Consider the following 144179-nt stretch of genomic DNA (forward strand, 5'->3'; position numbering starts at 1 on the left):
CATAAGACCTATGCCTTTTATGCAGAGTTCCGCCCATTTAAAAATTAAAAGTCAGCAGCTACACATACTGTGGCTGCTGATTTTTAGCATTAGGACACTTACCTGCCCTGGAGTCAACTGCTGGGTGCTGCCATTGCTGGTAAGGGAACCTGGCAGTGTAGCCTTTTGGCTTCACGATCGGATACCTACATAGTTAGTAACGTTGAATAAAGACACCAGTCCATCCAGTTCAACCTGAGTGAGTGTTTACAATTGTCCCTATTCCTGTACATTGCACGCTCACATTGGTCCCTACCCTCAAGGAGCCCACAATCCAAGTTCCCCATTCATATACTAGGGCCAATTTTGGACAGAAGCCAATTAACCTACCTGCATGTCTTTGGATTGTGGGAGGAGGCCAAGGCCCATGTGGGCACAGGGAGAGCATGCAAGCTCCAGGCAGGTGGTGCCGTGGTTGGGATTCGAGCCAGCTGACCCTTCTTGCTGCTAGCTGAGAGTGCTACCCACTACACCACTGTGCCGCCCCCATGAGCTGTGCTCTCACTGGCCCAGAAGAAGGGGAGGGAGGAGGAGGCGGGGACCGAGCTGCTGACCTACTTTGCCGCGGCTCAGTCTCCAAGAATTGGGGATGGGGTACTTGTCAAAGACAGGTATCCGCACCCCCCGAAAGGTGCCAAATGTGGCATCGGAGGGGGGAGAAATCAGATAAGCGGAAGATCCACTTTTGGGTGGAACTCCACTTTAAATATGACCATGACCATATATGTTCTATTATATGAGCCTTTATCACTTGAAATGCATGTGCATCCTTGAAAAAGTAGACTGATGTATTACACAATAATGATGTTGTAATTTTCTTTTCATGGTTTTGACCAGGTGACTTTGTAAATGTCCTAAAAGCCTGTATTATGTGATAAAAATGTTTTTGTTCATCTGCTAGTATTTAGTATCTGCATTCCACAAATATCCTCGGTGCTATTTTTGGAATCTTGATCTTTGTCATTTTTATTTCCCTTGTAATTACCCAGAGCCACGGGGGATATTCTGACAATCTGTATTTGTTTTTGTTGTGTTTTATTAGGCAAGCATTTGTATTTCTTTAATCATTTTGGTGTGTTGAGTGTTTGTGTTTTTGCCTGGTGGTGGAGCTGTTGTTTTTTAGTCCGAGGTTGTCGGGGGGTGGGACGAAGGACTGTCATGTCCTCAATTTTATAGCTCTTAGGCTCCATGCACACTGAGGTTCATAAACTGATGTTTTTGGGGAGTTTGGGCGTTTTTTTTTAACAGCCCATAAACTCCCCTCTATGTTATCCTATGTATTCATGCACACATGGACGTTTTTGGATGTTTATCAGCAGTGGAGTTTATGGACTGTTTTCTGAATGCCATAAAATCGCGTTCAGGAGTCATTTTTCTGACCCCAAAAAATGCCAAACGCTCATAAGCGCTCATAAACGCTCAAAAACATGTCTCACCAGCTTTTTCCAATTTTTTTGATCCATTGAAAAAAGGGAAAAAAAAGAAAAAAAAATACTAAAAAACGCTGATGCGGAAAAAACGCTAATAAACGCTATTGCAAAAACGTTAAAAAACATTGAAAGACTCACTGCAAAGCTACTGGCATTTTTATAACATTATTTTAATGTCCAGTGTGCATTGAGCCTAAGGCCTGATTCACACCTATGCATTTTTAGTGCTTTTTGCACTTTGCAGATTTGCACTACAGAATGTGTTCCATAGCAAACCATGTTAAATGGACTGTAGTACAAATTTTCAAAATACAAAAAGCACTAAAAATGCATAGGTGTGAATCAGGTCTGAGGTCAGATGGAGAAATGTTTGGTTTATCCTTGATTATGTTAGTGTCTTTCTTATGCCACGTACACACGACCAGACTTTTTCGACAGACTAGGTTAGACGGTCTTCCCGATGGACTTTTTAGTGGAGTTCCAAATGGACTTGGCCACACACAATCACACCAAAGTCCGACGGATTTGACTCTGATGACGTACGACCGGACTAGAATAAAGAAGTTCATAGCCAGTAGCCAATAGCTGTCCTAGCTATCCTTGATTTTCATCCGTCGGAGTATCATACAGAGAAACTGATTTTTCGACTGGACTCGAGTCCGTCAGAAAGATTTGAACATGTTTTAAATCTTTAAGTCAATCTGATTTTTAGACAGCAAAGGTCCGATCAAGCCCACACACTATCGAATTGTCCGGCGGATTTGTTCCGTTGGACCTAGTCCGTCAAAGTCCGGTCGCGTGTACGCGGCATTACACCTCTAAACATCCTGAGATGGTTGAGAAAGATAACTACAAGTGCAAAATGTTTAGGTATTAGAACACATCCTCGTACACCTCTGATATCATCAAGTACAAAATGTATATAGGCTTATTGCATTAGAATATAATAAGCCTACATTCACACTAATTCTGCTGTGTAATAATGCACTCATCAACACATTTTACGTCTTTGCACGCTTTATGCAATTTTTTATTTGTTGAAAAGGCGACTGGATTTTATACACAAAACTCAACCATAAAACGCACTAAAAACGCAAGTACATGTGTTTTGTATGTGCTTTCTCTCCATTCCTGTTGATATCTATATGGCCAAAAATGCACCACGCCGCATCAAAAGAAGCACCTGCACCTGTTCAAAAGTCCCACTGCATTATGTTGCATTGATGGGAATGGCACCATAGAGAATAATGTGATTTCCATTGTTGCACATCCTGACAGCAGACGCAGGAGAAATCACACTAGAGTGAATGTTGACCTACCACACTGCAACGGCATTCATTGCACACAGTTGCAGGGTGGTTACGGTGCTGCTCCATTCACTTACATACTTAAAGCGGTGTTCCAGCTTTTTTTTTGGTTTTGTTTAAAAGACAGCAACTAAAAACACTTTAACTGCTGACTTTTAATAAGGGTACTTACCTGTCCAACAAGCCATCCTAACTAAGGGAAACAGGCAGTGGAGCCTTGCGGCTGCATTACTCTTTTCCTGTGGCGCGTTGTGAATGGCCCTGTCGATTTCTGGGACACGCACAGGTCCCAGAAGACAATGGGGCAGCTCACAGAAGAGGAGGAAGTAACCGAACAGCTCAGCGGAATAAGAAGAGGCAGATTAGGAAGACTGCCTAGCAACAGGCATTTCTGGTAAGTAAAAAAAAGTTTTCATAGATTTTTTGGAGAATGTTAATGTCATTTTTTATTTTAGGGTGGACCTCCGCTTTAATTATTGCATGAGTAAAACCCTGGGCGGGCGCTCTGCTGTTTTTATGTGGGTGGTCGGGGAAGGACATGGGGGGGTAAAACCACAGTTTAACTGCCTGATTTTACCAACTCCTGGCCACCTGTGTGAGACTTTGAACCCTGTGGTGCTATTTCACCAATTCTTTATACTACCTGTTAGGGTTAACAACCAGCGCAGCAATCTAAAGGTTGGATGAAAAGTTCAGTGCAATATACACATTTGGCAGGTAAAGTGGAACTGTAAAAATCATTTTTAGAAGGTAGACTGTGCATGTCTTTTCTGCCAAAATACGTTCTCCTTTTTCTCCTAGCAATTTTTTTTTTTCATTCCTGGCCCGTTCCGGGATTTGTAAAACTCAGAGATTGGAGCCAGGTGCCGGGATGATGTAATTCCAGTGTGTATGTGAAGTCATCAGTAGCTGTCCAATGGCTGAAGAGAAAAGAGGAAGCAAAGAAGAAGATGGCGGGGGGGTGGGGGGGGGACTGGGATTGCAGGGATTGGGATCACCGACTTGTCAGCACCAGAGGAGTGCAGACCTAGAGTGGAACTTTAGCATTGATGAGGCTAGGTGGCTCTTGTATGGCAAAGTTGTACAAGTATGCTGTGCAACAGTCGCCTATCTTCTTCTACCTGTATGTTAGAGTTCCACTTTACATAGTACAGAAAGTGAGCCATTAAAGCTGAACTTAAAGCGGACCTTTAGCCATTTTTTTCATCTTTCCATCTATTAAATCTTCTGCCCTTGTTGTTTTAACTTTGGATAGTAAAACATTTTTTTTCTGCTAGTAATTACCTTATACAGAGTGGCAGAGCCGCCTACACAGGGAGGTACCAGAGCCAAGTACATTAGTAGAGCCTCCTGCACAGGACACCCCTAAACCCTGCACTCTGGACACATTGCACTCCTGATCCTTGCACTCTATACATAATGCACTCCTAAACTCTGCACTCTGTACATAGTGCACCCCTGAACCCTGCACTCTGTACATAGGGAACCCTGAACTCTGTACGTAATACTTCCCTGAACTCTGCACTCTGTGCATAGCACACCCCAGATGCAACCGTCTCTTTGAGGGCAACCATACTGCTGATGCAGGCTGTGATGAAAGTGAGTTTGATACCCCTGATATTGATAAAGTGGAGAAGAGCTCAGGTACGCCGCCTGTTGGTCATTTATACCACTGTACCCCATTTCACATTCTGGAACAGAAATGTATCAATAATAAATCATGTAGATATTTTTCTGTGTTATAGTTTTTGTTTCAGCTGCAATCATGTTGTTAATGAAGGCCTATGTACCTTGGTGGTGGTCAGTGTATGCGGTGATATCGGTTTGTGTACACTGTCACTGTGCATGCAGGTTCGATGCGTCACCACACAGCTGGCAGAACCTCAGCTCCTCTTGGATTCCGTCCCTCTGCTGGAATACGGGTATAGAAATCTGGACGGCAGACCCTGTGAGATCATGAGTGTAAAGATCCAGTATAAATAGATAGCATACAGGCACAGATGTCATTACACTGGAGGATACAAGTGGAGGAGCATGTAACTATAAAGGAAAGCTCCTCTGCTAAAGTCAACCCTTTAAAGGGCACCTGTCAGAATGGCTTCTATACAGAACTGGAATCTGCCATTGGCCAGCTGTCAGAAATGTACAGTTAGGTCCATATATATTTGGACACAGGCACAATTTTAGTTTTTTTTCAGGTATTTACCAAAACACATTCAAGCTATAGTTATATTATGGATATGGGCTGAAACTGCACACTCTCAGGTTTAATTTGAGGGTATGTACATCCAAATCGGAGGAAGGGTTTGGGAATTAAGCTCTTAAGAATGGCTATCCCCCCCTTTTCAAGGGACCAAAAGTAATTGGACAATTGAATCAAAAGCTGTTTCATGGCCAGGTGTGGGCTACTCCTTCGTTATTTCTTCATCAATTAAGCAGGTAAAAGGTCTGGAGCTGATTATAAGTGTGGTATTTGCATTTGGAACCTACTGATGTGAACTTACATCATGCTTTCAAAGGAGCTGTCCATGCAAGTGAAACAGGCCACTGTAAGGCTTCAAACACGGATCAGAGAGTTAGCAGCAACATTAGGAGTGGACAAATAACTAGTTTGGTGCATTCTGAGGAAAGAAGGATGCATTGGTGAACTCAGCAACATGAAAAGGCCTGGACATCCATGGAAGATAACAGTGGTGGATGATCGCAGGATCCTCCCTATGGTAAAGAAAAACCCATTCACAACATCCAGACAAGTGAAGTACACTCTCCAGGAGGTGGGCGTATCAATGTCAAAGTCTACAATCAAGAGAAGACTTCACAAGAGAAAATACAAAGGGTTAACCACAAGGTACAAACCATTCATAAACCTGAAGAATAGAAAAGCCAGATTAGACTTTGCCAAAAAACAACTAAAAAAGGCAGACCAGTTCTGGAAAAGCATTCTTTGGACGGATGAAACCAACATTAATCTGTACCAGAATGACAGGAAAAAGTGTGGAGAAGGCTTGGAACAGCTCATGATCCAAAGCAAACAACGTCATCTATAAAACATAATGGAGGCAGTGTGATGGCATGGGCATGAATGGCTTCCAGTGGCACTGGGTCATTGGTGTGTATGGATGATGTGACAGAAGACAGAAGCAGCCAGATGAATTCTGCAGTGTTTAGAAATATACTGTCAGCCCAGATTCAACTAAATTTAACAAAGTTGATCGGATGGTACTTCACAGTACAGATGGACAATGATCCAAAACACACAACAGACTAAAATACACTTTAAAAGCAACTCAGGAGCTTTTGAAGGAAAATAAGTGGAATATTCTGAAATGGCCGAGTCAATCACCTGATCTCAACCCAATTGAGCATGTATTTCACTTTCTGAAAGCAAAAATAAAGGCAGAAAGACCCACAAACAAAGAACAATTGAAGACAGCTGCAATTATAACCTGGCAAAGCATAGAAAAGGAGGAAACCCAGTCTTTGATAATATCCATGGGTTCCAGACTTCAGGACTTCCAGATTTCAGGCAGTCGCTGCCAGTAAGGGATTCTCAACAAAATATTAAAAATGAACATTTATATGATATGATGAACATTTACATGATTATATTCATTTGTCCCCTGAAAATGGGGGGACTGCGTATAAAAATGGTTGCAGTTCCTAAAATTTGTACTTGACATTTATGTTCAACCCCTTGAATTAAAGATGAAAGTCCGCACTTAAAATTAATTTGAATAGTTTCATTTTATTCTGGTGGCATATGGAGCCAAAAGTATTAAAATTGTGCCTGCGTCCAAATATATATGGACCTAACTGTACCTGGGTTACAGCAAACTTCTTGAACGTCACACTGTGACACACAGACTGTAGAACCAGTGCCACCAATGGAAGTTGGCCAATGGCAGCCCCAGCGCTGGATGGAAGCCTCTGGTGCTTCTAATTCTGATTCCTCTGCATTTCCTCTTGTAATGTCCGATGGAGCTTACACATGGTCAGAATAAGAAAAGCTTCCATCAAACATTTTCCGTCAGAAAATCCGACCGTGTATACAGGGCATTAGAACACAGAAAGCAGGAAACAATTAGGTATCCTATCCTTTTTTCCAGAGACTATGCCTGAAAATTATGCCATTAGTGCGATTATACTAAGTACCATTTCCAGATAAAACTAAAAAAATCTTCCACTATATACGATATGATAAGATCAGTTGCTGTCATAGGAGTATACATTCTACAGTCTACTACTAGTGCTCACAGCCTCCAGCCTTTCAGTAAAAAACGTCAACTCCGGTACTGGTTTTTGGAGTACAGAAGAGGTAAAAGAAAATTAAGTTGTTGTACCTGCTAAAGAATTTGTAATTCTGTGTGAATTTGTAATTCTGTCCATCCGGTTCTGAAATTTACACAGCTCTGTCACCCAGCACAAGCCTATCTGGCAGGACAGGAGACCTGATTTTTCTCTACAGTAATTAACACCTACAGGTCCCTCATTCAGCCATTGACTGGACAGTGCAGGGAGAAACCGCAGTATGATGAGCTCATATCTCTGTCACTCTGCTCTCTCCTCCTATCAGTATGTACATTGTTTGCACATGAGCACTGTAACACAACTGATTGGCTGGCTGTGCTTCTTCCTGCCTCAGTCTGGGTTTGCTGTACAAGAATAGATGCCAAGTTAAGGTATTTACACTGCTAAATAAATAAATAAATATAACAATGCATTCATGATTACAGAACTGTATTCATTTGTGTTTCGTTGGTGTAAATACAAAACATCTATGAGAATTTTCTAAAACTGGTGCAGACAGAATCTGGAGCAGCTGTGCATGGTAACCAATAAAAACAAAAGAAACAGCAGCACTAAAATGTGGACATGTATCATGATGAAAAATGGGGGAGCAGAGAGTAATAGTCAATAGAGAGGGGACTAAACCCAGTGCAGCTGGAACATAACCACAGCTGGAAGACTGGATTGTTGTGTTTTGACTGTGCATGGTAACCAATCAGCTTTTAGCTGCAGCTTATTAACCACTTGAGGTCCGAGCTATAGCCTAATGACGGCTACAGCGCGGACCTGAATTTCCGGGATGCCGTCATAGGATGTCCTCCCCTTTGTGCGCTCTCCGCGTGCCCCCTGCAGGGCGCGCGCTGTGATCACAGAGTTACCGAGACTCAGGTGATCACTGATCCGAGTAAGGGGCCGATCCCGACCCCTTACCACGTGATCACCTTTCAGCCAATGACAGCTGATCATGTGTGTAAACAAAAGCTCCGTAATCTGCTTTTTTTCCTCCTCACGCTTACAGCGTAAGGAGAAAATAAAGCTGATCACCGGCTTATGCTCAAGGGACATCGGTCCTGAAGAGGAAGGAGGCACATCTGCCTCCTCCTCTGTACCTGCAAGTGCCACCTGCTATTTCCCACAATGCCCATGAGTGCCACCTGTCAATGGCCACAAGTGCCACCTATCAGTGCTGCCTTTCAGTTTAACCTATCAGTGCCCGTCACTGCCACCCATCAGTGCCCATCACTGCCAGCTATCAGTGCCACCTATTAGTGGCACTTCTCAGTGCCCACCAATGCCACCTATCAGTGCCATCTCTCAGTGCCACCTATCAGTGCCCATCAGTGCAGCCCATTGGTGCCCATGAGTGTAGCCTCATCAGCGTACATCAATGAAGGAGAAAATGTGCCCGTTTGCAAAATTTTATAACAAAATATAAAAAAGTATAGTTTTTTTTTTTTATTCAGTCTTTTTAAAAAAAAATTAACAAAAAATAAAAAACGCAGTGGTGATCAAATACCACCAAAAGAAAGCTCTATTTGTGGGAAAAAAGGGTAAACATTTCATTTAGGTACAGTGTTGTATGACCGCGCAATTTTCATTCAAAGTGCATCAGCGCTGAAAGCTGAAAATTGGTCTGGACAGGGGGGGGGTTTAAGTGCCCAGTAAGCAAGTGGTTAAATTAAGCTTTCAAAATGAAAGCTAGTATCTGATTAGTTGTCATGCAAAACTGCTCCAGATTCTGACTGCTTTGTAAATTTACCTTAACGTATCTATAAAATGCAAATACAAAAACATTTGTGATAGCTTCAAAAAGTAAAAAAAAAAAAAAAAAAAAAATATATATATATATATATATATATATATATATATATATATATATATATATATACACACACACACACACACACATATAATGATTCTGTCTTCTTCTTGCAGCTTCATTTTCTCTTTTCCGAAGTGTTCCCCTTTAAGCGGATATATATTCTTGCACACCATCATTTTTATATATAAGTTAATAAAGATGATGTTTTAGACCAATTGGCTATTGCACGGTGGGTTTACGCACCCTCGTTTTGTGGGAAAAAAAATAGTATCTGTCAGATTTGGTTCCTTAGACATTGTTAGTTCATTTGTAATTGTTAACACCCAGAGATCAGCTGCTGAGAGTCTACTAGAAGTCTTTTCTTCTTTTGCTCTTTCAGATACATTCTCGTTAGTTTCTCTTTTAGACAACAGCGACCCCTAGCCTGCACTGACTGCATAGCGCGGGCCCCCCTGCGCTCACTCACACATCTGTTCTGGAATCTTTACCGGCATCTGGAGTCATGGAAGACATTTATCTGATCCATGAAGACTTGCCTCTTCCCAGTTCCACAAATGATATGACAGCGGTGTGATCACAAAGGTCAGCTGTTTTATGACAATAATCTGCAAGATGTTCAGTAATGAGAGGTACAGAAGCGCTTGTCATACACATACTCTGGGCTCTTTATGGTTCACGGGGTTGTAGCTACTGGGGTCTGTAAACTGTTCCCCTGTGTCCCCATTGTGTCCTTATAGTTGGTATCTATATTAGCATACTTTCTATCTATATTATTATACATTCTATCTTTATTATTATACATTCTATCTATGTTATTATATATTCTATCTATATTATTATACATTCTATCTATATTATTATATATTCTATCTATCTCATATTTATTATGATTATATTCTGTATCTATATTATTATATTCTGTATCTATATTATTATATACTCTATCTGTGTTATTATGCATTCTATCTATCTAATATTTATTATGATTATATTCTGTATCTATATTATTATGATCTGTATCTATATTATTATATACTCTATCTGTGTTATTATGCATTCGATCTATATTATCTATCTATCTAATATTGGTTATAATTATATTGATTATATCTAATATTTATTAGGATTATATATCTCTATCTATCTAATATTTATTTTGATTATATATGTATATGCCCTTATGTTGTAAAACACTGTGCAAGCTGCTGGTGCTATATAAATCCTGTATAATATTCATCATAATAATATATTATTATACATTTAGTATCAATTGCATTATTATTTTAATAATAATATAAATATAATTAATAATATAGTTATAAAAAAATATTTATATATATATATATATATATATATATATATATACTGAAAAAATAAAAGAAAACATGACACAATCTTCTTACAGCTTCATTGCTAACAATCAGAATTCAAGCTATATATATATATATATATATATATATATATACACACACACACACACAATCTATGCTGTGTGCTTTGTGATTTATTTTTTATTTTTTTTACAATAATTGCATAAAACATTTTACAGAAAAACACACAAAAATGTAAAAAAAATAATACTATTATATTAAATAAAGAATATTAATAATATAAATATAAAATTATGTTTCTATAAAATGTTTGAATGCAATTATTGCGAAATAATAAAGCACAAAGCACACTGCTGAGATCCTGCAAAGTGTGTACAAGGGTTCTGCAAACAGCCCAGAGACACAATGTGAAGGTAGTTGGGAGGACTCCTCATTCCATTCTGGTCATCCAGCACAGCATAGCCCTGACAGATCATCCAGTGCCTGCTGAGAAAGCCTCAGGGAGGACATTTGCTGAGTGTAGAGAAGAGCTCCAACTTCCAAACAATGTGCAGTGGAGAGCCGGCCGAGGGAGGGAAGAGAACAGCTGCTGGGAAGAGGCATTGAGCCTTGCTGGCTCTTTAAACTCTGCCGGCAATGGAAGGAGAGGGAGGTTGTGTGTATATGTGTGGCTGATAATGAGCTACAAGTGGCAGAGGAGAGTCCAATAAGCCTTCAAAGCACCTCCCAGAGAAAAAAAAAATTCAATTTGCACAGGACAGGGATGTATATAAAGCCCAACAAGAGTTGATGTTGCCTGTTTGCAGACAGGTAGTGAAGCAACAATGACTGCAGCGCTGGGACACGGTGCAGCCTGAACATCTGGATTTTGTGGATGCAGAAGAAGCTGTGATTATTGGCTGAGGGGACGCCTGCCTGCGCTCCATCCTTATGGGCATCTTTTATTTCACTACTTTTCCACCAGTCCCTTTCCTCCAGTGTATTTCTAGATCCCCTTTTTTATGGTGGATACATTTTATTTCTCTTTAGCTGCACAATCTACCCCCTTTCGCCCTTTTCTCCATAAAGTCTATTACTTTCAGTCTCTGGACGGCTTGTAGCTGAGTCACCATGCAAGCACAGCTGGCTGTCACCTCTCTGCTTACTCTGGATCTGCTTTTTCTCTCCCATTCTTTGTATGCCTGGTCAGATAAGGTCATGGTTACCCCCAAAAAGCTGGATCCTGACATCAATGGAAGACAGTATTACAAAGAAGGCCATGAACAGGTTAAGGACAGAGGAGTTATATTCCAGATCTCAGCTTTTCAGGAGGATTTCTATTTGAACTTAAGTCCTGATTCTCAATTCATTGCCCCGGCTTTTTCAGTGGATTTCCCTGGCTCTGTCCCCAAACCGTCACCAAGCCTGAGACACTGCTTCTACTCTGGAGATGTCAATTCAGATCGGGATTCCTTTGCTGCTCTTAGCCTTTGTGGGGGACTTCGGGGGGCTTTTGGCTATCAAGGGGTGGAATATTTTATCAGTCCGTTAAAGAATGGCACGTGGGATCAGTTACAGGTTGGCCAGCAGGGGCCGCATCTCCTGCAGCGCAGGAAAGCACTGTTGCAGTCAGCAGACACTACGTCAAGGTGTGGGGTCAGCTCTGGTTTGAACCATGGCATTATGGAAGCTCTTCAAAGATACAAAAGTTCCAAACATGGCAAACGCCATACCAATGGCACAAGAAGAAGAGGTCACAGGTCCCGACGCTTTGCCTCTATCACCAGATATGTGGAGACACTGATTGTGGCAGATGAGACCATGCTTAAGTTCCACGGAGATGACCTTCAACACTATCTACTCACTTTAATGGCCACAGCCGCTCGCTTGTATCGCCACCCCAGCATCCAAAATCCCATCAACGTAGCCGTGGTAAAGTTCATGGTCTTGACAGATGATGGAAAAGGACCCAAAGTTACCACCAACGCTGCCATGACACTGCGGAGCTTCTGTGCCTGGCAGAAGAAATGGAACAAAGTGAGTGACAAGCACCCCGAGTACTGGGACACCGCCATCCTCTTCACCAAAACGGTGAGTCTGCAGAGAACCGAACACTTGCTGCATGATGGCCAGGAATCCAGATGGGTGATGTATAGGTGTGTGCAGACACAGTGCATTCATGATGTCATGAATCATTGTGGACAGATGTTCTCTCTTAATAATTGAATATCTACAGCCGAAACATTTTGTTTCATTTTGGACAGAGTATATTTTTATGTTCTATTGAGGTGATTTCCTTTCACATCCTGTCCTGTAGGCACAGAAGATGCAAGGGGACATCTCTCAATAGTGAGGGAATTCCCTCTTAATCTGGCCATACCCTGATCAAAATTCATCTGGCCTAGCATAATTTCCATCATTCTGTGGGCTTCCTCCTTTAACACAACTCATTTGTTTAATCATCTTCCACTGAAGTGCTTTATTAGAAAATTTTCAATGATCAGCAGCTGCAGCCAATAAGCTGCAGCTGCTGATCGGTGTATTCTGACAGCGGCAGGTGCTGCTCCATCCACTTCATGCTGACGGAGCGAAAAAAAAATGAACAATGTATGGCTAGATTTACACAGTTGTCAATAGAACAGGCATCCCTATGGAAAATTCCCCCTCTATTCCTGATTCGGCGACAACTCAAACATTTGGATTTTCCTGCACTATTAGTCCCAGTGACAATAGTGACTATGATAAATATAGAGGGTGAATCCCCCCTATGGGGACATAGCTATAGGAACTTGTCAGGGTTACTAATTCTTCACCACTTCATCCGAAACTAAAGTTTGCTATACTGTAATTCTGCTCAGGATTCCAAATCAGGGCAAAATGCGCAACGTTTGTCACGCGACAAAACTCACGAGAATCGCAACAAAATATGTGTGTAAAATCACGCTTGGCTCACTACCAAGATTTGGCCCCTGAGCTTCTTTATCGTGACATACACACATAGGGCAGCCCATTCAGGTGAATAGGCTGCCCTTTGCATGACAGGTGGAAATACGTGTAAGTCGCACTTTTAAAATCGCAAGCAGGAACCTGGGTTCCTGCTATGCAATATGTGAATGGGGCCTTAGGGCTGGTTCACACCAAAATGTGGTGCACTTAGTAATGCAATGACAGAAACAATCACAATTATACAAAATAGATCAAGCAAAAACAGGAAAAAAAGTGTTACAGTATATTGTATCATTCTTAACCTTTTTAACACGGAAGAACCCTTCAAATTACTTTCTGGTCTCAGGGAACCCCTGCTAATAATTAATGTCCACAGTCCATGGTACATTAGTGTCACTGGGAAAAATGCTCCTTAGACTTGTGGTCATTGGAAAAAAAACTCCCCTTACAGATAGCTAAAAAGACATACCTCCCAACTGTCCCTGATTTTGAAAAGGAGTGTTCCGTGCAAGTTTCCTACACCTCACTCAAAACGCACTGCCTTTGCGATCTGCTGTTGATGCCAATGTAGTTTCAATGGCACACCAAACGCAGATTGCAAACAGGAACCAAATTGCATGGTACTACTGTTTGGTGCAGAAATGGGCTGCAAAACTGCACTGCACTGGAACGCGTAGGAGCGTATGCTGTGTTCCTGTGCAATCTTGGTGTCAGAACTGATCTGCAGAACAGTCCTGAGATTCTGCCTAGAGTGCCCTTTCTTAACTTTTTTTTTTTTCAACATAGCATTTTTTTATTATGAATTCCAATAAGTAAATGTAATGAGAAATGTACAGGTATGGCGAATATAACTTTGTTTTGAGAAAAGTAACTTATAGAAGTAACAAGTACAGTCCATTTCAATTTCTTTTAACTCTTCCTCTAGGCTGCAAACTACCACCTGCTCTGCCAGTATATTATTTCTAGTTTTTAGTGTCAGGTTCAACAGATTTCAGATTGTTGTACATGGACTAGAATTTAGAATATCAACTTTTTGTTGCCTTTCTGTGGACACTTTTCTTTTAAATGTTTGTTCGTTCATTTCTTATACATTTTTCAAAATTACGCATAAAACCAGAAAACTGTGGTGGTGTAGTTTCAGTAGAAGGCAGAAAGGAAAAAGGGCTGATGCACTTAGTAACACAATCACAGAAACAATCACAGTTATATAAAAAAGCTCAAGCAAAAAGCGGAATAAGCTTTACAGTATATTGTATCATTTTTAAGCTTTTTAACACGGAAGAACCCTTCAAATTACTTTCCAGTCTCAGGGAACCCCTGCTAATAATAATAATGTCCACAGCCCATGGTACATTAGTGTCACTAGGGAGAATGCGCCTTAAACTTGTGGTCATTGGAAAAAAATAGCCATAGCTCCCTGATTTGGAGGGACTGTTCCTGATTTGGAGGGACTGTTCCTGATTTGGAGGGACTGTTCCTGATTTGGAGGGACTGTCCCTGATTTGGAGGGACTTTCCCTGATTTGGAGCAATGTCCCTCTGTCCCTCTTTCCCCCTCATTTGTCCCTCATTGTGGTCTGATCCATAAAGTTGTATATAAAATGCACTTTTTATCTTTCAAAAAGTTTTTCCCAGTGCTAAACCTTTCATCTGATTTCAAAATTTCTGCATTTGTACATTTTAAAAGCCAATATAGTAGTGTAAAAAAAAAAAGCCTTTGTGGTTTTAATTAACCTTTTTTTTTAGTTAATTCTTCTTTAACCACTTGGGTACCGCGCTATTGCCGAATGACGGCATTAGCGCGGACCTAGATTTCCAGGACTACGTCTATTGACGTCGTCCTGGTTACGAGCGGCCTGCGCGCCCCCTGAGGGGCGCGCGCGGCGCGCTCTGTGATCGGCGAGTCCGTGAGACTCGCCTGATCACCGATCCGTGTAAGGGGTCGATCCCGACCCCTTATCACGTGATCAGCTGTCAGCCAATGACAGCTGATCATGTGATAGAACGGAGCCGGTAATCGGCTATTATTCCTCCTCGCGCTGACAGCGCGAGGAGAAAAAAAAAAAGCAGATCACCGGCGGCCGTGATCGGGACATCAGTCCCGATCACGGCCAGCAATGAAAGGCACCACATGCCACCTGCCAGTGCCCACCTGCCTCCCGCAGTGCCATCCTGAAAAATAACAAAGTAAAAGTAAGTGCCCCCCGTCTGTGCCCATAATGCCCACAGTGCCACCCCACAGTGCCACCCACAGTGCCACCCCACAGTGCCACCCACAGTGCCACCCACAGTGCCACCCACAGTGCCACCCAATCTGCCTCAAAGGTGCTGCACCCCAGTGCCGCCCATCAGTGCCCAGCAGTGCCGCCCATCAGTGCCCAGCAGTGCCGCCCATCAGTGCCCAGCAGTGCCACCTATCAGAGCCACCTATCAGTGCCACCTATCAGTGCCCATCAGTCCCATCTATCTGTGGTACCTATCAGTGCCCATCCGTGCCACCCATCCGTGCCACTTATCCGTGCCACCCATCCATGCCATCTTATCTGTGCCCATCTTTGCCCATCAGTGCCGCCTTATCTGTGCCCATCGGTGCCGCCTTATCTGTGCCTATTAGTGCCGCCTTAACTATGCCTATCAGTGCCCACAAGTGCAGCCTATCAGTGCCCACCAATGCAGCCTATCAGTGCCCACCAATGCAGCCCATCAGTGCCCACCAATGCAGCCTATCAGTGCCGCCTTATCAGCGCACTTCAATGAAGGAGAAAAATGACCCGTTTGCAAAATTTTATAACAAACTATTAAAACATGATTTTTTTTTTTTGCATCTTTTTTTGTTTGTTTAGCAAAAAATAAAACTCCGAACTGTAACTAAATACCACCAAAAGAAAGCTCTATTTGTGGGAAAAAAATGATAGAAATTTCATTTGGGTACAGTGTTGTATGACCGCGCAATTGTCATTCAAAGTGCATCAGCGCTGAAAGCTGAAAATTGGTCTGGGACTGAGGGGGGTTTAAGTGCCCAGTAAGCAAGTGGTTAAGGGGGCATGGCAGGGGGCATGTCCTATGCCTACATACATTTGCAAGTAGGTGTCCCTCATTCCCATCTCAAAATGGTGGGAGGTATGCAGATAGCTACAATGGTCATTGGTGTCTGTGGTTACATATCTGATAGGAAGAGATTGTGCATTGCTCAAGGGACCACTAGCAGCCTCTGTAGGAACCCTATGGTACCCCACAACGCTGGTTGGGGAAGGCTGGCCAAGAGCATCAGAAGATGGTCCTGGCACCCAATGGCATGAGGCCAATCTGTAAGCGACAGGGATGAAGTAGTGCAGTAGCCCCTAGCAGCCAATTAGAAATCATCTTTCTTGTTTCCTATTGTCCTAGTCCAATGTTAGGTCATACCGATCTTTGTACGGCTTCATTAAATGAGTACCTTAAATGGTGACCTTGTATAGCATTTGTAATCTCTTCATCGTTAGGCCAATCTTGTGTTTATATCAGCCTCTCCAGGGCCTGTGCAGTATGTTACCTTCACTGAGCAGAAGTAAACCCAGAGGACGGATCCAGATAACAGTTTACTGTAGTGATAGTGTGGGGAGATTGGTGCTTGCTGAGATTTGTAGCAGCTGGCTATTGTCATGATACAGGGATGGAGGGTGGCTGATGGATGCTGGGAGATTAAAGGACCATCATTCCTGGAGGTGCTGACACTTGCCCCTCCTCTCAGTCACACTCACACTGCCTTTACCAGGTTTACATAAGAAAGCAGAATGGAATCTGTTATTTTAGGGGTAGGAATGGTTTGATGGATACAGACGGTGTCTGCGCTTATCTAGGGAGGATATGGAACTCTGAAACCGGAGAGCAGGAGGCTAAGATACAGTGCAGGCCTGCAAACTAAACAAGCCGGGCTGCTACTGACCCATATAACACCAATGTAGACCACGGTGCTGGAAGACAGCATCTCTTGCAAAGAATTATTATTGATCGAGTGATCGATCCATCCATTGGTCTGTAAATCTGTTAAGATATATCAAACCAAACTTTGTGTACAGCATCAAGATCTAAAACCCAAGCTTATCCTGGAGCACATTTTTTATACTAAAAAATATCTCACTGTCCATCACCAGATCTGCCTTTACATTTTATATTATAGAATGGGCAGAACAACAGGGACAGTCTGATATTTTCCTCACACTGAGGCCTGCTGTTTGTAGGCCTCCTTCCTTGTTGTCACCAATGTAACCTGCGGTGTTCATTTTAGTCTTAGCCCTTGTACACACGGTCGGAGATTCCGACGGAATGTGTCCGATCGGACCGTTTTGTCGGATATTCCGACTGTGTGTGATCTGCATCGGACTGTTTCCGTCGGAGTATCCGATGGACCAACTTTTCCAACTTGCCGATAAAATTTTCCGACAAAATGCTCCGATCGGACATACTCCGATCATGTGTAGAGAATTCCGATCGGACAAAGTGCCACGCATGCTCAGATCAAATTCCTACACCAAAGCTATTGGCTACTAGCCTGAACGTAGTCCCATCGTAACAAAATAACGTCATCACGTCGGATTTTCTGACAACTTTGTCTGACCGTGTGTATGCAACAGTTTCGGACAAAATCCGTCAGACAAAATCCAACGGATTTGCTTGTCAGAATCTCCGTGTGTACAAGGGCTAAGGACTAAAATGGATGCAAGTTGTACTTATATGTTTTTGTTATTTAATAAACTTTCTCTGATATAAAAAAAAAGGACTAAAATGGCATTTAGTCTTCTACAATTGTTTTAGTTTTAGTTGTATTTAGTCAACTAAATCTCCAGTACATTTTAGTGGACTGAAATGTCCTACATTTTAGTCAACTAAAATCTCCAGTACATTTCAGTAATTGCAATTTAATTTTAGTCATAGTCTTTTGACTAAAATGGCATTTTAGTTTTAGTCTCATTTTAGTCTTTTGACTAAAATGGCTTTTAGTTTTAGTCGTATTTTAGTCATCTTAATTGTTTTAGTTTTAGTCGTATTTTAGTCTACTTAAATAGTATTCATTTAGTCGACTAAATTAACACTGGTATAGAAGATGACATCTGCTACTCTTTGTTTAGTGTTTATCGCACATCATCATCATCATATTTTACTCTTACATATATAAGATTTGTAGCTGTTCTTATATATTTTAGACACCGACATGAATGAGATCTGCCTATTGGCAATATATCTAAAAGCTTAAAGGGTAACTCCACTTTCATGGGGGAAAAAAAGTGGAAAAAATAAATAAATAATATAGCGTATACAATTGCGACACAAGTCATATTGTAATTGAATGTTATAGAAAATGACCTTTCCTTTTTAATCTGCAGTGGCTGTAATTTTTTGTAAAGTGCAATGCAGTATGACTACCTGGAGGTGTTTTGATACAAGTCAGATTTCAGGCATCTCCTGCAACACAAATGTCATTTTTGATGAGATACTCCCAATAGGAAATCACGTCTAAAGGGATGCAGGCCCAGCAGTTTTCCTTATTAGAGCTCTGCAGCTGCAGCAGCTGATTGATAATTATGAAACCACTCCCATTAGATTCACTTAAAACATGGACACAGACAAACACACATGGCTTTCTTCAGAATAACAAACGGTAGGAATCTGCAACAAAGTTTGTACATCAATTACCCAGAGGGGAATGTTTTTTTTCTCAACAAAATTGGAGTTACTCTTTAATGGCATTGGGATATGGCAGCATTAGGCTGCAGCAAAGTTGCCTGCACATATGTACACAGGCACGCACCTTTTGAGCATGCATGCATGGTTATTGGCAACTCTGCATGAGGCTACGGGCCGGTATGCGCTTGCTCACAGATGCTCGCATGCATGCACATCTTCCCTTCTCCCAGATTATGAAGAACATTTCACCAGCACAACTTATATGATCTTATATGAGCTTATATCAAAGTCCAGAGTATATAATGCCTATATAAGCATTATCGTTGTCTCCACAAAGACAATTTTCCAAAAAAAGCTTTTGTCCTTACCACAAACCGTATTGTTAAAACCATATCCGTTCCACTACATATTGCATAGATAAATGACTAGTGTTTTATATCATAAATCATGCATATCACCAAATTCCATATATGTGTTTCTGGCAAATGAAAAAAGCCACCAATTACAGTTTCTTCAATTTCTAGGCTAACGCATTTCGCCATTAAAAGAACCGGCCTTCAAATTATTTCAAATGCATTTTTCAAGACAGCAATGCATTTGTGGATGTATTATACAAGAATAAACATACAAGATAGCGAAGAATATCTCAAGATTAATTTATGTTTTTATAGTAAATCCTGAGTAAACTTGTAAAGTAGAGTTTTTTATGAGATCATAAAGTGTGAAGTTTCAGAGCCTTGCAGGACCCCTTCATTAGTGTCATGGTCATATAGTAAATCGGCAGTAGCTGTAGAACCGCACCTGCCTAGGTCCTTTCTATAAGATGTGCGATGGGAAAATCTCAACTGTGTCTGAAACCGATTGTATGTTGGGGTGAGATGTATGACATGTTCATCATCTCAGGCTTTGTGTGTAAGTTTGTATATACTTCCCTCATTTTTGTTCCCTATAATGAAAACATCAAACCTCCATTGCATTGACCCCAACGCAAGAAAAAATGTAAAGGTGGATAATATTTCTTGTAAGTTTTTTCAGATTTCTGAGTTTGTGTGTTAGCAAGTTATTGACCTTCCAGTCCCAAACACAGTCAATGACTTTGGAATGGTTGTCCACCTTCATAGATGAATAACCTAACAAGGGTTGTCCTATGTCGGTTCACTCCCATAATTTATGGGGACCTCACTTAAGCAGCATTTTTTTTTAATCATAAAAAAAACCTTTTTTGGACAATAAACAAGTTTCCATGTTTAAGAGATATTTAAAGTTTATCCAAGGACAAAACATGTTAGTCTTGGCAAATAGAGTAGGGTAAGGTCCTACTGGGGAGATTCCCAGTCCTGTCGAAAAAACAGTAAGAGGAAGTCCTTTCTTGTGATGTGTGGTGTGTCAATGGAACTGTTATCCTCATTGGAAGGTTTCAAACTCAAAAACAAGGCATATTTCCCACCCTTTCAGTTTCATTGACATGTCACCATGACAAACCCTCACAGGGGTTCTAACTCTCCTGCACTCCCTTTAAAACTAAAAAATGCTTTGACTTTAACCTAAAAGTGTATTCCACCCAGATACAGTAACTCATATCCAAGTAAATGGATAAACAACCTATTGCTCTCTTCTATCTCTCTCTGTGCTTTTGTTCTTAGATCTGCACATTTCCACAGAAAATACAAGGCCTGTTGAGAATTAAATGTATTGTATATTATGGGGGGTGTATCAGGAACAAGCCACAGTGGGTGGGAACCGATATATGTGTGAGTTCCCAGCAGATGTAGGAAGGCTGTGGGTGTCAGCCCACTGGTCTGCAGAAGAACCAGATAATGGATATGATTTGGTCTTCCTGCTCCAGTGGCCTTGCGTATCATTACCTCTAACATATATAGAAATACTAAGAGCTGGAATCTGGTTGGTTTAGAAGGCCAACTCAGACATTGAAATTTGGTGTCCATCCTCCGGTAACCACATGTGTTGTGGCAGGTGAGGGGCTATTAGGAGTAAGGCAGGCCATTGGTGATGTGATTTTTTCCTTCCTGCAACCCATGAAAATCACTCAATGACACCGACTGTTTTGATGGCGGGAATTCCTCCCGCTGAGCTATTGTGTTCTCCTATAGCCGCTGGCAATAATCGTATAAAAAATCGGACATGTTGGTTGTACTCAAGTCATACAACAATCAAATTGGTTACAATCAGCCTGCCCATAGATGGTTCGAATCTTGGCTGGCCCCTGTTGAAATGGCCAGCTTTAGGTAACTTCATAAGTTTGTTATCCTTAAAGTTAGTTGGGTTCTTAGTGAAAAGTTATCTGAGATTTATATAGTTATTACTGAGATATTGTTAGCAAGAAACGAAGAATTAGTTCTGCATCTTTCTGTCCTGTCAGTTTTCTACCTGTCAGATACGGATAACCCGCAGAACTGTACGTTCCTGTCTGTCCCAGGGCTGAGGACAATACAGACTGATGGGCCCTGCAGCCATATGACTCACTCCAGGACCATCTTCAGTTCCAGGCTCATTCATGGAGCTATAATCAAACAAAAGCAGAGTCTTATCTCTAGCTAACAGAATCCTGCAAACCTCTGTACATACCCCTCCACTTCCCCGTCCTCTTTCCAGCCAAGAATAACACGACATGGAAGTCAGAAAGACGAGTCAGCTGGGTGGAAAGGTGGTGGAGTTACACAGAGATGACTTCACTATATCTCCCAATCCTTTATAATGGTCATCTAAATTTAATTAAAATTTAAAGGGACATCCCAGTCAGAACTTTGAAATAAGAGGCTATTTAAACCCAAGAACAAAAATGTCATGTTATGCAGCTCACCATTCCTTAAATGTGGTGGCTGCATTTGTTTTCTTTTTTTTCAGGCTAAGAACATTTTCAACAAGTATAGAAAAAATATCTGTTGATCTTCTGGGTCCTACTCAGATCTTGCCTGTGCAGCATCCCCTCTGCACACTGATCACAGGCACTATCACCAACGCATTGTACTTTTTAAAATGAGTAGGTGTTCTCCGATTGGACAAGGTGGAGATTGTGATGCCATCACCCCTCCTCTCCACCTTGATAAATCAGAGAACACCTTGTATTCATTGAAAAAAAATAGAAGTTATTCTATGACTGGCAGCAATGATGAGTGGGCGTCTGGGCGACCAGTTGTGGTAGGTGTGCAGAAGAGAAGATGCTTGCATAGGATTCGGAAGATCATGGCTATCACTGTAGTAGTCCCGACTAATATAGAGATTGTCAGCTTCCACAATAGCCCATAACCACGATGTACCAATGTAACTATGCAATAAAGATTGTCCCTGGAGTTCATATTTAACTGTTTTTCTATAATACATGTGTAGAGGTATGACATTTGAGGGGTATTCATACAGTCTTACCAATGGTTTTATATAAACTACAGTGCTATATGTAGTTTACCAATAAAGAATTGATGCTACTTATTTATAAGCAGCGGTGGGAAAAATAATTCAGGCCCATGGGATTGTAGTATTATTTAAAATGGGACTAAAGGCACTATACATAAAGTGATTGAAAAGTTTTTTTTTTTTTTGTATACTTACCTGCTCTGTGCAATGGTTTTGCACAGAGCAGCTCCGCTTCTCCTTTTCTCGGGTCCCCCGCTGGCACTTCTGGATCCTCCATTTCTCTGTGTGCCACCATCGGAAAGCAGCTTCTTATGGTGGCACATGTACGGGCTTGATCCTGAGCCACGCTGTATGTGTCTGTAGACAAGCACTGTGCAGCTTGGCCTCACCCCCGCTCCAGCCTCACTGGATTTAATTGGCAGCAGCAGGAGCCAATGGCTCCCTCTGTTCTCAATGAGTCCAGTGAGGAGAAAGAGAGCAGAGCCCCTGCTCTTGGGCACAGAGCTGAATTTAGATGACGCACAGGTAAGTGTGTGTGTGTGTGTGTGTGTGGGGGGGGGGGGGGGGGGTAGTTGGCAATTGAAGTTTTTTTTTACTTTAATGCAGAAGTCCAAAAAACAAGGATAACTTGCCACAAATCTGTTGCTGTACATTTTCACTGGCAAGTTCTACACTTGCAAAGCACCTAAAGCACTTAAAGCACAAGCTCTAGTTGACAATTGTCCAATTTGTAACAAATTAGCATGGCAACTCTCTAGCAAGAGCAAAATTGCAGCGGTGAGTCTACAGCAAGAGCTCTGCAAGTCTACAGCATGAAAAATCAGCCACAGTGACCCCTGTGGTGGGAGGACTATTGCACAACATAACTGAACCAGAACTTGCAGCAGACATGCAAAGAAAGTTTGAAGTCATTTTCAAATTTGCAGCTATATGGGCAATGCATTAAGTTAGAAAACCTTCAGCCTTTACAACCACTTTAATCCCTCTTTAATGTTGCGGGTCCCTTGCCTGTGCCAGCATCTTTTCCCTGGGTGCCGGCCTTCAAGCATCTCTGTTGGCTGCTGCAAGATGATCCTGTCAATGCACAGGGCCAGTCATGCCGTCACACAGGAACCATGCCTGCGATGTAAGCTGAGCTGAGCATGTGCAGCTTAGGGTACTTTGTAAGGAAGATTGTGAGCAGGCAGGTAGGTGTACTTTATAGCAGAAGCATGTCTCTTCTGAAATAATAGCCATTCTGCTTGCAGTCTTTTGTAAAATGCATCCAGTTCCACTTCAGTTTGGCAGTGAAGAGGTTAATGATCATGTCCTATATAAAGTGTAGTTTGCACCGTCGAGGACACTTCCTCACATCTGGCCAAATCGCTCACTACACTCGCCTAAATCCACTGCGATTCCACAAATCCCTAACTGCCATCTCCTTTTCAGCTCCGTCCTCCTGACCGTGTGCTGCTTCCTGTTCTGCGAGACGTTTCCCAGCGCTGAATTTCAGGGATCCCCCCCCCCAGTTCATACAAGTTCATCCTGCAGCAAGCGCCCTGGTTGGGTGTCCTCATCTGCTCCTGGCTCCGTATAATAACATACTTTCCTGGAGTCTCTTCCTATATGCTCCTCTCCGGATGAGGCTGCTATTCATGTCACAGCTCATCTGGACTGGAAGAGCACTATAGCAACTCCAGTTCATCATCTCTGTGCACTTCAGAGAATAAAAGCCAGCATTCTGATTGGTTGCTTTGCACTTAGTATTCAGATCGCCAAAATCTGGGTTTCTGAATACTGTCATTTTTTTTTTTTAATCTGCGCCATTGGCAGCTGAGTAAACCGAAAGTGACGTTGTTACTTCGCTTCTGGGATTTTACATCAGAGACCCGATCAAATCCGAATCCGGCTTTGTACGGGTTTCATGCCTAGGTGGCGGACGCGCCTAATGGCGGCTCGGGTCTCCCGGTGGGACGGGAAGAGCAGCGGAAGGCCGAGCGACTTTTAACCACATCAGTTGTTATCACTAAAAAGCCAACCACCCGCACTAAAAACGTTACTGGGGGTAATGCGTGCTGCTGCAGGCATCACCCCAGTTTAACCTCTTCAAGCCATGAACGCATATTTGCATACGGTCAGCGTGAAGGGGTTAATAATCTGTTTTTGTGTTGCTTCATTGCCCAGTTGCAAAATAACAACTTGGTCCTTCTATAAACAGCTTCTTATGAAGACATTCTTTCTGGATGTAGCAGTGAGGCGGTGAGTTCTGATTGGTAAATATCCGTCCTGGACTGTTCGGGGATTATGATGTGTCATCAGTGACAACTGCGTTCCTGGATGAGAAGCATTAAATCATGGTTCAGGAGCCGCAGCTCGTCTCTGTACAGTGACAGGGCTTGCGTCAGTCTTCTGGGATAACAAATGATCATATTCCCCAAATAGCTGCAGGCACCCCAAGCACCCCCAAAACAGGAATGTCAGGAATCCCCAGCAGAGGAAGCTCCATATTCATTGTATTGCCGGGAAGGGGCCTGTCAGTACAGGGGGGGCCCAGAGCTACTCAGTGCAGGCCCTCCGCTGTGCTGGACGGTATTGGGTGACAACTGTTTTCTTTCAGATAGATATCACATACAATTGTTACCACAGCGGTATTCTCTGCAGACCTCACTCACCTGGTATAGTAGGCCTGTGTGAGGCTGTGTTTACCCACACGGGGCTGCACAGGCGTTCCATGCAGGCAATCCCATTGATGTCAGATAGGATGCAGCGGCTGCACAGAGTCAGCCACTGCCCTCCCCCCAATTTGACATCAATGGGGGTGCAGGTGCAGTTGCACGGCTCTGAAAGCACACAGTGTGATTTTTGGGGACATGCACCTGCACCCACTCGGATTTCAATTTGCAAGGAGCGGCTTTCTCTGTGCAGCCGCTGCATCCCATCTGATCTCAATGGGACTGTTTGCATGAAACACCTGTGGGTAAGCACGACCTGTGTGTATGCCGTAGTACACCCCATGTGAATGAGGCCTAATGTTGGGTTCACATCTCTCCACTTCCGCTGTGATAGATTTAGGGTTGCCACCTCATCCCTTTAACCACTTCAGCCCCGGAGGAATTTACCCCCTTCCTGACCAGAGCACTTTTTGCGATTCAGGACTGCGTCGTTTTAACTGACAATTGTGCAGTCATGCAACGTTATACCCAAACAAAATTGACACCCCTTTTTGTCCCATAAATAGAGCTTTCTTTTGGTGGTATTTGATCACCTCTGCGGTTTTTATTTTTTGCGCTATAAACAAAAAAAGAGAGACAATTTTGAAAAAAAAAGCAAAATTTTTAACTTTTTGCTATAATAAATATCCCCAAAAAGTATATAAAAATTTTTTTTTTCCTCAGTTTAGGCTGATATGTATTCTACATATTTTTGGTAAAAAGAAATTGCAATAAGTGCATATTGATTGGTTTGCACAAAAGTTATAGTGTCTACAAAATAGGGGATAGATTTATGGCATTTTATAATTTTTTTTTATTATTAGTAATGGCGGCGATCTGTGATTTTTATCATGACTGCGACATTATGGCGGGCACATCAGACACTTTTGACACTATTTTGAGACCATTGTCATTTTAATTTATACAGCGATTAGTGCTATAAAAAATGCCTTGTTTACATCTCCCCGTTCTACCTCCCCACACCGCAATCGCCTGCTGCTGGTGAACATCAAGTTCCCGGAACCCGAGAACACGCTTCCTCGGCGTGTGGCGCGTGTGGCGCGTGCACGCCCGATAGGTGTCAAATTTAAAGGGATGTACCTGTACTCTCATTTGCCTGCATGTGCCATTCTGCCGACGTAAATCTGTGTGCGGCAGTCGGCAATCAGTTAAAACCGAACACATATTAATTACACAGGTTCTGTGGCTGATTAAGGAGGTAATTAAACTCACTTGGTGCCTTATCTGCATTAAATAAGCCTCAGAACTGGTGTATTTCATATGTGTTCGGGTTTAAAGGGATGAGGTGGCAACTCTAGATACATTGTTTCTTGTGTTTTGTTTTTGTCCTTTAAAGGATATGTAAAGGTTTGTTTAAAAAAAAAAAAAAAAACATGTCATACTTACCTCCTCTGTGCAGCTGGTTTTGCACAGAGTGGCCGCGATCCTCCTCTTCTGGGGTCCCTCAGCGGTGCTCCTGGTTCCTCCTCTTCTCGAGTGCCCCGTTGGAGAGCCGCTCTCCCTCGGGGCACTAGTGGGGGGCATGTCCTGCTGCCTCCATTGACAGAGACAGCAGGACTTGGCCCCGCCCCCTGGCTCCCACGTCATTGGATTTGATTGCGCAATGGCTGCGCTGCTATCAATCTATCCAATCACGATCAGAGACCCTGGCTAGAGTTGGTGTGCTCGTCCCCGTCACTGGAAAGATTGGGTTCAGGTAAGTAAAAGGGGGCCAAACTCTGAGGAAGAAGGTAGCTCTTCGAAGCGCGTGAGTTGGTAGTGGCCCTTGATATCTCCTGTGTACCCTCTAGAGTCTGTCTGTTAGTCAACCAATTGTTGTCATCTGGAGATCGTTTGTATTTGAAAACTTTTTCCCACATGTTTGTGAGTAGTATTTTTACATTATTTTCAATAAAAAATACTTTTAAAGGATAATGCACAAGGCTGGTGCTCCCTCTTGTTTTTCTGACCACTAGGACTTCCCTATCCTTGAGGGTAGCAAGGTCTGAAGCAGAGAGAAGGGCCTCCCCACGGGCGCTGGGCGGATGCTGCTCGGCGCGATGGATTGTGCCACAAAGCAGCTCCAAACCCCGCCAATGAAGCGCCTCGTCTGCAAGCTTGTGATTGCATAGACGTGACGCTTCCCATAGTGCACTGTTTAAGATTTCTTTTGTTGTTTTTGGTGACTGCCTGGGGGGCGGGGGGACGGGACGGGCCGCCACTGCTAAGCAGTATGTTACTCCTGACCACTGCACTCTGATATGTTCATCACATACTCCTGACTACTGAACAATGTATGCTGTGGTGTACTTTGCACACTTCTGACTGCTGCACTCCAAGCGTTCAGGATTATGTAATGTATAGGCCAGTGTACAGAGTGTGGTGGTCACAGAGTCTGGTGGAGTATGTAACATACAGCTCAGTATTCATCACACAGTTTTCAGGAGTTGGTAACATATATAGCCCAGCACACAGAGTGCAGTGGCCAGGATAGTTTTTTGTGCATTCCAGAGTACATGGCTCATAAATATATAATGTACATCCCATTATGGTAAACTGCGGGCCTTAAGAGTTCAGTGCAACTGGCATTAGTATGGAACATACAGTACATCAGTAGGCACAGCATACAGAGTATGGAGGATAGGAATTTGTAATGAACACGGTACATTATAAAATCCTAACTGCTGCGTTACATACTCATGACCGCTGAATTCTGTATGCTGTGCTATCCCTCCACATCAAGCTAAAACCTTCCCAAGAAAACGCAATAAAAAAAGCAGCCCCCCCCCCCCATTCACCTCTGCACCCTGTTCACAGCTCACCTCTGCATCTCCCATTCACAGCTCACTTCTGCACCTCATAGACACAGCCAGGGCTGGACTTACCATTGGGCTTGACTGGGCTCAAGCCCATGGGCCCTGCCCAATAGGGGGCCCCACCGAGATGCATAGCCGAGTGTACTAGGCTCCGCTCCGTTCACAGTCACGCTCAGTCCCGCCCTATGATGGACATAACACAGGGACTGGCCGTGACTGTGAGCCGAGCCAAGTACACTCGGCTACTCTCAGGCCCGAGAGCCCCCGAGAGGGCACAAGAGCCACCAAGATACAGGACTCTGTATCTTGGCGGCGCCATTTTTAAACTTTCAGACTACAATGACAAGGCTGCAAATGACACTGGGGCAAGGCTACAAATGACAAGGCTACACTGACAAGGCTGCAAATGACACTGACAAGGCTGCATTGATGGGCATTTAAAAAGTTTTTTCCTTAAACTTCCCACCTAAAAGTTTTTTTCCTTAAAATTCCCTCCTAAACTTGGGGTGCATGTTATACGCCGGCACATGTTATGTGCCGATAAATATAGTAATGTATAGAAGGTAGGGCCCGAAAGTGACTCAAGCCCAGGGGCCCCCACCACCCTAAGTCCTGCCCTGGACACAGCTCACCTCTGCATCTCCCATTCACAGCTCACCTCTGCATCTCCCATTCACAGCTCACCTCTGCACCTCATAGCCACAGCTCACCTCTGCATCTCCCATTCACAGCTCACCTCTGCACCTCATAGCCACAGCTCACCTCTGCATCTCCCATTCACAGCTCACCTCTGCACCTCATAGCCACAGCTCACCTCTGCATCTCCCATTCACGGCTCACCTCTGCATTTCCCATTCACAGCTCACCTCTGCACCTCATAGCCACAGCTCACCTCTGCATCTCCCATTCACGGCTCACCTCTGCATCTCCCATTCACAGCTCACCTCTGCACCTCATAGCCACAGCTCACCTCTGCACCTCCCATGTCCACACCTGACCTCTGCACCACCTAACCATAGGTCATCTTGTCACCATTCATTCACATCTTATCTCTGCACCTCCTACTAACAGCTCACCTCTGCACATGTACATAGTTCACCCTTGCACCTACCATACGCAGCTCACCTCTGCACCTTCCACGTCCACAGCTCACTTCTGAAACCCCTGTCCACAGCTCACCTCTGTCCCCCCTGTCCACAGCTCACCTCTGTGTACCCAGTCCACAGCTCACTTCTCTCCCCCATCCACAGCTCACCTTTGCAACCCCAGTCCACAGCTCACCCTCCCCCAATTCAGAGCTCACCTTTGCAACCCATGTCCACAGCTCACTTCTGCACCACTCTTGCTCACAACTCACCCTTGCAGACCCAACCATAGCTGGCTTTTTTACTCTTTCCTGCTATCGATGCGCCTGGAATGAATTTAACTGATTTGAAGTAAGAAGTTCAGTTGTGCTTTAATAACAGTCCATTAATGAATGTATTATGATTTCTGGTGGGGATTTGTTCCAATAAACTTATCCTGCAAGCTGCCTTTGCTGGCCTCTCCTTTTAAGAATGCTGGTTGCTTGGCTCTTGTTCTCAGCCTCTTGTTTTCAGTGACCGGAACAGACTTGCAGCATACTTGTGTCAGGCAATGGCAGGCTGTGTAATTCTCTCCTGACAGGTTCATGTGGCATATCCTAAGCAGCCAGTGTAATAGTGTCAGCACAGATGGAGTGGATTTGGTGCCAGTTCCTGGCGCAGTGTATGATGTCAGTATGGAGTGTCAGCCGGTGTTTATAATTAGCAGTGCACACGCCCTGACATGAGCTCCCTCCATATTATGTCATGGGTGGGAGGCTTGGACCATGTCAGGGAAAAACTGATGATGCCAAATATCAGATTTTTGGAAGAATTTCTCATGTACAAGGCAGCCAATTGTTGATTTATATAGCGCCAGCATGCACTGTAGTGCTGTACTGCTGATAGGCCTGGTGCTCTGTACAATCATACATGGGACGCTGTGATTCGCAGGCTTGGGGTCAGTGTGTCAGGGTGGGTGCTGGGCCACATTGTTGTCATCAGGATGGGAAGAGTCTGTTCTTACTCAGCGTGGTGTCCCTGCAAATTGGATGTTTGCGATCACTGTGCAGCATGATGAATCAAAGGCCTGGTACTGTGCATAGCAGTGAAGTGTCTAGAGTACACATACAGCACTCAACGCAACTAACAACCAATCAGCTTCTAGCTGCTATTTTCTGAGTGCAACTTAGAGGAAGAAAGACAACACTGAACAGATCTGATGTAGGGGAAACCTTTCCTTTCATCAGCATTAATAACTCAGCCCCAGTGCTGTCATTCACCCTGGCTCAAAGGGATGTATAGTTGCATAATTAACTAAGTTAAAAGAAGATAGATGTCCTTTAAATTGATCCTATTAATGACTCTAATGCTGCGTACACATGAACGGATTTTCCGACAACAAAACCGTGGATTTTTTTCTGAAGGATGTTGGCTCAAACATGTCTTGTATACACAGGGTCACACAAACGTTGGCCCAAAATGTAGGAACGTGGTGATGTACAAGACGTACGGCGAGCTGAGAAAATGGAAGTTTAATAGCCAGTGCGTCTCCTTCTGCTTGATTCAGAGCATGCGTGAACTTTTGTGTGACGAACTTGTGTACACACAATCGAACTTGCTCTCAGCAAATGGTCGATGGAGCATACACACGGTCGGACTTTCCGACAACAAGCTCACATTGAACATTTCCCGTCGGAAAGTCCGATCGTGTGTACGTGGCATTAGAGCCCATTCACACCGGAAACTGGGTATTTCTGCATGTGCATTGTTGTGTGTCCCACACACGTTTTTATGTGCCTTTATATACAATTGCAGTGCATTTTTCCTAAGTGTTTTTTGAGGCTTTTCTGATTGCACTTCTTTCTGTTGTGCAGAGTGCAGTGCATTGTAATTATGCACATTTTTGCATGTGCTTGCATGCATTTGCGTTGAGAAAAAACGCTGCTTGGTGTACTTTTTTCACTGCACTGCAATGGTGCGCAATAACTATTAGACCAGTGGTCAGCAGCCTTTTGGACCTCCCAGACAACTAAACTAACAATTTTGAATCCCGCAGACCACTAACATGAATTTTACATGCCTTATACACATAATGCGCCGGCTCTCTGTCTCCATCCTTCTGGATCACACTGCTGCCTTATATACACAATGTTCAGGCTCTCTACCCCCACCCCCCTAGATCACACTGCTGCCTTATACACACAATGCGCGGACTCTCTGTCTCCCTTCCTCTGGATCACACTGCTGCCTTCTACACACAATGTTCAGGCTCTCTGTCTCCACCCCCCTAGATCACACTGCTGCCTTATATACACACACAATACGCCAGCTCTCTGCCTCCCCTCCTTCTGGATCGCACTGCTGCCTTATACACACAATGTTCAGGCTCTCTGCTCCCACTCCCCTAGATCACACTGTAGGAGCTTTACTAAAATAAGTGCACCCAAAATCTGGTGCAGCTGTGCATTGGCAATAAAACCTGTAAGCTGATTGGTTTCTATGCAGAGCTGCACCCCCCCCCCCCCAGATCACACTGCTGCCTTATACACACAATGCCCCTCCCCTGTCACACTGCTGCCTTACACAGACTCATTATTGGTTCTTACCTCTTTATCCAGCTATGTACTCGAACTCTGTGATCTTTAGCACTATCTGTGATCAGCAATGCCATTGGAAGTCCCCTCCTTCTTTACCTGGTGCTCTCTGCACTACTCCTGGTGCCTCCCTCTGAGTTCACAGGAGCCGGAATTGCAGAGAAGGCATTGAGTTTCAATGCCGCATTGAGAACACTGGAAACAACATTGGGCGATTGTACAGGGGCATTTGTTGATTTCATTTTCCAGGAGGACTTGGCACCTTCCCACACTGAAAAAGTACCAATACTTGGTTTAAAGTGGTTGTAAACCCTTACAAACCACTTTGACCTACAGGTAAGCCTATATTAAGGCTTACCTGTAGGTCCAGGAAATATCTCCTAAACCTACATGAAGAGCTCAAGGCAGAGGTTGCGTCCTGTAGTGGGTAGAGAGGAGGGGGTGTTGGAAAAGTACAAAAGAAAAGTTGTTTATAAACTGACTATATACTGCATATGCATTATGCCTGTCTAAGCAGCAGGTGACGCTGTATTATTATAGTGCATAGATATGTTATCTATGATATAACAGGTGTTTGTCTATCCTCTCTATATGTACTTGGATGTCCTGTGTTCATGTTTCTCCATTCTGTAAAGACATGCATTGATAAGCCGTATTACTGCATACAACAAACTTCCAGCATGACTTCAATACTCTGTCTGATGCTGTGATGAGCTCTGACTGAGACACGATCCCTCTGTTAGCAGTTTTCTCCCACCCTCCCTCCCTTGTTTGTTTTGGTTTGGGGGAGCCTCCTACTTTCTCAAGGTGCTGGGGTATTTGTAGTGGGTTTTGGGGTTTTATGTTAGCTTGCCATTCAATTTCTTGGTCCTTTTATTTTCTTGTCATAGCAGCCGGCAGGGGGGTCTATGGCGTATCTGAATGCAACGCCGGTTTAATATCGATTGAAAATTGTGGGTTGGGCCCATCGGAGGTGTGGGTGTTCCTTCCTAGCAATATGTTGGTAACATTGGGGTATTAATTAGGTTGTATCTGGTAGTACGTAAGTGGTTAATTGTCCCTGAGCCGCTGTAGTTACGACTAGGGGCCTTTGCTTGGATGGCAGATACAACCAGTTAATCGTGAGAATATAGGCCTTCAAGGACCTTAGACATAAGCTAAAGTTGGTTTATTTATTATGCATTGACTTTATTATATGCATTAAACTTGTTTTCTAGTGACTGTTGTATTTAAAGGGGTTGTAAAGGTTTGTTTTTTATTTTCTAAATAGGCTCCTTTAAGCTAGTGCATTGTTGGTTCACTTACCTTTTCCTTCGATTTCCCTTCTAAATGTTTTTTTTTTCTTTGTTTTCTTTGTCTGAATTTCTCACTTCCTGTTCCTCCTCAGTAAGCTGTTTAGTAAGCTGTTCTGGCTGACTAAACACCGCTCGAATGATGGTGTGAAGTTTGCTGAGGAGAAACAGGAAGTGAGAAATTCAGATAAAGAAAAAATTACATTTAGAAGGGAACTTGAAGGAAAAGGTGAGTGAACCAACAATGCACTAGCTTAAAGGAACCTATTTAGAAAATAAAAAACTGAGTTTTACCACCCCTTTAATGGTTTGTAATAAAAGGCTGCTATGGCCATTCGACTCCAAATAAAATGTGTCGTCTGGTCATTTTGGAAGGAAGGATTGTGGGAAGTGTTTAATTTTTTATAGATAATCGGAGCCTCTACACTCTGTAGGTCCCTCAGTCAAGCAATTGTTGAAAGAAAGCAATAAGAAATCCCATTTGCAGTTTGTATGAAGCCATGTGGGGGACACAGCAAACATGTGGAAGAAAGTACTCTGGTCAGATGAGACCAAAATTAAACTTTTTGGCCTAAAAGCAAAATGCTATGCGTGGTGGAAAACCAGCACTGTACATCACCCTGAACACACCATCCCCACTGTGAAACATGGTGGTTGCAGCATCATGTTGTGGGGATGCTTTCTTCAGCAGAGACAGGGAAGCTGGTCAGAGTTGATGGAAAGATGGATGGAGCCAAATACAGGGCAATCTTAGAAGAAAGCCTGTTAGAGTTTGTAAAAGACTTGAGACTGGGGCAGTGGTTCACCTTCCAGTAGGACAGCGACCATAAACATACAGCCAGAGCTACAATGGAATGGTTCAAATCAAAGCATATTCATGTGTTAGAATGGCCCAGACAAAGTCCAGACCTAAATCTAATTGAGAATCTGTGGCAAGACTTGGAAATTGCTGTTCGCAGACGCTCTCCATCCAATCTGACAGAGCTTGAACTATTTTGTAAAGAAGAATGAGCAAAAATGTCACTCTCTAGATGTGTAAATCTGGTAGAGACATCCCCAAAAAGACTTGCAGCTGTAATTGCAGTGAAAGGCGGTTCTACAAAGTATTTATCAGGGAGGCTGAATACAAATGTACGCCACACTTTTCACATATTTATTTGTAAAAAAATTGAAAACCATTCATAACTTTTCTTCCACTTCACAATTATGTGCCACTTGGTGTTGGTAGATCATATACAATCTCAATAAAATAAGTTTTGGTTGTAACATGACAAAATTTGGAAAATTTCAAGGGGTATGAATACTTTTTCAAGGCACTGTACACTAAAAAATCTATTTGTGTAGTGGGGGATTCCCCATACATCAGGTGAGGTGTCGGGGTCACTGCACTCTGTAATCTAACATGACAACCTTATCACGCAGAATGAATCTCTGTAAGCTCTATAGTATACAGTATATGATCCTGCTGAGGATTTCTATGTCAATACAGGAGGGGAGGGAGGATGATGACAGACCAGGATGAGCACACAGCTGACAGTCCGATCTGTCTGAACCTGCTCCTGTCATCTCTTCTGGTTTACAAGAATAAATCCACCAGCCCCCCTCTATGTCAATCAGGGGTTGGAGAAATCACATCCAAAAAATTAAGTTTAATTCTGTAACAGTCACGTTCAATCCCGGGATCCTCACTTTCTCTCTTTCTTTTGTTGAAAATTAAACAAAATCTACTTTTTTGGTATATTTATGGTGAATTTGTTTATATAATTGTTTATTGTATTTTTTTATTTAGTGGTATTTTTGTGTATTTGGTTGTTATTTGTGTACTATTGCTTTAAAAAGCACCTCTTTTGTTGAAAAAAAAAAGCAAAGTTTTCCCCACCAGGTGATTTATGTATATTACAAGGATTTTAACAAACTTTGTTGCAGATTTCTACCTTTTGTTATTCTGAAGAAATTATTGTTTGTGTCCCTGATAGATATTATGGCCTCTAGCAGTAATCAATGGCTCTTCTGGAGGGATTCATGGGGGAAATGAGCGATCTATGACCGGCTTTAATCTGTATGGGAGTGATTTTATAATTATAAATCAGCGGCTGCATCTGCTGGGCTCTAATGAGGAAAGTGGCAGGGCCTGCGCCCCATTAGATGCGTTTTCCTATTTAGGCCGCGTACACACGGGCGGACTGTTCGTCCAACTTTGTCCGCTGAACAGTGTTTCAGCGGACAGTCCGCTCGTGTGTGGGCTTCAGCGGACAGTTTCAGCGGACAGTCTGACGAACAAAGTTTTTCGGAATTTCCGTAAGACTGTCCGCTGAAACTTGGTTTGAGCGGACAGTCCGCTCGTGTGTAGGCTTGTTCGTCAAACTAAGTTCCGCGCATGCTCAGGATGGATTTACACGCCGAAGGTTGCATTGCAGTGTATCGGACTTCGAATCTCTCGTCCCGTCGTACGTGCCGTTCACGTCATCGCGCAAGTTTTCAGCGGACTGTTCGTTCGTCGTGTGTGGTCAAGTCCGCTCATGCAAATTTTGAACGGACTGTTTGTCAAACTGTTTGACGAACCTAGTTGGGCGGACAGTCCGCCCGTGTGTACGCGGCCTTAGAGTATCTCACCAAAAATTACATGTTTGTTGCAGGGGATGCCCAAATCCGTCTTATATCTTATGCCGCGTACACACGATTGGAATTTCGGCCAGCAAAAGACCGATGAGAGCTTTTCATCGGAAGATCAAGTGTATGCTCCATCGGAATTTAGCAGGCCGAATTCCCGCCAGCAAAAATTTGAGAGCATGTTCTCAATTTTCCAGACGGAAAAACTTTCTATCGGAAATTCTGACACACAAAAAATCGCGCATGCTCAGATTCAACTACGAGACAGAAGCTATTGGCTACTGGCTATTGAACTTCCCTTTTCTAGTCCTGTCGTACATGTTCGTGTGCGTACATGTACGTCACCGCGTTCTTGGCGGGCGGAATTTGGTGTGACCGTGTGTAGGCAAGACAGCTTGAGCGGAATTCCGTTGGAATTCCATCTGGAAAACCATCAGACCTTTTTTCGACCATAATTCCGATCGTGTGTACGCGGCATTAGTGTAGACTTCTGGGAAAATCAGTGAGCCAATCACACAAGCAGGAAATGACATTTCTGGGGGATGTTCTGTACACACAAGACTGGCCTGGAGTGGTCTGAAAATAGGTAGGTATACACAGGTTAGTCAGTATAGGTTACAGGAGGGGGGTGGGGACAGTTTTAAGGTTAGTTAGGTTTACGCTGGAATTCTACTTTAATTTCTGGAAGAGAACTTGTTGAGTTTTCCGTGTCTTTATTATGTGCATACCTGACCTGTGAGGGCCTGCGGACCCTTACCGTAATTCACAGGTATTTCTTGTGTGTTGAATAATGAGGTTGCTGATTTCATTAGATCAGTGTTTTCTGTGCGTCTTCATCTCCTCGCCTCATTCTGCACACAGATAATGATAATTACAGTTTAATGACTACTCAGCTTTAGATTTTGTTGGAGAGGGAAAAAAAGAACGTTTACCAAAAAATCCCAAAAAAACAAACAAACCAGGTTGTAAATGGTGGAATTTCGCTCTCGATGTCTTATCCCCCACACCTTTCACCATTTTTGTTAGCTCTTGTATACACAGTCGGATATTCCGACAACAAAATCCGTCGGAAAATCCGATCGTTCGTAACGTGATGACGTTATTTAGTTACGATGGGACTACATTCAGGCTAGCAGCCAATAGCTTTGGTCTAGGAATTTGATCTGAGCATGCGTGGCGCTTTGTCCGATCGGAATTCTCTACAAATGGTCGGACAAAGTCCGATCGGATCATGTTGTCGGAAAATTTTTATATCCAGCTCTCAAACTTTGTTGGTCGGACATTCCGACGGAAAAAGTCAGATGAAGCTCACACACGGTCGGATTATTCGACAACACGGTCCGATCGGACATTTTCCGTCAGAAAGCCATGTGTACAAGGGCTTACCCGTCTCTGGACTCTTATCAATTGTAGTTGAATATAAAATGTACTTTTTTATCTTTTAAAAAAAGTGTTTCCCAGAGCTAAACCTTTCATCCAATTTCTAAATTGCTGCATTTGTACATTTCAAAAGCCAGGATAAGGGAATAGTAGAGATAAGGAAAAACATTTGCGGGTTTAACAATATTTTTTTTGTAGAATTCTCCTTTAAGAGGGCATGGCAGGGGTGTGTCCTATGCCCACATACTTTTGCTAACAGGTGTCCCTCATTCCCATTTCAGAAAGTTGGGAGGTATGGGCACATCTAAGAATTGGTAGGCTACAATATAATAAATGCTTGCTTTTGGCTTTAAAGTGGTTATAAACCCCGTACAACCACTTTTCCCCACCGGTAAGCCTGTGCAGGTTAGGCGATATTCACCATATACGCTTGCGCCATCATTGGCGCATGCACACTGAAGAAAGGGCACGCTTGTGCCGTTTCTATAGTGACAGTTGGCTCCCATGCGCATGTGCGGGAGGGACGTCATGCGATTCTGGCCAGTAACAGAGCCGGAGTCCACAGCCCCGGAAGGAAGAGGGGTTGAAGATGGATGCAGCCACACAGCAGGGACAGCGGTGACATCGCAGACTTCTTCTGCAGGTAAGTGGCACATTATGGGCTAGTATGAGATGCATACTAGCTCATTATGCTTTTACTTTGCAGGGAACAAAGAGGAAGTAAAACCCATCAGGATTTACTTCCTCTTTAGTACTGCAGTAACTGCAATCCATCCAAAACGGTTTATGAATCTACATTTTTTTTTTACATGAAAGCAAATCTTGCTGCGATTGATTTATCCACACATCTGGTCGCAGTTCTTCTCCCATACATGGACAATGTAGAGGATTGTGTTTGATGGTTCCCAAGACAGTTGGGTTTGTTGGTTCTGTGGAGGGAGAGCTGTGTGGGCTCAGTCACAGGGTGGGGTGCCATTGATTTGGGTGGTCATACCTTGGTGGGTGCTGAGCCTGGCATCTTCATGGGATAGCAGATGGCATGTTATAGTGTTCCACCCTACATGTGCCGCAGACCCCCTGTGTGATGACAGAGAGGATGCAGCTCGGCCTGGTCATGAATCACACAATAAATATAGGTGGATAAGTACAGTCTGTTCTCCGTGAGTACAGCTTTCCCTTCTTACTGCTCAGCAGCCACAGCTGAGACAAGGAATGTGGCCACATATACCAGACCCAGCACACTCTCCACACATCTTCATCACCTCTCATCTATGTGTAATGTTGGGTATATACTAGTAGGATGTGCAGCATATTGTTACAATGTGTCCATTGTGACATCATGTGACCCATGGTGTCACTCTAGCTAAACCCCTTCCCGGTGTTCAGACCAGCCTTTCTCAACCTTTTCAACACAGAGGAACCCTTGAAATAGTTCTCCGGTCTCGGGGAAACCCCTGCTAAAAATGTGAAATCTACAACTCATGATACATCAATGTGATGGTCAGTGGGAAGAAAGGTCCTTACACTTGTGGTCATTGGGAAGAATTACCTCCTTACAGATAGCTAAAAAGATCAATGGTGTCGGTGAGAACTTATCTAAGAGGCAGAAAATGCCCAATGCTGGAGGAACCCCTAGCAACCTCTGGAGGAACCCTGGTTGAGAATCACTGGTTTAGATGTTTGTTGAGCAGCGTTTGCAGCAGAGCTGAATGTCCTTTGTCTTTTTAACTGCAACTAAAATGCTGAAAAAAATGACTGATTATCTCTCACACACCAACAATATATATCATTTCTCACTCACTCCATTGCTGATTATGGGTGACTTGGACTGGGAAGGATCATGTTGAGGAAGCTGAACAGATTCAAGGCAGCAGATGACAATAAAAAATGTGCTTTGGATTGGTATTCATCTACCATACTTCATACATGTGATGGCAGAACCACTGCTGTGGGGTTCCATCCACCCCCTCTATATCTGGGTTCATAAAAATAACCCCTCTGTGGGTATGGAAGTACTAAGAGAGGAGCTCCGCTAATCTCCAGGCTACCGTTTCTCAACCAGGGGGCGCTTTGCCCCCTCCCCCCCACCACCCCCCAGGGTGCCGCAAACATGAGACCCAGTTTTCCTAGAGATGGATGGGAGGACTTTGTTCCAGGGGGAGCTCTATGGTGACAGAGAACTATAATGGGAGGGAGGGGGGGCACTGTTATAGGGGTACTCAGATGTGATGGGGGGGCTTTCATATATAGGAGGGAAGAAAAAACAAAAAAACAAACACTCCTGCGTACAAGTGAGTTACCATGTGGACTAGAGTTTGTGATGGATAATGCCTCAGGCCTTGCTTCCCTCAGGGATAGGGGTATCCTAACAGTCACCTAACCAACCTTGTGCATTATCCTTGGATATAATTTTATTAAAAATTAAGTTAAAAAGCTACTCACAAAAGAAAATAATCTCCAGATAACAGCAATTGGTCTAGGACAACAGACACCAGATGGTAACAGAGGAGATTTCAAGGGCCACTGCTGGCTGACGCGTTTCAAAGGAATACCGTCTTCCTCAGAGCCCAGCCACTATATAGGAGGGACTCTGATGTGATGGGGAGACTGTGATGGGATGGGAGGTGGGCTCTGTCATGGGGGTACTCAGATGTGATGGGGGCTTTCATATATAGGAGGGACTCTGATGTCATGGGGAGACTAAATGGGATGGGAGGGGGGGCTCTGTCATGGGGGTACCCTGATGTGATGGGGGGCTTTCATGTATAGGAGGGACTCTGATGTGATGAGATGGGAGGAGGGCTCTGTCATGGGGGTACCCTGATGTGATGGGGGGCTTTCATGTATAGGAGAGACTATAATGCGATGAGGAGATTATAGTGTGATGGGGGTGGGCGTTGGATCTGTCATGGGTTTTGTCTGATGTGATGGGGGGCTTTCATGTATAGGAGGGGTTCTGATGTGATGGGGGGAGCTCTGACGTGAAGGGGAGGGGCTCTAATGTGATGGGGGATCTCCAAATTGAAGAGAGGCTTTAGATGCAAAGTTTATTTTATCAAGGTGGTTGTTTGCATCGCCAGGCTCAGGTTTCCTATTGATAGGTAACTTTCACATTTTTTACACTTCAGACTGGGGGCCCCATAGGATTTTGCAAACTTTTAAAGGGTGCTACAACTGCAAAATAGTTAAGAAAGGATCTCTGGGCCATAGAATCCATTCACATATGAGGTATTTTTCAGGTGATTTGGAGGCGTTTTTTTGTCTTTATGCACACATAAACATGCACGGAGGGGAGGGGAGGAGGATGAAGAGAGCTGGGGGAGGAGAAGGTGAAAAGAGCAGGGGGAGGAGGATGATGAGAGTGGGGGGAGGAGAAGGTGAAGAGAGCAGGGGCAAGAGAAGGTGAAGAGCAGGGGGAAGAGAAAGTTGATAGAGTAGGGGGAGGAGAAGGTAAAGAGAGCATGGGGGTGTAGAGAATAAAGAGAGCAGGGAGAAGAGAGGGTGAAGAGAGCAGGGGGAGGAGAGGATGAAGAGAGAAGGGGGTATAGAGAATGAAGAAAGCAGGGAGAAGAGAGGATGAAGAGAGCAGGGGGAGGAGAAGGTGAAGAGAGCAGGGGGTGTAGAGAATGAAGAGAGCAGGGAGAGGAGAGGATGAAGAGAGCAGGGGAGGAGAAGGTGAAGAGAGCAGGGAGTGTGGATAATGAAGAGAGCAGGGAGAGGATTAAGAGAGCAGTGAGCTGAGAGGATGAAGAGAGCAGGGGGAGGAGAGGGTGAAGAGAGCAGGGGGAGGAGAGGGTGAAGAGAGCAGGGGGTGTAGAGGATAAGGAGAGCAGGGGGTGTAGAGAATGAAGAGAGCAGGGAGAGGAGAGGATGAAGAGAGCAGGGGAGGAGAAGGTGAAGAGAGCAGGGAGTGTGGATAATGAAGAGAGCAGGGAGAGGATTAAGAGAGCAGTGAGCTGAGAGGATGAAGAGAGCAGGGGGAGGAGAGGGTGAAGAGAGAAGGGGGAGGAGAGGGTGAAGAGAGCAGGGGGTGTGGAGAATGAAAAGAGCAGGGGGTGTGGAAAATGAAGAGAGCAGGGGGAGGAGAGAATGAAGAGAGCATGGAGCTGAGAGGATGAAGAGAGCAGGGGTAGGAGATTATGAAGAAAGCAGGGGGAGGAGAAGGTGAAGAGAGCAGAGGGAGGAGAAAGTCAAAGGAGTAGGGGGAGGAGATGGTGAAGAGAGCGGGGGAGGGAGAGGATGAAGAGAGCAGTGGGAGAAGGTTAAAAGAACGGGGGGGGGAGATTAAGAGAGCAATGGAGAACAGTTGTTCATGCATAATAACGCAAATAAAATACCAAACTACTTTGTGCTAAAATCCTCATTTACCTGCCCTCTGAAAAGCAATCCGCAGGGGATTGCCTTTCAGCGTGGGATTGAACTGCAAGTTGCAGGTATTGATTAGGTGACACTGCTGCCTGTTGTTTTTCTTTTTTTTTTTTTTTCATCCTAAGGGAGATTTTTCAATGCAACACGAAGTCATAACAAGGTTCTATTGTCCTCAATAGACATGCCTGGCAAGTGGCACCTCCTGCCAAACGTGATATGCTGCTTAAATTTTAGACAGGCCTGCAATGCTTTGCTTGTGTATGAACCAGAGTTCCCACCATGTTAGGGTTTTAGATGGACAGTCAGGGGGCAGTAAAAATACAGGTCAAAAGCCTGTTTTTACTACCTCTTTGCTGCATGTGTAAATGAGGCCTATGGGGCCAAAAATGCACAACAAAGCTTATGTACCATTTGGTGCTTTGCACTCCAAGCAACTGAATGTAGAAATATGAACAGCCACAATGGAATAGAATAGACTAGAATAGAATAGAATGGGGTTCTTGATGTTGAGTGTTGCCATGTGTGGGAAAATGCTTAAACACGTCAGATACAACACTCAGGTGTTAACGGGGCCTCAAACAACATTGTGTAAGTACTGAGAACCGCCCACATTGTGGAAGCTCCACCAATAAGATTGAAGCTCAACCTGGAAAATGACATTTGGCACCTTAGAAGTTGGACAGTGACAGTTCTTTGTTCTGGCACATGGACATATGAAGCCCACTATGTGTGTGTGTAGGCTTTACCATGAATATTCATAGGAGTTTCTATGAGATCACTGGCTATTCGCACAATTTCACGCTCACTTTCAGTTACAATATTGTGATTCCAGTAGCGGAACGTTGTGATTAAACTGCTTCCCATAAATTCACAGGAGCCCCGGCCTGACAGCTTGTAATGACAGTCTTCTTCTGCCTCATAAAAGAGGTTATTGAAGCTCGGTGCAGTCAATGGTGTTTTCAGAGATTCTTTTCTTATTTCATAATGCATATAAATCTGCATTACTGGGGGCAGATTCGTTTATTTCTGCTTCTCAAAACTCTATTTTTATGTAAATTTGTACAAATATGTTTTTTGTGTAACCAACAAAGCTTTATAATAATGGAAGATGGGATCATGACTACTGCTATTTCATCATCACTTAGGGTGTCCCAGGGAAGCAGGCCACCCTGCTCTACCTGGGGGTTCCAAGGTCCCTTCCTATCAAACAAGACAATACACCTCCTGTGCATGAGTGTGGTGGTCTACCACCAAGCCTTCCTACACATCCACTCTGTTATAGATGTAAACGTGCCTCACTGCTGCCCTCACAGGACTGGGGGAGGACCCAACAGTATACTGGAAATAACACAAGCAAGAGAGGATACACCAGCCTAGTGCATTATTTCCAATAACTATTTTTTGTAAAAATAAACATATACAGTATCTACTTACAAGCGATAAAACAGACAAGGCTCATCAACGTATCAAAGCAGTTCTGATTGCTCTGCATGCATCCAAGCTTGGGAGGACATCTTCTAGATCCAACTGGCTTACGTGTTTTCGAGTGGTAATACCCTCTTCTTCAGGGCCAAAACCTTATGGCTCTGATAAAGGTATAACCCTCGAAACACGTAAGCCTTACGTGTTTTGAGGGTTTTACCCTCTTCATCAACTGGCTTACACGTTTCAATGGTTATACCCTCTTGTTCAGAGCCAAAAGTCATTTGGATCTAGCAGATGTCCTTCCAATCTTAGGAGCGTGCGGAGCGATTAGAACATCTTTGATACCTTGATGAGCCTTGTCTGTTTTATCGTTTTTAAGTAGATATGTTTTAATTTTTACAATAAATGGTTATCGGGATAATGCGCTAGGCTTGTGCGTCCTCTCCTGCTGGTGTTTTGTCCATTGCTCTCAAGCATGAGATATAATTTCTACAACATGCTGGGACCTGCCTGGTACAGCTCCCAGAAGGCCAGTGTGTATAACTCAAACCATCCTGAATGCCTTCTCACAATTTTGAGAAGTAGAGGCTTTACCCTAAGTGGCTCCTGGACTTCCATGCCTCTCAAAAAAACATGAGAGAAGACCAAGCTATGTTAAAGAGCTCCAAGTCTAAAAAGTCCAGCAGTTCCAAAAACTGTAGCTGCAGTATTTTAATACTCAGACACTAACTTGTACCAGGGCTCAGCACTGTGTTCACCCGAAGGGGCTCATGTTATGTCATCGGCGCTGGCATCTTAACTGTGGGCAACTGGCTGTGACAGCTTGTGGCTTCACAGCTGGTTGCCCACTGCTCGTGCACAAGCCACACAGCGCATTGTGAATGGTCCCGCAGTCCTTTGGAATCTATGACATGTCCCAGAAGATTGTGGGGAGGCGGGGGGGGAGGAGAACTTCCGCTCATATTGCCTAGGTCAGTGATGGTGAACCTTGGCACCCCAGATGTTTTGGAACTACATTTCCCATGATGCTCCACTACACCGCAGAGTGCATGAGCATCATGGGAAATGTAGTTCCAAAACATCTGGAGTGCCAAGGTTCCCCATCACTGGCCTAGGTGATTTGAGCAGAACTGAGAGTGGGTACCTGTCAAAACTAGGTACCTGCTTACCTCACCCTAAAAAAAAGCCAAATGTCAAAGAGGAGCAGGGGAGGAGGAGGACTTAAAGTGGAACTTGCCCTATTGGGTGGAGTTCCGCTTTTAACTCCAGATGTAGTTTATTCATGATGAAGCCCATTCAAAAGGCCATCTTTAATACTTACCTGCCTGTTTGTTGGCAGTACGGATTGACCTAACTATTCTCTTGTCTGCCATGACCGCAGCCTGGACATTTACTACTTCCTTGCCTGCCATGACCTCAGCCTGGACCTGACTACTCTCTTGCCTGCCATGACCTCAGCCTGGACACCATGACCTCAGCCTGGACCTTACTACTCTCTTGCCTGCCATGACCTCAACCTGGACACCATGACCTTAGCCTGGACATGACTACCCTCTTGCTTGCCATGACCTCAGCCTGGATCTGACTACTGTAATTCTTCACCCGTGCCATGACCTCTGCTTGGATGTGACTACAGTTGTCTACCGCATTCTGAACAGTCTCTGTACTATAGCCCTTCTGTCCCAGAAACCCCTTGATGGGGCGATTCTGATGGTCATGACCTGGTGTCAGTTTGCAGCAAAGAAAACCGGGGACCACTAGAGGTTCCAGTCCATCTCCACCATCAGGAGCTCCGATGAAAACCAACTGGTTCTTAGACTTGGATGAACTTGTGCCATCTACCAAGGAACACCATAACAGCCATCAGACTTTTTATATTTTTATCAGTATATAAGACTTGCTTGAGGCTGACCTGTCTGTGAGGTCTGTTATTTGAACTGTTCTCCCAGAATTGTTGAGGAGGGGATTGAACACTATGTATATAACTGTGTGATTACTGCACACTGTGATGAAAAATGTATCTACAACCAGAATAGTGACATCACTCATTTGTGAGACCATGAAAACATCCCGAGGGATTAGCAGGTCGCTGTGTATTCATAGCTGGGAGTGATGACACCTCTGTGTATCTGGGGCCCCTCCATCATAAAAGCCGCTAAAGGATTAAAATCCTGTTGGAGACAGCAAGTAAACTCTGTTCATCCAGGATGTTTTCCTTACATTGCTCTGACAGCATAATAACACTTTACACCAACAAATAACATCCCACACCACGGTGCAAGAGCACATAATGACAGACACCGGGGGCAATGTGCTGGAGTGCAGACACAACAAATACAGATTTACCATGTAGGACAATGGAGGCACAATGGCACTTTTCCCCTTTCCATGGTCATTAATTCCAATGGTGGAAAAAACTAACAGAAAACACAGGCTGTAGGTGTTGTGATCTGGTGCTGTCACCTTCTCATCCTTTTGCTTGAAGCTATGAGTTCTTTATGGTAATTATAACTCCGATAATGGATCAGTGGCAGTCGTGGCTGGTGCTCCAAATTTTTGGTGGGGCGCAAAAAAATTTTGAAAAAAAATCATCAATTGCAGTCATTGTGCCATCAAATGCTGCCACTGTGCCCTCAAATACAGCCACTGTGCACATTAAACGCTGCCACTGTACCATCAAATGCTGCCACTGTGCCCTTCAAACACTGCCACTCTGCCATTAATTGCAGCCACTGTGTCATCAAACGCTGCCACTGTGCCCATCAAATGCTGCCACTGTGCCATCAAACGCAGCTACTGTGCCATCAAAGGCAGCCACTGTGTCATCAAATGCTGCCACTGTGCCCATTAAACGCTGCCACTGTGCCCATTAAATGCTGTCACTGTGCCATCAAACGCTGCCACTGTGCCCATCATCTGCTGCCAGTGTGCCCATCAAATGCTGCCAGTGTCCTTCCTGGGACACCCCGCTTAAAGGAGAATTATACAAAAAAATTATTTGTTAAATCCAGAATTTTTTTTTTTTACCACCACTATTTCTTTTGAAATTTACAAATGCAGCAATTTAGAATGTAGATGAAAGGTTTAGCACTGGGAAACACTTTTTGAAAGATAAAAAGTGCATTTTATATACAACTATATAGGTCAGACCAAAAATGAGGGACAAATGAGGAGGAAAGAGGGACAGAGGGACATTGCTGCAAATTGGGGACAGTCCCTCGAAATCAGGGACAGTTGGGAGATATGTAGTTGTACAGCCTCCTCTTCTGTACTGAAATTCCTTACTCGAATATCACTGCACACTGTGAGCTTCTCATAATGTGCATTAGAAGCTGCAGAGAGTCAGATAAAGTCTACCTCACCTCCTGATTGGAGGATGTCCAGCATTATCTAGCCCTTTCTTAAATTAGGGCTCATATAAGGCAACTTTCACACTGCTCAGTAGCAAAAACATATATGCATTTTTACAGCGTTTTTGCTGCATTTCCGGTGCGTTTTGCACCTGTGGAAAAAAATTTAAAATAGTGCCACAAAAATGCACCAAAAACACAACTGAGGGTTTGCATTTTTCTTCCGCTTTTTAAATGCAAAAACAGAAGAAAAACTGATCAGTGTGAAAGCAGCCTTAGGCTTTGAAATCTTTTTTCAGAGGCTATGGGTGTAATCATACTCTCAGCTCAGGAAATCCAGAGCAGACCTACACAATCAATCACTGCTCCATTCACTGCAATGGAGTCAAAAACGACATTTACCTAGCAGCCTATGTAGAATAGGGAGCTACATATGAAATTGTCTTCATCCACAACCTGCTTAAGGCTGGGGGATTCAAATGATCAGATGATTATGTATCATGCTCCAGCTAAACCCTGGAAGGAGGTGCCCAGAAGGTGGTTGTGGAGGTAATACATGTGCAGGAGGCCTGAGCAGAATGTTATTTTCCCTCAAGGGAGGGTTGCAGTTTTCCTGGGGGATAGCCAGAGAGACAAAAAGATTGCTAGAGTATTATTTGCTGGAGAGTACTATCCTCAAGTCCTGGTCTGGAGCAGGATCTTTCCTGTCTCCCTCACTGAGGATCTACCTGTGGGTGATGGGTGGCAGACAACTCTTGGGACACTATGGGGGTTATTTAGTAAAGGAAAATCCACTTTGCACTGCAAGTGCACTTGGAAGTAAAATCACTGTAGAGCCGAGGGGGACATGCAAGGAAAATAAAAAACAGAATTTTAGCTTGCATATGATTGGATGATAAAATCAGCAGATCTTCCCCTCATTTCAGAGCTACCCCTTAGATTTAGAGCGACTGCACTTCCAAGTGCACTTGCAGTGCAAAGTGGATTTGCCTTTCGTAAATAACCCCCTGTGAGTAAAGACCTTGCTGTAGACTGTTAGTTGTACAAGTGCCAGAAGCTGCTAACACAAAGCAAGGTCCATAAAGATTTTGATGAGCGAGTTTGGAGTGGAGGAACTTGACTGGCCAGAGTCCTGACTTCATTCCAATAGAACACCTTTGGGATGACTTAGAATGGAGACTACGAGACAGGCCTTCTCATCCAACATCAGTGCCTGACCTCAAAAATGCTTTTTTGGAAGAATGGTCAAACATTCCCATAGACACGCTCCTAAACCTTGTGGACAGCCTTCCCAGAAGAGTTGAAGCTGTTATAGCTGCAAAGGGCGGGCCAACTCAATACTGAACCCTACGGACTAAGACTGGGATGCCAGTAACCACTTACGGACCACCGCCTGCCGATATATGTCCTAAGTTTGTAAAGGAATATTGTTAGCTGCCATAACCCCAGTATCTTCTTATTCGGCCGGCGGTCCGCTTTCTGATGAGAGTAATCTCTGTGGCGGATTTGCCGCAAGATCACTTTTTATTGTCAGCGGAAGAGGGCTCCCCCTCCCGCTACGCTCTGGTGACCTCTGTCACTTACCGGAGCCGTAGGCAGTGGCAGAGACGATTGGATGTTACCCCTTGCTGGGTATGGAGACAAGTAAGGGGAAGATGGTCCCTACCCATCTCCATAACAATGCAGGGCAGAAGCGACATCAAAACGTCACTTCCGCCCATAGCTCTTAAAGGGACATTTTTGTGTAAATATGAGATGTGAGGTCTTTTTGACCCCAGATCTCATATTTAAGAGGTTTTGTCAGGCTTTTTTTCTATTACAAGGGATGTTTTTTTTAAAACAGTAGAAGTGAACGCATACGTAAGTGGCGCCCACATATGAAAACGGTGTTCAAACCCCACATGTGAGGTATCGTTGTGATCGGTAGAGGGAGAGCAATAATTCTAGAACTATTCTCTAACTCAAAACATGCAACCTGTAGAATTTTTTAAACCTCGCCTATGGAGATAGTTAAGGGTAATGCCCTGTACAAACGGTTGGGCTTTCTGACGGAAAATGTGCGATCGGATCGTGTTGTCCGAAAATCCGATCGTGTGTGGGCTCCATCGGACTTTTTCCGTCGGAATTTCCGACACACAAACTTTGAGAGCTGGATCTAAACTTTTCCGACAACAAAATCTGATTGTTTAAATTCCAATCGTGTGTATACAATTCAGATGGACAAAGTGCCACGCATGCTCAGAATAAATTACGAGACGAAAGCTATTGGCTACTGGCCTCTTTATAGTCTATATCGGATTTTCTGACAATTTTGTGAGACTGTGTGTATGCAAGACAAGTTTGGGCCAAAATCCATCTGATAAGATCTGACTGATTTTGTTGTCGGAATGTCCGATCGTGTGTACAGGACAGAAGAGTTTGTCGCCATTCCACGAGCGGGCGCAATTTTGAAGCATGACATGTTGGGAATCAATTTACTCAGCGTAACATTATCTTTCACAATATATAAAAAAAAATTGGGCTAACTTTACTGGTGTCTTATTTTTTAATTCAAAAAAGTGTATTTTTTCCAAAAAAAATGCGCTTGTAAGACCGCTGAGCAAATACGGTGTGACAGAAAGTGTTGCAACGACCGCCATTTTATTCTCTAGGGTGTTAGAAATGAAAAATAATGTTTGGGGGTTCTAAGTAATTTTCTAGCAAAAAAACTCGGCTAAAGTTCATGTGCACGTAAATGCAGGCTTCCCAATACTTTTAACAGCATAGTGTATATTGTCACAGTGTATCAAGCGCTGACTTAATATTTCGTTTTACATTATTGTGTATTATATTGATGGGTATTGTAGGATGACGGCACCCATGGAAGTATTATTTATTCTATTTACTTGGACAGGTTTTGTGTATGCGATGATCCAGGATGTATCAATAATCCCCTCAATCTCCAGCCATTACACGTGTGACTGACTTGTAGTAATAATATGTCAGATTTATAGGCGCTCGCTTTGGGGTTACGTCCCAGGTCTCTTGAACAATTACCCCAGTGAGAAGCCGTGGCCTGCAGCCTCTACACATGGGTGAGACAGCCGTGTCCTGTCCTGTTCTAGTGTGCAATGGGGAAAGTGCTATAAGGCAGGTCGGGAAGGTCAGGTAAAGGACAATTTTAATAGCGTAGGTGGGGACAGGCGAGGTATACATCTCTCCCCGGGGGCATCCGCAAAGGAAAGTGAGTGAGGAAGTTATACAGTAAAGCAGTTATCACATTGGCAGGTGGGGAAATAAAGGAAGGAGATTGGAATAGGAAACAGGACGTGTAGAAACCCGCAGCGAGGAACGGAGATCAGTACAACGAGATGGCCTATGTTAGCTCTATCCCGGGATGAGAATCCACCGTGCCCTCCGTGTGCCCCCGGTCAAACTGGGAATTTTGTGGGTGCCCCAAGACGCGGCCCAGACACGCTGCTCTCCGATAGAAAGCTTTCACAAAGCTGGACCCCGGCCACAAATAACACAGGATCTGCCAAAGCGCCGAGGAATTCAAACAATCAAAATTGTTCTTAAACTGGCACAAATGAAAATGAGTAATTCCATCGCAGCCAGCCGCCAGACAAACACTTTTATGTGTTCTTATAAATGATTACATAAAACAATGCCTACACAGCACCATGGCACTGCATCGCCCTGGAATATCTGCACAATGCCACACGGCACCATGCCAGCTAATGTGGGCGAAATTCAACTTTGTGTTCCATATATGAATTATAAAGACTGCGGCTTGGCAATAACAGGAATAGTTCTCGCAGCAATAGTCACAGTTTGGTAGTTCTGCAGTCACATTGTTCTTTTCCAAACATTGTTTTCTGATTTATATTAGTAAAGAGGAAATGAAGTTGTGTCCTAATAAAGAGCCAGAATAAAGTGCCAGAAATAACACTTTGTAATGTATGTGCCGTTAGGAAATGTAAAATTAAAGTACAACTATAGCCAAATTAATCTCTTCTCGCCCCTGTAATGCATAAGCTCAGCGGAAAAGTGGGTGGGCTGTAATACCCACAGGCTACACATATGGGTCCATGGGCAGCCAAGGTTTGTGTACGGAGAGCGCGCACACTGCGTGCTGCCAGTACAGTGACCACATTGTCATAGCAGCTCCCCGTCTCTAGTAATAATCGGGAACCAACGGGACCAGGACAGCCATCACAGCTTCACATGATCAGGCAGTCCTTCCCACCCCGAGGACGTAAAGACCCTGATAATGGGACAACATACATAAAACCCTGATAATAGGACAACATACATAAGACCCTGATAATGGGACAACATACATAAGACCCTGATAATGGGACAACATACATAAGACCCTGATAATGGGACAATATACATAAGACCTCGGGGGCGCGTCCTATGCCTACATATATTTGCTAGTAGGTGTCCCTCATTTCCATCTCAAACTGTTGGGAGATATGCATCCATCTCTGTCACTCAGAGACATAGTTTTGTTTTGTTTCTTTTATTTGAGGGGATACAACTTGGATGGAAAATTGTGAATTATGGGATGTCCAGGAATATTCAGTGCAAACTTGCTTGGCACGTCTATATACACTCCAGTATATACACTCCAGTCTTCTCTCCAGCACATCACTTGCTACATACCATTTCCTCTCCGGTACTTCACTTGCTGTAGACTGTTACTCCACCAGACTAGCTAGCACCGCATGGGTAGGCCTGACACTACTTCAGCCAGGCCTCAATGAACTGCCTTTTGCAGGCAGGGACCTCGGGCCCATGTGCTGTAGAAATAGTTCAAGTGCTAGCTGTCCTCTATTCAGCTACCACTCTCAGATAGCTTTCTTTAGGCCCTGCCAGCCAGAATGGCTGCAAAGACCTCTTTCCACTGCCCTTCCCACAGTCCTCTTTTCTGGTTCTGCACCCATCTTATCTGCAGTCTCCTACTTATCTCAGGCGTGCCTCCGCAGTCCTCCCGACTGTGCTCACTCACCAGCCCTCCCGGCTGCGACTAGTAGTCCTCCCTGGAGCCGCTTAGCAGTGTTCTCTGTCCTCTGCTTGCTCTCTCATGTGCCTCTCCTTCCAGGATCTCGTCACTCCTCCTGGATGCACCTGAGCCCCAGCCCAGGGTCACCCCCCGCCCCAAACTGGGGAGATCCCTATGGGCCCCAACAGCCCCCATACTCTCTCACTCCAGCTCTTCCACCCGACAACTCCTCCCAAGCTGGGCTGACCCCAGGTCTTTAAAGAGGCCTGCCCCCTGCCAATCCAGATTGGGGATTGGTCAGGGCTCCCTAAAACACCTCAGGCAGCTCCACCTCTCCTCCCCTTCCAGATCTTTCTAGCAAGCTCTAGAAGAAAGAGGGAGGTGTCTGTGATGCTGCATTTTAGTCACCAGCTGTTACCCTGAGCTACTCCCAGCCCAGAATGAAAACAAACAGGCCTAGCCACCAGCTAGGCCTGCCTAAATTTACAGACTCCGCTAGAAAATCCTCACTCTAGCACCTACCTAACTAGAGGGTGCTACATATACAACAGAAACTGGTTTGATATTGCCTTCAAGTCATCTACGCTGTCTCAGTATTCCACAGCTGCAAAAGTTGCTCACAAACGAGCAGTACAGATTTCCTGGAGTGTGAGATAATCTCATGATCTCATTAGGCATTTCTGCATTAAACTTTTAGGAATGGAGACAGAGGAGGTACGCTTCACAGGCAGCCTGCCTACCAGCATGCAGGAAAAGAATAAGCTAGTAATAACTTTTAAGCCCCATACACACTATCGGATTTTCTGCAGATTTTTGTCTTCAGATTTACCAAAACTATATAGTGCAAGGGCCTGCTTGATTACATTCAAATTGAAGCTCCTACGGTTTGACCTCCTATTATATGGTTTTGGTAAATCTGTTGGAAAAAATCAGCAGAAAATCTGATAGTGTGTATAGGGCTTTAGGCCTCATGCACACTGGACATTTTTACAGCTGCTGTTTTTTGGCTTCAGCCATTTTTTTGTCCAAGCAGTAAACTCCCCAGCATGTTATCCTATGTGTCCATGCACACATTGGCTGTTATCAGAATTTTTCGGCAGGGGCGTTTTCTGGCTAGAAAAACCCCCAAAACTAGTGGGTTTTCAGAGGCGTTTTTCAGCTGTAAAAATGCTCTAACTCTGATAAAAGCTTAAAAACACTGAAAAAGGTGACCATTCTGTGTTTATCAGCATTTTTGAGCCATATGCTTTTGTGGGAGTATAGTTTTTCTAAAAAGTGCTAGTACAAAAATGCTGAAAAACTCATCCTACTGCCCTGTACACACAGTCGGACATTCCGACGACAAATTTTGGCCCAAACTTGTCTTGCATACACACGGTCGCACAAAGTTGTCGGAAAATCTGATCGTTCAGAACGCAGTGTGACGTAGAACACGTATGACGGCACTATAAAGGGTGCAGTAGCCAATAGCTTTAATCTCGTAATTTATTCTGAGCATGCGTGCCACTGTCTGTCGGAATTGTCTACACATGATCGGAATTTAAATGATCGGATTTTGTTGTCAGAAAATTTTAGATCCTGCTCTCAAACTTAGTGTGATGGAAAAAGTCAGATGGAGCCCACACACGATCGGATTTTCCGATACCAAGATCCGATCGCACATTTTCCGTCGGAAAGTCCGACTGTGTGTGCAAGGCATACAGCTACAGCTTACATTACTGGTGTTTTTATAATGTCCAGTGTGCATGAGGCCTTAAAAACAAAAACTATCCTACAAGAGTCAGCAAAGGTTTAAGAGGAATCCGTATTTACAGTATATGTACAATAAAAAAAAGACTTGTATTTTTTATCCCCCAGCCCCTGTGGTTGTTTCATTGATGCTGTATGAGATTGGGAATGATAATGTTTATGACCGATTCATTTATAAGGGGTTTGTCTGCTTCCTAGGATCAATAACCTCATAGACAGAGGGATTCCGGGATTTGAAGATATATCTGGAGACAAGATATTCCAGTTGTGTCTTTCTTTATAATAATAGCCAGCCATCGTGTTTTGGGGTGTTTTGCAGGGTGTGTCACACTTGGGGAAGCACTGCTGCAGAGGTCTTGCTATATCTCTTCGCCAAGCATAATCCACCCTAAATAAGGGGCTCCTAAGACCACCCCAAAAACACGTTGGCTGGTTTTATGGGAAACTGAGCACATAAGCAGACACACTCAGAATAGGCTGTCTTAAGATCTTTCCATGTGTCCCTCTTATACCTTGCCCTACTCACAGCCTTCTTTTAGACATTTATATGAACTTGTCTATATTGTTATACTGATTGGAATTTTTGTCCTCCGTGCAGGACCTGTGCGGAGCCTCTACCTGCGACACTCTAGGCATGGCGGATGTGGGCACCATGTGCGACCCGAAACGCAGCTGCTCAGTGATCGAGGACGATGGGCTGCCATCCGCTTTCACCACGGCGCATGAGCTGGGTGAGTCTTCCATCCAAATTCAACACTAAGGGCCTCACATGTATAACTGAGATGGTGCTGGAGACAAAAGAAAATTGGAACTGTGTTAGTATCAAATTCTAGAGTATATGAAATATATAAATGAATGTAGAATTGTGGCCTCCCATTATAAAAATATGTGTAAAACTGAATTATAAGTTCATCTGCACTCACAGGTCTCTCCTTGCTCCCCTGCAAAGCCACAGTTAATCACAAATTGGGGAAAAGAGCCAATCAGTGACTCTTTACCACGTGTTCAGCTGTGTCCAATCACAGCTGATGACATTGTTAACACAAGCCGGTTATCGGCATTCCATTCCTCATGCTGACAGCGCGAGGAGAGGAGAGCCGATAACCGGCTTGCATGAAAGGGACATCTACACTGATAATCAGGGCACTAATTATCAGTGTTCTGATTATCAGTACAGTCCTACCAGTGCCCACCAATGCTGCCAATCAATGCCCACCAGTACTGCCAATCAGTGCTCATCAGTGTTACCAATCAGTTCCTCCTCATCACTGTCACATACCAGTGCTGCCTATCAGTGCCCTTCATTGCCGCCTATTAGTGCCCATCAGTGCCACCTTTTAGTGCAAATCAGTGCTGCCTATCCGTGCAGTCTAATCAGTGCCTCCTTATCAGTGCTCATCAGTGCAGCCTATCAGTGCCCATCCGTGAAGTCTTATCAGCACACATCAGTGAAGGAGAAAAATTACGTGTTTGCAACATTTTATAACAAACAATAAAAAAACTTTTTTTTTTCAAGATTTTCTGTCATTTTTCATTTATTTAGCAAACAAATAAAAAACCCATTGGTGATTAAATACCACAAAAATAAAACTTTATGTGAGTTTAAAAAAAAAATCTCATGTGGGTACAGTGTTGCATGACCGCTCAATTGTCATGCAAAGTGTGAGAGTGCTGAAAGCTGAAAATTGGCCTGGGCAGGAAGGGGGTAAAAGTGGCCAGTAGTCAAATGGTTAAAACAGTGCTTTGACAAGTTTACAGGAACAGAGTCCCTGCATGCCATATTGGCCTCTACCATACACAGACTAGAAGACAGTGACTTTATCCTCCACCAGCCTTATCCTGCAGCAGATAACTGGGATTCGGTTATGGGAAGCCTTTAGTCACATTCGCTCCATGCTGTCAGTGAGGAGAGATCATAAATCTCATAGCAGAGCTGTGATGGAGAATAAAATGTCCAGAAATACAAACATTTCTGTGTGGATAAATGTGGCAGCTGCACACAGAGATGAGAGGGTGCAAACAATTCAAAGACTGCTTATTTCCATCCTGGGCCGATGTGGTCACATTCCGGGTTTGGCAGCCGCACAGGATCCAGAAATACCCTGACAGCTCTGCACTGACTCCTCTCTGGTGCTGCCTTCTGCCACCCATACCAGCATGGCACTTAAATGGCCAGGAGTACCCAACGCACGAGCGGACATGCTGTGGGCACTGGTCCTCAGAGCCAAATGGATAAGGGAGGAGGACAAGGTGTAGGCAGCAAAGGTCACAATGTACGTGCCCTGGGAGTTCAGGGTGGAGGCTGGTCCTTGCTGGGTGGCACTATGTAAAGATGGCATACTTGGGGCCCTTTCACTTTGATATGTTTTTACCTCCAATCCAGTCCGGTGTGCTAAATAAAATCGGAAGGGCATCTGTCCCCCTCCATCTAGGCGGATTGGAGGGCAATCAGGTGTAAGGGACAGCAGAGGCCATTTGTACCGACCAGTTCATAGAGGAGAGCGGCTCTGTCCTTGTCTTCTGCATAAACTGAGGGGACGCAGACTTGTTATCCTCCCCGCTCTGCTCTGATCAGCAGGGGAACAGACAGATCCTCTGCTGATCTAATCAGAGTCCACCCCGTGTGAACAGGCCCTAATTCTGTGTACACACCACCGGACTTTCCAGCAGAAAAGGTCCGACGGGATCATTCCATTTTATATTCTGATCATGTGTGGGCTTCATCTGACTTTTTTTTTATCAAAAATTCTGACGGACCTAGAAATAGAACGTTTTATAATCCTTGTCAGGCACATTGGTGTCCATCGTTAGAATTTTCTGGATCCATAATGATTACACTGTGTATGTCTTCCCTGCAGACAGGCTGGAATCTTCATATCTAAATCAAAGCATTATAAAGAATGTCCTCCAAGTGTTACCAATCACATGTACTCTCTCCTTCTGCTATTGCCACTCACTATAACCGGGTTGGGGAAGTGTTTGTTCCATTTGAATTATGGAAGCCATAAATCTTACCATCCTGACTCCAGCGCTGGGCGGCCTGTGGTGCTCATTAAACCAGAGCAACGTGGAAATGGAGGCCAACCTCTGAAATAGGATGATGGTGGAGAATGGGGGGGGGGCTCATTCACACTGTGTACCCCCTCCAGTGCCCTCTATGATCTGTAGATGTGACAGGCTAACTTGTTGATAACCCCTTGTTTTGAAGACTTGGCATTCAATCATGTATTACAAGTGCCCATTAACCATTTGAATGCCAACAATCGATGGAAAGTGTCACTAGAATCATTGGGTTAAGGCAGTCATGGGATTGGTTTAAAGCAGGGGTCTCAACTGGCATCCCTCCAGCTGTTGCGAAACTACAAGTCCCATCATGCCTCTGCCTGTGGGAGTCATGCTTGTAACTGTCAGCCTTGCAATGCCTCATGGGACTTGTAGTTTTGCAACAGCTGGAAGGCCGCCAGTGGTAAGTGATATTAAAGTGAAAATAAAGTCTCTTGTCTAATAACAAACATGGTAAACTTACCTGCTGTGTTCAATGGTTTTGCACAGAGCAGCCTTCATCCTCCTCTTTTGTGGTCCCCCGCCAATGCCCCTGGCCCTTCCTTCCTTCAAGTTCCCCCCAAGCAAACCGTTTGCTGAAAGGGGGGGTGTTACTCATGCTGGCTTGTTCCCCAGACACACTGCTTACGTTTATTGACTCACACAGTGCAGCTGGGCCCCCCCCCCCCCCCCACACTCTGGACTGGATTTGATTGACAGTCCTAGGCACAGCGGTGGATCAACATCAGGCTCGTGTACAGTGCATCAGGAAAGTATTCACAGCGCTTCACTTTTATCACATTTTGTAATGTTACAGCTTTATTCCAAAATGGATTAAATTATTATAATTATTATATTATTAAATTTATATAATTATTTTCCTCAAAATTCTACAAGCAATGGGGGTTATTTACGGAAAGGCGAATCCACTTTGCACTTGCAGTGCACTTGGAAGTGCAGTCGCTGTAGATCTGAGGGGTAGATCTGAAATAAGGAGAAGCTCTGCTGATTTTATCATTCAATCATGTACAAGCTAAAATGCTGTTTTTTACTTTCCTTGCATGTCCCCCTCGGATCTACAGCAACTTTACTTCCAAGTGCACTTGTAGTGCAAAGTATATTTGCATTTTGTAAATAACCCCCAATATTTTGTACTTTTTGCTATAAAAAATATCCCAATTTTTTTATTTTAAAAAGCAAATTTTTTCTCAGTTTAGGCCGATAAGTATTCGTCTACATATTTTTGGTAATAAAAATCGCAATAAGCGTATATCGATTGGTTTGCGCAAAAGTTATAGCATCTACAAAATAGGGGATAGATTATGTAATGGTGGCGATCTGCGATTTTTATCATGACTGCGACATTATAGCGGACACATCGGACAATTTTGACACATTTTTGGGACCGTTGGCATTTATACAACGATTGGCGCTATTAAAAATGCATTGATTACTGTAAAAATGTCACTGGCAGTGAAGGGGTTAACCCTAGGGGGCGATCAAGGGGTTAACTGTGTTCCCTGCTACGTGTTCTAACTGACGGGGGGATGGGACTTGCTAGGGGAAGAGAGAGATCTGTGTTCATACTTTCTCCCCTCACAGAACCAGGATCTCTGTGTTTATACACAGAGATCCCGGTTCTCGCCGTGTCACAAGCGATCGCGGGAGCCTGGCAGTCATCGCGACCACCGGGCACTTGCGCCCCTAGTGGCCACAATAAGTGACGTAACATGATGGCGATTCGCGCAGCTGAGCCATGTTGCTGCTGTAAAACTGCAGCACCTGGTCGGCAAGGTGAAAGGTGTTATAACTCCGCACATTTACCAGATTTTTTTTTATATCCTATAGTAGTTCTTTAAATGGCTCTCCTGTTGTCACATTCTAGTGACATAAATTGCAGTGTCTGTAAACAGATGTATGAATGAGGTTGTGGCATGTCCTTTGTATGATTTGTGTTCTGTAACTGAAGACACCCTGTCTGTATGTACATACATTCCTCGTATCTCTCAGAGATTATGGACAAATCTCCCGCCCCCCCCTCTTCCGCACACAATGTCTTCCACATGTCTGTACAGTTACAGGATGTGATCCCGGGGGATTCTGGGAGTGAATCACAATTGCTCAATATTACCACTTTTCATTTTTCCAATCGTGGAAATAATTTGGTAACAGATCTCGTCAGCCTCCTCCCTTAACGCTTTCCTCTCCCTGCAGGTCACGTCTTCAATATGCCACACGACAACGTCAAGGCCTGCGAGGAGGTATTCGGAAAACTCAAGGAGAATCATATGATGTCACCCACATTGATCCAGATTGACCGAGCCAAGCCCTGGTCAGGGTGCAGTGCCGCCATCATCACTGACTTCTTAGACAGCGGGCATGGTGAGTCAAGTGTGCTCCTACTACGAATTGCAGTTCAGTGGCCCATCAGTACCGTAAGAATGAGGAGTGAGGGGTGCAATGGGTCCTGTAGTGTGAGAGATGGAGGGATACACTGGCACCTGAAACGCGACAGGTGGTGGGTACTATGGTACCTGCACAGTGACAAGTGAGGGGTACATTGGGTCCTGTACAGTCCTAGTTGGGGTTCACTAGTGCCTGTTCCCTATTAACTGATAGAGTTCCACTGACACTCCATGCCTGTGCAGTGGGAGATATGGGGTACACTGACATCTGTACAATTTTGAATGGGAGTACACTGATGCCTGTGCAGTGATAGGTAAGGGTATAATGACACCCGTACAATATTAGATTGTGGAGGGGGGAGGGGGCACACTGAAACTTGTACAGTAAAAGATGGGGAATACACTGTCACCTGCACAGTGATAGGTAAAGAAAACACTGACATCTGTATAGTAATATATAACTGTACAGTGATAGGCGAGGGGTACACTGACATCTGTACACTAATAGATGGGGAGTAAGCTTTCATCTGCACAGTGATAGGTGAGGGGTACACTGACATATGTACAGTGATAAGTGAGGGGTACACTGACATATGTACAGTGATAGGTGAGGGCACAGTGACACCTCTACAGTGATAGACGGGGGAGTAAACTGGAGCCTGTATAGTGATAAATGGGTGGGAGGACACTGACACTTATACAATAATAGATGGGGTACACTAACATCTGGCACTTGTATAGTGATAGATAGGGGTATACAGACACGTGTACAGTAATAGATAAGGGTATACAGAAACTTGTATGGTGATAGTGGAGGGGTATGATCAGGGCCGTCTTCAATATCGATTGGACCCTGGGCAAAACTTTTCTTCGGGGCCCCCCATGCAATTTTGCTCTCCACCTGCTCTGGGACATACAACACATAGCAGCTAGACTCAAAATCAGTTTATTGTATCAGATCAAGCAGAGATTGCAATTGGTTGCCAGAGGTTACAGCATTTCATTGCCGCTTACTGACTGGTTGCTATAGGTTATAGCACACATTACAGCTCACTCATTAGTTGCTAGAGGTTACAGCACATCATCTCCTCACTGCCTGCACACCATGGACTGGACTGTGTTGTCGGATAATCCGACCGTGTGTGGGCTCCAATGGACTTTTTTTCCGTCGAACAAAGTTTGAGAGCTGGATATAACATTTTCCGACAACATGATCCGATCGGACTTTGTCTAATCGTTTGTACAGAATTCCGATCGGACAAAGTGCCACGCATGCTCAGATCAAATTATGAGACCAAAGCTATTGGCTACTAGCCTGAACGTAGTCCCGTCGTAACGAACGAACGTCATCACGTTCCGAACGATCGGATTTTCCGACAACCTTGTCCAACCGTGTGTATGCAACACCAGTTTTGGACAAAATCAGTCGGAATAAATCCAACGGATTTTGTGGTCGGAATGTCTGACGGTGTGTACAAGGGCTTACAGATACAGCATTGACTTCCTATAACAAAAGGTGCTGTATATGCCTCCTCACTTCCAGCACAAAACTCAAAAACAAGGAGCTTCGTTTCTGCTTATGGGTAAATAGGTGAAGTCATACAAATCATTCCTTTTTGCCCCCCCCCCCCTCCCTTTTTTTAGCCATTGGAGCACCCAGTGTATGGTGTAGGGCTTGTGAGTCCACAAGTCCAGTACAACTGATAAGGTTTGAAGTGAGTCGGTACAAAAGGAACCCAAAAAGCTCACCTCGAAAATCCAATCGTTCGGAACGTGATGACGTTTGTACGTTACGACGGGACTACGTTCAGGCTAGCAGCCAATAACTTTTTGTTCTCGTAATTTGATCTGAGCATGCGTGGCACTTTGTCCGATCGGAATTCTCTACAAACGATCGGACAAAGTCCTATCGGATCATGTTGTGGGAAAATTTTTATATCCAGCTCTCAAACTTTGTTGGTCGGACATTCTGACGGAAAAAGTTCTATGGAGCCCACACACGGTTGGATTATCCGACAACGCGGCCTAATCGGACATTTTCTGTCAGAATTTCCGACTGTGTGTACAAGGGCTTCGGGTATTTACACATCCTCCTGGCCTCTTTATAATGGTGTTCCATTCTCTGTTTAGGTGAATGTCTCCTGGACGAGCCGGCAAAGCCTATCTCCCTTCCTGATGAACTCCCCGGAGCGCGCTACAGCCTGAGCCGACAATGCGAGCTGGCGTTTGGCCTGGGATCCAAGCCTTGCCCTTACATGCAGTATTGTACCAAGCTCTGGTGTACGGGCAGAGCCCGGGGGCAGCTGGTGTGCCAGACCCGCCACTTTCCCTGGGCTGATGGTACCAGCTGTGCTGAGGGAAGGTTCTGCCTGAATGGAGAGTGTGTGGAGAAACACAACACCAACCGATATAAGGTGAGAAATAAAGTCCTATTATACGTCATTTCAGTACAAAGAAACGCAATGGCATCTATTTATAAATAATTAGATGCGAATGCCTCATCATTTGCACATGTCTTGCACATAGTCCCCATAATGTGTAGATTTTGTATATTTCTTATAATCATCAGCTCCAGCTAGTAGCCATAATGCGGTATTTTCCTGAGGGACTGCGCTGTGTGAGTTTGATGGATTTTTGTACTGGAGGGTTAGTAGCGCGAGGAGACAACACACACAAAAACATCAAGGCTACTAGACATGTGCGATTCATTTCGGAATAAATTGAAATTCGGATGAAATTTTCGTTATTCGGAGACTCTAATATATCCAAATTACCGAATCACAATAGTAACAAATCTTAACAAATCTGAAATAAATTATAAAAAAATGAATTATCCGAATATGAATTTGAAAATTAATTTGAAAATTAATTTTTATTTGAAATTATTATTATTATTATTATTAAACAGCAGGGATATGCAATTAGCGGACCTCCAGCTTTTCCAGAACTACAAGTCCCATGAGGCATAGCAAGACTCTGAGCATGATCTTGTAGTTTGCAACAGCTGGAGGTCCGCTAATTGCATATCCCTGTTATACAGGATTTATATAGCGCCAACAGTTTACACAGCGCTTTACAACTTGAGGGTAGGCAGTACAAATACAATACACTTTAAATGGAAACATATTGCAATAAATACAGTTACAAGGTATACAAGTGAAATACGATGATGATTCCTACTTGGGCTGCTTTATAGAATAGAAATAGAATAGAAAAGAAAATAGAATAGAAAATAATAGAATAGAATAGCATAAAACAGAATAGGAAAGAATAGAAAATAAAGGAAAACTATAGAAAACAATTAAAATAAAACAGAATACAATAGAATATATTAAAATAAAAAAATATAGAATATAATAGAAAAAATAGAATAGATTAAGATAGAATAAATAAAATGAATATAGCCGTCTTTCTAAATTTAAATTTGAAATTAATTTGAAAATAACAAATATACAAAATGAATTTGAATGTAGAAAACTAATTTCTGATAAAAGAATCATTCTAACACAATGAATATAATGAAATGAAATGATTAACTTAACCAACAAATCCAAAACAAAACAAATTTTTCCATTGTACAGAAGAGGCTTCAGAACTAGGCCAGCATTTCAGTGCAGGGAAGTAGATGCTAACTCTAGATGATGCCTGAACAAGGATGGCACTGTCCTTCTGGGAAGATAGTAAGATGGAGACTTTGGGTTACACAGTTTTGAGCATGCATTATTCAAAAAGAAAGTATCTCTAACAAACCCAGGCCTGGCCTAACTATATAAAAATAATTTGTTAAAAATTATCCAAGAACAAAAATCCTGGAAATCTTGGAAATACAGCACTTTACCAATTTATAGGGAGGTTTTAGCCTTAAATATTGCCGACATTTATTCCACCTCTAACCTAATATTAGCTATTATTTTTAATGGAGGGAAACTGGCAAAGGAGCGTTCCTGGAGTAAGTGCTTAGAAGGTCACAGATATATACAGTAGCTGTTATTATATACAACAACATATGACATCCATCTGCACTACCAGTAAATGTTCCTGGAAGAGATGAAGAGGTTGGATCTCTGTGGATGGGGGGCATTTCTCACCCTGTTACATAACTCCCTTCATATGTCTGAGTAATAGAAACATTTGTATCCAGATACTACCGGGAGGTCTCCTTCTCTTCCTGATGCTTGGGGTGATAGCGATTGATAGGCCATTCCAATGTGATGTATCGGGGAACAGTGCAGATTGTCATATACAGGTCAGGAGAACATAACAAGGCATTATAATACAGCAGAGTAGTACATAACAACATAACAAGGTAATATATAGCAGAGTGAAACATGTTGGGGGTTTGTAATAGAGTGAAATGGAACATACCCTGAGTAGAAGAGAGAGGGACCCCTGGGGTGGGATATTTAAGGTACAACCAACACACAAAATAGAAAAAGTAGGAATTTTATTAAGTAACTATCTAGAAAAATACATATAATAATAAACAAACTATTGGACATGGAGACATCAAAATTGTGCAAATTGATGACACAGAGATCCTATACCCTGAGTAGTGTAATACAGCAGAGTAGAACATTTTTGGGTATTAAAGAATAGCAGAACACATCATGTCTATAATACAACATAGTAGAACAAAATTGGGTATTATATTAGTGCAGAGTAGAACACAATGGGTGTATTATTATATTGCAACAAGAAATTAGATAACAGGTGTAGCAAGGTCCCAGGCTTCTTTCAGTCTAATGAGAACCTCCAGGGCCAGAGATAGCTGATATCCTTCTGTATATGGTGGCTTGCAAGGCATAGTGGGTGTAATGCAAGGTATATTCATGGGCGCCAGACACTTCTTGAATGCAAAGAGATTTTATTTCTCTTAACAGAACTTTGGGAGAGAGGGTTTAGGGCCAGGACACACTTGAGCAGTTGCAATATTAATTGGCAAGACTTTGAGACTTCTACAGGAGGACAGCCATGCAGGGAAAAGCATCCAGCAAGATGCCACATCTGCATGTGTAGGAATGCTTTCTCCTATGGTAACAGTCTTTACCATTTTTTTAACACAAAGTGTAACAGTTCCATCACTTCCACTACAATCACTTCTTGTAGTTCTTCAACTCACTGAGCTCCCAATCTCTCACTAGACTAGATTATTCTCTGCCACTGAATCCCTTAAACTCCTCCAATCTTCACAGTGGTATCTTCCTCAAGCATCACCCCCACCTCTCTGCTGGGTCCCTAGCTTAGCACTCAAGATACCTCTCAAGCTTCACCCCACTGGCCTGCTTGGTCCTTGGCTTGGCACACAAGGTTGCTCTGCAAGCGTCACCTCCGCTGGCTGGGTCCCTGGTTTGATACCTGCTGAAGTTTCCAGATTCTTCCCCGTCCCTGGTTGGTGATAATTCTGCTCCGGTACTCACTGTGGTCCCTGGTAATAAGGTGGTTGGACCCTTAGTGGCGACAGCTTCCCCTCTACCTCCGATCAAGACAGGTTCTCCAGCTGGCAGAACTGTCAATCCTGTTTGGACTGCAAGCCACAATCCCAACCCTACGCTGCTCTCTTGCTACTGGATAGGCCCTCAGACAGCCTGGCAGCCAGATGTACCCTGGATAGGCCCAAACTCCAGCCTAGCAGCCTGGGCAACACAACACACGTCCACCCAGACAGCCGTCCAGGTGGCACAGAACACTAATCACACGACTCCACCCAAATATATAGGGTCTCCCAGCAGGCCAAGGGATTTAATAAAACCCCTGCCCATTGGCTGAGATACCCCATATACTCATAATCTGTCCTTGCTTTGCCCTTGTCTTATCTAATGCCACTAGGTACCCGACCACCCAGCGGCAAAAGAGAGAAGTGCAGCAATTACGGATTTAGAGTGAAATCAATTGATCCTCAACAATTAGCCAAGGTAGCTATACCTGGCAAGTAAATTTAGGAGCAACCCTGCCTAAACACCAGGGTGCTACATCAGTAATTATATTACAGTAGAGTAGAGCATGTTCAGGGTGTTATATTACTGCATAGTAGAACATAATGGGGGTGTTATATTAAGGCCGTGTAAAACATGTACAGCAGAGCAGAACCAGCTTGGGATATTAGAACAGAATAGTAGTAGAACGGTTTATTATTATGATACAACAGAGTAAAACATAACTGAGTGTTATAATTCAACAGAGTATAACATAACTGAGTATTGTAATACAGCAGAGTGTAATATATCAAGGTATTATAATTAAAGAGGAACTGCAGTCTGGTCCCATATTTTGTAATAAAAACATCTTTACCATTCTGAAGCTTCCCTCCAACCACTTTGCGTATTATTTTATATAAACTGTGACTCTGTACTTGCCAAATATGTAGCAGAAACCTCCCTCCACTGAGTCTGGCTGCAACCATTTTTACTGTGGGCAGCTGAAGATGCTGCCTGTTCACTTCCTGGATTTACACAGACACAGCGGCACACCTCCAGCTCTGTAGCTCTCATTGGCCCTCTTAAGACTCATTCCTGGCAAACTCTCACTCTTACTATCCAAAGTTAAAACAACAAGGGCAGAAGATTTAATAGATGGAAAGATACATAATTGGGTTATAATACAGCAGAGTAGGGATGCTCCAGCAAACCCCCCCCCCCACCAAAATCTTAAAAGTCAGCAGCTACAAATACCATACCTTCCAACTTTTAGAGATGGGAATGAGGAACACCTGTCAGTAAAAGTATGCAGGAGTAGGACACACCCTTTGCTACGCCCCCTTAAAGGTGAATTCTACAAAAAACAAGATTGAGTAAACCCACAAGTGATTTTTTTTTACCACTACTATTCCTTTATATTGGCTTTTGGAATTTACAAATGCAGCAATTTAGAAATCAGATGAAAGGTTTAGCACTGGGGAAACACTTTTTGATAGATAAAAAGTGCATTTTATATACAACTCTATAGATCAGACCAAAATGAGGGACAAATGAGGCGGAACTAGGGACGGAGGGACATTGCTCCAAATCAGGGACAGTCCCTCGAAATCAGGGACAGTTGAGAACTATGAAATACTGTAATACTAAATATTAGGACACTTACCTGTCTAGGGATTCCGCAATGTCAGCACCCCAGACGATTTCCTGATCGTCTCTTGGGTGCTGCCGCTGCCATTTGTGGTAAGAGAAACCGGCAGTGAAGCCTTTTGGCTTTACAACTGGTTCCCTACTGCACATGTGCGAAGCATGCTGCACTTTCTAACTAGCCCCAGCGGAGGAGGGAGGAAGGGGGGCCGAACTTACGGGGGACCCAGGTCTCCTGAAAGTGAGGACAAATACATGTCAAAACCAGGTACCCGCCCCCACCCCCTCTGAAAAGCACCAAATGTGGCACTGGAGGGTGGGAGGAAACAAACAAGCAGAGCTTCCACTTTTGAGTGGAATTCTGCTTTAAGACGAGTGGTAGGCCAGCAAACATAAAATCAATCATTAAACTTGGTGTATTTATTTTTTACACATAACACTCAGCTCACCTGCCTCTGCCCTGGTGGTGTAGCGGTAGAACACTTACCAGAACTTCTGTGGTCTGGATGTCCTCCTGCGCCTCTCTTCTTAAAGGTGGCAGTTACAGTCTGTGGACTTGAACGTATCGGTTTTAGTATTGGAGTACAAGTACAAGGACATGTGCAAATGCTCAGTATCGGCACTGGTGCAACGCTGCTGCAGAGTATAACATAATAAAGTATTAAAATACAGCAGAGTAGTACCTAATGAAGTATTAGAATACAGCATAGTAGTACATAACGAGGTATTAGTATACAGCAGTGTAGTACATAATGAGGTATTAAAATACATCTGAGTGGTACCTAATGAAGTATTAGAATACAGCATAGTAGTACATAATGCGGTATTAGAATACAGCATAGTAGTACATAATGAGGTATTAGTATACAGCAGAGTAGTAGATAATGAGGTATTAGAATACATCCAAGTAGTACCTAATGAAGTATTAGAATGCAGCAGAGTATTACATAAGGAGGTATTAGATTACAGCATAGTAGTACATAATGAAGTATTAGAATACAGCATAGTAGTACATAATGAATATTAGAATACAGCAGAGAAGTACATAATGAGGTATTAGAATACAGCAGAGAAGTACATAATGAGGTATTAGAATACAGCAGAGTAGTACATAACAAGTATTAGAATACAGCAGAGTAGTACCTAATGAAGTATTAGAATACAGCATAGTAGTACTTAATGAGGTATTAGAATTCAGCAGAGTAGTACATAATGAATATTAGAATACAGCATAGTAGTACATAATGAGGTATTAGAATACAGCAGAGTAGTACATAACGAGTATTAGAATACAGCAGAGTAGTACATAATGAGGTATTAGAATTCAGCAGAGTAGTACATAATGAATATTAGAATACAGCAGAGTAGTACCTAATGAAGTATTAGAATTCAGCAGATTAGTACATAATGAAGTATTAGAATAGAGCAGAGTACATAATGAAGTATTAGAATACAGCATAGTAGTACATAATGAGGTATTAGAATTCAGCAGAGTAGTACATAATGAATATAAGAATACAGCATAGTAGTACATAATGAGGTATTAGAATTCAGCAGAGTAGTACATAATGAATATAAGAATACAGCATAGTAGTACATAATGAGGTATTAGAATTCAGCAGATTAGTACATAATGAAGTATTAGAATAGAGCAGAGTACATAATGAAGTATTAGAATACAGCATAGTAGTACATAAGGGGGACATTGTAATATCTCATAAGATAACACAAACTTGCACAGTTGGTTCTTTCCATACAACATGTTCTCATCTCAAAGAAGGTAACGCTGATCAGTGATTGATCCACATGTAGATGGAAGATGACTCTAATTATGTACACATTCTCCTGGGTTATTAATGTTATTTTATTGTATCTGCTGTGTCCATGAATGTCACTAGAGAAAAAAAAATCTTCGTCCGCTGCATCTATTACAAGCTGTGATCATTTTCACATCTGTTCCTGTTTGTCCGGGCGGTCATTACTATGAGTTATAAGAGAGTATATATCCTGCCCATCATCCTATCCAGCTGCAACATCAAACACATTTACTGCTTTCCACGCATGTACTTTCACATACATCTCTGCTGTCTTTTATAGGCTGAAGACATTAAGGACAGTGATTTGCCCCCCTCGGTCCATGACCCAATGCGTGTGACCTTCAGTATATAGTACCGCTCCTCCTAACATCATAGTCACAGGGTTTCCTCCGTTTTTACCAATTATTTCACTACCCCATTCATTCAAATGTTCTAGTCCAAGACAGCCCCCTTGGGATGGATTGCAATAAACACAGTGCATTAATGTGTAATATAACTCCTAGGGTATTACACTTCATACTATGATAGCAGTTCTTCAATGAAAGCTATCTGTAGCGTGAGCTCTGCCCTGCTTCCTGCTTTCTACTTTTCTCTACCCATACTATGTTATTTTTTTGGTCCTTCATCCCATAACACAGTCATTATAACATCTTCTTTCTAACAACTTTTGGAGTCTGCAGTGGTAAGAGTTGTACATGGTTATTATTGAGTCACTGCCCCTCCCACAATGGGCAGACTTCTCTTCATATACTGGTGTCTCTGCCCCTCCCACAATGGGCAGACTTCTCTTCATATACTGGTGTCTCTGCCCCTCCGACAATGGGCAGACTTCTCTTCATATACTGGTGTCTCTGCCCCTCCCACAATGGGCAGACTTCTCTTCATATACTGGTGTCTCTGCCCCTCCCACAATGGGCAGACTTCTCTTCATATACTGGTGTCTCTGCCCCTCCGACAATGGGCAGACTTCTCTTCATATACTGGTGTCTCTGCCCCTCCCACAATGGGCAGACTTCTCTTCATATACTGGTGTCTCTGCCCCTCCCACAATGGGCAGACTTCTCTTCATATACTGGTGTCTCTGCCCCTCCGACAATGGGCAGACTTCTCTACATATACTGGTGTCTCTGCCCCTCCCACAATGGGCAGACTTCACTACATATACTGGTGTCTCTGCCCCTCCCACAATGGGCAGACTTCTCTACATATACTGGTGTCTCTGCCCCTCCTAAAATGCTGAGATTTCCCAACAGTAGTTTGTGTCTCTGCCCCTCCCACAATGGTGAGATCTCCCGGCAGTAGTTTGTCTCTCTGCCCCCCTCCCCCCCCCCCCCACAATGGTGAGATTTCCTGCAGTAGTTTGTGTCTCTGCCCCTCCCACAATGGTGAGATTTCCCTGCAGTAGTTTGTGTCTCTGCCCCTCCCACAATGGTGAGATCTCCCCGCAGTAGTTTGTGTCTCTGCCCCTCCCACAATGGTGAGATCTCCCCGCAGTAGTTTGTGTCTCTGCCCCTCCCACAATGGTGAGATTTCCTGCAGTAGTTTGTGTCTCTGCCCCTCCCACAATGGTGAGATTTCCTGCAGTAGTTTGTGTCTCTGCCCCTCCCACAAGGGCAGAGATTTCTTTTTTTTTACCTTTAAGTGCTTCTTCTGGTGGCTGTCCTCCTTTTCTGCTCTGTGTCTCATGTATCTACCTATTGGGGACAAGCTTTTAGATTTATAAAAACAATATGTACACTTCTATTTTTTAACTGATTGATCCTTAAAGAGGTGGTTCACTATGGAGAAAAAAAAAATCAAAAGTCAGCAGCTACAAAGCCTAAAAAAAGACATGTCATATATGCGGCAGGGGAAGAAGGGAGGACTTAAAGCAAAACTTTTTAACGGAATTCCGCTTTAAATGCTACAAAAATGTCATATTTTCCTAAAGTGTGCAGACCAACATCTGCTGTGTACGCTGTCACTTATTGCGTTATTCTCAAGGACTCTGCCAGATCCATTCCCTATAGGGCCGGGCACAGATGGTCCTGTGTGTATGTGTCTGTACATCTCACTGCCATGAAAGGTAAATAGGATCCCTCAGGTGGGCTGAGGATGTGTTCCTCTGTGTTGGCCAAAGATTCCATGTTCCGCAGCAATGTCCTTGGCACCTCCTGTGATAAATAAATATCTGTGCCCCTTCCTCCTCCGCCTGTGGACCTGCTCACACATGTATGGGGGATTGGGTAATAATGGAAACATTTCATAGCACAGCACAACCTCCAGCTTCTATCACACCAACATGTGCTGCGGCATTGTACACTGTACACAAGGCTATCGTGGTCCTCAGGGTAGCATTGGTGATGGCGGTGGGGGCATAGAGTGAGAAGGATAGAAATGACAGATCATGATGTAATAATGACATCATATAGGCTTGGAACTGGTTATCGCCTAATTCTTTATTTCATCCTATGTCTAGGTGGATGGGTCTTGGGGGAAGTGGAGCCCATATGGACAGTGCTCCCGGACATGTGGTGGAGGGGTTCAGCTGGCAAAGAGAGAATGTAACAACCCAGAACCATCCCACGGAGGGGGCTTCTGTGAGGGTCTACGGGTCAAATACAGATCCTGCTCACTGAATCCCTGTCCTGATACAGGTGAGTGTCCTCTGTACAGTACTATATACAGTATATTGCCCTTACCTCCATATCTGTTCCAAGAACTACTGTCCTGATACAAGTGATTGTCCACTGTACAGCACTATATATGTACAGTGTAAAAAAGAATTATTTGATCCCCTGCAGATTTTGTACGTTTGCCCACTTTAAAAAAAAAATGATGGTCTATAATTGTTATCATAGGTGCATTTTAAATGCTAGAGACAGAATATCAACCAAAAATCCCCCCCCAAAAAAATACATGATGCAAATGTTATAAATTGAATTGCAGTTCAGTGAGTAAAATAAGTATTTGATGCCCTACCAACCAACAATAATTCTGGCTCCCACAGACTGGCTACAGTAAGTACCCATGTGGTACACAGATTAGTCCTGTCAGTTTAAGAAGATGCTCCTAATGACAACTCGTTATGTGTATAAAAGACACCTGTCCACAGAATCTCTTTCTTCCATTCAAACCTCACCATCATGGGCAACACCAAAGAGCTGTCAAAGGACGTCAGGGACAAGATTGTAGATCTGTACAAGGCTGGGATGGGCAACAAGACCATCAACAAGAAGCTTGGTGAGAGGGAGACAACTATTGGAGGGATTATTTGCAAATGAAAGAAATACAAAATAGCCATCAATCGGCCTCGGTATGGTGCTCCATGGAAGATTTTCCTCATGGGGTAACATGAGAAAAGTGAGGGATCAGCCCAGAACTACACGGGAGGAGCTTGTGAATGATCTCAAGATGGTTGGGACCACAGTCACCAAACAAACCATTGATGACACAATACGCCGCTATGGGTTGAATCTGCAGCGCTGGCAAAGTCTCCCTCCTCTAGAAGGCACATGTAAAGGCCCATCTGCAGTTTGCCAGTGGGCATCTAAATGATTGAGAGAAGGATTGGGAAAAAGTGCTGTGGTCAGATGAGACCAAAATTGAGATCTTTGGCATGAACTCGATTCGCCGTGTTTGAAGGAAGAAATGCTGACTATGAACCTAAGAACATCATCCCTACAGTCAAGCATAGAGGTGGAAACATTATGCATTAGGCTTTTTCTCTGCTAAAGGTACAGGCCAACTTTGCCGCATTGAGGGACCAATGGACGGAGCCATGTATTGTAAAATCTTGGATGGAAACCTTCTTTCCTTAGCCAGAACACTAAAGATAGGTGGTGGATGGGTCTTCCAGCATGACAATGACCCAAAACATACCGCCAAGGCAACAAAGGAGTGGCTCAGGAAGAAGCACATTAGGGCTATGGAGTGACCTAGTCAGTCTCCAGACCTTAATCCTATAGAAAATTTAAAAAAGGGAGCTGAAACTTCAAGTTGGCAAGCGACAGCCAAGAAACCTTAAGGCTAGGGTCACACTTATGTGAAATGGATGTGGGCTTCCCCGCATCTAATACGCATGACAGAGGACTGTGACCAGCTCTCAATGGAGGTGGTTCACATATCTCCGGAGCAGCTGCAGAGCGGCTTGCATGGGGTTCCTGTGCATCTTTGACTCCATTTCAGGTGCAAATTCAGGCAAAAATTCAGGCCTGATCTGTTCCTAAAACGGAGAACAGGGATGCACCGGACCCCTGCTGTGAGCCACATCTGATTTGAGTGTGAACCCAGCCTAAGAATTTATAGAAGATCTGTAAAGAAGAGTGGAGCAAAATCCCAAGCAAAGCTGGTAACCAACTACAAGAAACGTCTTACCTCTGTGCTTTCCAACAAGGGTTTCTCCACCAACTACTAAGTCATGTTTTGCTTGGGGATCAAATATTTATTTTACTCACTAAGCTACAACTTCATTTATAACATTTGTATCATGTGATTTTTCTGGATTTGTGGTTGATATTCTGTCACTATCATTTAAAAAACCACCTATGATAAAAAATGATATACCCTTCCTTTCTTTGTAAGTGGGCAAACTTACAAAATCTGCAAGGGATCAAATAATTATTTCCCACTGTATTTTTCACTGTATACTGGCCTTACCTCCATGCCTGTTCCCTGAACCATGACCAGATACAAGTGAGCATGCTCTATACAGCACTGTGTGCTCCCCCTTACTTCCATGTCGGGTCTCTAAACCTGCCCTCCTACAGGTGAGACCATATAGCTATCCTGGCCCTGATATGTGCACACTGTACCTGATTTAGATGACCCAGATAAGTGGAGATCCTCCTGACTTTCCATGTTTTTCACCTATTGACAGTACATGGCCACTGAGCTTCTTGGTACATTCAAATACCTTATGGCCTTCCATATTACCTCTCTGATTTGTGTACACTGAGCCCCTGAGCAATACTTCACTAAGCTCCCACCCTGATACTGGTGACACGCATTACATACCGACCCTATCCATCTATTACTGACAAATCACATACTGGCCCCTCCCATCTGTTACTGACACATTACATACTGACCCCTCCCATCTATCACTGACACATTACATACTGGCCCCTCCCATCTGTTACTGACACATTAAATAATGACCCCTTTCATCTATTACTAACACATTACATACTGACCCCTCCCATCTATTACTGACCCCATCCATCTTTTACTGACACATTACATACTGGCCCCTCCCATCTGTTACTGACACATTAAATAATGACCCCTTTCATCTATTACTAACACATTACATACTGACCCCTCCCATCTATTACTTACCCCATCCATCTTTTACTGACACATTACATACTGACCCCTCCCATCTATTACTGACCCCATCCATCTATTACTGACAAATTACATACTGATCCGTCCCATCTATTACTGACACATTACATACTGGCCGCTTCCATCTTTTACTGACACATTATATACTGACCCCTCCCATCTATTACTGACACATTATATAATGACCTCTCCCATCTATTACTGACACATTATATACTGATCCCTCTCATCGATTACTGACACATTATATACTGACCTCTCATATCTGTTATTGACACATTACATAATGACCCCATCCATCTATTACTGACAAATTACATACCGGCCTCTCCCTTCTATTACTGGCACATTACATACTGACCCCTCCCATCTATCACTGACACATTACATACTGGCCCCTCCCATCTGTTACTGACACATTAAATAATGACCCCTTTCATCTATTACTAACACATTACATACTGACCCCTCCCATCTATTACTGACCCCATCCATCTATTACTGACAAATTACATACTGACCCCTCCCATCTATTACTGACCCCATCCATCTATTACTGACAAATTATATACTGACCCCTCCCATCTATTACTGACCCCATCCATCTATTACTGACAAATTATATACTGACCCCTCCCATCTATTACTAACACATTACATACTGACCTCTCCCATCTATTACTGACACATTATATACTGACCTCTCCCATCTAATACTGACACATTATATACTGACCCCTCCTATCCAATACTGACACATAGCATACTGGCCTCTCTCATCTATTACTGACACATTATATGCTGACCTCTCCCATCTATTACTGACACATTATATAATGACCTCACCCATCTATTACTGACACATTATATATAGATCCCTCTCATCTATTATTGACACATTACATAATGACCCCATCCATCTATTACTGACACATTACATTCTGACCCCATTCATCTATTACTGACTTTTTACACACTGACCCCTCCAAACTATTACTGACACATTACATACTGACCTTTCCCATCTAATACTGACTCATTATATAGTGACCCCTCCCATCTAATACTAACACATGATATACTTACCCCTCTTGTGCATTACTGATGCATTATATACTGACCCCTCCCATCTATTACTTACACATTATATCTCCCCTCCTATCTATTAAGTGCACATTATATACTGACCCCTTCCATCTATTGCTGACACATATTATCACCCCTCCTATCTATTACTGACACATTATATCACCCCTCCTATCTATTACTGACACATTATATCACCCCTCCTATCTATTACTGACACATTATATCACCCCTCTTATCTATTACTGACACATTATATCACCCCCCCTCCCATTTCTATTACTGACACATTATATCACCCCTCCTATCTATTACTGACACATTATATCACCCCCCCCCCCCATTTCTATTACTGACACATTATATCACCCCTCCTATCTATTACTGACACATTATATACTGACCTCTCCCAGCTATTACTGGCACATCGTTCTATCATCATCTTCAGTGAATTTTCTCCTCCCCCTTCCAGGTAAAGGCTTCCGGGAGGAGCAATGTGAAGCTTTCAATGGTTACAACCACAGCACCAATCGACTGACATCCACAGTAGGCTGGGTCCCCAAATACTCCGGAGTGTCCCCAAGAGACAAGTGCAAGCTCATCTGCAGAGCCAATGGCACCGGCTACTTCTATGTCCTGGCACCCAAGGTTGGTACCCTGAAGGGCGGAGACTGCACAGACAGACAGATGTGGTGGTGTTGTTTTTCTGCTGACATATAAAGTAGATTGCAGATAAATCAGTATGCCGATGGCATTAGTAAAGAGATAAGAAAGTATATTATATTTACTTGTTTTAAACTTTTTTTTTTTTTACATTTCTTCAGTTATTTCCTGGTTTCTAGGCCTAGTTCAAAATATCATACATCCTAGCAGTCTTCAGGAGTAGAGGAGGGGGTTTCTCAGCTAAGCACTCCCTCCTGCGTGCATGCCTTAACTAGGGGCAGATGGATTCAAGGATGTAAATGCTACATGAATCATCTGCCCTTACTCAATTCTGGTGAAACCCAGCTTTTGTCACCACCCTTAGTAGAATGTTCCCACTCCACCTATTATATTATATATATATATATATTCTCTATAATATATAATACATAAAATCATGCAAGTGGGAGCCCCTCATAATGGGCACAGAAGGCGTGCAGACCTTGCAACTCACCACAGGGATGGTGGGAACTCCTCACAATAGGTACGGCAGATGTACAAATCTGCTAACTTATTTCAGGGATGGTGGGAACCCCTCATAATAGGTACGGCAGATGTACAGAACCGGGAACTTAGTGCAGGGATGGTGGGAACCCATCATAATAGGTGCAGCAGGTATACAGACTTGAGAACCCAGTTCAAGGATGGTGGGAACCCCTCATAATAGGTACAGCAGGTGTAGAGACCCAGCAATTCATTGCAGGGATGGTGGCAACCCATCATAGTAGGTGCAGAAGGTGTACAGACTCAGGAACTCAGTGCAGGGATGGTGGGAACTCAGCACAGAGATATCACCAGTCCTTCATAGATAGAAGAGACAGATGTTTGGTAAAATGGCCTGAAAGGTATTTAGTAAATGTAAAAAAAAAATGAATATTCTTGCACTTCATTTATTGGTGGCACTCTGCTGGCTGCGTTTGCCGTCACTTTTCATTGTAACACTGATGTTCTGTCCATACAGGTAGTAGATGGGACGGCATGTGCACCGGACTCCACATCAGTCTGTGTACAGGGAAAGTGTATTAAAGCTGGCTGTGATGGGCAGCTAGGCTCCAAGAAGAAATTTGACAAATGCAGAGTGTGCGGAGGGGACAATAAAAGCTGCAAGAAGGTGTCCGGTCTCTTCACTAAACCCATGTGAGTACCAATGTGAGCCAGAGAAGCTGTCTAAATAACAAGGACACAATTCTTCATTCATATTTTTCCCACTGATATCAACAATGGGGCAATATTCCTTCCACTGACACCAACGATATGGCACAATTAATAGATATTTTTTACACCCACTGACCACTTAGCCTGAGACATTGGTAACTCCCACTGACGCTGGGGCATTTTCTACTCCAACTGGACACAGTCCAGCCCCCCTAAAGTCTGACAACAGTAAACTGGCCCATTTCTTTTTTTATTTTTATTTGGAGACCCTTGTGTAGAGGGCTGTCTGATGAAATTATAAAGAACTAGTAGAAGGGAGGCACGGGATTCAAATTATCAAGAAACCAGATTTCAACAAGGCACAATGGGGTTGGTTTACTGAAAAAACTGGTGCAAAATCTGGTGCAGTTGTACACGGAAGCCGATCAGCTTGTTCAATTACAACAAAACCTGGAAGCTGATTGGTTTCTATGCAGCGCTGCACCAGATTTTGCACTCTCCAGTTTTAGTAAATCAACCCTACTGGCTCTGGTAAAAGATGTTCTTAAAAAGATTTGGGTTTCCTTCAATTAAGTAGCTCAGTTTTAAAGATTTACGTGTATAAAACAAAACAGTCTGAGAGTCCAAAAACCTTTGAAAATCATTTATATTTAATAAATGACAACATAGAACAGCCAACACGTTTCGGGTGCTCAAAGACCTCCCTCTTCTTCAGAGATTTGAACGTAATGGATACATTTGAGTATTCAAAGATGGCATAATCACCAGGGGTTCATTATTTGTTGTGTAGAGATCCACTTAATTTGCTTATATTTTATATTTGCTTATATTCAGCAAATACTTATTCCTGTTAATTATCTCAAGTCCTCATAATTATATTATTATGTTTAACTATGAAGAAGGGGAAGGTCTTTGAGCTTCAGACACATGTAGAGTGTTCTATGCTGTCATTGTGTGAACCAATATTAAAGTGTTTGAACCCTCAGACTGTTCCTTTGGCACTCTTATTAGACTTTATGCACATGATAAAAAGCTGATAGAACAGAAATATTGACGAGTATGATTGGAAGGTGCTGGATTCAACAAAAGAGGCTTCTAAAAAGGCGATATGAGTAAGGTCCAAGGGTTAGCATGAAACAAGAGCCCCACGTCAATGGTTTGGGAGTCCAGAATTTTTTTTTCCATTGTGAAAATCCAAGGTAAAGAATGAATGCGTTTGGGCTTTTTTCTTAGGAAAATTTAGGAACATTTCTTTCCTGCAACCACAGTGTTGACAGGGGGATCCCTCCCGCTGATCCATTATAGCCATCCATGCCGGTAGAAGACAGTGATTATTGCTAGCGGCCATACTAGTCGCTAGCAATAATCACAGGTAAAATCTGGCAGGCTGGTTGTACCCAAGTTGATTGATTGATCAAGTTCTTGCTACACCAGCCGAGCTTCGAACCGTCTATGGCCAGCCTTACAGTACCATTTTTTTCAGGGCTTTCAACTCCTAGTTTACAATTAAAACTGGTGGAATAGTAAAGGAGTTATGTTGCTCCTTCTGTTCAAGCAAGCTGAGGGCTGTTCAGGATGGCTCATGTCAGGAGAAGATCACAGATTGTTCAGTCCTTGACAAAGCTGACAATCAGTGTTGAAGTGAGTAGAGACGACTCTGACTGTATTAGACGTGCAGCAGTTTTTGGAAGAAGATCCTTCCATTCTGCAGAGAAATATTGAGTCAAAGCAGTGCTGTTCACACCTACATTGTGTTCAAAACATTCTTATCTTGCCAGGATCCTCAGCCAAAAACCACTGAATCTGATCCTCTGATCTGACCGTTCTGTAGCCTTTCTCATCGGCTGGACTCTTATCTAAGCTGAAGGCTTACTGTGAATAATGTTTGATCAGCATTTTTCCACCACATAATGAAATCTTCCCTACCTTTGTCTTACTGTGAGAGTCATGTGCCAAATGTTCCCTCACATAACCAAAAATCTGACTCTACTGTGCCCATATCCTTCCCTCACCCCAGAAATGTGTATTTGCAGCACACACTCGGCACGTTACATTATACAGAGAACCTCCATTCTTCTTCAGACAGATGCTCTAAAGCCCCGTACACACGAGCGGACTTTTCAACATCCAAAGTCTGACGGAATGATTCCGTCAGACTTTTCGATCGTGTGTGGGCTGCAACGGACTTTTGATTCGCAAAAGTCTGACAGACTTTAGAAAATGGAACATGCTTCAAATTTTTCCGACGGAACTCCGCAGGACCCAGTTCCTACCGAAAAATTTGCTCGTGTGTATGCTATTCCGACGGACTAAAACCGACGCTAGGGCAGCTATTGGCTACTGGCTATGAACTTCCTTATTCGAGTCGAGTCGTACGTCATCACGTTCGAATCCGTCGGAGTTTGGTGTGATTGTGTGTGGCCAAGTCCGCTCATTCGAAAAGTCCGTCAGAACTCTGTCGGATGTCCGGCAGAACTCCGTCAGAACTCCTTCGGAAGTCTGTCGGACATAAGTCCGCTCGTGTGTACGGGGCTTTAGAGTACCTACTTTGCCAATCTAAAGCCCCATACACACAATCAGAAATTCTGCCAGCAAAAGTCAGATGAGAGCTTTTGGTCAGAAATTCCGACCGTGTCTATGCTCCATCATACTTTTGCTGGCAGACTTCGAGCCAGCAAAAGATTGAGAGCAGGTTCTCTATTTTTCATTCGGAAAAAGTTCAGATTGGAAATTCTGATCGTCTGTACAAATTCTGAAGCGCAAAATTCCTACGCATGATCAGAAACAATTCGACGCATGCTCGGAAGCATTGAACGTAATTTTCTTGGCTCGTCGTAGTGTTGTAAGTCACCGGGTCCTTGACGGTCAAAAGTTCAGAGAACTTTTGTGTGACCGTGTATATGCAAGCCAAGCTTGAGTGGAATTCCTTAAAAAAAACATTCAAGTTTTTGCAGACGGAAAATCCGCTCATGTGTACGGGGCATAATACTATCAAAGGCTGGAATTTTGCTGAGATTAGTTTTCGTGGAACAAGGATAGTAGAAGGCTAGAAAGTATAACTGGGGGCCAGGAGGAACTACATAATCATCCATTAAACTATTGTGTAATCATTTTCATTGCAAGTCCAAAAACATGGAGGTTTATTCTTCTTGTAGAGCTATTCGTCCAAATGTCCATCCTGAACCGTTGGATCATATTGCAAATACAGCTTAATCATAGAGTCATTTATCCAGTGGTACAACCAGAGCCGCTAGTTTATAGTCCAAATCAGTGGTCTCCAAACTGCATCACGAGTGCCAGATATGGACCGTTTCTTGTCTTTATTTGGTCCTTGGGACACTATTTCTCCCATTGATATGGGACACCATTCTTCCCAGTGAAACCAATGATGGGGCATTATTCCTTCCACTGACACCAATTATGGGGCACTATTCCATCCACTGACACCAATGATGGGACAGTATTCTTCCCACTGATAACAATGATGGCGCGCTACTAATGTTCTAGTGTTTTCTGTAACATATTTTTGGGATTATTGATTTATTGTTATAGTGTGATGAAGCATTATTGTAAAATTTCATGAATGCTGTGGGAGAGGTATCAACCGTTTACGCTTGATTATTTCTCATTTTTTAAATGATGGAGCTTTATTCCTCCCACTGCTACCAATGATGAGGAACTAATCTTCCACTGACACTAAAGATGTAAAACTATTCTTCTCACTGACACCATCGATGGGGCAGTATTCTTTCCACTGATACCATTTTCTACCCCTAACGTATATAGAGCCATAAACTAGCCCTTTGTTTAGAAAGTTTGGAGACCCCTGGTCTAGATGCAGCCTAAAGCCAGGTACACACTATTCATTATTTTTTGTTCAACCCCGTGGTTTAAACTGAAAAATAAACTGTTGGCTTCGGTCGGAGCCACTGTACTAAACATTCATGGTTAGTTCAGCGATCTCCCCCACTGAGCTATTGTGTTCTGACAGGGGGAAGACCCCGCTGCTAGTACACTCCGATCGACGCTCTCTGCCATTGGCTGAGAGCACTGATCGGGAGTTCGCCAGCTGCTGGTTTTCCAGCATGCACATCCGACAGAAGCTGGCTAAACAGCCAGCTTCCATTGGACAGACCGACATACACACTGGTCGAATGTTTTGAACCGGCTGCTGTCTCCCGACGTTCAGCCCCTGTGTACCCGGCTTAAATATAGAGCCCTTTATCCAAATATACATCCAGGCCTGCTGATAAGTAGCACAGTGGCCACCTAAACATAGAGCCATTTGCCCAATTGTACATCAAGTGCTACTGGTTCATGAAGCCATTTATCCAACCGTCCATCCCCCATGTATCCAGACATTCAGAGTTGCTGGTTTATAGCCAAGACACAGCTTTAAGAAGAATTTCAGGTATTAATATTTTATACATAGTTACATTGGTCTAATTTGGATCAATGTAACTATGTATATACCATCCCTGGCCAATGCTCCTGGAAGCTGGAAATCCCTGAAGTACACACTACTACTCCAGTAATCTCCAAAAGCTTACAGGTCCCACGCTAAGCACAGAGGCACTGAATGAATGCAAAGCATTCTCTGATTGTAAGAGATGGAGAGCGAAACATTACCACCTGGCCTCTTCACCTTGTTTGACCTGAGAACACTTTACATTCATTAAGAGAATACAAAGCATCCTCTGAATGGTGCCCATGCTGAGTGGCCAACCTCTTGTGTTCAGAATGCAGCAGGGCAGTCGCTCTGCAAAGGTGGAGATTAGTGGTGTAGCGATGTCTACTACAGTTATTTCCAGCTTCCAGGGGCATCATCCAGGGATGGTATATACTGTACATAGTTACATTGATCCTAGCTGGATGTAGGTTTATTTACTAAAGGCAAATCTATTTTGCACTACAAGCACACTGGAAGTGCAGTCGCTGTAGATCTGAGGGGGACATGCAAGGAAAATAAAAAAAAAACATTTTTGCATGTACATCATTGGATGATAAAATCAGCAGAGCTTCCCCTCATTTCAGGTCTTTCCTTCAGTTCTAAAGCGACTGCACTTCCAAGTGCACTTGCAGTGTACTTGTATTGCAAAGTGGATTTACCTTTAATAAATCAAACCCTATGTATAAAATATCTATACCTGGAATTCACCTTTTGAATATGTATTTTATTTTAAAATGGCATTGATATTCTACAGAGATAGTGTTATGCGTAGTGATATTCTATAGAGATAGTGTTAGGCGTAGTGATATTCTATAGAGATAGTCTTAGGCGTAGTGATATTCTATAGAGATAGTGTTAGGCGTAGTGATATTCTACAGAGATAGTGTTAGGCGTAGTGATATTCTATAGAGATAGTGTTAGGCGTATTGATATTCTATAGGGATAGTGTTATGCGTAGTGATATTCTATAGGGATAGTGTTAGGCGTAGTGATATTCTATAGGGATAGTGTTAGGCGTAGTGATATTCTATAGGGATAGTGTTAGGTGTAGTGATATTCTATAGGGATAGTGTTAGGCGTAGTGATATTCTATAGGGATAGTGTTAGGCGTAGTGATATTCTATAGGGATAGTGTTAGGCGTAGTGATATTCTATAGAGCTAGTGTTAGGCGTAGTGATATTCTATAGGGATAGTGTTAGGCGTAGTGATATTCTTTAGGGGATAGTGTTAGGCGTAGTGATATTCTACAGAGATAGTGTTATGCGTAGTGATATTCTATAGATATAGTGTTAGGCGTAGTGATATTCTATAGAGATAGTGTTAGGCGTAGTGATATTCTATAGAGATAGTGTTAGGCGTAGTGATATTCTATAGAAATAGTGTTAGGCGTAGTGATATTCTACAGAGATAGTGTTATGTGCATCTACTGAAAGCGATCTGTGAAGGGAGAACACAAAACGACTAATGGGGTTATCAGTTTCTTTCTCTCAGGTTACTTGAGAGAAATAAAATGAAGCCTGGCTGGTTGTTATTTGTCTAGAAAGGACAATTCTTCACAGAGTCACTTTGAAAAAAATGACCTGATAATGTTGCTTGAAGTAATTTTTTGAATTCTCTCTACATACACAGACACGGTTACAACTTTGTGGTCACCGTTCCGGCTGGTGCCAGCAACCTGGACGTGAGACAACGTGGGTATAAAGGCCTAATCAGTGATGACAACTACTTGGCAGTAAAGAACTCCCAGGGTCGCTACCTGCTGAATGGGAATTACATTGTGTCTGCAGTGGAGCGTGACATTCCGATACGTGGCAGCCTGCTAAAGTACAGCGGTACTGGGACTGCAGTGGAGGCCTTACAGGCAATCAACAACATACAAGAGCCATTGACCATAGAGGTATTATGTGTTGGCAAAATGACCCCTCCACGTCTGCGGTTCACCTTCTACATCCCCAGAGAAAAGAGAGACAATTCTGCTGGACAAATAATAAGTAACAGCCTGGTTGCTCTGCCCCCTCCCCCTCCAAGGCCCAAACCGCAGTCTCAGTGGTCAACCAGCAACTGGGGAGAATGTTCAGTCACCTGTGGCAATGGGCAGCAGACTCGAATAGTGGAATGTCGCGACCCCTGGGAACATCTGGCATCTGACTGCCCGGCCTCTCTCCGGCCACCAGTGATAAGGACCTGCGGTGACCCGTGCCCAATGTGGGAGGCTGGAGAGTGGACAAGCTGTTCAAAGGCCTGCGGCAGGGGGTTCAAGAGGCGGCAGCTGAGGTGCAGTGCAGGCGGAGGAGTAACTTTACCCAGAGAGCACTGTAAGTTAAAGAAAAAACCTCAGGAGCTGGACTTTTGTATGGCCCGACCATGTTAATGCAGGGAGGACCAAAAAAAAAAAAACTGCTGACAAATCTAGAACTTCCTCCAGGCCCGGAGTGGAGAGGATGTGCCAAAATAAATCCATCACCCAAGTACCCGGGGCACCACGTCCAATGACCAAAGAATCTACTGTTACATTCTGATGGTAACGGCAGTAATAGTGAACAAAGGGACATTGAAGTCTAATTGCTTTGCACTTTCTCTTCGTGGGTCTATGTCCGTTGTGTCCGTTTTCCATGTTGGCGAGTCTAGCGTTCCTTCTAGGATGCAGACTGCATTGTAGAAATGGATTTTCCTAAAGAGTTTCAGACCAGAGATCTTTCTAAAGACAGTAGTGAAAAAGTTTTCTCAAATTTTTACATTTTTGTAAGAAGCGTTCTAAAGAAAAAGTGTTCATCTTACCCCTTATTAATGGATCAGATTATGTGATTAATTTTTAAATCTGGACTTTAAAAATAAGACATGGAACTCTTGCACTGGGGCCACAGGAATACTTTTTCTTAGAACAGTTTTCATATATAAGAGTCTTTATATTTTGTCACTGGAATGATCCAACATACAGGCTCAAGTGTCTTGTATCCTAAAGGTCTGAGCTCTTTTCTGATAGCTCCGAGAAGTCGGTATCTTGTGTACTGTGCAGATCTGGGACCTCATACACAATATACAGTAATTTCCGTTTAATAGAACATGATGTTATAATGGTGCAGCTATTATTTAAATGGCAGGATTAGATGGTTAGAAAGCTGGTAAACAGAAGGATTCTTCAGAGCCCTGGAAACATTTAGGGGCCTATTTAGAAAGATCCACAAAATAATCTTTTCTCATTTTCCACCCTTTTATCAGTTTTACTGCCAAATTCCAGCTGATTTTCCCCGAGTTCTTAAAGTCCGACATGGGAAGTTATATGGAAGTGCAGTGCAAAACCTTTTTAGATAAAAAAAAAAAGGAAAAAACAAAGCTGCAAAATTAAAGCTGAACTCCTGGTATTATCCTTATTGTATACTTCCATTGATTCAATGTGGTTCAATGTAAGTAGGCATATCTTATACTTGAGGGGCCACCACTGTGGTAGTTGGTGCTACTACAGTGATAATCTTCTGGCTTCCTTGTTGGGAAGCTTCCCCTCTGCACACTGGCTACAGGGTGTTGCCCGCTCATCACTGCCGCCATTTATAGAATGCCTTGTATTTTTTTCAATGAATACAAGTTGTTCTCTTATTTGAGAGGGTGGAGGTTGTGATCTCACTGACTTTCCTCTCCACCTCATCCAATCAAAGGATGCCTTGTATTCATTGAAAAATTACAAGGCGAAACATGAATGATGGCAAGCAAGCAGGGTGTGCAGAGCAGGGCCATCTTAATAGCATCACGGGCACCTGGGCAAAGTAATGCACTGCCCCAATTGACCCTCCTACTTTCATGAATGAATGGATAACTAGTTAATAGAATTAAACATATATTTATTAGTACTTTCAATAAAATAATTTTTAAACAAATAGCAGGGTAAGATGCCATTGCACTTGCAGATGTAGTGCAATGACAGGCTGCTGCTATCCCTGCAGCCCAGATTCTGGGATGCTACTCAGGACATGTCCATCCTGGGACAGCTTAGTAAAAAGCGTGACTGTCCTGGCAAATCAGGGACAGTTGGCAATTATGGTATAATTCAAGAGTATCATGGGGCCTCCATGCACCTGGGGCCCCTGGACAGTGCGATGGTGTGCCCTGCATTAAGATGGCCCTGTTGCAGAGGACAGGGTGCTTGCACAGAAAATAAAGGACTGTGGCTATCACTATAGTAGCAGTGATTTTTATCAGCTCCACGGGTATGAGCTATGCATACTTGACCAAAGTCAGTGTGCAATAAAGATCCTACCTGGAGTTCAGCTTTAGGGAAAAATACAATTACTTTACCCCAAGTTGAGTACTGTCAACACGTATACTAGTATGGGTAAACTCACCTTCACCAGCTTTCCTCCATTGACTGTAGTGGATAATTTCAGGTTTTGTACATTTCCACAACGTATATTAAAGTATAACTTTACCCATAACAATTTGATAAAAAATAATGTTCTTTTGCAAGGAACATACATTCCACAATAAGTGTGCTACCCCCATTAGTGTGTGCTGTAAATTACCTCCAACATTGTTCCTGTTTTTTGTTTTGTTTTTCTTGCTGGAGGCTGCCATTTTGCTGAAGCCCAGATCCCCTGAACAGCAGTAAATCATAAAGCAGAACTAAATCCACTGATTTAACGGTTTATAAAAAACAGTTACATTCCTGGAATGCCGGGATTGCTAACTGTCACATTTGCTTGTGTCTTCAAACAAACTGTCAAACCATCAAATTTCTGGTGTCATGACTGATCACATGTGTAGCACGATGGCATTTGCAGATCAAAGAGAAGCAGCTTCCTTGGCCGTAAAGAATAGGAGGATTTAATTCTGCTTTAAAGTGGCTGTTAAGCCACTACAATAAAAACCTCCCATTCCTTCTATAACATAACAATGTGCCCCTGTGTCTGTGTTATATAAAAAATATGCCGATCTGTAACTATATCAGAGATCTCTCCTCTGCCTGGCTGACAGCTCCAGCGGGCAGGGCCGAGCACTCCCAAAGACGTCAGATGGGGAGGGGGGGAAGAGACAGAGAAAGCGAGGAGTCACGTGAGCGCCGGGATCTGCTCTGATATAGGGACAGATTGGCATATTTTTATATATAACACAGGCACGGGGACACATTGTTATGTTACAGAGGGAATGGGAGGATTTTATAGTAGTCATGAGAGCAGCAGGAAGGGAGGGGACGGGCACTGACATGAGCAGACAGGTGGGGGGGGGGGGGGTGGGGCGACAGAGAAAGACAGGGCAGGGCTGCAGATGATAGAGGCACGTAAACTGACCACAGTTTCAGGGCTCAGCAGCCATGATAAATCGTGGTCAGTTTACAGGGGGGGGAGGGAGTAGGCAGGCAGGACCAGCCATGTTTTTTTAGGTGATAGAAGGGGCCAAATTACACAGAACAAGCACCATGCTCTATAACATGCTTTAAGGGAACAAGATCAGTTTTTTTTTTTTTTTTTTAGGTTAACAAAGACTTTAAGACCATCAGCAATTCGGCATCTATAAACATGTGCAGGACAGGGCGAGACGGTGTATTACTGGATTTTAAATGTATTTTTAATGCTTTACATAGCTGTACCTGCAAAAGGGGCCTGAATTGATCTAGAAGAAGTTAATTTTCTGACTTAAGGTCCACTTTAAAAGCTTTGGAAAGTCTTTTAGGGTCCATCCAGAACATGGACATTGCGGGATTGTTATCACTTTTCTCGAACAACGACGCAGGTGACAGTAAAAATTGTCCAAGCAGCTTTATAAATAGGCAATATTTCAGAACTTATTTTCCTTTCTATAAATGGGTCCCATAGAGGGTGAGGCTGATGTCAACGGCACATTGAGCTTACAATCGATTTGCTCCTTTGTATCTCTGAACAGTGTTAAGCAGTGTTAGGTGAATGTTCCACCACACAGCATTATGTGGGTGAATGTCCTGCCAGTGTGACGGGGCCACAAAGCTTACCATTTTAATCAGAATAGCGTTTGTCTTGGGCGCCAGTGTGCAATAATGTAAAAGAGCAAGCTAAAAATTTGCCAAAGGATTGCATTAATGCCAATGTAACATGTCATATTTTTTAACTCATATGTGACACAATAACGTCCAGCATCCAACAGGTTGATGTATTGCTGGAGGGGAGGATTGCACAAAGTCTGCGGGTCTTCTTTATAGACTTGGGAGACAATCACTCAAAGTTGCACAATTTTCTCCAAAACTATATAACATGGAGGTGTGCGTCAGAAGTAGCACTTGAAAGCCTCTCTGTGTAAAGCATACATATATTCTCATAGTAGGGCAGTATGGGAAATCTGGGCTCTAACAAACCTCCTGGTGAATCTACCTCTGTGTATCTCCGATCAGGGATGATGGTGAGGGGAGGGGCTTTAGAACAAAACATGGAAGTTAGACTGTGCTGCGAGCCCATGATAATCATATAAATGACAGGTCTCATTTACACCGACTTTAAGAAAGGCCATTATGGCACTTCTAAAAGCACTTCTTCCTTTCTCACACATCTATCTAGTACAACGGCTTAGATAGTAAGTCGCGATATACCCGCCTTAAAGGATAACTAAACTCAAAAACAAAAATTTTATATATTGCAGCTTACAGTCCTTAGAAGCGGTGGATACATTTGTTTTCTTTTTTTATTCAAGCTAAGAAAATGTTTAACAAATACAGAAAATACCTGTTGATCCTTCCAGAAATGCAGTGCCCTTATCACTTCTCATGAGATGCACAGAAGAATATACTGTAGTTACATAGTAGGTGAGGTTGAAAAAAGACACCATCATGGGTCCCACTCCCCAGATGAATTGGCCATTGTTGATCCCATTCCCTGGTCTAATTGGCCCTCATTAAGCTCACTCCCTAGATTGATAGGCCATCACATATGTCACTTTCTAGATTGATGAGCCATCATGGACCTATTCCCTTACATAGTTACATAGTAGGTGAGGTTGAAAAAAGGCACAAGTACATCGAGTCCAACTTATTTGTGTGATTATATGTCAGTATTACATTGTATATCCCTGTATGTTGCGGTCGTTCAGGTGCTTATCTAATAGTTTTTTTAAACTATCGATGCCCCCCGCTGAGACCACCACCTGTGGAAGGGAATTCCACATCCTTCCCACTCTTACAGTAAAGAACCCTCTACGTAGTTTAAGGTTAAACCTCTTTTGTTCTAATTTTAATGAGTGGCCACGTGTCTTATTAAACTCTCTTCTGCGAAAAAGTTTTATTACTATTGTGGGGCCACCAGTACGGTATTTATAAATGGAAATCATACCCCCTCTCAAGCGTCTCTTCTCCAGAGAGAATAAGTTCAGTGCTCGCAACCTTTCCTCATATCCAATATCCTCCAGATCCTATATTAGCTTAGTTACCGTTCTTTGTACTCGCTTCCAGTACATCCTTCCTGAGGACTGGTGCCCAGAACTGGACAGTATACGCTAGGTGCAGCCGGACCAGAGTCTTGTAGAGCGAGAGAATTATTGTTTTATCTCTGGAGTTGATCCCCTTTTTAATGTATGCCAGTATTCTGTTTGCTTTGTTAGCAGCAGCTTGGCATTGCATGCCACTGCTGGGCCCATCATCTACTAGGACCCCCAGGTCCTTTTCCACCCTAGATTCCCTCAGAGGTTCTCCCCCAGTGTATAGATTGCATTCATATTTTTTGCCACCCAAATGCATTATTTTACATTTTTCTACATTAAACCTCATTTGCCATGTAGTTGCCCACCCGATTAATTTGTTCAGATCTTCTTGCAAGGTTTCCACATCCTATGGAGAAGTCACTGCCCAGCTTAGCTTAGTAATGCCTGCAAATACAGAGATTGAACTGTTTACCCTATCCTCCAGGTCGTTTATGAACAAAATAAATAGGATTGGTCCAAAAGAAGATTGAAGAAAGAAACCAAATGCAACCACCACACCAAGGACTGCAATTTTTTTACCTTTTTTGGTTTTAATGATCAATACCTAATTTTATGCATTTGGAGACATACATTTCATTCATAGCATGTCTGGATTGCATGCAATGGCCTTGCACAGCACAGCTAATAAGAGCAATACACTGATAACTGTCACATAATTAAATACTCACTGTAACATTACCTATATTTAGGAATGTTGGGTCACTCAAGGAAATTCAGCATGAATCTACCGGCCATGTAAATGAGGCCTCGCTGTTTGTTTGCAATTGATGTGCATTGTCTTTTCTAATAGGTGCTATAGCTGATCAATCTATCTGGGGTCCTCTGTACCAACTGCACTCCAACCAGTACTAAGTGACGCACAATTCTTACTTGATTATTCAATAGAAGGCAGGTCAGGCCTATATATCCTGTCTGTCCTGTTTTGTAGATTGACCAGCTTGATGGGGATGGGAGGGGGGGAGGGGAGGGGGGTTGGCAACCATCCAGTAGTTCATGGATATACTTCTATGTTGATTGTCCATAAAGAATGAAAAAAATAAATGCCCAATAAATATCCAGCCAGTTGCCGTGCTATCATCAAGGGTTTGGAAATTTATTGGGCCTCACCATCCAGATATAGGAGAGCTCTCTGTAATGGTGCACCTTACACTATGACTGCAGTCCATGTCACAACGCAGGTATGTGTTCATACATGGTACTATTATTATACTGTTACGTAGCTTGTATTACTGTTACAGATGAGACTTTTATCACAGAGCAGCTCAAAGCTTATCTCCAGGAATAAGGCTGCTTTCACAGCAGTTGACCCATAGGCCGCGTACACACGCGCGGACTGTTCGCCCAACTTTGTCCGTCCAACAGTTTCAGCAAACAGTCCGCTCAAAATTAGCATGGACGGACATGCCCACACACGACGAACGAACAGTTTGCTGAAACCGTGCGCGATGACGTGAACAGCACGTACGACGGGACGAAAAATACGACGTCCTATACACTGCATTATAGCTTTCGGCGTGAAAATCCTTTCTGAGCATACGCGCAACTTTGTTTGACGAACAAGCCTACACACGAGCGGGCTGTTCGCTGAAACAAGGTTTCAGCGGACAGTTTTTCGGAATTTCCGAAAAACCTTGTCCGTCCAACTGTCCGCTGAAACTGTCCGCTGAAAGCCCACACACGAGCGGACTGTCCGCCCAAACACTGTTCAGCGGACAAAGTTGGGCGAACAGTCCGCCCGTGTGTACGCGGCCATAGGGTCCGCCTGTCCGTTTTTCTGGCAGGCCCGACCAGACCACCCATTGTTCTCTAAGGGGCAGTGGATGTCAGTGGACATGTGTCCATTGACATCTGATCCATTCTGATAAAAAACAGATGGATGGGGATCTGTTCCCCATCCCTTCGGCAGATCGGATCACAATCAGATGGAAACAGACAGGCGGTCCATTTCCATAGAGAACTGCATCGTAGAGAGGACACGGACCTTTCATCTGCCTGCTCAGTGGGTATCAGCGGAGAGATTCCCCGCTGAGCAGCCAATCAGTTTGGACAAATTCTGCTCTGTCTGAAAGGTGCCTAAGAAAAATATCTGCCCTTAAAGTGAGGCTGCCCTGCACTGCAAGGGTTAAAGGCTCGGTATGTTTAGGGGGGTACAGGAACAGGTATTATTACTCCCCCTATACTCCACTGGCACTGTCCTCTTCTCCCCCAAAATTCTGATCTGTGGGGGGTCTCTCTGAGTTATCGTGTAAAATACGAGGATATTAAATCTTCATTGTACATGGAAAGGGTAAATATGTGACAGAGCAGCTTAGAGAGGAGGCTACGGAGGACCCATCGCACTGCTGGAGGGCAGAATAGGGTAAGTATATCTCCTTATTCATGCACCCCCTAGATATAATGATTATTTATCCCTTATAGTGCGGGGGCCCCACTGTAGGGGTAGACTTTTTTTTCGAATTCCTGGCCTTGGGTTTTAATGCAGTCATAGTGGTGTGTCCTTAAAGCTGAACTCCAGGCAGATATTAAAAAAACACAAATGAATGCAACTCTGTAATCATTAATGCATCATTAAATATTTTTTTTTTATTGAAAGCAGTTGAAAGTGGTAGTAAACCTGCAGATTTTATTTATTTTTTTTTTTTTTAAACCTGTAAGGCAAAAGGCATAATGAGCTAGTATGCACCGCATACTAGCTCATTATGAAATACCTTAGAACGAGGCGTCGGCAGGTGATCTCGGTCCACGCCGAGGGAGCTGACATTTTCCCTTGGCGTGTCTTCCGGGTATCGCCGCTCCAGCGCTGTGAGTGGGCGGAGCCGAGATGTCGTCACTCCCGTGCATGCGTGCGGGAGACTTCTTTCGGGCAAGGTCTGGCGTCTGCCGGACCTTTCAGCCGGGAAATTCAGAGCGCATGCACCGCTAAAGTCAGCGGCTGCATGTAAGGGGAATATCTCCTAAACCATACAGGTTTAGGAGATATTCTTTTTACCTACAGGTAAGCCTTATTATAGGCTTTCCTGTAGGTCAAAGTAAAAAAAATGGGTATACAACCGCTTTAAGTATCTAAATTTAACCTTGTATCAATATCTTGCAGTACAGCTGATCTCAGACTGGAAGAGAGAGAAAGAAACAATCCAAGGAGCCTATCAGTTGTGCTGCAGCGCTCATGTGCTAATAAGGGCCATGCTGATAGGAGCAGAGAGCAGAGTAATAAGCAGATGAGCTTGTCAGTCTGCTGCTTCTCATTTCACAGTGTTGCTTGTGTATTTAGCTGTTTGCACGGAGTTCAGTTTGATATACAATATATATATATATATATATATATATATATATATATATATATATATATATATTATAATTCGGGTTGGCATTCCTAAAATGTAGCTGTATGGATGTGAATTTCCTTCACATGGCCTGTATATGGTGCTTCCATTTCACAATGCAATGACCAAGGACAGAGCAGTAACAGGACAGGATGGCTATCCTTTAGGAGTCGTGTTCCTTGTAAAAATCTGGATGGCACTGCAAATGACTTAATACGCCTGAATCAGATCATCGCGTTCTGCAGACTTTTCATCAAAAACGCTGGCCAATGATAATGGGAGATAAGATCTGCTCTGCGGATTGGATAACATTCCTGGCAGAGGCCTGATTATTCCCATGTGGGACTGCTGTGTTCTTCTGTATTATTTGTGTTTTTTTTTGTAAATTCATTTGTGTTATTTTTGATACAGACAAGCCAAGATACAGGCTGTATGTATATATGTATGTATACTGTGTATACTCTATATAGGCATGTACTAACAGAAATAAACATGCACAGATCCAGGTCAATCCTTGGTGTATGCACTGCACAAACCTTGTGTTGTCTTGTCATTTCCCTAAAATTGTCAAAATGAGAAGCCTGCTGTAGCTTAGATGGCAGCTACTGCAAAAGAGAAAGTGGTGGCCAAAAGCAGCTTACCTACAGGTTGCTTATTTCCCTTATTTTCAAATCAACAGAGTCCTCCTTGGTAAAGCGAAAATGAAACCATCTAGCCAGTTTATAATTTTTCAAAAGAAATATCACTTTCATGGGAAAAAAATATAGCAAATAAAAGAAAATAATAATGTAGCAAGGTCCCGGGTTCCCTTTGGTCTAATGAGCACCTCCAGAGTTAGGGACAGCTGACATCCTGTGTAGAGTGGGTTACAAGGCATGGTGGGTGTAATATAAGATATATTGATGGGTGCCAGACACTTCTTGAATGCAAAGAGATTTATTTTCTCTTGAACAGAACTGTGGGAGAGAGGGTTTAGGGCCAGGACACCCTTTAGTAGTTGCAATGTTAATTAGCAGACTTCTATAGGTAGACAGCCATGCAGGGAAAGGCACCCAGCTGGACACCACATCTGCATGTGCAGGATTGCTGTCTCCTTTGGCAATAGTCTAATAACAGTTGTAACGAACTTCTGTACTTCCTCTACAATCACTTATTGTAGATTTTTACTCCACTGAGCTCCCAGTCTATCACCTAAACCTGCTGATCCACTGCCACGGGATCTCCCAAGCTCTTCCAACCTTCTCACTGAGTATCTTCCTCAAGCGTCACCCCCGCTTCCCTGCTGGGTCCCCAGCTTGGCACTCACAGATACTCCTCAAGCTTCACCCCACTGGCCTGCTCGGTCCCTGGCTTGAAACACAAGGCTGCTCTGCATGCATCACCTCCACTGGCTGTGTGCCTGGCTTGACACCTGCTGAAGTTTGCCAATTCTTCACCATCTCTGGTTGGTGAGAATACTGCTACTTGCTTCAGCTACTCACTGTGTTCTCTGGTAATAAGATGGTTGGTCCCTTAGTGGCAACCCCTTCCCCTCTACCTCCGACCATGACAGGTTCTCCAGCCAGCAGAACTGTCATTTATGGTTGGACTGCAAGCCGCAGACCCAACCCTACGCTGCTCTCTGGCTTCTGGATAGGCCCTCAGACAGCCTAGCAGCCAGATGTCCCCGGGATTTGCCGAGGGCTCTGGCCTAGCAGCCCAGGGCAGCACAACACACGTCCACCCACACAGGCATCCAGGTGGCACAGAACCCTGATCACCTGACCTCACACAAATAAATAGGCTCTCCCAGCAGGCCAAGGGACCCAAGAAGATCACTGCCCATTGGCTGAGATATCCCATCTATTCCCAATCTGTCCTTGCAATGCCCTTATCTTATCTAATGTCACCAGATACCTGGCCATCTAGTGACAAAAGAGAGAAGTGCAGCAATTCCAGAAGGAGCCCTGGTTCACATTGCTGCTACTTTGAAATCGGGCCCACTTCACTTGTACTTTCAAAGTAGCAATTTCAGCTGCTACTTTATAGACATCTGTGTGGCTTCATGCACAGACGTCTATTGAAGTCGCACCTGAAATGGGCAAAAGTAGTGCAGGAACTACTATTGCAAATCGGTGCGGCTCGGCAAAATGGGTGTCGCACCAATTGGAACAGTGTCATTGCCTCCAATAGGCTGCGACTTGTCATGTGATTTGATCTCATGTTTATTTCTGTAGAGGTGTTAATCCTAGAGCAATCAGGAAAAAAAATAAATCCAATATGGCGAATCAACGGTTCCCACAAGAATAGGGAGCCTGTTCAAGTAAGAATACACATGACTCTTGTATTTAGACAATATTTACATATTCTGTACGAATATAAGTATTTACTTATGCTGTACGTATATAAGTACGTTCAGCATTCACGTACTTAGGTTAAGGCAATGCAAAGTGTCAGTTGGGCCAATACCTGAGATTTGTCCAGCAGTTCATAGCTTGCAATAACACCCGGGGGCCCCCTCCAACCTACACTGAAACACCCCCCCCCCCCCAAATAATTGTGTAAGGGTTCAGTATCAAATGTCTTCTGTTAATGAATGACTGGCAGCTAGCTAGGTACAACATGTGTTGGCTCCATGTCTTCTGGCTGCTTTGTCCAGATTGTGAAATGAGTGTAAAAATGGTAGAAGTGGTGCCAGTGGTTTTAAAACAAGCTCTTTGTTACAATGTGTCATTGGCCAACAATAACATTCCATCATCGTAATTACGGCGATTTAACAAGCTGTGCAAAGAGCAACATGTAAAGTAGGGGAACCCCTGGAAACCAAGCTTTACCGTTCATCAGTTTATATAAGATAATTGTCCATTGGCTGTTAACCCTATTAAAGATGACCAATACTGAGGAAGTATGAAGGCCACCATTGCTATTTTCAGTAGACCATCAATGGAATGCCACATATCTCCCTCGGCACAGGAGTCCTTGTGCTTACAGTGATCTGTCATATTCAACCCTAATTCCTTTATTGCATCCTTTCGCACCCTTTTTAACGTAGGGCAAGCCTTAAATGATTATTAGGTCTTGAGGAATCCCTGCTAAAACGAATTTGGGAAAAATGTCCCTGGGGAGAATTTCCCTGGTCATTGGGAAGAATATCCGCTTTACGGGTAGCTAAAAACATCACTGGTGTCATTCTGCTGACTCTGCCAAGTTTTATTGGGATTTTATGTGATGGACCAACTCAAAGTGGCCCATAATTGTGAAGTGGAAGAATAATGATAAATGGTTTTCAACATTTTTTACAAATACATATCTGAAAAGTGTGGTGTGCATTTGTATTCAGCCCCCTTTACTCTGATACCCCTAACTAAAATCTAGTGTCACCAATTGCCTTCAGAAGTCACCTAATTTATAAATAGAGTCCCCCTGTGTTTAATTTAATCTCAGTATACATACATCTGTTCTGTGAAGCACTCAGAGGTTTGTTAGAGAACCTTAGTGAACAAACAGCATTATAAAGGTCAAGGAACACACCAGACAGGTCAGGTTTAACGTTGTGGAGAAGTTTAAAGCCAGGTTAGGTTATAAAAAAAATCCCAAGCTTTGAACATCTCACAGAGCACTGTTCAATTCATCATCCGAAAATGGAAAGTAGTATGGAACAACTGCAATCTTACCAAGACATGGCCGTCTAAATAAACTGACAGGCCGAGCAAGGAGAGCAATAATCAGAGAAGCAGCCAAGAGGCCCATGGAGACTCTGGAGGAGCTCCAGAGATCCACAGCTCAGGTGGGAGAATCTGACCACAGGACAATTATTAGTCGTGCACTCCACAAATCTGCCCTTTTTAGGCCGCGTACACACGCGGGGACTGTTCGCCCAACTTTGTCCGTCAAACAGTTTCGGCAAACAGTCCGCTCAAAATTAGCATGGACGGACATGGCCACACACGACGAACGAACAGTTTGCTGAAACCGTGCGCGATGACGTGAACGGCACGTACGACGGGACGAAAAATACGACGTCCTATACACTGCATTATAACTTTCGGCGTGTTAAGCCTTTCTGAGCATGCGCGCAACTTAGTTTGTCGAACAAGCCTACACACGGGCGGACTGTTCGCTCAAACAAGGTTTCAGCGGACAGTTTTACGGAATTTCCGAAAAACCTTGTTCGTCAAACTGTCCGCTGAAACTGTCCGCTGAAAGCCCACACACGAGCGGACTGTCCGCCCAAACACTGTTCAGCGGACAAAGTTGGGCGAACAGTCCGCCCGTGTGTACGCGGCCTTAGAAGAGATGCAAGAAGAAAGCCATTGTTAAAAGAAAGCTGTGAGAAGTCCCATTTTCAGTTTGCGGGAAGCCGTGTGGAGGGCACAGCAAACATGTGGAAGAAGGTGCTCTGGTCAGATGAAACCAAAATTTTACTTTTTGGCCTAAAAGCAAAATGCTATGCGCAGCGGAAAACTAAAACTACACATTACCCTAAACACACCATCCCCACCATGAAACATGATGGTGGCAGCATCATGTTGTGGGGACGCTTTTCTTCAGCAGGGACAGGGAAGCTGGTCAGAGTTGATGGGAAGATGGATGGAGCCAAATAAAGGGCAAGTAAACCTGTTAGAATCTGCAAAAGACTTGAGACTGGGGCAGAGGTTCACCTTCCAGCAGGACAACAACCCTAAACATACAGCCAGAGCTACAGTGGAATTGTTTAAATCAAAGCATATTCATGTGTTAGAATGACCCAGTCAAAGTCCAGACCTAAATCCAATTGAGAATCTGTGGCAAGACTTGAAAATTGCTGTTCACAGGCGCTCTCCATCCAATTTGACAGAGCTTGAGCTATTTTGCAAAGAAGAATGGGCAAAAATGTCACTCTCTAGATGTGTAAAGCTGGTAGAGACATCCCCAAAAGAATTTCTGCTTTAATTGCAGTGAAAGGAGGTTCTACAAAGTATTGACTCAGGGGGGCTGAATACAAATGCACACCACACTTTTAACATATTTACTTGTAAAAATATTTGAAAACCATTTATCATTTTCCTTTCACTTCATAATTATGTAGCACTTTTTTGTTGGTCTATCACATAAAATCCCAATAAAATGCAATATATTTTTGTTGGCAACATGACAAAATGTGGAAAATTTCATGAGCTATGAATACTTTTTCAAGGCCCTGTAAGAGAACAAAATTCTCCTTTCTATCACCCCAAACACACCGACACCCATTCCTCTACTGAAAATCCTTCAGAGGAACCAGCTGGAAATCTCTGGCAGCGCCATTCCGGATCAGAGGAGAAACAGACAGTGCTATGACAAAGTCCAGAACGATGGCTGGGTTAATGTGTTTCTCCCAAGTCTAACCCGACTACTGGTGGTAATTATACAAGGAGGAGGGTTAAAGATTTTCAGCTGCCATTACTAAAGGAATCTTAACAGAAACATGGGGGTTGCCATTGCTAAGTGCATAACCTGTGCCTTACTACTGAGCCCTGAGGGTAAGGGCAACCAATGGGAGGGCACTGAACAGTTCGCCTGTAAGCAGGTCCCATAGTGGTTGCCATCCCTGCTCCCTGCTGATCTAGGGACATCCTCCTCCTAAATCATGGAATCTTTCTATCTTTATCTTGTTCAATACATACACACACACCAGGCCCAAGGCCCTGTAAAGGAAATGTAGATCCCTCTCCCCATTAGAGAATGTCTAGTCAGATTTTCCTTTTCCAACAGTTCACTGACATGAAATGTCAAAACCCATCCCAGCTTCAACATACCAACCAACCTTTTGGGATGGAAATGAGGGACACCTATCAGTAAAAGTATGCAGGTATATGACACACCCCTTGTCACGCCCCTTAAAAAAAAAGATTGGTTAAACCCACAAGTGCTTTTTTACCACTACTATTCCTTTATATTGGCTTTTGGAATTTACAAATGCAGCAATTTAGAAACTAGATGAAAGGTTTAATCCTGGAAAACCTTTTTTGATAGATAAAAAGTGCATTTTATATACAACTATATAGATCAAACCAAAATGAGGGCCAAATGAGGAGGAATGATGGACATTGCTCCAAATCAGGGACAGTCCCTTGAAATCAGGGACAGTTGGGAGCTATTCTTCAAGGAACATCTTTCAGTTATCAGAGATACACATCCTACACAGAGGGGGTTGCCAGCCAACATTCCATTCTCCACTCCTTCTTACACCTCCATACCTCAATGGTAGTGCACACTGGTCAGGGCCTGCCAATCTGGAAGTTCTAGTGACCACTTACTACCATCTTGTGGACTCTACAGCTTCTTCTTACCATCAACCCCTCTTCAAGCTCCACCTACCTCTTTTATACCCACTTACTCAGGGATCAGGTTCTAGCCCATATCCAATAGGGGCCAGAGCAAAGCCTTCCTAAAAGAGACCTTAACCTCTGCTTACACATCCTGTTACTGTCAATAAACTACTCTGCTTTGTAAGGTGACAAGAAACCATTGAATGCTGCCCTATGTACAGCAGTTAGGTCCAACCAGGGCCAGATTAAGAACATCATGGGTCTGGTGCTGAGGATTTTGTTGGGGCCTTTTATAAACAATAAATAAATAAAAATGCTAAATATTTTTTGTTATAACAAATTAAATTAAAGAGAGAGAGGGAGGATGAGAGAGAGAGAGAGAGAGAGAGAGAAAGGGGATGAAAGAGGTGTGAGGGGTAAGGGAGGCAGGATGAGAGAGAAAGGGGGGGATGGGAGAGAGAGGATGCACATGAGCATGTGTGGGAATGACATCAACGCAGCCTGGCAGAGGCGAGTGACCGAAGGCACAGAACCCAGAAGGAAGTCCGGGTGAAGATGGAAGTGCCCGGGCCCCACTGGACTGATTACAGCACAGCTCTGGAGGGCTCAGTCTGACAATTTAAGTGTACCCTAATGTGCTAATATGCTGGGAATACTTGTACATTATGGTATAACCTACCCCAGGGCCTCTAAAAAGTAGTAATGTTAGAAAAGTTCACTACCACTTTAATATCACAGGAGCCTCTCGTGGGGCCCCCTACTGACCCTGTAGCCCTTGGGCAGTGCCTAAGTGTATAGTTGTCAACATTTCAAAAATATTTTCAGGGACGCTTTTTTTACAAGTGCTATATTTAGAGTAGCTGACATCCCCTATGTTCCTCTATACATCACAATAGTAATTACAAAATTAAATGAGTACTAATAATGGGGCAGAGCAAATATGAGGACTGTGAGATTTCCTTTAGTTGGACTGACAAAAGTGTACCCATTCTAGAGCTGGTAACATTTAGGATATTCAGTATAATTTTAAAGAACAGTTTTTGAGGGTAAGAGGCATAGGGGAGGAGTATGGATGGTATAAAAGTGGGAAGTATGTGCAGGTGAGGGAGAGGAATGTGGAGGGTCTAACAGTGGGCACTATGTACATGAGAGGAGTTTGAAGGGTATGACAGTGGGCAGTATGCACAGCAGAGGAGTGTGAGGGGTATGACAGTGGGCAGTATGCACAGCAGAGGAGAGTAGAGGGTATGATATTGGGCACTATGTATAAGAGAAAAGTGTGGAGGGTATGACAGTGAGCAATATGTACAGGAGTGTGGAGGGATATGACAGTGGGCACTATGTACAGAAGAGAAGTGTGGAGAGTAGGACAGTAAGCAGTAATTACAGGAAAGGAGTGTGGAGGGAGGGTATGACGGTGGGCACTATGTATAGGAGAGGAGTATGGAGGGTATGACAGTGAGTAGTATGTATAGGAGAGGAGTGTGGAGGGTATGACAGTGGGCACTATGTATAGGAGAGAAGTGTGGAGGGTATGACAGTGGGCACTATGTATAGGAGAGAAGTGTGGAGGGTATGACAGTGGGCACTATGTATAGGAGAGGTGTATGGAGGGTATGACAGTGGGCACTATATATAGAAGAGAAGTGTTGGAGGTATGACAGTGGGCACTATGTATAGGACAGGAGTGTGGAGGGTACGGCAGTAAGTAGTATGTACAGGAGAGGAGTGTGAAGGGTATGACAGTGGGCACTATGTATAGGAGAGGAGTGTGGAGGGTACAACAGTGGGCACTATGTACAGGAGAGAAGTGTATGACAGCGGGCACTATGTACAGGAGAGGAGTGTGTAGGATATGACAGCAGGCTTATGTATAGGAGAGAAGTGTGGAGGGTATGACAGTGAGCAGAATGCACAGGAGAGAAGTGTGGAGAGTATGACAGTGGGCACTATGTATAGGAGAGAAGTGTGGAGAGTGTGACGGTGGGCATGGATTGAAATTACACCAATTAAGCAGAGACCAGCCATAGTGGATCTATGTATGGGCTAGCTGGTTTTACACAAGTAAACCTATTAACCGACTTGAGTACAACCAGCCTATCAGGTTTTCCCCAAAACAATCAGTGCTGCCAGCTATAGTTAGCAACACTAATCATTGTATTGACTGGCAAAACACAATAACACTGCGGTAGTGATTGCCCCATTCGCTGGTCAGCAGGTGAGAGGGTGTGTGGGGACAGGCTGGGGAGAGATACTAGTCAGTCCCTGGGTAGGCACTGGTTAGTATCAGAGCCAGATACACACAGGTTACATATGCCACGATCCTTAGAGCGAGAGCAATAATTCTAGCACTAGACCTCCTCTGTAACTCTAAACATGTAACCTGTAAAAAAATTTAAAGCATTGCTTAGTACACAACAAAAATTGTGCTAACTTTAGTGTTTTTTTTTTATTAATGAAACAGTTTCTTTCCAAAAAAAAGTTTGAAAAATTGCTGCGCAAATATTGTGTGACATAAAAAGTTGCAAAGACCACCATTTTATTCTATAGGGTGTCTGCTAAAACAAAATATAATGCTAGAGGGTTCTGAGTAATTTTCTAGCATAAAAAATGATGACTTTTACATGTAGGAGAGAAGTCTCAGAATGGGCCTGGGTAGCAAGGGGTTAATTATCATAAGTAATATACACATAATTATTATAAGCTCTGTGAGTTCATCCTCTCCGTCTGCTGCAGAGTGTTCCAGCTTGTATTTATACTGGCCGCTCTGTATGTAGCGTCTGACAGGCTGCACAAGCAGCCCTGTATCTCCGGAACCATAGATGATAGCAGCCCCATATTTTAACCAGTGCTGGAGTGGGTCTTTAGCTACCTACCCCCCAAATGTGGGGTCTCTGTGACTCCTGATTGCCAAGCTACAATCTTTGAAGTCGATCTTTTTTTTTTTTTTGGGGCAAATGGGCCTATCTTGAGAAAGGGGCCTGGAGCTGCAGCTCCAATAGCCCCTTTGTTAATCCGGCCCTGGGTCCAACCCCAACTAGAGAAGAATAATTCAAGAAAGAGCTACATTTTCTTGCTTGAGAGCCACACATAGCTGTAAAAAAATATTACAGGACCCCCCAGGGAATAAAGTTCAATTTGTTAAATACATTAAAAAAGCTGTACTGCACATCTAGTAATTAAAGCAGCATTTAACCCAAAAACACACATTTAGTTATGGCAACTTAACAATTATTTGATGTAGTGGCTGCATTCGTTTTTTTTTTTTTAGGTGTTTTTCCCTTTATTTGTACCTGGTAATCCTGACAATATGTCAGTAATGATGTCAGAGGAGGCATAGAAGGATTCTACGCATAACGGTCTTTACCTGTGACCTCATGGAGAGTTACAGTTATTGAGGACTCGACTGACATCGACGGACATAAGGACCCGGACCCCCACCTTGCCTCCCTCATGTCTGCGTTATTTTTTAAACTGGAGTTTAGCTCCACATTCCAATGCATGCCAACCCACCACGTTGCACTGAAATGTGCAACAGAGCATAATGAAAACATATACATTTGTGTGATATTAAGGAGGAGACTAGGCTACATATTAGAAACATACGGGTACTTAGGACTCAGGAATACTCAGGAATTTTTCTTCAGAAAAAAAAAAAAAACATTCCCCGTATTTTCTGTACCTCCATAGTGAGCAGAGGATCTGAAGACTGCAGTCAGAAGAATTTTCTCCTCTACCTGCCCTTCTATGGTTTTGATGTTTTCCTAAACAACGTACTTTTTGTTTATTTTAAGAACGAGTGAGGGTTCCTCTTTGCTTCTTCTACATCTACGACAAATAGATGTAGGCTACCTACAAACAGAAAAAAGTGGCTTTTGGAAAAGTGTAATTTAAATTCACTTGTTTGACTTAAAAAAAAATGAAACAGATTGATGTCACCGGGCGAGTCCAGATCTGTGGAAGATGACCAACTATTTTTCCTGCAGAAGAATCCCTCATTGCAGTAATACCTTGCAATCCCACCGCTGTATTCTGTAAGCATACTCTTTCCTGGTAGTTGACTTTGGCATTTAAAGGCACTTTTTTTCATTTTTATATAAGGGAGGTTTTTTTCAGGTTTTTTCTGTCATCTGTGTCTCACTGAGGAGAATTCTTGTTTCTGTCCCATAGTCAAAAGTGAGAGGAAATCCTCCAAAGTGAAGGAATCTCTGGTATCCACCAAAACCAAAAAAGTCTCTATTGGAAAACTTCAACTCTATTGCTGTTCTGGTGGCTCAAAATTTGATATGTACTTTCAGTTTCTGTGATAATGAGGACATATAGAGATGGTGAATCTTCCTAACAGGGACACAAACAGCAATAGAAACTCCCTCAGTTATACCTTAAGAAATGATCACACCTACCAAACCATGTAAAACGGAGTTACTGCCCTCCAGTCTGGTGAATGCCCTCTGTTGGGAGCCAAGAAATTCATGATAAAATCACAAGGCTAAAAAGTTTATAGGTCAGTCTTTCTCAGTCAGGATTCCGCCGAACTTTGGGACCCCTTTGGAGCTTGCCAGGGGTTTGAAACCAATAATCTTTTAGATATCGGTAAAGAGTATTCTTCTCAATAACCACAAGTAGGTAGGAACATTAATCCCAGTGATCATCACATTGTTGTACCATGAGCTGTAGCTACAATAATTATTAGAAGTAGTTGGAAATGTATTAAAAGGATTCCGCCATTTTAAAAGGATTGACAATGGCTGCTTTAGGCACAGCAAAACAATGATATTATTGAAAGTCATTGATAAAAAAAAAAAGTGTGGGGTTCCCCCAAATTCAATTACCAGGCCCTTAAGGTCTGGTATGGATATTAAGGAGAACTTCGCATCAAATTTAAAAAAAATTTACGTGGGGTTCCCCCCAAAAATCCATACCACACCCTTTATCTGAGCACGCAACCTGGAAGACCAAAAGAAAAGAGGGGGGGTGAGAGAGAGTGCCCCCCCCGAACTGTACCAGGCCACATGCCCTCAACATTGGGAGGATGCTTTGGGGTCCCCCCCCAAAGCACCTTGTCCTCATGTTGATGAGGACAAGGGCCTCATCCCCACAACCCTGGTCGGTGGTTGTGGGGGTCTGCGGGCGGGGGGCTTATCAGAATCTGGAAGCCCCCTTAAACAAGGGGACTCACAGATCCTGGCCCCCCTGTTTGAAATGGTAAGGGGGTACAAAAGTACCCCTACCATTTCACAAAGAAAGTGTACAAAAATGTTAAAAAACACACACACACCATTGGGAAAAGTCCTTTATTAAAAATAAAAAAAATTAAAAAAATATTCCAGCGGTGGTAATCCACTCTTGCTATCCAGCGATGGATGATCATCTCTCTGGGGTCCAGCGATGGGTGATCTCTCCCTCCAGCGCAGCACATCCATCCTCTGTCTCCATCGAGGACACTGCGGGAATCCCGGCAGCCTGACACTTCTTAACTGAGGAGGGCGGGGCCACCCGTCAGCTGACCTCGCCCCCTCTGACGCAAGGGGAAACCCGGGCTTCCCCAGTGACGTGCAGGTGACCCCGCCCCCTCTGATGTAACGGAAACCTGCGGTACTTTAGTACCCCCTTACCATTTCAAACAGGGGGGGGCCGGGATCTGGGGGTACCCTTGTTAAAGGAAGCTTCCAGATTCTGATAAGCTCCCTGCCCACAGACCCCCACAACCACCAGCCAGGGTTGTGGGGATGAGGCCCTTGTCCTCATCAACATGGGGACAAGGTGCTTTGGGGGGACCCCAAAGCATCCTCCTATTGTTGAGGGCATGTGGCCTAGTACGGTTCAGGAGGGGGGGCGCTCCCTCGTCCCCCCTCTTTTCCTGCAGCCTGCCAGGTTGCGTGCTTGGATAAAGGGACTGGTATGGATTTTTGGGGGGAACTCCATGCCATTTTTTTTTTTAATTTGGCGTGGAACTGGGGGGGGGGGGTGTTCGGCTCATCCTTAGTCTTGATATACAAGTAATGTCATGTCACAACTGAGTTTAAAAGAGAAGAGAGGTTCCTCTAAGTGTAGAAATATGGTTACATTTAATGAAGGTACAACATTTAGCAACATATTGCTACACTTAGAGGCGCCTCTCTTCTCTTTTATACTCTGTAGCTCCTGCTGGATTTTTCTTCTAATCCCCTTGTGGAGGCTGCCATTTGTGGATGGACATTACATGATTACACAACCTCCCACATTGCTATAATCTTTTTATATGGACTATAAACTGAAGGACCTATGAAAATATGGTTGTGAAACTCTGAGTTTCCATTATTTGCTTTGATATACAAGTGTTTTGGATTTCAAGCATGTTTCTGGAACAAATTATGCTCGCAATCCAAGGTTTTACTGTAGATCAGACCCAAATGAGACAATTGGGAGCTATGCAGGATGTAATAACAAGATGTGATTGCTGGAAGAGTGGTTAGTGTTGGAAATGTGAATATCTGCAATAATGAGCTGATACATTGAAAGCCCAATTCAACTTTCGCTTTAATTAAGCTACATACAATCCACGTGCATCAAAACATAAGGTATGCAGTCCTAAAGTTCTTTTTATTTCTGAAGCAGCCACATCATGCATTTCAAACCCTGTCCCTTGCCAGCATGTTGCAGAGTACAGTAGTCTCTCTGTAGAGGTTCAACACACACCCTGCTGAGCCAGACCTAGAGTTCTCCAATCAGTAGAAAGTGTGAGCTTTGCTGATTGTGGAGCTATTGGCTGGTCTCAACGGGGGGGGGGGGGGGGGGGCTTGTCAAGGCCTCTGTAGAAAGACTACTGCTTCCACACAGTGAGCAAGGGTCTTTCTGTGCAGGATGCTGGCAGGAGACAGGCTTTTCTATTTAGGCTGTGGGTGCTTTCTAAAGAAAACAAACCATAAGACACCTTTTCTTTTGATGCACACGGAAATGTATGAAACTGATTTCAATTAAGTTGAGCATTAATAACGGCTCAGAAACAGTCAAGTAGGGATGATGTGGAATCTTCTCCTGCAGCCAGGGGAGACTACTAGCCCTATTCAAGATCACAGTTACCCTCTGTGGGGCTTTATTGATCTCCCCTTGTGGCCTTTCTTATCCCGAGCAACATAGTGTCATCAGCCTTTACCCTATACAACGGGATTAGAAATGAACGTATTTATCGGAGTATAACACGCACCTTTCCCCCCTTAAATCCCCCGCTGATATTGGCTGCCACCGAGGGGAAGGAGGGAACGAGCGCTACTGAAATAGAGCCAGATCTCCTGTGTATTCAGCTCGGCTTGCAGTCGAGCTCAGTCCCACCCCCTGGACATCTGCTAGCATTGACGTCCCAGCATTGGACTGGCATTATGTCCATCATAGGATCCGGGCCAAGGGGTGGGACTGGGCGTGACGCCGGGCCGAGTACACAGGAGATCTGGCTCTATTTCGGCAGCGCTCGTTCCCTCCTTCCCCTCTGTGGCAGCCTATATTTCAGCAAGGCTGCAGATGGACACTGAGCAATTCTGCAGGTGGGCACTGATTAGACTGCAGATGGGCACTGATTAGGCTGCATGCAGATGGGCATTGATTAGGCTGCAGATGGTCACTGATTAGACTGCAGATGGGCACTGATTGGACTGCAGATGGGCACAGATTAGGCTGCAGATGGGCACAGATTAGACTGAAGATGGGCACTGATTAGACTGCAGGTGGGCACTGATCAGGCTGCATTGATGCTCACTGACCATTATTTTGCTTCAAAGTGGTTTATTTTTTTATTTTTATTTTTTTCCCTGAAACGTCCCTCTTAAATTAGGGTGCATGTTATATGGCGGCGCGTGTTATATGCCAATAAATACGGTAACCATTAAAAAAAATGTCTACCTACAAATTGTACAATGGATTTTGTTGATTGCAGTTGGTGGTTAAAACCGCTGTGGTTAAAAATACAAAATATTGATATACAATATGCCATTTTTCCTGGCAACATCTTTTTCAAATATGTTCAATTTTTATTCTGGACCATAAATAAATAAACAAACAACTATATAAGTTAATAAATTGAACATTACTGCTACACGTTTCCCTTAACAGACCATCAGGTTTCTTCATCCAGTTCTCATTTTTGATGTCTGTCTTGATAATACTTTACATTGTCCTATTTATCATCCACACTTCTCCCTCCCATCTGCGCCATTTTATACATAATTCTCATAGTGCACTGCAAACATGACATTTTGTGAAATCAAGAGAAAATGTTCTAATCATTTCCCATCGGACCTAAGAAATGGTGACATTTGATTCATGGTGTCAGAAATGTTTTAGCGGAGGGAATTATCGATCTTCTGCAGCGCTGTGAAGATTGCAGAGTTGGAGGTCACATCTGGTGAAAGGCCTCACTGGGGTGTCTGCAATCCTTCATAAGACTGATATGAGAAGGAGAAGCTCCTCCAACTCCTTCACATGTGCAGAATTCCTGCACTGTCTCTGGCAGATGTCTGTTAGTGGCTCCTCATTACACTCTGTGTAGTTATCATGATTAATACTTCTTTTCAAAATGAATTTGTATAGGACAAATAAAAAATAAGCATATGGAGTTATCGCTGGTCAGGAGGGTGGGGCGCTGAGTTATTTCCTACAAGACTATGAATCTCTAGGCATGTCTAATCTGGCTTTCAGCAATAATGAGAATATGGTGAGGTAAAGCTAAGCCTCAGCTTAGCTCCCATAACTTGAACATGTATACTGTGGACACTAAAGCCCCGTACACACGATCAAACAAACCGGTGGAAAAGTCCGGCGCAATGCATGAATCTATCTATTGGTAATAGAGGGGGTGGCAGGAGAGAGGGTGTGGCGCCCATGCACCCTTATGGATGCACCGCCACTGGTTGTTAGACATTTCAGCAACCAATCATAAGGCTTGTCAATAGGAAAAGTAAACTTTGGCAGCTCCTGCCCAACCCCTCCCTCACCCACTCACCTCTCTGCTTCACCTCATCTAGTTCTTTGCCGCCTCCCGATGTATGCCAGACCCTGCTAAGAGAATAACAGGGGATGGAACATGGGGGAGAATCCGCTTCAATTCAGCCCCGTCTGCCAGAGGAGCCCCTGCCCCCCTCCCATATGGCTCCACACTCGCCCTAAGCTTATTTCCACTCACCTAATGTGAGTGGGTTAGTGGAAATTTTGCGGGCTGTTCTAGTGGATTTGCCCCCCCCCTTTTTTTTGGGGCTCAATTGCTATATCTTGTTTCTTCTTGGATGATGATCGTTTTGGGGCTCAATTGCTATATCTTGTTTCTTCTTGGATGATTATCGTTAGAATAGTTCATGTCATTTGTTTGCCTAAGCAGCCATGTGCCATAGGCTTACTATACTTACTTTAAATAAATAGTTAAAGCGGTTCTTCACCCTAAAGGGGAAGTTCCGCTAATCTGATCCCTCCCCCCCTCCGGTGCCACAATCGGCACCTTTCAGGGGGGTGCAGTTACCTGGATAATCCAGGTATCTGCACCCACTTCCGGGACAGACCGCCGCAGACCCCCGCAGATGCCCCCCCCCCGTTGTGTCCTAGGAAACACACAGTTCCCAGGACACAGCGGGGACCAGAAGAGACGCGCAGCGCGACTCGCGCATGCGCAGTAGGGAACCGGGCAGTGAAGCCGCAACGCTTGACTTCCCGATTCCCTGACAGAGGATGGCGGTGGGGGCAGCAGAGAGATGAGCGATCGCTCGTCATCTGCCGCCGGCATCGCTGGACCCTGGGACAGGTAAGTGTGATTTTATTAAAAGTCAGCAGCTGCAATATTAGTAGCTGCTGGCTTTTAATATTTTTTTTTTAGGTGCAGAACCACTTTAAGTTCTTCATAACAATGGCATATCAGTGATTCCTGTTATTTTTGAATGTGACTACTCTCTGTATGTGGATGAATTTGGCTTTGCATTTCTTATGCAATATTTTACAATTTGCTCTTGTATTGTTTTTTTTTTATTTCTTTGAAGTTTTCAATAAAAAATATAGGAAACAAGAGACAGCAGCAAAACAATCTGCTCTCTTTGCTGCGTTAAGCAAAAACAACTTCGCAGGACACCACAGGCTCCATGCCACTGGCTTGCATTTTCTGAATGGGCTGTAAAAATCAGGCTGCAGTGTGGAGCATCCTTGCAAAGACTATGGTACAATAAATAGTGACAGTGAATGGGCACCTAATATATCTTATTTTTAGAGGTGTGTAGGGATCTGCTGCTCTCTGTTGTCTGAAGTAGTGTATATATTATGTATGCTCTTCCTGTCCCTGGGATGTTGGCTTTGAAACCCTGGAAGGAAGAAGTGTAGAGGGAGAGAAAACCTCAGCCACATGTCCTGTCCTGTTGCTAAACCCCAAGACAGAAAGAACAGAAAGTACTATTGTGCAAGCATTATCTAATAGCTTAACTGCAGCTGCTTAGTGTATGTCTAAATCCATGTGAAAGACAAAGTATCTCTACCCTTTCCTTGTTAATATTTCACATACACAATGCCGGACAGCTAGGTCTGTGCTACTGCATGTGTAATAGTCACCTTCCATGATAGTGGTAGGTGGACCTGTTTATTGCAGCAGAGATTATATGCAGCTCCTGTTATTCTAGTTAATCCTTTTTTAATTTAGGGCTTAATAACCAGCATAGCCTAAAGCTAGGTTAGGATTCTGATGGCCACTTCAAGATCACTAGCTTAGAGATCCGGTTGCATGTCAAATTAGAAACTATTATGGAGGGACTAAAGTGCAGAGTAGATAGGATGAGCTCCAGTGCCACACCACAATTCCAGTCCAGGCAGGTTGGACAACAGTTGGAGGACCCTGCGTGACCACTGATCTTGTTTTCAGGTCCCTGACACAAAGACAGATCTCATATCATCCTTAGGGACCCCTGCTGGACTTTGCTGCAACATTTGTCTGAAGGTATCTCTATTTATACAACTGTAGCTATATATACCTGGGTATGTGTGCACAATTTCACCCAGGACTCCTATTGGGCCTTTTTGCTGATAATACCTTTTTGTGCATTGGGTGTATGTTCTTTATGTTATTAACCACTTCAGCCCTGGAAGGATTTGCCCCCTTCCTGACCAGGCCATTTTTTGATTTAACTGACAATTGCGCAGTCGTGCGATGTTGTACCCAAACAAAATTTATGTCCTTTTTTCCGCACAAATAGAGCTTTCTTTTGGTGGTATTTAATCACCTCTGCAGTTTTTATTTTTTGTGCTATGAACAAAAAAAAGCGACAATTTTGAAAAAAAACACAACATTTTGTACTTTTTGCTATAATAAATATCCAAAAAAAAAAAATGTTTAGGCCGATATGTATTCTTTTACATATTTTTGGTAAAAAATATCGCAATAAGCGTATATTGATTGGTTTGCGTAAAAGTTATAGCGTCTATACAATAGGGGATAGATTTATGTAATTTTTATTATTATTTTTTTTTTTACTTGCAATGGCGGTGATCTGCAATTTTTATCAGGACTACGACATTGCGACGGATAGAGCAGACACTTTTGACACTATTTTGGAACCATTGACATATATACAGTGTTCAGAGCTAAAAATAGCCTTTGATTACTGTATATATGTCACTGGCAGGGAAGGGATTAACACTAGGGGGCGATCAAGGGGTTAACTGTGTTCCCTAGGTGTGTTCTATCTGTAGGGGGGATGGAACTGACTAGGAGAGGAGACCGATTGGTGTTCATACTTAGTATGAAGGCACGATCTGTCTCCTCTCCCCTGAGAGAACCGGGATTTGTGTGTTTACACACACAGATCCCGGTTCTCGCGCTGTAACGTCTTAAAGGAGCGACGTACAGGTACAGCGTTTTGCGCAGTGGTGCCAACCTGCCACAGGATTACTGCGGCAGCTGGTCGGCTACTGGTTAATTCATTCTTATATAAATCTTATATTATTTCTGTATTGGTATGCATCAACAGTATGTACTTATGGTGAATGTTATATGTTGGCTGCAGTAGTTCTGCTACTTCAAATTACTTTGATTAGATTACTAATCAAGGAAGGCAATCCCCTCTGTTCACTGAGGCCTTGTTCTGGGTGGTGGCACTGCTAACTTTATTATCAAACTCACTCTTCCACTTAGCAAAGGCTTTGGTTCTCTTATTTACCTACAGGTGTAGCGCAATATCCTGTTTAGGGAGGGACATTTCTCATAACTCCCCACAAAAGAGGGATACAGGTGCAAAATTTGCAACTGAAGGCAAAAAAATAAAAATTTGCTCTAACTTGAACTCCAACTCAAAAGGTACTCAAAGACATTAGACACTGTAGAAGTAAGAATGGAGTGCAAATCCCAAGGTTCACGTCCAAATGTTTAATGTTCCAAGTCCAAATTCCAAGTCCAGTGTTCAAGTCCAAGTCCAATGTTCCAAGGCTTAAGTGCAATATTCAAGTCTACTGTTCCATTGTTCAAGTCCAAGGTTCAAGTCCAAATGTATTTTTTATTAAAATTGTTTGAGGTGTCAAAGAGTGCCCCACCCCACCCCATTAATGCTGCTACAACCAACTGCTTGGAATTTTCTCTATACACATGCTATTTCTTCACTCTGTCATGTATTCCAAGAGTTCAGCTTTCACTTTCATCATTAAATTTCAAGTACTGATGATGACCTCTGACCCCCTGAAATGTGTTGTCTGTTTGGACTTACATTTGGACTCTTACCTTGGAATGGGCACTCCATACTTGCTTCTGTGGTTCCTATTTCCTGAAGAAAATGTAGTATATGCAAGTAGTTTCCTTATTGCCTATTGCATTTTAAGACTTCCAACTCCAATCCGTGGGAACAGTTTTCCGACTGAGACACAGTGCCAACAGTTCTTCTCTTTCAAGAACTTTAAATGACAGGGACCCAATCAAATTTCCAGGTGGGGTTCTCAGAGGACAAAGTAATCAGATATGTTGGAAAAAGGTAGCAGCAGAAGTGTCTACAAAGCCGTTTCCACCTCCCCATAGGCTACTTATTAATGGCTGCACAATACGGCCATTCATTTTTTTAGACAGTATAAAGGCCTGAGGGTGGTCCAAATGTGCCTGCATACCCAACTGCCTTCTAATGTCTGTGGTGGCCTTAAACCTGAGGGCATCCCTAACCCTACAATTCAACCTAACCCTTGAATATCAGCCATAAACTTACTCCTAAACACTGAAACTAACCCCTAAATCATATCTAACCAGTAACTCTTATGCTGCATACACACAATCAGATTTTCCGACAGGAAATGTTGGATGTGAGGTTAATGGGGTAAGTCCGACTGTATGTATGCTCCATTGGACATTTGTTGTTGGGCTTACCGCCAACAAATGTTGGCTATCATGCTCTCAAATTTTCCACCAACAAATGTGTGTTGTCGCACTTCCCGATCGTGTGTACACAAGTCCGTTGGAAAAAAGTCCAAAATACAAGTGGTCGGTCTTGTAAACTAGCATTCGTAATGCAGAATTAACATTGGTGACGTGGCAGATTATGAAATCTCTAAATGCAGCGCACATTCTCTTCTTCTTTAATACGATAATAATGAAGCTGCTTTGCTGGTGATACTGATTTTCTAGTGATATCAAGAATAATATTATTATGTTTTTTTTCTTTTATTTGTGCAAGTTACCACAACACAATTATCCTGTAGTTTTTAAGATCAAAGATACAACTATGTTGGTGTCCCTTGTTAATTTTACATGGTATTTTTTTAAATGTAACTGCCTACTCCCAAACTGTCATTTGAAGTAAAACACATAGCCAAGTATTATACTATACAATTTGTTTATTGTGCATTAAAAAAAGAAAACAAATAAAATTAGACATGCTATCTACCAATAGAGCTTATAATAAATAACACTCCGATTCCGCAACATGTCTGGTTGACGAACAGCCATTCAGAAACAAACTGAAAATCGTTAAATGAAAAACGTGAAAAGAAAAGCGCGAATCAACACTCACCTAACTTCTACTAACACGAAATTAGCAGAAGGAGCCCAAAGGGTGCCACTAAAGAGCTGAAAAACCACGTAGTACGTCACTGCATTTGTAATTGTTGGCCGACAATTTGTGAACGTGTGTATGCAAGACAAGTTTGGGCCAATGCCCTTTGAACAAAATTCCCACAGTCTGATTGTGTGTACAGGGCTTTAAGCTCACCACCCACTCTGCAATCTGGTTGTACAATTTGTTCTAGATCTACCAACAAGTATTTAGTGCAAGGGCCTACCTGATTGGATACATATTATGTGGATAATTATGTAGGACCTCGTGTTACAGTTTTGGTAGATCTAAAGTTGATTGTACAGAGATTGTATGATCAAAGTGTAACGTGTATGGTGACCCTTAGGCTGAGTTCACACTGTTGCGCAGAGTCAACATATTAGCATGCATGTTAGTTACCACAAGGCGCAAAAATGCACATTTTTGCAAGTTGGTGCAATTTGTTCTAATGGCACCCCAACAGTAGTTGCTTTGTAGTGTGGTTCATTACAAAGCAATAGTACATGCACCTTTTTGATGCGCTTTGGTGTGTTAGGCTTTGAAATGAATTGACTACCTCAACACCATACACATTAACACATAGCGGTAATGTGAACCCAGGCTTAAAGCAGAGTTCCAGTCCCCAAAATACTTTTTTTTTTAAAAACACTCCTCTGTACTTGTCTAAACATATACAGCAACATTTAAAACATGTCATATGTGTGGTCCTTTAGTTTATGTTAACATTTCTGAATACTAACCAGACCTCGGGAAAGCAGGCAGGTTCCATGTCAGCTGTGGGTATCAGCATGCACCTCCCGATTTCACATCTGCGCAGTGGAAGTTCCCGCCCCGTTGCTATAGCAACCTGTCAATCAGGACATCCCGGGCCTCCTGTTTGCGTCATTTGCAGTCTGGAAATAATGCGAGATTTCGTCACTAGGCAATTCCCATGGACTCCTGGGATACATGATGCCGCTATCCCAGAAATCCTTGCGAATCGCCTAGAGAAGACATCGCCTAGGCGGTTGCAGCTGGAAGTGCTGCTTAAAATACCAGAATAAAGGTGTTTACTTAAAAAAAAAAAAAAAAAGAAGAAGCTTTGTCTAAGGCTATAAGATACATTGCAAATGTAAAAAACATGGGTGGAAATCCGCTTTAATGTAACGCCTATCCCTTAACCAAAACCTCATATTAATAAAGTCACCAAACCCAAATGGCAGTTATTAATGTCTTGAGTGAGAAGACCTCATCAGCGTTATGAATATTTGTGTGTTTTTTGTGTTTCCCTTTATGCATTCACTACAAATCTGTTGATCTCCGCTCTGCCCTCACCTTCACCTCCATATGACACATCCAGAAAACGCTTACACGCTGCGCCGTCTCACATTTCCTTTGTTTTTCGCTGCTCATCAGATGTGCACAACGTCTTTGTGGAGGATCAGCAAAACCTCAGAGTGCTGCACGGGGCAGAGAAGAACATGTGAGAGTGAGTCAGCCAGCTGGAAGAGTCCACGTCCTCCCGTGTTTACTTCATGAACATGACTTTAATTATATCTCGTATAAAAGGGGCTCTCCGTTTTGGTGATTGTCCTTTCTGGGGCCTCAAGTTCTGCTTCATGCACTGTGATTGTGGCACTAAGATAGGGGCCTCTCAATAAACTTGAAGTGTATGTCAGGAAAAAAAAAAAGAAAATATGCAGTAAATGTCTTCATTACAGAAAAATTAAGTGACAGCTCCCAACAGTGGCGGCTGTTTTTTTTTGGGGGGAGGTCAAACAGTGCACCCATAGCCACACCCCCCCCGGTCTGGTCAGGTCCGGAGCACTTACCCCCCATCTATGGTGGGCAGAGCTTCACCCAGGTGGCAGGCGGTGAGCATCATGGGCGGCTTTCCCTACTTCTGCTCTCCTCCGCAGGCATCACAGTGGCTTCCATCTCCTCCCTCCTCCTTGGTGGCCAATCAGAACTCTTTTCCTTTTGGCCAATCGGGAAATGGGTCTCAGACCAGCTTCCTGATTGACTAGGAGGAGAATCATTGTGAAAGTAACGAATATTTATTCGCTATTGTCACACAACTTGGTGGGGTCAGGGCGCAATGCTTTGTGTCCCGAGCCCACCCTTTTTTGAAGCTTATTAGAGCCTCTGGCTCTAATCACGTGCTTCAACCCCCCCGTAGGAATTCAAGCACCTGGCGTCCTGCATGGGGGCCAGACGCATGGATGGGCGGGCGGCTTTGGCGCACTCCTAATGGATGGGATGCCCCTGGCTCCCAACTGTCCCTGATTTGAAGGGATTGTCCCACATTTGGAACAAAGCCCCTCTTTCCCTATTTCCTCCTCATTTGCCCCTCATTTTGGTCTGATCTATATAGTTGTATACAAAATACACTATGAATCTATCTATATATCTAGAAACGTGCTAAACCTTTCATCCAATGTCTAAATTGATGCATTTGTAAATTCCAAAAGTTAATAGAAAGGAATATAAAGTGAAAAAGTACAGTGCTAACATGAAAAATCTCAGATAGTTACTGAGAATAAATGAAATATACACACACTTTGATTAGTGCAAAATCAATAACACAAAAAAAACCTAACACAGTGCTAAACTGTCATAATATAGTGATACAAACTAGTAATAGTAATTCACTCTATATAAATTGTCCTTAGCAATAGGAGAGATATCACTGTTATCACTGTTATTGAATGTCCAAAAATTGGTGATGGTGCTCCAAACAGTGAAATAATATATCACAATATATTGTGATTTTAGTGAAGAAAAATGATAGATGATCCTCCACCATATGTTATTAAAGGCTTACCAGAAGGATTGAACCCAGATGGGTATACACCCACTGAGTCAATCAAGCTTGAATGGTAATAGACAGGAGAAGAGACTATCCCCACAAACACGAACTCCAGGGAACCAGTAAAAGAACATCCAATGCTGTTATATGGGTTAATGAGCCCAAACGGATAACTGTCAAAATAGGAAGAAGAAAACAGGAGGGCACATAGCGTAATCCCGTAAAATGACTCACAGCATATTTATTAAATGAAGGAATAACACTCACATTTGGTGATGATATACAAGCGCTTTAGAATAAAAGTAAATCCTTCCCGACGCGCTTTGTCCTCTAAGGTATCATCTGGGGTGAATAGAAAGGAATAGTAGTGGTAAAAAAGCACTTGTGGGTTTAACCAATAATTTTTTTTGTACAATTCTCCTTTAAGGGGGCGTGGCAGGGGGTGTCCTATGCCTACATACTTTTGCTAATAGGCGTCCCTCATTCCCATCTCTGAGAGTTGAGGAGCCAATAGCTGCTGAAGCTGTAACTGAACCAATCAGGAGCAAGAGACTCGAGAGTCTCGGCTCTTGTACACATCTTTGGATCAAGATGGTCAGGTAAGTATTAGGGGTGGGGTGAGGGGCTGGGGGGGGAAGCTGCATGTAGAAGGTTTTTTTACCTTACTGCATTAGGGTACAAAAATAAACCTCCTGCCTTTACAACCATTTTAAGCTCCTGCTATTGTCAATTAGCCACGCCCACTAATTGCCAATGCACGCCGTGCACACCGCATGCTGCTCTGCTTGAGATGCCCAAAGGTCTTTTACAAACTTATCAATGTCCCTGCCCAGGACACAGTGTTAGTGGGACAGAGGGTCAGGATTAGGGACTGCTCCAGTAAATTTGTGACAGTCGGCACACATATGGTAAAAAGAAAAATCACTTAAAATAGATAAAACATGTGGAAATGTGCATATATTAAAGAGATGTACGGAATATGCAAATCAAGAGCAAAAGACAAATAATTAGACAAATAATTAGACCGACCTGAAAAATTAAATTGTTTTCAGTGGGTTTCATGTGTCGTAACAATCTTTTTTTTTTTTTTTTTTTTTTTAATCTTTTCCAGCACACAAACCATAACATTATTTAAAGCATTCTCAGTCTGATCATAATTTGGATCTAATGGAAAAAACAAAAACAAAATGAAAACAGCAAACACCTGTTTATCATAACTAAAGAATTCACAAATTAATCTTCTGACCAAAATAAAAAAAATCTCTGCCAAGTTGATACGTGTGTGGTATGATTCTAACAGGTGAGCTTGAAAGTCCACCAGCCATGTACAGTAACTTGAGGAAAGTATCTGTATCCTAGTAATTTCCATAGTTCGGTCAGTGACCAGTTGCTCTGGGTAAAAGACTTCAGCCTCCTTCACCAGTACTTGGCCATTGAGTCCTGTTTTTTTTTTTTTTTTTTTTGGATGCAGCTTGAGGGGGTTAAGCGATCTGGGCTGTGCTCCCATCTTTGGGCGGCCTGGGATGTTGTATGAATTTTTCATCCAGGCTGACAGATCTATGGTAGGCGTATAGATGGAGTGCAGCATGTGGTACACATTACACAGACACACCGTTCCTAACAACACTCTATATGCTCAATGCTTTTCCTGGCACTCAGCAGCCTTCCCCAGATGTTCTGATACTGACCCAGTTTAGTATGAGCCACAGATTTTTGATTCCAATCCCAGTGAGCTCTGTACAGCACTCAATGCAGAAGACCGTAAACTGAACCCAAAATTCATAGTTGGCCATTTAGGACTGAACAGATCAGATGTGATAACAAGACCTGGCAGATGGATTATGAAAGAAGAACATTAAAACGTTGCCCCTTTTTTCATTTGAAATGCAATTCCAACAGTTTTAGAGCAATTGTCGATGGAAAATGCAATGTCAGTTTGAGTCACCTTTGGGGTCAATCGGAATTCATTGACAGGTGCATTGGCATACCACACAACTTTCTGAGATGGGAAAGAGGGACACCATTTAACACAAAGTATGACAAAGGACAAACCCCTGCCATGCCTCCAGTTAGGGGGACAAGAATTTGTACATTAAAAAAAAAAGATTTGTAAAGGGGTGCAGTCCATTTTCTCCACTGCAGGTGGTACTCAACCGCAGTGGTATTGCATCGGGAGAGGAAGTCAAGAGGAACCTAGTTCCTCTATAGCTTCCTGGGTCACAGAAGCAACTAACCAATTGGATGCTGGCATCCCATGTGACTCTGGTGGCCAACTTGGGTGAGATAGAGTCTATTTAAGACCCTGGCTCCTGTGCTTGAGGTGCATTTCGAATGTGGCTAGAGTAAGGACTGGTCATCCATCTGTCAAGGACAGTGCTTAGCCTCAGGGAGAGGTTCCTGAGGAGTAGTAAAAGTGCAGGGACACAGCATCCTACCTGAAAGCCTCCCAACTTGTGTATGGACCAGCCAGGCTGCATTAGGCTCCTCGAGACTGACGATGTCAGCACACCTGTGACATTCTGCTACTGACTCCTTGCTGATACATCTATGAGTGCTCTTGGTTGGATTGTCGGGCTTGTAGTGTATTCTCAAACTTCAATTACAATATATTCCTGTTTCTCTACATCTGGATCTTTAGTGTTTTGTCCCGAAAACACCACGCTACACCTACCCACATGTTAATCCCACAAGTGCTTTTTTTCATCACACTTTGCGCCCCTTAAACTGAGTTTTCAAAAAACGAATGCAACAACTTAGAGGTAGGATAAAAGATCTAGTGCACTAATTTACTTTTGGTGGTCATATAATACATTTATTTAGAGATGTTTACATCCAAGCAAAATAGGGACAGCAGAGAAGGACAGAGGGACAGAGGAACTTGGTCCCAAACAAGGGACATTGTACCTGCAGCTGACCTCCTTCTGACCTGCCATAAAGCAGACCTTGACCCATTTGAACATCATGATCTCTCTTGCCTCCTCCCTCTACAACAATTGCACACAAAACATTTTTTAAACAACAAATACCTTTTTTCTTTTTTTACAGTGCTGCTTCCATTATTCTTACCTAGGTAAGGATAATATATATGGGCACAGACACCTCCTGGTATGTCTACTTAACACATCCCAGAAGACCACCTGCTGGATTCTGTGCATGTGCAGACATGCCATGGGTCTCTGCCTTAAGAAATTGGGTAGGCTGGAATAAGGTGAGGATGGAGGGGCATGTGGTGGGATGGTTTGAGGAATGAGAGACATGGAGGGATGTATGGTGTAATAGGGTGAGGATGTAGGGATGTATGTTGGAATAGGGTGAGGATGGATGGATGTGTGTTGGAGTAGGGTGAGGATGGAGGGTGTGTGTTGGAATAGGGTGAGGATGGAGGGATGTGTGTTAAAATAGGATAAGGATGGAGGGATGCATGTTGAAATATGTTGGAATATGGTTGAGGATGCCAAAAACCATGAATCAGACCGAGACAGAAGTACAGTTAAATCACAATTGTTTCATAATAAAAGTAAATAGAACAAGCATAGTCAAACAGCCAAAGTTCAGTAACCGGAACAGATGGATAGTCAGACAAACCAGAAACTCAGGAAGCCAGAGATCAGCGTAATGGAACAGCAAGCAGCATCTGGAACCAGAAGTAATGTCATCCAAGCAAGTCTTTAACAGGAATGCGGGAGGTAGTCTCCGTGATGTTGATCAAGTCAAAGGCAGAGATCATCTGGGCTGGATGGCTTAAGTAGGCAGGACTGATGAGCAGGATATCATAAACAGGTGAGTGTCAGGGCTGGCTCAGGCCTTCCTTCTCTGAGCTGGCTGCTCAGTTTTCAGCTAATTGCCAGCTCTCATCTCTCTCCACAGTTACCCAGCTGTTCCTGATCCTGCTCGTCTGACCTGCCTACTTAAAGCTGTCCAGCTCACTTCATCTCTGCCTTTGCTTTGGTCACATCACAAGAAACCATCTCCTGCGTTCCTGTTTAAAGACTGGCTTTGCTGACATCCCTTCTGGCTCCAGATCCTGCTTGCTGTTCCTCTACTTGGATCCCTGACTTCTGGCTTGGCTGATTACCCGCGATCTGGTTACTGAACTCTGGCTTGGCTGACTACCCGATTACTCTATTTACCCTTTTATTTTTATTAATAAACAAGTGTCATTTTACTGTACTTCTGGTTTCTGACAGTGAGCAACTGTGGAGAGAGAGATGAGAGCTGCCAATTAGCCGACAACTGAGCAGCCAGCTCAGAGAAGGAAGGGCTGAACCCAGCCCTGACAGAGGATGGAGGGATGTTTGTTGGAATAAGGTGAGCATGGAGGGATGTGTGGTGGAATAGGGTGAGGATGGAGGGATAGGTGTTGGAATAGGGTAGGAATGGAGAGATAGGTGTTGGAATAGGGTGTGGATGGGGGGATATGTGTTGGAATATGGTAAGGAGGGAAAGATGTTTGTGGAATAGGATGGGAATAGAGGGATGTGTGGTGGAAAAGGAGGAGGATAAAGCGATGTGTGTTGGAATAGTGTGAGAATGGAGGAATGTGTGTTGTAACAAGGTGAAAATTCAAGGATGTGTGTTGTAATAAGGTGAAAATGGAAGGATGTGTGTTGGAATAGGTTGAGGATAGAGGCATCTGTGTTGGAATAAGGTGAGGATAGAGGGATGTTTGGTGGCAGAAGTGCCATGAATGCAGCCCCACCGTTGCTATGAATGCAGCCCCACAACTGCCATGAATGCAGTCCCACCATTGCCATGAATGCAGCCCCAAAACTGCCATGAAAGCAGCCTCACCATTGCCATGAATGCAGCACCCACATTGATATGAATGCAGCACCCCCATTGACATGAATGCAGACACACTGTTGCCATTTCGTGCTCACTTTTGTGTCACCGTTCCTATCCTCAATCGGTTTCCACTTTTTCACAGGGTTGCCCTGGTTCCCATGCCTGCCTCGTGGTCGCCCGTGTGGGTTGTTCCCAGAATTTCCCTGTCACGGCTCCCGGTTGTAGATGTCTCCGGATGCCTGTCTTGCCTGACCATTACATCACCAACACATTTACCATAATTAGTAAGTATGCACCACGGTGCAGGGGGTTGTATATTCAACCCCCTCCTATACCATTCAATATCATGTAACCTCAATCTGCACAGGTTTAGGGAGGCCTTAGGTCTTGCAGATACTATTTTCAGTATTACTGTATTTAACCCCATTTTCTAGTGACTCTTGGAATTTATTATAAGTGTGATCACATGAATTCTTTGTTATTATCATTATTATTATCTTTACTATTATTATTATCATTAATGATCTCATCCATATTTATTGTTTATTTATGGCAATGGTTATATTGTGTGACTGCATGTTATCATCATGCTTATTGGCAATGGTTACATTGTAGGATTTTATTTCATTATCATGTTTATTGTGAGTATCATGTTTATTGCTTTTCTTGATATCAATTTTATTTATATATTTTATCAAAATAAATTCCCAGTGTTCACCTATTTACCAATTTGCGACCATGTTTTTCATATAAAGTCCCACCCTCTGTGCTCTCTTCTTTTGATACTGTAAAAGGTCAATGAGTTTCTGGACTCCTGACAGACCCTTGCATCTTTCATCCAGTGTTGCACTGACGGTTCTGGATACTGAGTCATGGGGAAAGCAAAAGAATTGTCAAATGATCTGTGGGAAAATGTAGTTCAACTGTATTAACCACTTCAGCTCCGGACCAATAAACACCTTAAGGACCAGAGGTCTTTTTGCAATTTCACACTGCGCTGCTTTAACTGGTAATTGCGCGGTCATGCAATATTGCACCCAAACGAAATTTGCGTCCTTTTCTTCCCACAAATAGAGCTTTCTTTTGATGGTATTTGATTGCCTCTGCGATTTTTTTTTTTTGCGATATAAATGGAAAAAGAGCGAAAATTTTGAAAAAAAAAGATATTTTCTTCTTTTTGTTATAAGAAAAATCGAATAAACTAAATTTTAGTCATACATTGAGGGCAAAATTTATTCAGCCACATGTCTTTAGTAAAAAAAATGTCAATAAGCGTATATTTTTTGGTTTGCGCAAAAGAGTACATTTTCTGGAATTTACACAGCTTTTAATTTATGACTGCCGATCTCATTTCTTGAGGTGCTAAAATGGCAGGGCAGTACAAATCCCCCCCAAATGACCCCATTTTGGAAAGTAGACACCCCAAGGAAATTGCTGATGGGTATGTTGAGCCCATTGAATATTTATTTTTTTTGTCCTAAGGGATTGAATAATGACAAAAAAAAAAAAAAAAAATTTTTACAAAAAGTTGTCACTAAATGATATATTGCTCACACATGCCATGGTTATATGTGGAATTGCACCCCAAAATATATTCCGCTACTTCTCCCGAGTATGGGGATACCACATGTGTGGGACTTTTTGGGAGTCTAGTCGCGCACGGCACCCCGAAAACCAATCACCACCTTCAGGATTTCTAAGGGTGCAAATTTTTGATTTAACTCCTCACTACCTATCACAGTTTCGAAGGCCATAAAATGCCAAAATAGCACAAAACCCCCCAAAATGACCCCATTTTGGAAAGTAGACACCCCAAGCTATTTACTGAGAGGCATGTTGAGTCCATGGAATATTTTATATTTTGCCACAAGTTGCGGGAATATTACAAACTTTTTTTTTTTTGCACCAAGTTGTCACTAAATGATATATTGCTCACACATGCTATGGGCATATGTGAAATGACACCCCAAAATACATTCTGCTGCTTCTCCTGAGTACGGGGATACCACATGTGTGGGACTTTTTGGGAGTCTAGTCGCGCACGGCACCCCGAAAACCAATCACCACCTTCAGGATTTCTAAGGGTGCAAATTTTTGATTTAACTCCTCACTACCTATCACAGTTTCGAAGGCCATAAAATGCCAAAATAGAACAAAACCCCCCCCAAATGACCCCATTTTGGAAAGTAGACACCCCAAGCTATTTACTGAGAGGCATGTTGAGTCCATGGAATATTTTATATTTTGCCAAAAGCTGCGGGAATATTACAAACTTTTTTTTTTTGCACAAAGTTGTCACTAAATGATATATTGCTCACACATGCTATGGGCAGAAGTCAAATTACACCCCAAAATAAATTCTGCTGCTTCTCCCGAGTACGGGGATACCACATGTGGGGGACTTTTTGGGAGCCTAGCCACGTACGGGACCCCGAAAACCAAGCACTGCCTTCCGGATTTGAATATAAAATGCTACCAAAAAACCTGTTAGCGATGGCAGGGATCAGGCCTGACTCTGCGATTGCTGCAGTTATGTGTTTAGTGTTTTGTAAGTGACAGTGATCGATCGATACTGCACTTGGGTGGGCTGGGCAGAGGGGCAAAACGCAGGTGCTAGCAGGTATCTGAGCTGATCCCGCTAACAATGCGTTTTTTTGGAACCCTAAACTGCTGGGGACGCTAGTATAGATCTGATCAGATCAGATATTGATCTGTTCAGATTCTATAGCACTACGGGAGGTGTATGCTTTGCGTGTGGGTGTTAGCGGTACTGGCACTAACCTAGCGCTGCCTGGGGCGACGCAGACCCTGACCCTAAAACCTAATTGATATCACCCGCCGGGTGATCAGGGGGTTAAACCTTTATTGGGTAATGAATGGTGGGTGCCCTGATGCTATAAAAAACAAACTAACCAGAGTCACCCGTAACACTTATATGGTGATCAGTGGTGAAAGGGTTAACTAGGGGCAATCAGGGGGTTCAAATTTTTATTAGGTAGTATATGGGGGTCCCTGGCGCTATATAAAAACCTGACGGGGAACCTAAATAACTAACTGGCTAACCAGCGTCACCAGTGACACTTATACTGTGATCGCTGGTGAAAGGGGGTGAAAGGGTTAACTAGCAGCAATCAGGGGGTTAAAACCATTATTGGGTAGTATATCGGGGTACCTAGCGCTATAAAAACCTGGCGGTGAACCTAAAAAAATAACTAGCTACCTAGCGACACTAGCGACACTGATGCAGCGATCAGAAAAATGATCGCTTAGTGACACTGGCAAAAGGGGGTGAAAGGGTTAACTAGCGGAAATCAGGGGGTCAAAACCATTATTGGGTAGTATATCGGGGTACCTAGCGCTATAAAAACCTGGCGGTGAACCTAAAAAAATAACTAGCTACCTAGCGACTGTAGCGACACTAATGCAGCGATCAGAAAAACGATCGCTTAGTGACACTGGCAAAAGGGGTGAAAGGGTTAACTAGCGGAAATCAGGGGGTTAAAACCATTATTGGGTAGTATATCGGGGTACCTAGCGATATAAAAACCTTGCGGTGAACCTAAAAAAATAACTAGCTACCTAGCGACACTAGCGACACTGATGCAGCGATCAGAAAAATGATCGCTTAGTGACACTGGCAAAAGGGGGTGAAAGGGTTAACTAGCGGCAATCAGGGGGTTAAAAACATTATTGGGTAGTATATCGGGGTACCTAGCGCTATAAAAACCTGGCGGTGAACCTAAAAAAATAACTAGCTACCTAGCGACTGTAGCGACACTAATGCAGCGATCAGAAAAACGATCGCTTAGTGACACTGGCAAAAGGGGGTGAAAGGGTTAACTAGCGGCAATCAGGGGGTTAAAACCATTATTGGGTAGTATATCGGGGTACCTAGCGATATAAAAACCTGGCGGTGAACCTAAAAAAATAACTAGCTACCTAGCGACACATGCAGCGATCAGAAAAATGATCGCTTAGTGACACTGGCAAAAGGGGGTGAAAGGGTTAACTCTAGGGGCAATCAGGGGGTTAAATCTTTATTGGGGGGTGATAGGGGGCTACCCTGGACCTAACACTAACTGTCCTGACAGTTTTTACTGTCACAACTGACACTGAATGCATTGATCAGTAAAGAAATGATCAATGCAATCAGTGACACTGTGACTGGGGGGGGAGGGGGGGCGGGGGGGGGATCGGGGGGCGATCGGGGGGGGGGATCGGGGGGGGTTTGTGTGCCTGTGTGTACCTACATGTCAGTGTAGTGTTGGTGCACACTTACTATTAGTCTTCTCCTCGTAGTCCGGTCAAAAAGACCGCCCCGAGGAGAATGACATCACTTCCTCCTTCCTGTGTAAACAATACACAGTGGGAGGAAGCTTCTCATTGGCCAGGAGCGATCCAGAGGGGGTGGCCGAAAACCAACGGCCATCCCCTCATCACGGAGCGCTCCTGGAGCGAACCGGACCGCCGTATCCAGCGGGAGGGGGTCCGATCGGACCCCCCACCCGCTGGAAGGCAGGCACGTACATCTACGTGATTGTGCCTGCCTGTGCCATTGTGTTGACGTACATTGGCAATACGGCGGTCCTGAAGTGGTTAAACAAGAAATGGATATAAAAAGATAGTGTAGCACCCCTCTCGGTCTACTGGGAGCAGGAAGGTACTTCCAGATAGAGGAAGCAGACTTACATTCACCCCAGGGCTGAGTCGTTGGCTATAATGGGAAGTTGAACAGAATATGGGAGCCAGTCACTTTAGGTATTTTTCAATGCTTTAATTGGAACTTGAGAAAGGTTGTAGGGAAGAGGTTGAGGGGAGGTTTCAGATACCCTTTTTAGCAGATTACAGACTCCTTAAATCAAAGGACAAACAACTTTCTTTCAGCAGATCTTGAATACCTGGGTAGGTCTCTCACATAGACCTAGCAACCAGTAAAATGTCTGGATAAGCCTCTTTCAATGACTTAGCAGTCAGTAGATGGCTGGATAAGTCTCTCTCACAGATTTAGCAGCCAGAAGCGTGTTACCTTGATTAAATTGTAGAGCAGCTTAACAATACCATAACCTTTAAGCAGACTACTGTAAGGGTAGTCAGATACAGGTGCATCCTCCAAGTGAGTTATCGGGCCCTTCTGAGAGACCAGCCTTCATCCTGGCTCTCTCCAGCAAGGGTCCTCCCCTGGATCTTCTCAGCTTGGCTCGGCTTCTTCCATTCAGGCAAGACAGCCTAAGGACCATCTCAGGAGTAGTAGGCCCCAGACAGGCTTCTGGGCCTACTTGCAGAGCAGCAACATGCAGCAACGGAGCCTCAGGCCAGAAGGGCCTCAAGGTGAGGACTAGAGCACATGGCATCTATCCAATAAATACCCCTTCCCAGAATGCACAGCGGCTAGGAACTTCCTACTGGGCTGTTTCTGGAAAAAGAATATTCATTACAGCTCAACCTAGTTGTTATTCTCACACTGTCCTGTGGTACCAGTGACACCGACTGGCAACAGTTGTAAATGCACAACACAAGCAAGTTTAGAACAGAACCAAATATATATAATCAAATCTGAGCTGTTTACAGCTAAACCAAAAACGAAATTTACACTATAGCCCCAATTTTAAGAACAGGGGGCTACACAAGGAATTCAGAATGACAATCTGCAGTAATCAAACTCTAATCAAGAAGTGGAAAATGACGAGTTCTGTTGAAACCAAACCATGGTCAGGTAGACCAACTAAAATTTCAGCCACAACTACCAGGAAAATTGTTCGGGATGCAAAGGAAACCCCACAGATAATTTCAGGTGAAATACAGGACTGAAAACATGTGGTGTGGCTGTTTCAAGATGCACAATAAGGAGGCACTTGAAGAAAGATGGGTTGCATGGTCGAGTCACCAGAAGAAAGCCATAACTATGCAAATGCCACATAATATCCCGCTTACAATATGCCAAACAGCACAGAGACAAGCTTCAAACCTTCTGGCACAAAGTCATTTTGAGTGATGAGACCAAAATTGAGATATTTGGCCACAACCATAAATGCTTCATTTGGAGAGGAATCAACAAGGCCTATGATGAAAGGTCCACCATTCCTCCTGTGAAACACAGAGGTGGATCGCTGATGTTTTGGGGATGTGTGAGCTACAAAGGCACAGGAAAATTTGGTCAAAATTAATTGCAAGATGAATGTAGTATGTTATCAAAAAATACTGGAGGAACATTTGCATTCATCAGCCAGGAAGCTGCACATGGGACGTACTTGGATATTCCAACATGACAATGATCCAAAACACAAGGCCAAGTCAACCTGTCATTGGCTACAGCAGAATAAAGTGAAGGTTCTGGAGTGGCCATCTCAGTCTCCTGACCTCAATATCATTGAGCCCCTCTGGGGAGATCTCAAACGATCAGTTCATGCAAGACAGAAACTGGAGGCTTTTTGCCAAGAGGAATGGGCAGCTTTACCATCTGAGAAGATAAAGAGCCTCATCCACAAATACCACAAAAGACTTCAAGCTGTCATTGATGTTAAAGGGGGCAATATACCGTATTATCATTTTATCATTATGATTTAAAAAGAGTAAACACAGTTGATTGATAATAAACGGCTTCAGCCAAACACTAACCATGAGTGAAAGAAAAACTTTTGTGTACATTCCAACCCACCTGACACTCTGAAAGTAATAAGGTAAACAACGTTTATATTCTAATAATGTTTACTGGAACAATACAAAGAAGATATTGTTACGAAGATGAGGCCATAGTTCTACTGAGCTTTGGCTAACAGTCCTAGATCAGTAGAGGAATCCCTCCACAATAACACAAGGCAATATAATTTGTAGCTATGTAGATAACAGTATATTATATACACTGCTTGAACATGAAAGGATAAGTAAAGGTTAAGTATTTGAGGGCCCTTTAAGTAGTAATGACAGCAATGTTCCCATTGCAGGCCTGATGGTCTTCACTAGCAGTCGGAGCTCATTAATTATATCCAATAAGGTGCAGCAACAATCAGTGAGTTTTCTTGAAATGGAAGAAGCTAAAGATGTCTATGTACAATGATCAAAGATATGTGCAGTAAAGTATTCCCCAGGTAAAGCTGTCTGTATACAGTGTCCCAGTGAAGTAATAAGATAAGGTTGGCAAAGGTGTGCAATTGCCCTCTCACCAATGACCAGGCCGATTCAATGCCTTCCAGATGGCAGTTCCCAGAGTGACTCTTGTGCAGCATTCCGCTGTGATGATCTCTCGATGTGAAGCCTGGGTTGTCAGATGACCGAGGTAATGCTGGATGGATGTGTGAAGAACAGCAAGCAGTGCTAGGCCCTTCTCATCTAGGTTTGAATGTTGTCCTGCCACCCCGTCCTCCGTACACGGAGAGGTCTGACCGCCGCGCATCAGGCCCAGGAGGAAGAGAGCGTGGGGCAGGACGCTGCCTTTTTTTATAGCTCCTCCCAGCAATCTCCCTCATGGTAGCAAAGATCCCCGGGATATGAAGTCCAGGTGTATAGTCATGCAGAGCAATTTCCATTCTGAAAAATGACTAAAGCCACGTACACACGTAGCCGTCTATCCGATGGACTTAGTCTGGCGGACTTCCCGCCAGACTGCTGGCGGACTTCCCGCCAGACTGTGCGCCGTACTTTCCGAATGGGCTACTTGCCCACACACGGCACTTTTTCAGAGGACTAATACGGCGTACTAAGTCCGCCGTACTATCCACCCTACTGAACGGACTCGCCCACACACGCGGAGGAAAGTCCGCTCATTTCGAGCGCGTCTCCAGGTAGGCGGGGCCCGCGAAGGATACGCGTGGGGGTCCCCCCAAGTCCACAACAGACCCTTGTCCGAGTACGCTACCCGGCCGGCCAGGAAAGGAGGGGCGAGCGAGCACCCCCCCTGAGCCGTACCAGGCCGCGTGCCCTCAACATAGGGGGTGCCTTGGGGAAGGGGGGGCCGCAACATCTCAACATCTCCAGGAGAAGAAGAAGAAGAAGAAGAACGGAAGGCGGCGGTGGCGACAGAAGACCGGGCCACCGTCTGTAAAAGAGCTATAAGAAGGCGCGGTGGCCCAGCAGAAGAACCGAAGAGGGGGACAAGACCCCCGAAGTCGGAAGAAGAATGCCAGGCTCCTCCGCTAGCAAAAGAGCTATAAGAAGATAGCGGAGGAGTCCGGCGAGAAGACCCCCGAAGACGGAAGACCCCCGGAGCTGTGCAATAAATTATTTTATCTTGTGTGTTGTGTTTTGTTTTGTACTTTATTTTACAGGTGAATGGGTAGGGGTACATTGTACTTCATACTCATTCACATAGGGTGGGGGGCCGGTATCCGGGGGCCCCCTTATTAAAGGGGGCTCCCGGATTCCGATAAGCCCCTCGCCCGCAGACCCCGACAACCAACGGCCAGGGTTGTCGGGAAGAGGCCCTTGTCCTCCTCAACATGGGGACAAGGTGCTTTGCGGTGAGGGGGGGACGCGCGGCCCCCCTTCCCCAAGGCACCCCCCATGTTGAGGGCACGCGGCCTGGTACGGCTCAGCATACACACGGCCGGATTGTCCGCCGAAATGCGAGTCCGGGGAAGATTGGAGTGCAAAACTACTTTCTAAGTCCGCCGTACTTTCGGGTCAAAAAAGTATGCCGGAGGCTACACACGGGGGGATTGTCCGGCGGACTTCAGTTTGCTGGACTTTTCCACCCGCTTGTTTGATTGTGTGTACGCGGCATAACTCCACAATCCCTTTAGTTTGGCTCACGAATGTTATGTCAGTTAGTAACGCTGGGCACTCAAGGGACATGCGATATATAGAAATACTGGAGGATTACTGTATTTTACATGATGAGTAGTGGGGAAAGATAAACAGTGGAATGCAAAATATAAGCAGATTAAACTTCAGCTTCAATGCGCTTTGCTTTTCTGTAAAGGAAATACTGTTTCTGTTATTAGGGTCATTTAACGATCATGATTCATTTCCAGATCTCTCTGATGAGCCCAGGCCCATGTGATGAGGAATCTATGAGAGAGTTTTATAAGCTGGAATAGATGAGGCCAAATGTACTGTATACACAGCATGCTATAAATCAGCACCATAAAGAGAATCTATAACACATTATCAATGACAATCACCATGAGTGGAATGTGCGGGTGAGTGTAATACAGTGTAACAGCCTATAACTTCTTCCAGGAATGTGTGTAAACAAACAGTAATCTGCAGAGTGTCACAATCTCTACAATTAGGGTCTCAAGGTCCAGCAAGAAGCCTCACCGTGCGTTTTTGGAACTGACAAATGCGTTTTTGAAGGTTTGCATTTAGTTGCCTGGTTGGCAAAGCTCAGGAAATGCCCCCAAAAGCACTTGGTTTTTTAAAGCTCCAGGATTGTCATAGCTGTACTACTCATGGGAGTCAGTGACCCAGCACAAGCATGCAACCAGTGAAAAATAATATTTTGTTTCAGCATATGGTGTGCACACATTGTTTTACATATATTGTTTATATATACGATATAATCTCATGTGTAATAAATGCACTAAGGGTCCTACAGGTAAAATATAGGTATAATATTAGCGTCACAATCATAGTATTAGTCACATAATAAAGTCCATTCAGAATTTATGTATTCATCTGTATTTATTTTGACATGCTAATTAATTTAGCGGTCAGCAATTAGTAATTAATCTTTTAGCGCCTCCCGTTATATTTATTTTTCACATTGCACTAAGGTATTTCACCCAGTTTGGGGGACAGCAGCTTTTTATTTATATACATTTTTTTCTAATAACTAGTTTTTTTGGAGCGAGGGATCAATGAATGAATGAAATACTTGTATAGCGCACAATGCGAACTGAATCGCCTCACAATGCAACCAGTGAAGGCTGAAACCCTGAACTCTCATTCTGCTTCTTTATGTTAGAAGGTAGGCATTGAAGCCAGGGATCAGGATGACTTCTCTGAAGACTATCTGTATAAGTATATCATATTTCTAGCATGAAAGGTTCAATTTAAGATAAAATTACCCATAATAGTTTGGGAGGAATCTGAGAGCGGTGGTTCAGAAATTTAGGTGAGCATATGTTTACTGAGTCTGTCCAGAATAATGTAATAGTAAATGTATTTCTTACCTGCAGACTCCATGCAGCTGTTTGCTATATGAGCTTTGTACTAGTTGTACAGCTGTGAGGAGGAGACGGTTTTCACACAGAAATGTAATTTGTGCCAATTTCCCTTTAATTTATTGATTCTCATGGTAAAATACCAAACACAGAAAATGCTCAGCCAGTAAGGAGAGAAGAGAAAACTTCCATGGATGTGATTGGTGGAGCCCCCAAATGCAGGTAAATTCCCCTCTCCTGCTGTACCATCTATTGACACCGACACCTGCACTGGGATGCGATTGGTGGAGGGGCCACCTGCTAGAAAAGTACCCCTTTGCTGCTGTACCACTTATTGACATGCCTTTTTATAAGTGTCTCTCCTCTGCTGTACCATCTATAGGCAAGTCTTCTTGTCTGCCGACACCTGCACAAGGATGTGATTGGTGGAGCTCCCACCTGCAGGTAAGTGTGTAGTCGGGTTGCCCAATGCCTACAGTATGTCAGTTAGGAAGTTTGCTGGCCCAGTCTGGGGAAGAGTTATTGTTCTGCATCACTGTTCCTGGGATTTTTGGACCCTGCCTAATTGCCCTGTAATATATAAATTAGGGGGAAGGTCTGTGCCTTTTTTCTCATGATGCCATAGCCATCATGGAGCACTGAGTGGGGCTGCTGCGCCCAGCAGCCCATCAGAAGACATCGGGAGGTTGGAGAACTACCAAGTCTTGGAAGATATCAGTATTGGACAATTACCTTGCTAAGGTATGCCTGGGTAGCCTAGTTGAATCAGCCAGGGAATGAAATAAAGAGAGAATAGGAAAAAAGGATTTTGATGGTGCATTAAATAGGAATGCCAATGAAAATAATATATAAGATTTTTTTATACAATTTTTATTAAAGTCAAGATTTAAAACAGTTTATACATAAAACATAACAGTGGTTTACATTGGTGGTCTTTGGGATCAGAGATGAATTGAAAGAAAGTATCTGTTGCACACTAGCCCGACATGTTTCGCTGTTAGCTTCTTCAGGGGATGTGCAATTTATCAATAAAGACACTGTATGTATGAAAACAAGCAAAACATATACAAAAACCATGAATAATTAGCTGTTATATTAATAATAAGGGAACACATCATCAGACCGTCACCAACCAAAACAACGCTTACCCCAAGTTGTATCCACTCACTGAAAATCACCGCCTAAAGTATCACGCCTGCCAACAGACCCCACAGTGTAGTGTCCCCAAGCGGTCATAGAAGGCAGAAAAAAACAAGCTAAAAAAGAAAAAGAAAATTAAGGCACGTATATATAAAAAACGTAATTAATTTGGCTGTGAAATGAAAACAGCAGAAGATGGAAGAAACATTTATTATCTATTAAAGAAATTAAATATTACCAATATTACTTACTTAAAACGCAATTTGACAGAGCATGCTCTGTCAAATTGCGTTTTAAGTAAGTATTTATTTATACTAAATGAATTACTTATTCTAAATTAAAATTTAGGTTGCCTATATTATATAAATCCTTGGTAATATTTAATTTCTTTAATAGATAATATATGTGTCTTCCATCTTCTACTGTTTTAATTTCACAGCAGAATTAATTAAGTTTTTTATATATACGTACCTTCATTTTGTTTTTCTTATTTAGCTTGTTTTTTTCTGCTCTCTATGACCGCTATGGGACACTACACTGTGGGGTCTGTTGGCAGGCGTGATACTTTAGGCGGTGGTTTTCAGTGGGTGGATACTGCTTGGGGTAAACGTTGTTTTGGTTGGTGTCGGTCTGATGATGTGTTCCCTTATTATTAATATAACAGCTAATTATTCATGGTTTTTGTATATTTTTTGCTTGTTTTCATACATACAGTGTCTTTATTGATAAATTGCACATCCCTTGAACAAGCTAACAGCGAAACATGTCAGGCTAGTGTGCAACAGATACTTTCTTTCAATTCATCTCTGATCCCAAAGACCACCAATGTAAACCACTGTTATGTTTTATGTATAAACAGTTTTTAACCACTTAAGCCCCGGACCAATTGTCAGCCTAAGGACCAGAGGTCTTTTTACAATTTCGCACTGCACTGCTTTAACTGGTAATTGCGCGATCAGGCAATGTTGTACCCAAACGAAATTTGCATCCTTTTCTTCCCACAAATAGAGCTTTCTTTTGATGGTATTTGATTGCCTCTGCGATATTTATTTTTTACGATATAAAAGGAAAAAGACTGAAATTTAAAAAAAAAAAGATATTTTCTACTTTTTGTTATATGAAAAATCGAATAAACTAAATTTTAGTCATACATTTAGGCCAAAATGTATTCAGCCACATGTCTTTAGTAAAAAAAATGTCAATAAGCGTATATTTATTGGTTTGCGCAAAAGTTATAGTGTCTACAAACTAGAGTACATTTTCTGGAATTTACACAGCTTTTAATTTATGACTGCCTATCTCAATTCTTGAGGTGCTAAAATGGCAGGGCAGTACAACCCCCCCCCCCCCAATGACCTCATTTTGGAAAGTAGACACCCCAAGGAAATTGCTGAGGGGCATGTTGAGCCCATTGAATATTTTTTTTTTGTCCTAAGTGATTGATTAATGACAAAAAAAAAAAAAGTTTACAAAAAGTTGTTACTAAATGATATATTGCTCACACATGCCATAGTTATATGTGGAATTGCACCCCAAAATATATTCTGCTGCTTCTCCTAAGTACGGGGATACCACATATGTGGGACTTTTTGTGAGCCTAGCCGCGTACGGCACCCCGAAAACCAATCACTGCCTTCAGGATTTCTAAAGGTGCAAATTTTTGATTTCACTCCTCACTACCTATCATAGTTTCGAAGGCCATAAAATGTCAAAATAGCACAAAACCCCCCCAAATGACCCTATTTTGGAAAGTAGACACCCCAAGCTATTTACTGAGAGGCATGTTGAGTCCATGAAATATTTTATATTTTGCCACAAGTTGCAGGAATATTACAATTTTTTTTTTTTGCACAAAGTTGTCACTAAATGATATATTGCTCACACATGCTATGGGCATAAGGGAAATTACACCCCAAAATAAATTCTGCTGCTTTTCCCGAGTATGGGGATACCACATGTGGGGGACTTTTTGGGAGACTAGCCGCGTACAGGACCCCGAAAACCAAGCACTGCCTTCCGGATTTAAATATAAAACGCTACCAAAAATAAACTGTTAGCGATCGCAGGGATCAGGCCTGACTCTGCGAACGCTGCAGTTATGTGTTTAGTGTTTTGTAAGTGACAGTGATAGATCGATACTGCACTTGGGTGGGCTGGGCGGAGGAGCAAAACACAGGTGCAAGCAGGTATCTGGGCTGATCCCGCTAACAATGCGTTTTTTTGGAACCCTAAACTGCTGGGGATGCTAGTATAGATCTGATCAGATCAGATATTGATCTGTTCAGACTCTATACCACTAAGGGAGGTGTATGCTTTGCGCGTGGGTGTTAGCGGTACTGGCACTAACCTAGCGCTGCCTGGAGTGACGCAGACCCTGACCCTAAAACCTAATTGATATCACCCGCCGGGTGATCAGGGGGTTAAACCTTTATTGGGTAATAAATGGTGGGTGCCCTGATGCTATAAAAAGCAAACTAACTAACTAGAGTCACCCGTTACACTTATATGGTGATCACTGGTGAAAGGGTTAACTAGGGGCAATCAGGGGGTAAAATCTTTATTAGGTAGTATATGGGGGTCCCTGACGCTATATAAAAACCTGACGGGGAACCTAAATAACTAACTGGCTAACCAGCGTCACCAGTGACACTTATACAGTGATCGCTGGTGAAAGGGTTAACTCTAGGGGCAATCAGGGGGTTAAAATCTTTATTAGGTAGTATATGGGGGTACCTAACGCTATAAAAACCTGGCGGTGAACATAAAAAATAACTAGCTACCTAGCGGCACCAGTAACGATCGCTTAGTGACACTGGCAAAAGGGGGTGAAAGGGTTACCTGGGGGCAATCAGGGGGTTAAAACCTTTATTAGGTAGTATACGGGGGTCCCGGACGCTATATAAAAACCTGACGGGGAACCTAAATAACTGTGTGCCTATGTGTACCTACGTGTCAGTGTAGTTTTGGTGCACTTACTATCTCTGTTCTCCTGGCAGTCCGGTCAAAAAGACCGCCCCGAGGAGAATGACATCACTTCCTCCCTGCCTGTGTTTACACTACACAGGCAGGGGAAGCTTCTCATTCGCCAGGAGCGATCGAGAGGGGATGGGCAGAAACCAACGGCCATCCCCTCATCCCGGATCACTCCTCAAGCGAAACGAACTTCCGCAGCCAGCGGGAGGGGGTCCGATCGGACCCCCCACCCGCTGGAAGACAAGCACGTACATGCACTTGCTTGTGCCTGTCGGTGCCATTGTGCCGACGTACATTTACATGCGGCGGTCCTTAAGTGGTTAATCTTGACTTTAATAAAAATTGTATAAAAAATTCTTTTCTTTTTTTTCCGTTGAAATTCCTATTTAATGCAATGTAAAAATCCCTTTTTCTTATTTTCTCTTTATTTAATTTTCAATTTTGGGATGTGTTGCCAATCCAAATGGGTGTTTTTCCTCTAGTCGGAATAAATCAAATCCAATTAGTCAGGGAATGTTTCACTGTATTGTTCATGTTGAACTTTGCTGCAAAATGTTCAGTAAAATTGCATCAACTGTTCTAAGCCCAGTATGAAGTAATTTAAAGGGGTGCATGATGGTTTCTGGCGTATAAAAGAACTAGAGTCAGTATAGCACATGTGGGGTACTACTACAAAGCAAAGCCACTACAAAGGGTACTAGGCAAGATGAGAAGGAGTCAAATGCAGATGCCGTGGTTAGCCAAGAACTAGTGCAAGGTACTGTACATTACAGCCGGTAATGAAGCATGGTACCTAGCATGGTGATGAGTCCTCCAGTAGTGGGGGGGGGGGTGTGCTGATCTGCCCCCCCCCAGCGGTTATTTTTGTCTGCAAGCACCGGGACCAAACCCACATTATGGAGACCCACAGCTTGGCCACATGGTGCGTGAAAGAGGAAAGAGATTGCATTAAGCATACCTCCCAACTTTTTGAGATGGGAATGAGGGACACCTATTAGCAAATATTTGTAGGTATTGAACACACCCCCTGGCCCTCCCCCTTAAAGTGGTTCCCCGTCAGTCTATGCCAGCGGAGGCATAGAGGCTGGCACAGCACACTATGTCATTCATTTTCAAAAACTAGCGCTGTAAATACCTAATTTGAGCTGTCTTCAGGCTGGTCACATCACTCGCAGACGCTTTACAGCTACAATACATTGCTTCTGAGGGAGGGGCTGTGATCTCCCTCTGATGACAGCCGGGGAGATCACATGGCCACTCATCTCCTCCACAGAAGCCGTGTATCATAGCTGTAAAGCGGCCGCGAGTCACGTGACTGGCCTGAAGGTATTTACACCGCTTGTTCTTGAAAACAAATGACATGGGGGTTATTTACTAAAGGAAAATCCACTTTGCACTGCAAGTGCACTTGGAAGTAAAGTCACTGTAGATCCGAGGGGGACATGCAAGGAAAATGAAAAACAGCATTTTAGCTTGCACATGATTGGATGATAAAATCAGCAGAGCTTCCCCTCATTTCAGATCTATCCCTTAGATTTAGAGCGACTGGATTTCCAAGTGCACTTGCAGTGTAAAGTGGATTTGTCTTTCGTAAATAACTCCCATAGTGTGCTATGCCAGCCTCTAATAGTGAGGCTGGCAGAGAAAAATTTGCACAGAGGGGGATGACAGGCAGGAAGGAGGGGGAGAGAGGAGAGCGGAGCAGGCAGCCTATCACAGAGGGATGCACTTTGACCACGGTGATCAGGGCGGAACAACCCTGGTTATCGTGGTCTGTTTAGAGAGGCCATACAGGAAGTGGTAGGTTTAGTTTTTTTTTTTTTTACAGTTTAGAGGGGGGCAGATTGCACTGCACAAGCGCTGTGCTGTGTAATCTGCTTTAAGGGACCAGAATCTACAAATTTTTATGGGGGGTTAAAAAGCGCTTTAAAGAAGAATTGTGGCAAAAAAATGATTAGTTAAACCTACAAGTGCTTTTTATTCCAATACTATTCGTATATATTGGGTTTTGAAATTTACAAATGCAGCAGTTTAGAAATTGGATGAAAGGTTTAGCACCTCTACCTTGTACAAACACATCTTCTTTTCCACCAACACCTTCACAGGGATGTGATTGGTGGAGCTGTCACCTGTAGATAAGTGCCCCTCCCCTACTATAACATCTATAGTGTATGAAGGACAGGTACAATGTACCCAGTGCTGAGTGCCCACTTCCCTCCTGTGGTCCATTATATTACTTTTTCATGGAGAAGGGGGCAATCCTGGGTCTGGCAGATGGCAGCTGTAATTTCTGTGCTAGCCTGGCCCTGGTATACGTGGATGATGGGACGCACTTTGGCATCTGTGCTTCTCATGCCGTGACCTTGTTCCCCCACTGAGAGGATAGATTTCATCAGGCGGACATCTTTTATGTTTTAAGTTGTGCCTGCTTGCATTACAGAGGGGGTTGAAGATGTTGCAGGGGGTGTGACTATTAGCATTGTCACTAGTCTGCAACTAGTCAATTGGCCCCTGATCACACATAGTCCTGCCCAATGCTCTTGGGACTGACAGCACTGCCTCTGCTGCTGAAACCATCCCACTGTGAGCTGCAGTGCCTGGGAAGTGGAGCATATGAGACACAAATGAAGGTGGATTTTGCTCAGGTAGGTATAGGACGTTTTTGTTTATTAGAGGCATGTGTGTAGTAAGATGAAACGTCTCTGGTAATTACTAAGGCAGTGAAACTGATCAAATCACCTGTGCAAAATAATAAAAAGCCTGAAAACATGACCTATTGGGGTGCCTTGAGGATTGGAGTTGAGAAACACTGGTATAGATCATCAACATGAGACTTTGGGTGTACTTTAATTTAAATGAATAATTCAAAGTTTTTTTATATTTAAGTTTTTGCTATAAATATGTCCCAATGTTGGCACTCTCATAGATTGGAGTAGGGGTGCATTGTACAGAGGCACCTTAACCACTTGCTTACTGGGCACTTAAACCCCCCTCAGTCCCAGACCAATTTTCAGCTTTCAGCGCTGATGCACTTTGAATGACAATTGCGCGGGCATACAACACTGTACCCAAATGAAATTTTTATCATGTTTTTCCAACAAATAGAGCTTTCTTTTGGTGGTATTTAATTACAGTTGGGAGTTTTATTTTTTGCTAAACAAACAAAAAAAGATGCAAAAAAAAAATCATGTTTAATAGTTTGTTATAAAAGTTTGCAAACAGGTCATTTTTCTCCTTCATTGAAGTGCGCTGATGAGGCGGCACTGATAGGCTGCACTGGTGGGCACTGATAGGCTGCATTGGTGGGCACTGATAGGCTGCATTGGTGGGCACTGATAGGCTGCACTGGTGGGCACTAATAGGCATAGTTAAGGCGGCACTAATAGGCACAGATAAGGCGGCACTGATGGGCACAGATAAGGCGGCACTGATGGGCAAAGATGGGCACAGATAAGATGGCACGGATGGGTGGCACAGATGGGTGGTACGGATGGGTGGCACTAAGGGGCACTGATAGGTACCACTGATAGATGGGACTGATGGGCACTGATAGGTGGCTCTGATAGGTGGCACTGCTGGGCACTGATGGGTGGCACTGCTGGGCACTGGTGGGCACTGGTAGATGACACTGATGGGCACGGATATGTGGCACTGGGGTGCAGCACCTTTATTGAGGCAGATTGTGGGCACTGCTGGGTGGCACTGTGGGCACTGCTGGGGGGCACTGCTGGGTGGCACTGTGGGCACTGCTGGGTGGCACCGTGGGCACTGCTAGGTGGCACTATGGGCACTGCTGGGTGGCACTGATGGGGGCACTTATTTTTTTAACATCTTTATTGATGAGGGGGCAGGTGGGCACTGGCAGGGGGCAGGTGGGCACTGGCAGGGCTGGCCGTGATCGGGACTGATGTCCCGATCACGGCCGCCGGTGATCGGCTTTTTTTTTTCTCCTCGTGCTGTCAGCGCGAGGAGGAATAATAGCCGATTACCGGCTCCGTTATATCACATGATCAGCTGTCATTGGCTGACAGCTGATCACGTGATAAGGGGTCGGGATCGACCCCTTGCTCTGATCGGTGATCAGGCGAGTCCCATAGACTCGCCGATCACAGAGCGCGCCGTGCGCGCCCCTCAGAGGGCACGCAGGCCGCTAGTGCACGGGACTACGTCAATAGACGTAGTCCCGGAAAAGGAGATCCGCGCTGTAGCCGTCATTCGGCTATAGCGCGGGTCCCAAGTGGTTAAAGAGGAAGTAAACCCTGATGGGTTTACTTTCTCTTTGATTCCCTGCAAAGGTAAAGCATAATGGACTACATAATGTACTACTATGCATCGCATAGTAGTCCATTATGTGTCACTTACCTGACACAGGGACAGCGGTGACTCGTCCGGAGCCTCCATCTTCTTGGTGGGTCTCGCTGCTCCGGTGCTGTCATTCGTTGGAGCCGTGATGACGTCACTCCCGCGAATGCGCACTGGAACCGCCACTTGCGGCAAATCGGCGTTAACCGCGGCGCGCTGAGTGCGCCTGCGCACCGCTTTCTACGGTGTATGCACCGTAGACAGCGGTGCCTGTCTTTCGGCAAATATCTCCTAAACCGTATAGGTTTAGGAGATATTTCTTGGACCTACAGGTAAGCCTTAATCTAGGCTTACTTGTAGGTCAAAGTGGTTTGTAAGAGTTTACAACCACTTTAAAGAGGAAGTAAACCCTGATGGATGTTACTTCCTCTTTGTTTCCCTGCAAAGGTAAAGCATAATGGGCTACTATGCATCGCATAGTAGCCCATTATGTGACACTTACCTGCAGGAGAAGCCCGCAATGTCCCCGTATTCCTCGCTAGTAGCGAGCTTCCATTCTTCACCCCTCTTCTTTTACGTGGCTGCAAACTCTGGCTCTGTGACTGACCGGAGTTGCGGGATGTGGCATGACGTCACTCCCGCGCATGACCCGAGCTAGAAACAGCACAGTATGCCCTTACTAACTCTGTTTTGCAAATATCTCCTAGACTGTGCAGGTCTGGGAGATATTTAAAGCACTTACAGGTAAGCCTTAATCTAATAAGTGGTTGTAAAGGGTCTACAACCACTTTAATATACTGCACAACTTTCATTTTTATGTGTATGTTTATGCAACTGCAATTGTGCTGTCTCAGCAGTCTATTTTGTTTATTGTAGTGCAATTGTGATATTCCATTCACCCCCTCTGTTTTCTGTTTAGAACTGCCTTTTAGTTAGACACTCCGAGTCCCAGCCTCTCCTTTCCTAGTTTTTACCTTGCTGAGTGAAATACTTCTATAGTGCCATGTTTTTCAACTACAAGAAAACAAAGAAAAATCCTTTCCAGTTCTCCCCAATTGGAATAAACTACATTGGATTCCATTTCTGAGGCTTCTTCATGAGTCGACAATGCCTGTGAATCTTGTTGAGTCAGCAAGTTGCCTGACTGTCCACACAGATGAGGTCTCAGGAGGTAGGTCTTTTGCCTAAAGTGACATTTGAACCCCAACAATATGTGTGCAGACTTCTGATTTTATTAAAAAAAACTCTTTTATTTTGGTCCCTTGTAGGGATGAGCCGAACACCTCCTGGTTCAGTTCGCACCAAACCTTCGAACGGACCAAAAATTCATACGAACTTTCGAACCCTATTAAAGTCTATGGGACTCGAACGTTCAAAATCAAAAGTGCTAATTTTAACCACTTGAGACCTGCGCTATAGCCGAATGACGGCTACAGCGCGGATCTCCTTTGCCGGGACTACGTCTATTGACGTAGTCCCGTGCATGAGCGGCCTGCGTGCCCCCTGAGGGGCGCGCGCGGCGCGCTCTGTGATCGGCGAGTCTATGAGACTCGCCTGATCACCGATCCAAGCAAGGGGTCGATCCCGACCCCTTATCACGTGATCAGCTGTCAGCCAATGACAGCTGATCATGTGATATAACGGAGCCGGTAATCGGCTATTATTCCTCCTCGCGCTGACAGCGCGAGGAGAAAAAAAAAGAGCCGATCACCGGCGGCCATGATCGGGACATCAGTCCCGATCACGGCCAGCCCTGCCAGTGCCCACCTGCCCCCTGCCAGTGCCCACCTGCCCCCTCATCACTGAACATAATAAAAAAATAAGTGCCCCCCATCAGTGCCACCCTGCAGTGCCCATAGTGCCACCCAGCAGTGCCCACAGTGCCACCCAGCAGTGCCCACAGTGCCACCCAGCAGTGCCACCCAGCAGTGCCCACAGTGCCACTCAGCAGTGCCCACAATCTGCCTCAACAAAGGTGCTGCACCCCAGTGCCACATATCCGTGCCCATCAGTGTCATCTACCAGTGCCCATCAGTGCCCAGCTGTGGCGCCCATCAGTGCCCAGCAGTGCCACCTATCAGAGCCACCTATCAGTGCCCATCAGTCCCATCTATCAGTGGTACCTATCAGTGCCCATCTGTGCCACCCATCCGTGCCATCTTATCTGTGCCCATCTTTGCCCATCAGTGCCGCCTTATCTGTGCCCATCGGTGCCGCCTTATCGGTGCCTATTAGTGCTGCCTTAACTATGCCTATCAGTGCCCACCAGTGCAGCCTATCAGTGCCCACCAATGCAGCCTATCAGTGCCCACCAATGCAGCCTATTAGTGCCCACCAGTGCAGCCTATCAGTGCCGCCTCATCAGCGCACTTCAATGAAGGAGAAAAATGACCTGTTTGCAACATTTTATAACAAACTATTAAACATGATTTTTATTTTTTTTGCATCTTTTTTTGTTTGTTTAGCAAAAAATAAAACTCCCAACTGTAATTAAATACCACCAAAAGAAAGCTCTATTTGTGGGAAAAAAATGATAAAAATTTCATTTGGGTACAGTGTTGTATGCCCGCGCAATTGTCATTCAAAGTGCATCAGCGCTGAAAGCTGAAAATTGGTCTGGGACTGAGGGGGGTTTAAGTGCCCAGTAAGCAAGTGGTTACAGGCTAATATGCAAGATATGTAACAGACAACACCAGCAATAAGGGGTATCTTCAGGTGTATACTGTGCTGGAGGCACACAACACCCACTAACTCCTGCAGATGCCTGTATTAGAGAACACCAGCAAAAAAGGGTATCTTCAGGTGTATACTGTGCTGGAGGCACACAACACCCACTTTAACTCCTGCAGATGCCTAAGAAAAGAACACAATGTCCCTGCCTATCTAACTCTTTCCCTGCACGCCTGAACACACTAAACAAGGCTGCCGTGCTGGCGGCCTTATATAGTGTGGGGTGTGTACTAAACCACCTGAGCTATAATTGGCCACAGGCATCCTGCCTGTGGCCAATTATGGCTCTCCTCACTGCCGGCGCTGTGATTGGCAAAGCATGTGGGGTCACAGTGCATGCTTGGCCAATCATGAGCCAGCAATGCACTGTGATGGTGTCGTGCATTGTGGGCCATTCGTGCAACACGAATTTGGTGCGAACAGTCAACAAAGTTCTGAATTCGCCGAACAGACGAACGGCGGATGTTCCAGTCGAACACCGAGCTCATCCCTAGTCCCTTGTACTGCTTAGAAAAGGGAATGTTTTTTGCACTTATATTAACTTTCCCTTTTGCACCCCTCTTGCTGTATCAGTTATAAATTGATTGAGCTGCTGGCACACATTGGCTCTTGGAATCGATGCTGAAATAAGTTGGTGAGAGATGTTGTGGGGACTTGCTCTCAGCTCAGTCCTCAGGAACCTGCACAGACAGGTGGTGCCTTCAATGTTCATAGAGGCCGGCAAAGGATAATTTCCCATGCAGTGGGTCACTGCACTTTGCACATTGCTGTCTGACTTTTTCAACAATCCCAACCGTCTGGCATGCTATTCCTGGCATTCAGCCACCTGGGAATGGGAAGGCAGATGTAATGGGGGTCAGAAGGAGTGAGAGATAGCACAAACTGAATGGTATTTGTGCCAGCAGACGTGCCAGACATGCTACATGGAGACAATGTTGCAGAGAAAACTTTTTTCCCAGGAAACATCATGTTCCAGCGGTTTGTGTCCAATTCTCCGATCTAACGTGTTACTGGCACACAAATGAGATAAAGATGAAGAGAAATCAACAGCTTCATATTCTCAATTCCTGAAATGCTGGATCCAAATAAAACACCTAAAACAACAAACAGCCGAGACCATTTTAATAATAGGTAAAAAAGGGCATTTACCTAACGCCTGTCTGGATAAATGATAACTAAAGACTTTCCATGATAGAGCTTGGGAGGCTATAACATTTTCAGGGAAAAACATCCCAAATATATACAATATATATATATATATATATATATATATATATATATATATATATATATATATATATATATAAAATCTAACAAAAGTGAGTACACCCCTCACATTTTTGTAAATATTTTATTATATCTTTTCATGTGACAACACTGAAGAAATGACACTTTGCTACAATGTAAAGTAGTGAGTGTACAGCTTGTATAACAGTGTAAATTTGCTGTCCTCTCAATATAACTCAACACACAGCCATTAATGTCTAAACCACTGGCAGCAAAAGTGAGTAAACCCTTAAGTGAAAATGTCCAAATTGGGTCCAATTAGCCATTTTCCCTCCCCGGTGTCATGTGACTCATTAGTGTTACAAGGTCTCAGGTGTGAATATGGAGCAGGTGTGTTAAATTTGGTGTTATCGCTCTCACTCTCTCATACTGGTCACTGGAAGTTCAACATGGCACCTCATGGCAAAGAACTCTCTGAGGATCTGGAAAAAAGAATTGTTGCTCTACATAAAGATGGCCTAGGCTATAAGAAGATTGCCAAGACCCTGAAACTGAGCTGCAGCACGGTGGCCAAGACCATACAGCGGTTTAACAGGACAGGTTCCACTCAGAAAAGGCTTTGCCATGGTCGACCAAAGAAGTTCAGTGCACGTGTTTAGTGTCATATTCAGAGGTTGTCTTTGGGAAATAGACGTATGAGTGCTGCCAGCATTGCTGCAGAGGATGAAGGGGTGGGGGAATCAGCCTGTCAGTGCTCAGACCATACGCCGCATGCTGCATCAAACCGGTCTGCATGGCTGTCATCCCAGACGGAAGCTTCTTCTAAAGATGATGCACAAGAAAGCCCACAAACAGTTTGCTGAAGACAAGCAGACTAAGGCCGCGTACACACGCGGGGACTGTTCGCTCAACTTTGTCCGCTGAACAGTGTTTCGGCGGACAGTCCGCTCGTGTGTGGGCTTTCAGCGGACAGTTTCAGCGGACAGTCTGCTGAACAAAGTTTTTCGGAAATTCCGAAAAACTGTCCGCTGAAACTCTGTTTCAGCGAACAGTCCCCTCGTGTGTAGGCTTGTTCGTCAAACTAAGTTCCGCGCATGCTCAGAAAGGATTTACACGCCGAAGTTTGCATTGCAGTGTATAGGACGTCGTATTTTTCGTCCCGTTGTACGTGCCGTTCACGTCATCGCGCACGGTTTCAGCGGACTGTTCGTTCGTCGTGTGTGGGCAAGTCCGTCCATGCTAATTTTGAGCGGACTGTCCGCTGAAACTGTTTGGCGGACAAAGTTGGGCGAACAGTCCCCGCGTGTGTACGCGGCCTAAGGACATGGATTACTGGAACCATGTCCTGTGGTCTGATGAGACCAAGATAAACGTATTTGGTTCAGATGGTGTCAAATGTGTGTGGCGGCAACTAGGTGAGGAGTACAAAGACAAGAGTGTCTTGCCTACAGTCAACCATGGTGGTGGGAGTGTCATGGTCTGGGGCTGCATGAGTGCTTCCGGCACTGGGGAGCTACAGTTCATTGAGGGAACAATGAATGCCAACATGTATGAGACGTACTGAACCAGAGCATGATCCCATCCCTTCAGAGACTGGGCCACAGGGCAGTATTCCAACATGATAATGACCCAAAACACACCTCCAAGACAACCACTGCCTTGCTAAAGAAGCAGAGGGTAAAGGTGATGGACTGGTCAAGCATGTCTCCAGACCTGAACTCTATTGAGCATCTGTGGGGCATCCTCAAATGGAAGGTGGAGGAGCACAAGGTCTCTAACATCCACCAGCTCTGTGATGTCGTCATGGAGGAGTGGAAGAGGACTCCGGTGGAAAACTGTGAAGCTCTGGTGAACTCCATGCCCAAGAGGGTTAAGGCAGTGCTGGAAAATAATGGTGGCCACACAAAATATTGACCCTTTAGGCCCAGTTTGGACATTTTCCCTTTTGTTGCCAGCGATTTAGACATTAATGGCTGTGTGTTGAGTTATTTTGAGGGGACAGCAAATTTACACTGTTATACAAGCTGTACACTCACTACTTTATATTGTATCAAAGTGTAATTTCTTCAGTGTTGTCACATGAAAAGATAAACACACGGTTGGACATTCCGACCACAAAATCCGTCAGATTTTTTCATATGGATTTTGTCCTAAACTGGTGTTGCATACACAACGTGATGACATTCGTTTGCTACGACCGGACTACGTTGAGGCTTGTAGCCAATAGCTTTGGTCTCATAATTTGATCTGAGCATGCATGGCACTTTGTCCGATCGGAATTCTCTACAAATGATCGGAAAAAGTCTGGTCGGAAAATTTGAGATCCAGCTCTCAAATTTTTTACGTCAGAATTTCCAACAGAAAAAGTCAGATAGAGCCCACACATGATCAGATTTTCCGACAATATAATCCGATCGGACCTTTTCCGTCCGTGTGTACAAGGCATTACTTTGTAGGGTTCAATATTGAGTTGGCCCACCCTTTGCAGCTATAACAGCTTAAACTATTTTGGGAAGGCCATCCACAAGATTTAGGAGTGTGTCTATGGGAATGTTTGAACATTCTTCCAGAAGCGCATTTTTGAGGTCAGGCGCTGATGTGGACGAGAAAGCCTGGCTTGCAGTCTCCGCTCTAATGAATCCCAAAGGTGTTCTATCAGGTTGGGGTCAGGACTCTGTGCAGGGCAGTCAAGTTCCTCCACCCAAAACTCACTCATCCATGTCTTTATGAACCTTACTTTGTGCACTGGTGCGCAGTCATGTTGGAACAGGAAGGGGCCGTCCCCAGACTGTTCCCACAAAGTTGGGAGCTTGAAATTGTCCAAAATGCCTTGGTATGCAGATGCTTTAAGAGTTCCCTTCACTGGAACTAAGGGGCCAGGCCCAACCCCTGAAAGACAGCCCCCACATCATAATCCCCCCTCCACCAAATGATTTGGAGGGGTGGCCCAATACTTTTGCAGAGGTGACTTGGCACAGAAGTTTGAATTGACATGTATCTGCAAATTCATGCAGCAAAAACTTCTGTTTTTACCCAAAGTGATACAAGTTTTATTAGGCGTTATGTGCTGTCAAAGAACAAAGAGCTTCAATAAAGTGGGAGTAAATTCCCTTGTATGATTTTTATCTAAAGGTAAGCCTAAAGCTTACTTGTAGGTACAGTAAATATTTCCTAAACATTCACTGTTTAGGAGATATTTACTTTAGATGCAGCTGGTAACGTCACCGGTGCATGCGTGCAGAAGAAATGGCATACCCGTGTCATTCCTTCAGAGCCGTGCCATAAACAACGACTCAAACACGCATGCGCGGACATGATGTCATTGCTGGCAGGGCCAATAAGATAGCCGAAGCCTGTGAACCCGGAAGACTATCTGTAATGGGGTAATTTTTCTCAGTGATCACAAGTGTAAGGATCATTCTTCCTACTGACCAACCCAAAAGGTATCATGAGTTGTAGATATGGTAATTTTTAGCAGGGGTTCCCTGAGCCTGGAAAGTTATATCAAGGGTTCTTCTATATTGGAAAGGTTGAAAAAG

The 144179-nt window shown here is 43.7% G+C and overlaps 1 protein-coding gene across 1 annotated transcript; it reads left to right on the top strand.

The window, feature by feature from the left end:
• Nucleotides 1-10627: 10627 nt before the first annotated feature.
• Nucleotides 10628-84748, top strand: ADAMTS15 (ADAM metallopeptidase with thrombospondin type 1 motif 15). The gene is made up of 8 exons (XM_077457891.1): nt 10628-12286; nt 53103-53235; nt 57761-57928; nt 60082-60365; nt 69285-69462; nt 73713-73888; nt 74904-75079; nt 81178-84748. Exons 1-8 carry the CDS (start codon nt 11327-11329, stop codon nt 81917-81919), a joined length of 2817 nt encoding a protein of 938 aa, XP_077314017.1. The 5' UTR covers nt 10628-11326; the 3' UTR covers nt 81920-84748.
• Nucleotides 84749-144179: the final 59431 nt, after the last annotated feature.

The sequence above is a fragment of the Lithobates pipiens genome, unplaced genomic scaffold (assembly GCF_037356315.1).
Source record: "Lithobates pipiens isolate NorthernLeopardFrog02 unplaced genomic scaffold, aLitPip1_a1.2 Scaffold_27, whole genome shotgun sequence".
Taxonomy (NCBI): Eukaryota; Metazoa; Chordata; class Amphibia; order Anura; family Ranidae; genus Lithobates; species Lithobates pipiens.

Bases quoted from the DNA above. Each gene is read 5' to 3' on its own strand.
- ADAMTS15 (XM_077457891.1), top strand. From the start codon at position 11,327: ATGCAAGCACAGCTGGCTGTCACCTCTCTGCTTACTCTGGATCTGCTT. The intron at 12,287-53,102 runs GTGAGTCTGCAG...TCCTCCGTGCAG, and splicing joins CCATCCTCTTCACCAAAACG to GACCTGTGCGGAGCCTCTAC. The intron at 75,080-81,177 runs GTGAGTACCAAT...CTACATACACAG, and splicing joins GGTCTCTTCACTAAACCCAT to ACACGGTTACAACTTTGTGG.